We start from the raw sequence: 121,896 nt of genomic DNA on the forward strand, positions 1-121,896 counted from the left end.
ATCATCATCATCATCATCCTCTCACATGAAGAGATCCATTCTATAGGTCTGAGTTAAGACCTCCAGCAGCCACTGGAAGGTGGTTCCCATATCACAACATATGGTGCCCGAACATGGGGCACAGGAAACATAACAAGGAAGCAGTAGCACTTGAGAGCTGTTCGTGAGTAGGTTCCTCCCAGAATTCCTTCAGTAACCTGTGGGGAAGGAAAGGGAGAAAAGACCTGGTAAGATTTTTTTAGTCGGGGTCATTAAATGGGCCAACATATCAAAGGCCTGAGCCAGGAGGCTAATGACTTATGAAAAATCCATGTTCTGACTATAGTCCTCTTCTCCATTTGAAAAGTTTGCCTCCATGATATCTCACAAGATTCAACACCTGCTGTAGTATCTCACCCTACAACCATCCAGAGGTGATAGTGCTGTTTCCATTCCCCAATGTGCCAACTCAGATAATGCACAAACTTACTGACCATACTGTGGGGAGGGGGGGGGCGGGAAATAATTGTGTTTCCATAAAACAAAAAACAGGGAATTGTTAAGGACCATGCCTGGGTGAAGGGGCAGGTCAATTCTCTGAGAGCCTCCACAGCTGTGAAGCATAACACTTGAAAGAGTTGCAGAGCAGCCTTTGACACAGATGTTCCTTGTGGAGTGGGAATTAAATAAATTGGAGGCAAAGGGAAGAGGGGAGAGGTCAGAGAACAGCAACTTTCAGTCTCTTTGCATCATCATCATCCTCTCACAGGATCCATTCTACAGCTCTGAGTTAGACCTCCAGCAGCTACTGGCAGGTGGCTCCCATCACAACAGATACAAGGGATACAGAGGTAGAATTGACAATACTAGGCAAGTGGGTGGATGTGCAATCTGTGGCATGAGGGAAGGGTGAGAAGTGGAAGATGACTCCAGAGTTGTGAACCCTTGACAACCATAAGGTGGTAATGTCCTCAATAAAAATAAGGAAACTGAGGAAATGGGGGTTGAGACACATCAAATGCTTACTTATTAATAACACTGTCTAGATTGGATACTAGATCTATAGCCAGAGTGGGACAAGTGGAGTGTTACACCAAATTGGCAAATTGAGTAGCTGCAGACAGTATCTGAAATCCTTCACTAGAAAATCAATTAAGCTTAAAACTGGAGTTTGCAAAAAAAAAATTAATATGATTTATCTTACAATGGTGATCTGAGGGTCCTGACATCTCTACAAGATAGATATCGTCTTAACTATATTGCTGTCTTCCATCCTATCCCAAGAAGTCATGTCCCTTGACTTCATGATCACTCACCAGTGTTCCACTTCCATGATAAAGAATCATGTCAGTGGTACATACCCTATTTCAACAAACATTTTGATGTCCCTTGAGGTCACTATTTCTCACAAGTATTTCACTTGCACAATGAGGAATTCTGAAAATCTTGTATTTTACCACAGTCTTAATGTTTCATCTCTTCCTATGTTCCATTCCTCCTTATTGTTACTTGGACTTCTTAATCTCCTTTACTGCATCAGTACTCTCCTTTGCTCTGGCTTTGATATTTTATCTTCCCAATTTTTGCTCTATGGCTAACCAGTTTAACGTTATTATTGAATCATTTTTTTGTTTTGCCATTTGCCTAACCTTAAGTCTTGATAATTCTCACAATCTGTCTCCTCTGCCCCCCAAAAACCTGTACTGTGTCCCCCAAAGGCTCTCGATGTAGTAAGATATTCCTTTTACTCCTGCCTAATTAATTTCTATGATAGGTCCCTAGCAACTGTTCTAAACTTTTACTCTCCCACTTCCCTCTCCCAACCTTTCTGCAGAGGACCTCTTCAGACTTTTGTAATGGGTTTGAACAAGGGGAATCAAGAATCCTCCTCTCCTCTTAATGAAATTAGATGGCATAACCCTTCTAAGAAAGGGCAAAAGGCCCATATTCAGTGGAGCCAGAAGGCACAGAAGCTCCTGTGACTAGTGGGCTGTGTTGAAGAGGCCATGTCAGTAAGTGTCAGGAGGGTCAGGCTCTTGTGGAACAAACTCTCTTCTTAATAGTCTGTAAGAAGAGTTCTGAAAATGGCTTCTCTTTTGCCTCTTTCTCTTTGGGACAATTCCAGCGCAGTACTTTCTCTGCCTTGGACTTCCATCAAGGGTAAGAGGAATTTTCTCTGCTCTCTCATCACCCAGCAGCAACTGTGGATTGTTCTCAGGTACAAAAAAAGTAGGAACAAGTGCTTGCCCAGGTAAGGTTGAATCTCTGCTTCTTTTTCTTTTCTGCTTTTTCTTCTGCTGCTTTTTGTTTGCTACTTTAAATATAGACAGCCTCAAAAATGTATTTTTCCAACTTTGGTGATGACTTCCTGAGTTTGAGAGTTCAAAAGTCTCTGGATTGGGTGCTGACAACCAAATGGGAGAAAAACTTTTACATTACTTCTTGGAAAAGAAAATGATTACTACTGGGAAGCTCCTGCAGCTGAACAAATAAAAGAAAGATAGAAAATTCAGAGTTTGAAATCATTGAATTGCTTGGACTATGTAACTTTAAGATGAATTTGGATAAGAATATAAAATATCTACTTAGCAGCTCCAAAAAGTTGTTTTCTGCAGAGACTATAAATAAAATTTTGAGATGTTTTAAGTTTACTGTGTATGGTTTTTGAGTTATTTGCATCTTATCTTTTTTTTTTTTTTGTGGTGGAAGAAATGAGAATTGGCTAGGCTGACCAGAGAATAGGCCCTGGCTGACAGAAGTGACTCCATGTTTGACATTGGAAAGTTCTTGTGTACTTAATGTTGGTTTGGTCAACCACGTTTAGGCAAGGAATGCAAAGCTTTATTGGTTATAACCAACTTAGAAAACTTCCTAATCACTATTATTGTTCATAAGAAATGATCAGCAAGATGATTTCAGAAAGGCCTTGACTTACATGAACTGATGCTAAACTGAAGTAAGTTGAATCAAGAGAACATCATACATAGTAACAACAAGATTATGTGATGATCAATTATTATGGACTTGGCTATTTTCAACAATGAGATGATTCAGGCCAATACCAATAGACTTGTGATGAAGAGAGCCATTTGCATGTAGAAAGAGAACTATGGGGACTGAATGGATAGAAGAGAAGGTAAAGGAAGGTTTTCCTCCTGGGAGGTCCCTAACCTAATAATATTCCAGTCTTATTACTATTTCTCGTCAGAGACAATTAATACATGAGCATTTCTGCTTAGAGAGAAATTCAGAGTTGCCTCTACTAATCAGAATACTTCCTGGCTCCCTAAAAATTTCCAAATTACATTTTCTGGTAGTTGTGAAACAAGACAAAATTCCACAGCAAAGTAAAAATACATAGTTTAAGTTTATGGTTTTTCATTTATTAAACAGAACAATAGTGATATTAATGCTTGGGCAGACTTGGAGGAAATATCTTCCCGAGACTAATTATCTCTTCTGAAATTATTCCCTCTAAGGATTCCCACAAAGATATACTTCTTTAAAAAGGGATTAAACAAGAGGATATTATCCTCTTTAATTTGTTTACTATAACCAAACCAAACTCTAATAATACTAGTTTCAGGGAATAAAGAATCCTCCCTGAAACTGTCTTCTATTCAAGTATGGCAATTATGTTCTGGCACTTTCTCCCAGACCAGCTACATGTCCCCTCAGGGTACCATGGCATTATTTGGGTTGGTATTAAATTTTTCTCCTTTGCCATGGAGAAAAACTCCAATGCTGTATATTTGTGCTTCTGTAATGGACCAATAACCAGCATCATTTAACTATATAATGTCAATTCGCTTTTATAATATGATATATTTGAATATATAGTAAGAATAAGTTACGAACATTTAACATAACTCATAATAACCTAGAATATGAGTCAGGCCAAATTTTGATTAGGAAAGGCAAGAAAAAGTTACAGAAAATTGTTTTTCCAACCCAGAGTAGACTGATGATGAAGTCTATTAACACTGGAGTGGAATGGAGGTTGGCTAGGAGCATATAGAGCAAATGTGGGGAGCCTAGAGATGGAAAAAAGGGCTAAGATAGAGCACTACAGTAGAAAGTGAACCCAGGGGATTCCTGAACTATTACTAGTTACAGAAATAGTTGCCATCTAGCAGCTGTCACTCATTACCCACTTTTGGGTCATGATCCAAAACAGATAAGAGAAGTCATTATCAAAGTAGGCCTTCACTGAGGATTGAGCATAGAACAAGTTTCAGAAAGGCAGTATGTCTCTGAACTGAGGGACTCAACTCTTGTCTTTAGTCCAGCAAATAGTGGAATAACCACTGAAGGACTACAAGAACAAGGAAGAACCAACACTTTAGTCACTTTGGACCTGTAGAAACTACCAATGGGCAAACTGACTAGAGCAGTCTACAGAAACACACAAGCCAGCAAACTCAGACCTAAGTCAGGAACTTACAAAGTTTGGACTAGAAGATCAGCAAATGTATCTCTGTCTGATCACACTATTTCAGGAACACTGAAAGCTTTCAGGTTCTCAGACTGAGCTGAGGAAGTAATAGAAAATGATATAGAAGGACAAAAGCTCAAGGTAGATATCCTCCCAGAGATAAGTTGAGCAAAACACTAACATAAAGCTCAAAGTTAAAAAGCAGGTTGAAAGAATGAATAAGCAAACAACAACAAAAAACCTGATCTTAAAGAGATCATTTGGGCTTGAAGGCAGGAGGATCTGAGTTCAAATCTGGTCTTAGACACTTAACCTAACTGTGTGACCCTGGGCAAGTCACTTAACCCCAATTGCCTCAGTCAAAAAAGAGAGAAAGAGAGAGAGAGAGAAAGAGAGAGAGAGAGAGAGAGAGAGAGAGAGAGAGATTATTTGGTGAAAGGGAAATCAAGACATGAACACAGAAGATAATAACTTGAAAACATCTACAAGTAAAGCCTCAAGGAAAAATGCATATTGAAATAAGCTCAACAAAAATTTCTAGAAGAGTTAAAAAAGAGAGCAAAACTAAGATTTTAAAAACCAAGTAAGAGAAATAGATGGGAAAAAAGAGAAAACAAATCAAAGCTATACAAGAAAAATATCAAAAGAAAATCAACAAGTTTGAAAATTACAATTCCTTGAAAATTAGATGTGACTAAGTGCAGATTAATGACTAATGTAATGTTATTACATCAAGTAATAACAAAATGAAAGCAGCAGACTGGAAAAAGGGAGAAAATGTGAAATACCTCATAGGAGAAACAATTGACCTGAAAAACAGAACCCGGAGAAATAAATTAAGAATTATTTTTCTATGATCATGCATACCCTATAACCTAGGAATATTACTAACTTGGTCTATAATACAAAGAGATCAAAAAAAGGGAAAAGAAATATATACAAAAATATTTATAGCAGGTATTTTTATGGTGGCAAAGAACTGGAAATTGAGGGAATGCCTATCAATTGGGGGGAGTGCTGAATAAGTTGTGGTATATGATTCAGATGAAATGCTAATTATATATACTATGAATAGATATTAATTGCATTACTATAGGAAATGATAGGCAGGATGGTTTTGGAAAAATTGGGAAAGATTTATTTGAACTGATGCAAAATAAAGTGAACAGAATTAGGAGAACACTGTGCGTAGTAACAACAATGTTATAATGATGATACTCAATTGTGAAAGACACATGATTCCAAAGGCTGAATGATGAAAATGTTATCTACTTCCAGAGAGAGAACTAATAAAGTGCAGATTGGAGTATATTTTCTTCACTTTATTTTTCTTGCCTTTTTTTTTTTTTGCAATATGGTAAATATAGAAATGTTTTAAATGATTCTACATGTATAATTGATATTGTATTACTTGCCTTTTTAATGAGTAGAAGAGGGACTGGAAGGGGAGAATTTTTGAGTTCAAAATTATTTAAAGTTTTTTTCAAACATAAATAACAAAATTTTAAAAATTAGTTTGCTATCTTGAAGAACCAAGATGGTGGAGAATAGACAGGACATTGCCTGAGCTCTCCCTAGCTTCCCTCAGAATCAACACTAGATTAAGCCTCTTAATGTATTTTGGACTGACAGAACCCACAAATATTTGGAGTGCAATAATTTATCAGCTTGATATCTTGGAAAGACTTCAGGAAAGGGCTGTCTAATTGGAAAGAGGGAAACATGGCCCAGCACAGGCCCAATGAAGGCACAGAAGTGGCACCCAGTGCAAGGAGGCCCAGTGAGGGGACACTGGTGGGAAGCATCTAATGGGAAGCTCTTAGCCAAAATAAATTAGTGCTGGTTACTTTTTCCTGGGTCAGAAGTCCAGTGGGTCAGCAGAGCAGCTATGATACCTCTAAGGTAACAATCAAAAGTAAATTGTGAGCCTACAAACTCCAACATAACAGGTAAGACTTGGCCAGGTTCACCCAGTGCAGTGAGAAAGCCTGCAGCACCATCAGCCCCAATCCCAGCCTAGCACAGTCAATGAGACTTATCCCCTTTTTCCCCTGCAGAAAAGCTTGGAACAATTTTCTCTGTGCCTAGGAGCTGAGCTCAATTTTAAAAAATGAACAAAAAAGCAAAAAAAAAAAAAAAAAAAAAAGCTGTGACTATAGAAAGCTCTTACAGAGACAGAAAGATCAGAACACAAATCCAGAGGATGATAGCAAAATGCCTTCAGGTGAAACCTCAAAGTGGGATGTGAACTGGTCTCCAGTTCAAAGGATTCTCTTGGAAGAGTTCAAGAAGGATCTTAAAACAGAGAAGAAAAATGGGAAAAAGAAATGAGTGCTATTCAGGAGAAATCTGAAAGGTTGGACAAAAGAGCCAATGATTAGAAAAGGAAACATAGAAGTTGATTGAAGAAATTAACTCCTTAAATAAATTTGGTGAAATGGAAAAAGAGAACAACTTCTTGAAAAATAAAATTGGCTAAATGGAAAAAGAGAACAATTCCCTAAAAAACAGAATTGGTGAAATGAGAAAAATAATCCACCAAAACAACTATTTTAAAAGTATAATTGGTCAAATGTAAAAGAAAATAAAAAGCTAATTGAAGAAAATAATTCAACAAAAATTAGAATTGGACAAATAGAAGTGAATGACTCGATGAAATATCAAAAATCAGTCAAAAATCCCCCAAAATGAAAAAAATAGAAGAAAATGTAAAGTATCACATTGGAAAAACAACTGACCTGGAAAATAGATGCAAGAGAGAGTAAAAATTATTAGATTATCTCAAAGTCATGACTGAAAAAAAGAGCCTGGATAACATCTTTTAAAAAATCATCAAAGAAAACTGCTCTGATATCCTAGCTTCAGAGGGTAAAATAGTCATTGAAAGAATCCACCAAGAAGGTGAAGGGAGGGGAAAAAATCGGAATAGAAGTGAGTGCAAGGGATAATGTTGTAAAAAATTACCCTGGCATGGGTTCTGTCAATAAGAAGTTATAATTATTTTTTAAAAAATTTAAAAAAAGAATCTACCAACCACCTCTTGAAAGAGATCCCAAAATGAAAATTCCAAGGAATATTATAGTTAAGTTCCAGAATTATCAGATCAAGAAGAAAATACTGCAAGCAGCCAGAAAGAAACAATTCAAATATCGAGGAGCCACAATCAGGATTACACAAGATCTAGCAGCTTTCAATTTAAATGACTGAAGGGTCTGGAATATGATATTCTACAAGGCAAAGGAACTTAGAATACAACCAAGAATCAACTACCCTGCAAAACTAAGCATTATCTTTCAGGGGAAAAGATGGACATCATTTCTGATGAAAAGACCAGAGCTGGACAGAAAATTTGACCTTTAAATATAAGAAATGGAATAAGCCATTAATTAACTTGTTAGAATTCTTACAAGATGCTAAGTCAGTTATCTAATTTATCATGGTACTTAACAGTTCTCTAGCTCACTAATGTATTTAGTACTCATTGGAATTCTACAAGATTCACAAGTCAGAGAGGAGTCCAGGAGATTCACAAGTCAGGAATCAGTCAGGAGACTCACAAGTCCAGGAGATTCACAAGTCAGAAGGAAAAACCCACTGAAGGACAAGCCCACTAGAGTAGGAGCCCACTAGAGGAGGCAAGACAGATTCATTCCATATTCAACTTTTCTGCTGGCTGGAGGCTTTGGATTCAGAGAGAGGGAGAGGCGGAAGCTGGCAGAGGCAAAAGACAAGCGACAAGAGCCCTCAGAACCAAGGATAGAGATAGGTCTCTAAAAAAGCTAACTGGGTATTGTGAAGGAGACAATAAAGGATCTGAACTTTTAACTCCTGGCTGAATTTGAGGTGATTATTTCTGAACTGAAACGAAGGCTGCCTCCAGAAGCCCTCCAAGAAACTTGCTCTCGGAGAAAGATTATATTTTAGAGAAGAGAACATTAGAGAAGAAAAAAATCTCCAGGACCAGATGAATTTACAAGTGAATTCTATCAAACATTCAAAGAACAATTAATTACAATAATATATAAACTATTTGGGAAAAAAGGAGAAGAAGGAATTCTATCAAATTCCTCTTATAACATAAATATATGGTGCTGATACCTAAACCAAGAAGGACCAAAACAGAAAGTTGTAGACCAATTTTCCTAATGAATATTGATGCAAAAATCTTAAAATATTAGCAAAGCTATTATAACAACCTATCACCAGATGGTACACTATGACCACATAAGATTTATACCAGGAATGCAGGGTTGGTTCAATCTCAGGTAAACAACCAGTAAAATTAATCATATCAATAATCAAACTAACAGAAATCATATAATTATATCGATAGGCACAAAAAAAGCATTTAAAAAATACAACATTCATTTCCATTAAAAACACTAGAGAGCATAGGAATAAATGGAGTTTTCCTTAAAATGATGAGTTGCATTTATCTAAAACTATCAGCAAACTTTACATGTAATGGGGATAAACTAGAAGCATTCCCAATATAATCAGGGGTAAAACAAGGTTGCCCATTATCACCACTATTATTCAATATTGTACTAGAAATGTTAACTTTAGCAGTAAGAATAGAAAAAGAACTTGAAGGAATTAGAGGAAGAAATAAGGAAATAAAATTATCACTCTGGAGATGATATAACATTTACTTAGAGAAACCTAGAGAATCAACTAAAAAACTACTAAAAACAATGAACAATTTTAGCAAAGTTACAGAATATAAAATAAATCCACATAAATCATTGGCATTTCTACAAGTTACTAACAAAGCCCAACAACAAAAGGTAGAAAGAGAAATCTCATTTAAATAATTGTAGATAATATAAAATATTTGGGAATCTACTTGCCAAGACAAAGCCAGGAGCTATATGAATACAAAATTACAAAATTCAGACACATAAACTTAGATCTAAACAACTGGAAGAATATCCAGTGCTGCATAGGCTGAACTAATATAATAAAAATGACAATTCTATTTAAATTAATCTATTTGTTTCATGCCATACCCATCAAACTGCCAAGAAATTATAGAACTAGAAAAAATAATAACAAAATTCATCTAGAAGAATAAAAAGTCAAGAATTTCAAGGGAATTAAGGAAGAAAAAAATGCAAAATGCAAAGGAAGGTAGTCTAGCTGTACCAGATCTAAAACTATATTATAAAGCAGAAGTTATCAAAACCATTTGATACTGGCTAAGAAATATAGTAGTGGATCAGTGGAATAGATTAGGTTCATAAGAAACAATAATCAATAACTATTATAATTGAGTGTTTGATAATTTAAAAACTCCAGCTTTTGGGAAAAGCACTTACTATTTGACAAAAATTGCTGGGAAAACTGGAAAATAATATGGCAGAAACTGGGCACTGACCAACACCTAATACTCTCTACCAAGGTAAGATCCAAATGGCTTCATGATTTACACCTATTGTTAGCAAATTAGAAGACAAGGATAGTCTGCTTCTCAGATCTATAGAGAGGGGAAGAATTTATGGCCAAAGAAGAAGTAGAGAATATTATGAAATACAAAAATGTAATTTTGATTATATTAAAGTTTTTGTACAAACAAAACCAGTGTATTCAAGATTAGAAGGGAAGCAGAAAGCTGAGAAAAAAATTTACATTGTTTCTAATAAAGGCCTCATTTCTTGCATTTATAGAGAATTGTCCCAAATTTATAAGAATACGAGCCATTCCTCAATTGATCAATTGTCAAAGGATATGAACAATTTTCAGATGAAATTAAAGCCATTTCTAGTCACATAAAAATGCTCTAAACCACTATTGATTAGAGAAATGAAAATTAAGATAATTCTGAGGTACTACTTTATACATCTCAGATTGGCTATGATGACAGGAAAAGATGATAAATGTTGGAGGGAATGTGGGAAAACTGGGAAACTAATATACTGTTGGAGGAGTTGTGAACTGATGCAATTTGGAACTATGCCCAAAAAGCTAACAAACCATACATATTCTTTGACCCAGTACTGGGTTTATATCCCAAAGAGATCATAAAATAGATAGAAAAATGCGTATGTGCAAAAATGTTCATAGCAGCTCTCTTTGTAGTAGCAAGGAACTGGAAATTGAGTGGATGTCCATCAGATGGAGAATGGATAAATAAATTATGCTGTATCAATATGATGAGTAGTTCAGAAAAAAAAAACCCTGGAAAGTCCTCCATGAACTTGAGCAAAGTGAAATGTAGTAAATATCAAGTACATACCAAGCAATGTTTTGGGATGACCAACTATAAATGATTTTGCTATTCTTAGCAGTACAATGATCCACAACTACTTTGAAGGACTTATGATGAAAAATCCTATCCTACCCATAGAAGAAACTGATTTTGTTTCAATATAGATGAAGCATATTCTCTCTGTTTCTCTCTATCTCTCTCTCTGTCTCTGTCTCTTTAACTTTATTTTTCTTGAGGGTTTTTTTTATTAGGGTGGGAAATTATGTTTTCTTTTACCATATAACTTTTATGAAAATGTTTTGCATAATTTCACTTGTGGTTTCTTAATAAGGTCTGAAGGGAGGATAAAGGAGAGAATCTGGAACTCAAGTTTAAAAAAAAACAAATGTAAAAAAGTTGTTTTAAATGTAACTGGAGAAAAATATTTAATAAATAAAAAAAACCCAAATGACAAGCAGGATGATTTTAGAAAAGTCTGGACTTACATGAACTTATGCTAAGTGAAATTGAGTAGAACCAAGAGAACATTGTACATGAGAAGAAGATCATGTAATGATAAATTGGGATGAACTTGGCTCTTTTCAATAACGGGATGATTTAAGGCAATTCCAATAGACTTGTGATAGAAAGAACTATATGCATTCAGAGAGAGAACTATGGAGACTAAATGTGGACCAAAGCATAGTATTTTCACTTTTGTTGTTGCTGTTTGTTTTCCCTTTTGATCTGATTTTTCTTGCACAGCACGACAAATATGGAATTGTTTAAAAGAATTGCCTATCTGGCTATGTGACCCTGAGCAAGTCACTTAACCCCACTTGCCTTGGTGGGGGGGGAGAATTGGCCATGTTTAATCTATATTGGATTGCTTACTGTCTAGAAGAGGGAGAAGGAGAAAGGGAGGGAGAAAATTTGGAACACAAAAGTTTTGCAAAGGTTAATGTTGAAAACTATCTTTGCATGTATTTGAAAAACTAAAAAGCTATTATAAAAATATTGTACTACTTAAAAACCACGAACAAAAAAAAAGCCTAGACATAATATTTCAAGAAATTTTGAAAGAAAATTGCTCAGATATCTTAGAAGGCAAAGTAGAAACTGAAAGACTTTATCAGTTACCTTTTGAAAGAAATCCTAAAATGAAAGCTACCAGGGATATTACAGCCAAAATGCTGAGCTCCCAGGTCAAGGAGAAAATAATACAAGGAGCTAAAAATAAAGAATCCAAGTATGTGGAGCTACAGTCAGTATCACATGAAATCCAGCAGCCATTACTATAAGGAAACATAGAGCTTAGAATGTATTTCAGAAGACAAAGGGATCAAGAATTACACCCAAGAATGATCTACTGAAGAAATCTGAGCATAATCCTACAGGGGAAAAATGAATATTTAAAAAATAGAAGGACTTTCAAGCATTCCTGATGAAAAGCTGAATAGAAAATTTGTCATTCAGACATAAGACTATAAGAAACACAAAAAGGCAAATATAAGTGAGAAATCATAAAAGACTTGACAAAGTTAAATTGTTTAAATTCTCATATGGAGAGATAGTGCATGTAACCTCTCAGAACTTTATCATCATTAGGATTCTTAGCGGAAGTTTAATTATAGAGGACTCAGGTATGATTTTATTATGTTTGAAACACATTAAAAGAAGAATAGAAAAGTAGGGAAGACCAATGCACTGGAAAAGGTGAGGGTGAGGAGAAACGGAGGAAGGAAAAAGTTATCTCACATAAATGGTTCTTGCAAGAAAGAGTTTATACAATGGAGGAGGCAGTAAGGAAAGATGAGCAAGAAACACTTGAAACTTGCTTTCATATATACTGGTTCAAGTAAGCTATGTTGTATAGTTATAGAAATTCTTATCTCACAGAAAAAGAGGAGGGAAAGGGGTTAAGAGAAAGGAAGAGAGGAGAGTAGGGGGAAGGTAGTTTAAAAAAGGCAGGGATTAGAAGCAAAAGAAATGGAACACGGTTAAAAGAGAATAAGATGTGGGGAAATACATAGTTAGCAACCAATCTTAATTGTGAATGAGATGAACTCATCAATAATGTGGGAAAAGTTAATAGAATGCATTAGAAACCAGAGTCTTAACAATATTTTGTTTATAAGAAACATACATGAAAGAGAAAGATACACATAGAATGAAAATAAGGAACGAGAATTGAATCTTTATTCTTCAACTGAAATAAAAAATACAGGGATAGTATTCATGATGTCAAGAAAACAAAAATTAAAATAGACCTAATTAAAAGAGATAAACAAGGAAAGTATGTTTTGCTAAATGGCATCACAGACTTTTTACTTTCAGAGAAAGGAAGGAAAAAATTATTTTATATAAATAATATAACATTTAAATTTAAAAAAAAGAAAAACAGTTTCAGGAGGAAATAGTAAAACTATAATATTAGGGCACCTCAATTTTCCTCTCTCAGACCTACATAATTTAATACATTAATCTAAATTTAAAAAGGAGATGAATAGAATTTTAGAAAAATTAGGTATGATAGACCTCTGGAAAATATTGAATGGGAATCAAAAATAGTATACTTAGGTCTTAGGTATGTATGACATTACCTTTGTAAAAACTGACCATGTATTAGGGCATACCTATTTCATAAATAAATGCAGAAAAGCAAAAATATTAAATTCATCTTTTCCTGAGTATAATATAGCAAAATTATATTCAATAAAAAAGTGCACATTTCCTCTATACTATTTTGGTCTCTGGAGAGGATAAGCTCAATTTGTTTCCACATAACACTGTTCCCACCAAGCTCATGTTGAAATGTTGCATATACTAACTTTTACTAAACTAGGGTCTCTAGTCACTCCTAAAAATCACTTTGGTATTGATATTACACTAATTGATATTACACTGGTTCTGAAAACCAGACTCTAGGGTGCTGGAATGCTAGAATCCTGACCTTTTAAACTCTCAAGAGCTGAGGCTCCAGTCTCCTTCACTTAAAAGGAAAGAGAATATATACAGAGGCCAATGATTGAGGTCCTTTCATAGAGGGGGAAATAATCTACTGGCAACACTCACTATTGGATTGTCTCCCTCTGTGAGCAAAGTCTCCAAATGAGAAAGAGGAATTTGCTGAAGCTCACAGGTTCTTTGAATGTCTTCAAAGTCAACTGAAGAGCATCTTAACAATTAATAAACATTTAGAGTTACTGCTACAGAATGTACATGCATCTTCTAGAATTTCTTCAAAGTATTTCCCTTTCACATCTCCTAGAAGCAAGCTTCTTAGCCTTCTCCAGGTGGAAAGACACCATTTGTGCATGTGCTGGACTCCCATTACACAAGGAAGAATATAATTAAAGAGACTTGGGGTTTCTGATTTCAATGTCACAGTATTTTTTAAATTTCTGTAACACAACTGAGACCTTAGTGCAATATACTCACAGATTCCAAATAAAAATTTCTGTAGTTAGTTATCAAGGAATTTTATATAATTCCTTTCTCTCCATTCACACATTCCTTTACTAATTCAGGACTTTATCATCTCTGAGGTTAACTACTGCAACAGTCTCTTATCTCTCATTCATATTCCATAGGGATGATAAGTTGATCTTCTTAAAGCACAGGTGTGACTATACATGTCACTGTAAGCTTTAGTAATTCCTTATTGTCTCTAGGATTAAATACACACTCATTTGCTGAGCATTTATTCACAGTCTAGGTCTAACCTCTATTTCCATAATAGTTACACATCATTCTCCCCTCACATATTCTGCCTGCTTGCTGTTCCCTATATCCAATATTCAGTCTCCTGCCTCTATGACTTGGATCATTCCCAAAGTTGAGTGCTTTCTTTCCTCATCTGTTTCTTGGAATCCCTAGTTACTTTCAGGACTTGACTCAATTAATAAGTATAAGAAGACTTTCCTGAGTCCCCAGTTAGTGCTTTCCTTGCTCCTCCATATAATTTTGTACATGTAAAGAGTAGGGTTTATTTTTTTCCACAGAAGCATCTGCTTTAGCAATGACATTCTAAGAGGAAGAAGGAGCTGAAGAGCTACTTTGAATGCTCTATCAGGTAAGACATGGTGAGATAGTGTTTTCTGCCTTAGTTTAAGTAGTCCTGTCAAGCAAAATACTGTAGGTCTAGGTCCTAAATCACTTTTAAGTCCTGTGAATGCATAGATGAGGCTTGTCATTTCTTGAAAGGCTAGTTCCTGAATGCCACTGTACACAAACAGAAATTTTGAGCCTTTTTGTTTCCAACTTTTCATCTTAATACAGGAGTTCTTAAATTGTAGTCCATCAAGAGTTCTATGAACTTGGATGGAGAAAAATTACATCTTTATCTTTCACTAATTTTTCATTTTTAGTATAATCCTATGTTATTTTATGAATTTAAAAACATTATTTTGAGAAGGGGTCACAAGTTTCACTAGCCTATTAAAGAGGATGATGACACAAAAAGGTTAAAACCTATGATTTCTGTGCTTCACCCCAGGTTCCATCTAGTCTTTTATTCAGATATGAAAATTTTCACCAATAATTTATAATTTGTTAGTCTTGTTTTGTCCCCATTGTCAAAGGAATGTAATATTCCTCCTAATCCAAAAATACTTTTTTGGGCTTTTTAATGTTTTGGGGAAAATGAAGAAATTCTCTCTACTAATTCAGCTCATCCAAATGAGCTTTAATTTGAAATTAACTTGAAGGCCCTGAGAAGTGAAGTGACTTATTCAAAGGACCCAGAAAATCTACTCACTCATATATGAGACCACATTTTACTAAATGAAATTATGTAGAAAGAATAGCATTATCAGTCTTGAATTTCTGACAACCAGTAGCTCAGGAGAAGTCTAAAATTTAGAGTTTTTACTATGTAAAAAACAAACAACATGGACTTGTTGACTCCTGAATAGAGGCATCTTAGAGATGGTTCAGATCTCAACTCCGATTTCCAATATCCTAGCTGGGTATTTTTAAAAAACCCTGATCGTATTCTCCCACAAACATACACAGAGACCAGGTAGGAAAGGGAAGCCATTAATTTATAGTATAATGGTATGAGGCACACATGTGGGAAACACACAGGATCAAGGACACTCACAACTCTAGAATAGTCTCAATAGACTTCCTTTCTTCAGATAGTCCTCATGAAGTTTTCAGTGTCCTGTTTTTAAAGTTTCATGAGGAAAAGATGGATTTGTCCCATCATCATATTCTTTTATGAGGGAAATCTATCAAGAAATTCTTCACCCTGGTGCTTGGAGAAGGTGGTTGGGTACCATCTTTTATCTATTTCTGACTGTCTTCAGCAACCCTACTATGAAATCTGCCAAATCCTCCTTATGAGAATGCTTTTGATATGAATACGGAAGTCAGAATCCCCAAAGATAAGTCAACAGTTTCAGAGATACACATATACTCAAAGATCATTATTCTTTTTGAGGATTTCTATTGGAGTTTTGCGTTGTTTTCTCATTTGGTCTTTTACAATAACTGTCCATTACAACTTTTGTTTTTGGTACTTAATGGAAATTAAAAAGGAATTACAGGGAACATTAATCCTCATGATTTGCAAAGTGATGCACCAAGTAGGTGTTAAACACATATATGTATATTTATCAATTGGGACCATTAGGTGGTATAGTATGTGGAATGCTGGATCTGGAATCAGGAAGACCTGAGTTCAAATAGGACCTCAAAAACTTACAGGAAATGGCAAATAACTCCAATATCTTGCCAAGTAAACACCAAATGGGGTCACAAAGATATGGACATGACTGAACAATACATTTTCTTCAAAAGAATGTAAGCTCTTTGAGGAAACTACCTGTTTCACTTCTCTTTTTGTATCTCCAATTTCTGAGTATTAAACCAATTAAAAAGTTAAACTATTAAAAAAAAGCCCATTCTGCAATTTTCTTGGTATAGGAACTCCTAAGCAGTAACTAGTCCCACCAATGAAGCTGGTTACCGGTTGTTCAACTAAATGATCTGAAAGCAGGGATTCCACGTATACTTAAGGTAATTCCAGGGAATTCATCCCATGAACTTGGGATGGAGAAAAATTACATCTTTATTTTCATATATTCTAACTAAAATATAGCATTTCCTTCAATTATTTAAAAATATTACTTTGGAAAGGAGTCTACAGACTTCATCAGATTGCCAAAAGGGTCCATGAATTATAGGAATAAAGGAAAAGTTGGTAGCTATGTCAAAATGACAAAGTCGCAGCCAGTATGAATCAAGACGTGTGATCTGAATCCTGGTCTGACGGAAGATGACTTTATCCACTATACCAAGATGAACAGCACACAGTAAGTGCTTAATAAATGTTCAACTAGCTATCTATATAGCACTTTATATATACAATCTCATTTTATCTTGACGACCTGAGATATAGATGCTATATTTATGCCCTTTACTGTTAAAAAAAAAAAAAAAAAAAAAAAAAAACCCGGAAGGTAAGTGGGGGAAGGGAACACAACTGCTAAATGTGAGGCTGAAATTGAAGTCAGGTCTTTCAGACTCCAGGCCTTGCCCTCTATGGAATAAGAGAAAAGACTCCTAAAATGCTTCTTCTGAAGGGCGCTTGCCGAGCTGGGGATCACGACGAGGCGCTTCTCCCATTTTTCTCTCATCTCTCTTCCGCGGTGTGTTTATAATCACTACTAATACAGAGTAATTACGAGCTGCCCAGAGAGTGATGCTGACAGTGACTGATCCCAGAAGCGGACAACGTCACGCTGCATCCGACTGGAAGCGCGCTGAAGGCAGTTATATGCAGACTGAAAAAGCACGCAAGCCCCCAATCCCAGCTCCGGCCGCGGGTGTCGTGGTGGGTCCAGGAGCCGGGTTCGAAAGCCACTACCGAGGTCGAGCGGGGGAGATGCTCGAGCTTCCGTTGTAGGCCATCAACGCCCAAGAAAGACAGACGCGCGGGCCCCCGACAAGCAGGGACCTCGCTTTGGGGCAAGAGGAACAGCCCTTCAGCCTCACCCACCCGTCCCAAAATTTCGCTGTTGGGCCCCGCCCCGGGGGCGGACCCAGCGCGCTGACGTCATGGCGGCGCACTGACGTGAGCGGGGCGGGGTCGCTCCTGCGCCTAGTTCCAATATGGCGAGTGGCGGCGGCGGCGGCGGGGGTACCGGGCCGGGGGCCGGAGCCGGGGGCCGAGGGATGAGCGGCGCCCGTTGGGGCCGCACGGGTCCCACCGCGCAGGAGAAGCTGCCCGTGCACGTGAGCGCTCGCCCTCCGCCCCTCTCGAACCGCCCTCCCCCAACTGTCGCCCCCCACCCGCACCCTATAGTAACCGTCGCCTCCCCTCCCCCTGCCGTTGGTGCCCCGGTGGCCCCCCGTCTCACCCTTCCAGCCTCTGGGCTCACCCTGCGCTTCCCCTCTTTGGGCCTAGCCCCTTCCTTTCGTAGTGCCCTCCTTTTCCCTCTGCGAAACTACCCGCTCCGTCCCCCTCCCCCTGCATGTCCCCATTCGGGGGTCCCCTTCTCCTCTCCCCAGTCAAGGTCCTCCCCTGTCAGCTTTTCCCCTTTCCCCCATGCATAGCATCCCGTATCCCTACTTCCCTGCTCAACCTCTCCCTAGTGCCCAATGCTCGTCTTCCTCGGGAGTCCCTCCCAGTTGCCCCATTCGCTCCATCACAGCCTCCAGTGCCCCCTTTACCCCCTTCCCTCCCTGCCCAGCCCCCCGGTGCCCCCGTTTCTCTTCCCTGTACAGCCCCCTACTGTCCTCCTCCCCTCAATGCAGAGCCCCTCCCCAGTGCCCCACGGCCATCTCCCTTCCCTGCACAGGCTCTCCAGAGCTCCCATTTGCCCTTCCCCCCCAGTGTCCCATCCGTCCCCTGTGTCTCCTTTCCAAGCCCCCTTTTCCAGTATTGCATCTTCCTCTTCTCTCTCGGGATGGGCTCCTGCTTTTGGCCCCGAAGCCTTCCGAGCAGCGACTCCCTTCTCCCACCTGTGGTCCGCCACCCCTCTCCCCTGGGCCAGCCCCTGCTGGCCTCTGTCCTAAGGCTCTAAGCTGATTCTCTTGGCCCTTGTTGCAGGCACACTAATTCACTTCTCCCACCCACCCCCTTCTCATCTTTCAGGGGTTCCCGTCTCCACCCCTCCCCCTTGGCTTTCAATTTCCCTTCTTTGCTCTTGAGGGGCAAGATGCCTTTCTCCTTCCAAAACCCCGCTGTGTATCTGCAGGTGGAGGATGCCCTCTCCTATCTGGATCAGGTGAAGATCCGATTTGGGAGTGACCCTGCCACCTACAATGGCTTCCTGGAGATCATGAAGGAGTTCAAGAGCCAAAGGTAAAAATGCTGGAGTCCTTACGTAAGACATTGGCCACTAGCTTACTGTGGAGGAGCACACAATGTAGAGCTGATGGAAGGGACCTTGGGAACATCTAGTCCAGTTCAATTTTGACGTTTTAAAAATCGGTAAATTAAACTAAGTCTATCGCCCAAGTTCACTCGGCTGGAGAGGTTTCATGGGGTAGTGGGAGAGAGTGCTGATCCAAGTTCAAATGAATCCCATGCATAGCTAGCTGTGCATCCCTGGCCAAGCCATTGAACATCTCCCAGCCATAGATTTGCAAAGTGCTGTACATGATATCTGTTGACCCTCATAATCCTTTGAAGTAGATACTCTTTATTTCCATTTTACAGATGAGAAAACCAAGGCAGAAAGAGGTAATTGACTTGCTGGGGTCATACAGATAATAAATGACTGAACTGGGATTTGAATCCAGGTTTTCTTTAAGTCAGCACTCTTACTCCTGCATCCCTTGGCTGTGAGGAATAGCAAAAAAGCCAACCATATTTGACCTTAAAATCTCTGGAAGGTTATGATCCATCAGGAGGATGAAAAAATAGGAAGAGTCTGGGTTGTGAGGAGGTTTAAATGACAGACATCTATTTATATTTTTCCTTGAAGCTTTTGGTTGCTATTGGAGTTTGAGTTGGTGACCTGGGTAGACCTGCATTTAGGAAAACACTGTGGGCTGTGGGTCAGAATGGGGGAAGCCTAAGGGCCAGTTAGCTTGGGGGAGGGGTGCTAAACTGAGCTTGGGGGTAAAGAAGGAAGCTGGATTTTGATGGTCTTCAGAGCTTCTACTAGTTCACCTTCTGTATGTGAGGAGGATGTTGACGAGCCTCTTGATGGTTTTTTTACCCTTTTCTCCTGTCCTCTAGTGAGTTAGTTTGGGAAAGGAGATTAGGGAAAGGATTTCAATTCAAAGGGCTCCTTAGGATACCCATTGATTCTGGGGAAGATGTATGAATGAAAAAATACATATCTGTATGAAAATCATACATATGATTTTCAAATACATATGAAAATTCACCAGTGGGGAGGGGAAGAGAGGTCTCTGGGATCTGGGCTTAACAGGAGGTGGTAGACATGAGAAGAGGCAATCAGAATCTTTTTTGTTCTTTATAGCTGCCTTTACCATCTAGTTTGTTAAAAAGCTATATTCTGGAATTGAAGGTATTCACCTATTCATGAATCCTTATCAGCAAAATGTCAGCATTCCGAGGGCTTTAAAGCTAATTCATTTCAAATTAGGTAACATTTTAAACACTTATTAGTCCATTGTGCTAGGTTACTTATTATACAAGACAACAGAAATAACCTGTTTACTTACTGAGTATCTTTGTGTAATCTTAGAGTATCTTACTGAGTAATAAAGTGATACCTTGTTTCTGTGGTCCTTCAAGATTTATCTTGTTTCTCTTATAATATCTCTGTGAAATACAGCATAAGCATGATCAGCCCCAATTAACAGAGAAGGAAATTGGCTTTGAGAGGTTAAATAAATGACTTCTCCAAAGTCACATAGCTACTAAGTGCTGGAGCTGGGGTTTGAACCCTGGTCATCTTTCTTCAGGTCCATGCAGTGCTTTTTCTACTAAAAGATGGAACTTGAGAATAGAGGTTAGAGAATGCTGTTCTAGGGGTATTTATTGTCTCTTTGAGAGTTAACTTCTCCCCTCCCCCTGGCCAGGTGTCTCTCCCAGTTAACTATGTACCTGAAGGGAAAGGGATTCGAAGTAAGGAGGCTTTTAAGAGACATAAAATGACAGAGCTGGGAAATAGCTTAGAACATAGAACACAGAATGTCAGACTTGGAGGGGACCTTTCTTGTCTTAACAGTCTTATATTTTACTTCCCTACATGCTATTTATGATCCAGGCACAATAGCCTCTGGATTGTTTCTCGCCCAAGACTTTCCATCTCAAGAGATTACCTCCAGCTTACCTTTTCTGGGTCTTGTTTGCCCAAAGTTATTTGCATATGGCTTCCCCATGGGACTGAGCTTTTTTTTCCTTTTGTGATCTTTTCATTCCACAGAGTGGCACATAAGTGCTTAATAAATAATTTTTGGCTAATTGTGAGGGACTTACAAGGGAAAGCCCTTTTTAGCACACTGACTGCCAGAGCCTTTTTATTTGAAGGAATGGGGGCCCAGACCACCTGCCTGTGTAGCAGGGCTTTGTTTCAAGAGGAGAGGGAATAAACATTTATGAGCACCTCCTATGCCCCAGGCACTGCGTTAAGCACTTGTACCAATATCATCTCTGTCATGCTTTCTGAGGTGTTTTAGTTAGGGTTTACCTTTTCTCCAGATAACTCTTCACAGCATACAGGACATTCTTTGTCTTATCCTCTGTTGCCTTTGGTCCCAAACTTGCATAGTCAGGTGAGCTGTCACACTGCAGGAAATCTTGGCCAGTTTCTTGGAACCAGCATTTAGAGAAGAGCTCTGTCCTAAAGGCTTCCAGCTGACCCCAGGCTTTGATAAAGTGGTTTGAGATGCCGAAGTGCTGTGGGACTCTGCAGCTTCTCCTAGAAGGGGAATTGGCTTTTTGGTGAGTGGTGGTGTGAGAACACAGTAGTTGTAATCGTGATGGCCTGGGCTTCTGCTCTGCTGGTGCCCTCAGTTTTCCACTCCATCCAGCATTCTGCCTGCTGCTCTAGGCAATTGTTGGAGCCTGGGTAGCTTTGGTAAGTGAGGGGCAGAGCCCTAAAAGCTTAGGGGGTAACTCAGAGGAAGCTTGGTTGTCATAGAGAGTTCATTGCTTAATGCCTACTCCACTTCTTGTTTTAGCATTGATACTCCTGGCGTCATCAGGCGAGTGTCTCAGCTTTTCCATGAACACCCTGACCTCATTGTTGGATTCAACGCTTTTCTTCCTCTGGGATACAGGATAGAAATCCCAAAGAATGGCAAATTAAGCATTCAGGCCCCGTTGACAAGTCAGGTATGTTGAGATATTTTGAGTGACTGAAGGGTATCCATAAAATGTGCATAGATTTTAAAAGGAGAGCAGAACTTGATTTCCAGCATATATAAGTTGCTTTGATTGCAATTTAGAACACATATTGCTACCTGGCCTTTGCTAATCTATTTTGGCTCAAACTAAAATATATGGAAACACCCATATAGGAAACCCCAAAAAATTGATTTTGAGAATCTAAATACTGGCTAGGTATTGTAGTTCATAGCCTTCACATCATGGATTGATTCTTTAGAAATGTGTTTTTATTTTGAATAGAAAGGATTGTGCCAACATCTGTTGGTAAATTATTTCATTTTTTAACTTCCCCTATGAGGGCTTTAAGAAAATTTAAATATATTTTCAGACATATTCTAGGTTGTAAAACTGTATTCAGGCCAAGAGTTAATAATAATGTCCCTTTGTGAATGTGAGGCAATCTTGAGGCCTTGAAGACTATACCATATAGTCCCAACTCCTTGGTATTAATACACTGGGACCTGGAGATGAGATCTGCTTATCCTCAGGAGATTGGCTATCAGGAGATTTAATTTTTTTGTCTTTGCCTTTTATAGAGACCATCTATTGAGCATGGAGGAATTTGGTGGAAGGAGATATGCATTGATTAAGTTATAATTTTTTTCTTTTAAAAGATTGAGTTTCTTATTTTTGTCCAGATGATAAGTGCAGAGGTTTTTCATGGACCCAATCCCATTACTGAGGGGAACTTGTTTCTTTTGTTATTCTAAGCTGTTCCTGGCCCATGCTCCCCTCGTCCCAGGGATTCACCATATCAATGCCAGATTTAATGTAGTCACCTGATCAGCTTACTCCATTTCAGTTCAAGGCTCTTGAGCTCCAGATCTGCCAGCTCCTGGCTCTGAGGTCTGAAATTGCTGGGGTTCACCATGGTACCAAACCTCAGAGTCCTAAAGTTAAATATATGTAAAGCTTTAATATATTTAAGTTGTGGGTACCTGTTCTTTGGGTGCAAGAAATGTGACCCTATAGAGTGAAGTTAAGTTTTATTTGAGGATAGGTCAGAAAGGACCTAGATCATTATATCTGTACCTACCATTTACAGACACATCTGATGTTCCAGGCCCACCTACCGCATCTCTTCAGGATCTGAGCTGGTAGAAAACTCTTTGTTGGTGCCTCTCTGAAAGGGGATTGTCCAGAGACTCCTTCAAGACAGGGGAAGGGGTGAGAACCCGGATAGCCCTTCTCAGCAGCACCTAGACAGCATTTCAGGCGGGAACAGTTCAGTGTGGTGGGCAGAGGAGACCCAATCAGGTGTGGTCAGGCCCAGTAGTGAGGTGGGCCTTGGGGAGTCTGTCTCTCTAACCTTCAGTTTCCTCCCATGTCTTATGGAGATGATAGAATACTGTATTTCACAGTGTAGTTGTGATCAAGTGAGATATAATTCATATCAAGCTTTTTATAAGCTGTTATTCTGTGACTTCAGACAGGTCACTTCCTTCTCTGGGTCTTAGTTTCTGCATATGAAAAAAAATAGGGGGGATTGAATTAGATGATTTCTGAAAAATCTATCTTTCCAAGTTAAGGGGATAATTATAGAGAGAGTTATAAGGATAACTATTAAAGAAATTGGATGATGATGTGTATGGGGATGGGAGAAAACTATCATTTACTCCAGGACAAAGATAATCTGTGGTATTTGCTATCATTTCTTCAGAAATCTGCTTCTCCATTTTAAAAAGTAATTTGGAAGCACATGACTGGAATTATGAAGAACTTTTAATTCATGTTTACAAACTTCAGAGTCAGAGTGCAGAGTTTGTGCTTCTTAAAAAAAATCATAGCTATATTTATTATTAGAAGTTAGGTTTTGAGATAACATTAGTTCTACATATTTTTGTGGATCGATTAACTTAGCAGTAAGGGTGGTTAAGGTATAGATTATAACCTCCTTCTCCATTCCCTTAACATTTTGTGATTTGTGACTTTATCCTCCACAGAGGTGTGATAGAATAGACTGGAGACCCTCCTCTAGGGCATTTTAACATTTCAAAGAACCCAGTTTAACTCTGGCTATTTGTTTTCTGTCCCTTACTCTTGGTACCTGATTTGCTCATCTCTGTATTTGATTATACATTTTTTTAAAATGATGTCTTTATGCCATTTGTGCTTGAATAATTGGTGGTGTTTGTGATGACCATGTATTTAAAATCAGCTGGAGTCAGGAATTCAGGTTAAGGGAAAAATCTTCAATCTTTATTCTTTTTTGAGATGAAGGGAGATTGTGATAGCAATATGGGCAGCTGCGACAGAAAGCCAGCCAGCAGAGGTGAAGGGGGGGATTGCAGGTGAAAGGGGGATTGGAGATGAAGGGGGGTCGCGATAGCAATGCGAGCAGCTGTGTCAAGAAACCAGCCAGCACTCTCTCTTTCCCTTTCCCCTTCCCTTTCCACTCCCCTGCCTCCAACCACCAAAATCGTCATTTCCTATACAACACATTAGGACTTGCACAAAGAGTGGGTGGGGGCCATTCTTTCTCCAAGCATATATATTTTTAGAGTATGGTCCAATTACTATTTAGCCTCACGTGCTTGGGACCTCAGTACATCAACTCAAGCCTCAGCCCATTACAGGTGTTATTAAGCCTATGCAAATTGACCATGTCTGTCTTTTTGTGTTAACTTCAGTTTTGAGTCCAGGTGGTATCACTGGGAGAATATTGGCATTACAAAGATGGATTTCTATTAGGGAATAATTTCTTGGGCAGATTGAAAAGACTGGTTTCCTAAATGCATTTAGAAAACCTACTCTTTTATTCAGCTTTGGACAAATATGTTATCCATTTTCAGTGATGCCCAACGTAGATATGTAATGGACTTAACCCATTGACTATCCAAATATGTGTTATAATTTTGGAGATGGGCATCTTGAGCCACTTGGTTTTTCCTGTGTAAATTTCTAGGCCTCTTTTGAATGGCAGTCTGAGTAGTCACTAGAGTATGCATATGTCATCTACAAATAGCATTTTGAGGTCTTATAATTTATAGGAATCTCTTTTCAGTTTGCACTTTGCCTAAAAATCCATCATTATGATGGTAAGTACCCTTGCATACTGATGATAATCAGAAAATTGTTGATAAACAAAATTGAATTTTATAGAGGCTTTACATTTACTTTTTTGCTCTGCTTTTTGTTAATCAACAAATAAACACAGAAGAGTATTGTATTTGCTATACATTGCAATTCTGTGGCTACACCATGTGGTCCACCATAGAAAATTCTGTGAAAGCCTATTTGTTCCTTTATCAAATTTTTGCTAAGGATGCATTTGATACATGGGAAGGTCATTCTCATAAAGTTTTATTTGATAAATTACAAGTTGTTATTTGCTTCTGTTTTCTAAGTTGCCTTTTGGGGGGTAATACATAAAATCCATTTTTTTTTCTGTTTAGGAACATTCTTCCTCTTAAGAAATATCTTGATTATTAGTTCCTACATACTTTAAAAACTATGTGGCCTCCTACGAGTTCCTTCTGTATGTTTGATCAGTTTTAGACATTCTTCTAGATTTCACCCTTTTAAAGTGTCATTTCTCTTTTCTTATGGAGTACATTGGATCTTAAAGTGTTGAGTCCAAATATGGTGATTCCAGTGTCATTAATGTTTTTTAAGTCAATTTTATTTTTAGTTCTGAATTTTCTCTTATTCCTTGTCCATTCAACCCTCAAACCTGTTAATACATAAACAAATTCCTGCATTAATCATATCCAAAAGAAAAAATGCTCCATTCAGCAATCTTGAGTCCATCATCTCTTTATTTGAAGGTAGATGTCATGTTTAATCTTGAGTCCTTTGGAATTGTGATAGGTCATTGTATTGATCAGAATTCTTAAGTCGTTCAAAGTTGATTATCTTAACAGTATAGTTTTTATTGTATAAATTGTTCAGTCTTCTCAGGTTTTTCCAAAACAGTCCTCTTCATCATTTCTTTCTTTTTTAATTTTAATCTTTTAAGCACAGTTTCAAAATTCTTTTTTCAGTTCCAAATTCACTTGTTTTTCTTTATGCACTCAGTGAGGAGGGAAGAAAAATATGTAGAGTCTTTTAAAACAAATTTCTGCATTATAGCTTATGTTCCAGAAAAGAAAAAGAAAAAATATGCTTCAGTTTGCCTTTTGGGTCCATTAGTTCTCTGTCTGATGGTATATAGCATATTTCATCATATTTGATATTGTGTTGGGTCATTGTGCTGATCAGAATTACTTTCATAGTTGATTATTTTTACAATATTGCTACTACTGTGTATATTATTCTCCTGGTTTGTTTATTTGATTTTGCATCAGTTAATTTCTTCCTAGGTTTTTCTAAGACCATTCTTTTCATCTTTTTTTACAGCACAGTAGTCTTTCATCCCATTTGTATAACATAAGATGTTTAGCCATTTCTCAGTTTCTACTTCTTTGCCACCACAAAAAGTGTATCTATAAATATTTTTGTATCTATAAATATTTTTGTATATCTTGTTCCTTTTTTCTCTTTCTTGCTGGCTTAAAGGTTATGCACAGTTTTATAGTCCTTTGCTTTCCAGAATGGTTGGAGTAGTTTATAGTTATCCCTGGATGCCAGGTAGTTTTTTTTTTTTCTTCTTTTTTTAATTATAGCTTTTTATTTACAAGTTATATGCATGGGTAATTTTACAGCATTGACCTTTTGTTCCAATTTTTCCCCTCCTTCCCTTTTCTCCGTCCCCCAGATGGCAGGTTGAACAACACATGTTAAATATATTAAAGTATAAATTAAATACAATATAAGTATACATGTCCAAACAGTTATTTTGCTGTACAAAAAGAATCAGACTTTGAAATAGTGTACAATTAGCCTGTGAAGGAAATAAAAAATGCAAGTGGACAAAAATAGAGGGTTTGAGAATTCTATGTAGTGGTTCATAGTCATCTCCCAAAGTTCCTTCGCTTGGGTGTAGCTGGTTCAATTCATTACTGCTCTATTGGAACTGATTTGGTTCATCCCATTGCTGAAGATTGGCTACGCCCATCAGAATTGATTATCATATAGTATTGTTGTTGAAGTATATAATGATCTCCTGATGCTGCTCATTTCACTAAGCATCAGTTCATGTAAGTCTCTCCAGGCCTTTCTGAAATCATCCTGTTGGCCATTTCTTACAGACCAATAATACCACAATTTATTCAGCCATTCTCCAATTGATGGGCATCCACTCAGTTTCCAGTTTCTGGCCACTACAAAGAAGGCTGCTACAAACATTCTTGCAGATACAGTCTTTTCCCTTCTTTAAAATCTCTTTGGGATACAAGCCCAGTAGAAACACTGCTGGATCAAGGCTATGCACAATTTGATAACTTTTCGAGCATAGTTCCAAATGGCTTTCCAGAATGGCTGGATGTGTCCACAATTCCACCAACAGTGTATCAGTGTCCCTGTTTTCCCATATCCCCTCCAACATTCCGCATTATCTTTTCCTGTCATTCTAGCCAATCTGACAGGTGTGTAGTGGTATCTCAGAGTTGTCTTAATTTGCATTTCTCTGATTAATAATGACTTGGAGCATCTTTTCTGCCATATAGTTTTTTGGTAATTTTTTTAACAAGGAGATTATATTTGATAACTGAGGCCCTTTGACTTTCTCTTAAGACAATACTTATACTTCTGGTGATGAGAAAAAAAGAAATTGTGCTAAGAGTTGATATCTTAATTTTTATCCATTTTCCATTTTTAATGTTAACTTTTTAAGTGGATTGACTTGAAACCCTTATAATTGCATAACCTAGCCATCTTATTTTTCTTTATTTTCTGATTTGGTGTTGATTTTGACCTTTTTTTAGATAGTCTTTTGTTTAACTTCACAAAGATACTTGTTACAGAAAGAATTTCCTCGTTAGTATCCAATTGTAATCTAGTAAAACAAAAACTCACTTAGTCCATGTCCAAAAATATATGTGACTCATTCTGTACCCTTAGTTCATCACCTCTTTATCAGGAAATTGGTAGCATGTTATATCATGGGTTCTTTGGAATTGTGGTTGGTTTTTTTATTGATAAGTTTTTCAGTCTTGCAAAGTTTTTCTTTTTTACACTGTTGTTAATATATATTCATTGTTTTCTTCTGCTCACTTCACTCTGCATCATTTCATACAAATCTTTCAAGATTTTTCTGAACTGTCCTTTGTCATTTCTTATAGTGCTATGATATTCCATTACATTCATATACCATAATTTGTTCAGACAGACTTTCCCTAATTGATGGGCAGCTCCTCATTTTTCAAATCTTTGTTATCACAAAAAAGAGCTCCTGTAAACATTTTTGTACATATGGATCTTTTTCATCTTTATTTGATCTCTTTGCAATGTAGACCTAATAGTGGTATTACTGAGTCACAGAGTACACATAGTTTAATAACATTTTTGATATAGTTTTATGTTACTTTCCAGAATGGTCATACCAGTTCATAGTTCTAGCAAGTGCATTATTGAGCCTGTTTTTCTATAACACCTCTAATATTTGTAATTTTCCTTTTTTACAAACTTTGCCAATATAATAAGTGTTGTTACAGGAGCAACCACCTAGTGTTACGGGAGCCACCTGCTAGTGGCTGCTGGGGATCTAATTCTGACCAGCAGAATAGATCCCTTCATGTGAGAGGATGATGATACAAGGAGACTGAGAGGCAGTTGTATTCTCTGACCTCTCTCTTCTCCTCTCCTCTCTTGCCTCCAATTTATTTCATTCCCAATCCACAAGCAACATCTGTGTCAGTAAAGGCTGATTTGCAATTCCTTCAGAGGTGTTACGATTTACAGCTGTGGGGGCTTTTGGAGAATTGACCTGCCCATACCTTCTGAATTCAATTCTCCCTGTACAACAAGAAAACTGTTCGGTTCTGCACACGTATATTGTATCCAGGATATACTGTAACCTATTCAACATGTAAAGGATTGCTTGCCATCTGGGGGAGGGGGTGGAGGGAGGGAGGGGAAAAATCGGAACAGAAATGAATGCAAGAGATAATGTTGTAAAAAATTACCCCGGCATGAGTTCTATCAATAAAAAGTTATTTAAAAAAAAAAAAAAGAGAGAGAGAGAGAGAATTGACTTGCCCCTGCACACTTGAGCATGGTCCTTAACAAGTTAGAGTTCTTTACTTTCACATTCTAACTGGAGCATTTTTCTCCCTATATACTATAGATGATTTGGATTTCTTCCCTTGAAAACTGCTTGTTTATATCCTTGGATCATTCATCACTTGGGGAATGACTTTTATTCCTATAAATTTGAATCAATTCCATATATATCTTGGAAATGAGACATTCATCAGAGAAACTTGCAAATATTTTCCAGTTAAATCTTTTCCTTCTAACCTTACTGTGTTGGTTTAGTTTGCAAAATCTTTTAAATTTTATATAGTCAAAATTGTCCATTTTATCTTCTGTAATGTTTTCTTTCATTATCTCTTGTTTTCTGTATAGTCAGTTTCATTTTCTATGATGCTGTAGGTATTGCCTTTTGCACCACCAAAAGGTGTCCTCTTGAAAAAAGTATTTATGACATACATGCATGACATTTTTTAGGGATGACAACGTTGAGTTATAGCTTATAATCTCATTTTAAAATCCAAAACCTTCTCTTCTGCCATGTTTTCAGTGTCTTCCCTTCACATTAAAGCTATGTGCAGTTGATTTGAAAACCTCTTGTCAGGTTCTTCATAGAATTTGTTTATTCTCCTTTTTTTTTTCCTCAGCATGTCAGTCCACTTAGTGTAGTTGCCTTCATAGTCTTTTTGCTTATGCTCTTGATTAATACTGCAAATCAAGATATCAAATATCTTACATAAAAGTGATTTTTTTGGTTGCCTTTGGGCCCACAGTGAAACCTGTTCTGTAAATTCCTTTGCTCAAGAAAACCTATGAGCCATTCTTCCATGGAGATGTAATTTGTTTGTTTTGTGATTAGAATGCTAATATTAAAATTAGTAAGTGAAGAAGCATTTATTAAGTATTTTGTGCTAAGTTCTGGGAACATCAAAACAAAGTCTTTGCCCTTAAGGAACTTAAACAGTGTCATTGGCTGACATAGCCTATTTGGGGAGTCCTGGTTATGATTTAGGAAATTATTTTTGATGTTTTGTTTTAGGAAATCACAGGGATGATCTGGAGAGTCATGTGAATTGACTTATGTATAAATAGGGGGAGTGGGAAGAATGTAAAAAGAAAATGGTTTGGGTGGAATATAAAATATGGTTGGGGTCAATTAGATATATTGTACAATGTGAATTTACACTTACTAATTAGTATAGTTAGGTCCCAGGATTGAGGCTCCAAAGTTAAGTGGGTTAAATCTTCTGGGGCACAGTTTCTGGAAGTGTGCTAGGGGCTAACGCAGGTGTTCCTTTTTTCTGGTAATGTGTTATTGTTTGGCACTGGATAAAAGTCACACATTTGGAACATCAACAGTTAATTTAATGTTTATAAATGAGCTAAATACTGTATGGTTCACATTTTAATTTTATGACTTTAGAAAATATTTTCCAGGGGCAGCTAGGTGGCGCAGTGGATAGAGCACCAGCCCTGAAGTCAGGAGGACCTGAGTTCAAATCTGCCCTCAGACACTTAACACTTCCTAGCTGTGTGACCCTGGGCAAGTCACTTAACCCCAATTGCCTCAGCAAAAAAAAAAAAAAAAAAAAAGAAAATATTTTCCTCACATGAACCTTGTGAGATCGGTATTACAAATAAGATTTATATTTTAAAGGTGGGGGAACAATGAGTCAGAAATGACCATGACTTGACCCCCAGTCTACTTCTCAGGGCTCTTAATCACTAGTGATGATGATGATGATAATGCTTAGTTCTTTTAGCTCTATAAGGTTTTACAAAGAACTTAAAACATTCTTGTGAGGCAGGAAGTACAGGTATTTTTATTCCTATTTTTAGGTGAAGGAAGCTAAGGCTTAGATGTTAACTTATAACAAATGCCTGAGCTGGGCCTTACCAGTTCCATTTTTTCCCCATTACACCATACTTTTTCTCAAAGTTAACCTCTTATATGGAAAAGTACTTTTCTAAGAAGAAAGGACTGTTTGATTGTGTGGTATTATTATTAGTAGTGTTTGATAGGAAAAGATGGGAATCAAAGAAATTGAGCTTCATGATGTGAAAATGCATTTTTGTACTCTCTGAATTTTCCTGCAGCTGGACTTTTATAGTTGGATCTTGACAGAAATATAGTCTTGCATTCAGAGAAAATACAAATAATTGTACTTACTGCCCTCATCACTTTGAGATCTACTTTCAAAATCACTGTAAACAATCTCTTCTTTCCTCTCTTTTCCTTTTCTCTCTTCTCCCTTTTTCTCAGAAACTCCAAGAAACTCAGAAACTACTGAACAGAGATTTATATTCCTCCTTTAGCCTAATCGTAAAGTACACAAGTTCCACAAATTCCCACTTTGTTCTTTCTTGTGTTAGCATTTAATGTGGCACTTTTCTTTCAAGACAAGTAGTACCTTGATGGTACCTGCTGGGTGCCAGGCGTTATGCTAAGTGCTTACAGATATCTTATTTGATCCCCACAACAATTCTATGAGGTAGATGCTGTTGTTGTTTCCATTTTACAGAAAAGGAAACTGAGGTCTACTGTGGTTCATTCAGTTGCCTAGAAGCACATAACTAGTTTGAGTATGTGAGAGGGGAGGTGAAGGAGGGGGGCAGAATTTGAATTCAGATCTTCCTGATTCCAGACCAACCTCTTTATCTCAGTTGTTAAGAAGCTTTTTTCTTTATATGGAACTAAAATTTGCCTCCACTGCTTCTAATTCTCTCTGGAATAGCCCTTCCTAATATTTATTCTGTAGCTAAATATCCCCAGTTTCATCAACTACTTCTCATGTGACTTGCTTTCAGTATTCTCATCATCCTGGATCCAAAGATTGTTCCAGCATTTTTCATTTCAGTTTAGTTTGCAGTCCACTCAAATCTTTGTTGTGTGTGTGTGTGTGTGTGTGTGTGTGTGTGTGTGTGTGTGTGTGTTAAGGATTGTGGTAGAGTCCCATCTCTCTGGCCCTGAATTTGTGCAGTTGATTATTTGGTTCTAAGTGTCAGACTTTACATTTATTCCTATTAAATGTCATCTCACTGGACTTGGTCTATCAACTTTGTCAAGAATTCTTTGAATCTCATCTGTCATCCAATAGGCTAACTTTCCCTTTTAGCTTTGTATAATGTCATTTTAAGATATGATAAGGATGCCATCTGTATAATTAGTCAAGTCTCTGGTAAAAATTTCCCAGAGTCTGAGATAGATTTCTGGACCACTTCATTATAGGCCTGACTCCAACTTTGACAAGAATAGCTCCTTTGGAGTCATACACTTAATTGCAAAACCACTTGATTTATATTGCTTTTGAATTCTCATTTATGCCTTTTCTATCAGAATAGCATGAAAGCCTTTGTAAAATGTTCTCCTGGAACTGAAAGAATGAATAAATTGTTAATTAAGCATTGACTGTGTGCAACATGCTAAGGATACAAGTGCTCTTGAGGATCTCATTCTAGTGGAGGAGGTGCCACATATGCACTTCAGCTGTAAGTCAGATGGAAGTTCAGATATTAACTCCCTCTATAGCATTCTTTTCATTTACTAGCCTAGCTTGTTGGAATCTTTACAAACTGCTAACTCTAATATTAGAGTTGATAGATTATTGATCTGATCTTAAAAGAAAATGTTTTGGGTCAGAAACAAGGTACTAAGTAGAACTGATTAATACAATGCTTGTGTTTACACTTTTACTCGTTGGAATTCACAAGTATGGGAGATTCACAAAGTAAACTTTGTAACTTTGTAACTTTGTGAATTCATACCTCCCTTGAAGCTCTTAGGGCCAGAGAGCACTATGGGAGAAACCCATAGTCCCTCTGTCGCATCCCACAATTCCTTTCTCTCGAATAGAGCTTCAAAGGGGCCAGTCAGAAGAGTTTTCAGAGGAAGAAGGTATGAGTCGAGAGTCCAGCAGAAGTTTGAGAAGGCTCTCTCAGAGGCACAACCAGATTCATCTTCATCTCACACCACTGTGGTAGGTGGCTGGGCTCCTGCACTTCCCCCACTGAGACCAAGCGGGTCTGAAAGACTCACCAGAAAGCTGCCAAGCCCCAAGTGAAGGAGGCAAGAGATTCATTCCATCTTTGTGCTGGCTGGAGGCTGAAGAAAGTAGAGGCAGAGGCTGAAGGACAGAACCTTTGGATTTGGAGACATTCGGAGAGAGCTCTTGGAATCAAGCAGAGAGATAGGCCTCTCAACTAACTGGGCTATTTTGGAAGGTGAAAATAAACATTTGAACTTTTATCACCTGACTGCGTTTTGGGTGATTATTTACTCTTAACTGATACTAAGACTGCCTCCAGAAAACCTCCCCAAGAAACCTGCTTTCTCCCAGAGAGAACCATCATCTTATGTCATTTTAAAGAAGAAAAAGAACTCCACACTAGCTATCTTGTTTTCTTACAGAACAAGCTTAGTCTGGCAGAACTTGTCCTTGGTGAAGTTAAACTGTTTGCTGTTGTTCAACTCTTTTCCTATTTCCCTCTCTAAATGACTCCATATAATTCTCTTAGTGATTATAGAATTTTAAAAAAGCATCCTACTTTCCTTGCAAATTCCTTTCTTTTCCCTTGATTGGGAATGGGGCAAATATTTGCTCATCTCTAGTTTTCTGGTCTCTCTCCCTGTCTCTGTGATTGTTCACAGATCACTATTAGGGATTCTGTCATCATATCTGCTCATTCTTTCCAATGCACTGGTATTGTTCAGATGCACTTGGGCATTTTTTTTTTTGTCTCACTGATCGTGGAGTTCAACTTTCTCTTAACCATTTTTGTTTTGTCTTTCCCAGTCCAAAGATCAATTTCCTTGGCTAGAAAACAAGCAACAAACATTGGAATTGCATTGTCTACCTCCTCATCAGCCTGTTTTTTTCTTTACTTTTTTTGGTGGTCATCCTCAGTTCCTTGCCATTGCTTTCATCTTTATAGCTTGCAGTGTTTGGTAAACTTTTAACTGTTTTTGTAATTAACTTGAGTCTTCTGTGTAAACCTATGTAGTGTTTGATCAAACCCTAATATTTACCAGGTCTGAATCATAGAATTTCAGAGTTGGGAGGTAGATAGATCTAGACTGAAACATACCATCGAAGGATCAGTCAACCCACCAACCAGCCTGTCATTAAACATTAAGTGACTACTGTATGCCAAGCACTGTGCTTGGTCACACAGGGGTTATAAAAGAGGTAAAAGACAATTTCAGCCCTCAAGGAGTTTGTAATCTTAGAGTAAACATGAAAGAAAATATGTGCAAAGCAAACTATGTACAGGATAAAAAGAAAATAATTAATAAAAAAATACTAGAATTAAGAGGGATTGGGAACAGATCAAACTCTTTGTTGAAAACTCAACATATTAAATTCCTTTTTTGATCCTAGTTATTTTCTCTTCGGCAAAAATCTTAAATCACTCTTCCAAGTGATAGTCTTTTATATAATTGACGCTCTCAAACTGACTTTTGCACACATGCTTCCTGTACTCTCCCTATGTGTGGGCTAAACATCCCCATCTCATAGCCCTCCTTTAGAGATTATCCAGTTTATTAATCTTTCCTAATTAATGTGATACCTAAACTAAGCAGCACTTCAGATGTAATCTCACCACAACAAAATAATTTCTACCTCTTCCCTCTCCCTCCTTCCTTCCTACCTCACTCCCCTCTAAATTCCTAACATTCCTATCCCCCCTCCCCTACAAGACGTTCTTTGTTCGTGGGAATCAGGTCCAGAATATGGAGTTCCTCTTGGAGAAGAAGCACCTCTACCTTCTGAAACAAGGTCAGGTTGATTGTGGGTGATTGCATTGATAGGAGAAAGAGCTTCAGTGAAGAACTATTCCAACCTATACCATAAAAAAATTCTGTTTCACACAGCTAACACTGGATCTTTGCTCTAATTCTGAGCCAGCTCATTCTACTTTTGTATCGCTCTAATTGCTGGGAAATTCTTTCCTTCGATCAGTTCTCAATAAGATAGTCAATTAGTACTTATTAACTGATGGCCATTTGCCAAGATGCTGCTAGCACTGGGGGATACAGAGATAGAAATGATATAAGCCCTGCCCTGAAAGAATGAAAAATTCTGTTGGAGGGGCAATATGTACACATAGCTATATAGCCAGGACTTCCTAGCTTTGAGATTGCGGCTTTTTCCTCATAAGAAAGTAAAAAAGACTGTAGTCATTATAGGGATATGGAAGCACCTTAAAGACCTAGTGTAAGTGTTGTTGAGAGTCAGGCTTTGAAGGAAGCTAGGGATTGTACCCTGGGGGAGATGAGGCCACAGGGGGTCAAGGGAGTCTTGTCTGGTCCAGCTACAAAGGCATGTGGGAGCTGTTAGGAAAGGCCTAAATGCCAAAGTATCAGTTTGTTTGTGATCCTAGAGTAATGGAAAGCTGGGGCAATGATTGAGCAAAGCAGTAATATGATGAAACCTGTTCTATATGAGTAATATTACTGTGGTGGCTGAATGAACGATGTCTTACAGAAGGGAAGAGAACTGAGGCTGGGAGATGGCTGAGGGAGTGTTTGGAAACAGGGAGTGAAGGAAAGAGGGACAAGCCAGAATGATTTTATATGAGGAAACCCCAAAACAGTTGGCTGTTTTGCTAAAGCTTTTGTGGGTATCTGAAGTCTTATAACATCCTTCCATGCTGAGCTTGTGATCCAATCGTTAAGCCACATGGTCAGGAGCTTGCTTCAGTTGCAATCTAATGTCCTTTTTAAATTTTTTTAATTTATTTTTTTATTTTTTTATTTTTATTTTTATTTTTTTGCTGAGGCAATTGGGATTAAGTGACTTGCCCAGGGTCACACAGCTAGGAAGTGTTAAGTGTCTGAGGCCAGATTTGAACTCAGGTCTTGGTGCTCTATCCACTGCGCTACCTTGCTGCCCCCTAATGTTCCTTTTTCTGCCATTATGTTTCCTCTTTTTCCTGAATTTCTCAAGTTAACTGTACCATATAACTTTACTGATCCTTAGACAAATTGTCAGTTGGCATCAATGGAATTAAAAAGCTGCTTACACTAATGAAGTCACAGATTTTGCCCACACATCTTCCTTCATCTGTCTTGTACCTTGTAAATGGGGCACATTCTGGTCCTGGGCTGCTCCAGGCCTTTCTGATACTGACGGGCAGCTTCGTTTCGTTGGAGCAAGATTCCTGCTTCACTTTAACTTTTTATCATCCCCCTATGTTAGAGCCCAATGTATTATTGCTGACTTCTTTGTTGGCTTGTCTCTGTGAATGGGACCTTTAAGGTCAAATATATTTCTTGTTTTGACTTCTCTGGTTTATCTGTCTTATTGCCTGGGTTCTTGGCATATGTGTGCAGGCAGCTGAATACAAGTGTTGCTTCTGGTCCTTTATACCTCTTCTCCTTAATGGGTTATATCTGTTATCCTTTGACCTGGCAGAATTACGTGGGCAATTTCATGTCAACTTATTCTTTTGATAAAGTTTAGAAGTCTCAGGCAGATGTTTTTGTTTTTGTTTTTGATCTTCACTTGTTGTACTTTCTCCTTGGTCTGTTGTTATTATAAGTCCTGAACCAGAAATCCAAATCACATTCTCAGTTACCACTTTCCCCCCTCCCTCCTTTTTCCCCTATCAATAGTATTTTATTTTTCCAAATACAAATATAGTTTTCAACATTCATTTTTCTAAGATTTTTGTTCCAAAATTTTTACCCTCCCTTCCTCTCTCACTTGTTACCTCCCCAAGATAGCATATACAGTCCTTTTAAACATATTTCCATATGTGTCATATTATGCAAGAAAAATCAGACCAAAAAGGAAAAAAAACAAGAGAAGGAAGAAGCAAGCAAGCAAAAAAAAAAAAAAAAGTGAAAATACTATGTTTCAATCCACATTCAGTCATCCACAGATGGTATTTTCCATCTGAAAATATCTTGGATCACTTAATTGCTGGAAGAGCCAAGTCCATCATATTTGATCATTACATAATCTTGCTGTTATTGTGTACAATGTTTGCTTGCTTCTGCTCATTTCACTCAGCATCAGTTCATGTCCAGGCTTTTTTAAAGCCATTCTGCTGATTATTTCTTTCTTTCTTTTTTTTTTTTTGAACACCAAACAGAAGAGTTTATTTTGTCCTTGAGGCAAAAGAGAGCCATTGGAACAAGTTTTAGGTGGGATTAGCACAAACTGAGGAGCTTTCTAAGGGAGAGTGGATGGTCTCAGGATGTATATGGAATAACGGCTCTAGAACTTAAAAGGACCTTGGAGGACGCCTGGTCCAACTCTTCACTTTACAGATAAGGAAACTGAGCTCTACTGTGTCTTACCCAGGGCCACATGGGTGGCAGTCATCCACAAGAGTTGGGAACTGAACCCCAATTCCTGGAGCCACCCTAGTGCTCCTTTCCCTAAGCCACACCATAAAGACTTAATCTGCTGATTATTTCTTATAGAACAATAATATTCCATTACAACTTAGCCATTCCCTAATGGACATCCACTACATTTCTAATTACTTCCCACTACAAAAAAAGCTGCTACAAACATTTTTATACATGTGTATACTTTTGGAATTTCTTTGGGATATAGACTAGTAGTAATAATGCTGGATTAAAGGATATACACAGTTTTATAATCCTTTAGGCAAATTCCAAATTACTCTCCACAGTAGTTGGATCATTTCACATCAGTTACCATCCTCTTAACACGCTATTCACATCCCAGTGTACATTTCATTTCTGAAGACGTTATCTTGAGTTGCTAACAGCATTAAAAACACTGCCTTTATCCTTAAGGTCTTCTATTTTGTGCCTGGAATGTTAAAAAAAAAATCTAGTGTGGTATAAATAGTTTTGGTTTCTGCAAGTTTTTGGATATATGTATATATATATATATATATTTATCTATACATTGATCACCAGAAGTTGAAGGTAGTCATTAGGTTTGATAAACCTTGGGAACCTTTCCTTCATGTCTGAGGTAATACCTTGAGCAGATAGCATATTTTCTTTTTATCAACTTGACATGTGGCTTCTTAGCAGGGAGTAGCCTATTGCTACTGTTGGCAACTTCATGCAAGCAGTGTTACTTTTCATTATTTCTTCACACAAAATGGCGCCTCTGAGGGTCCAGCTTTATTCAGTCTCATAGCTATTATAGCATTGTATAACTTCAAAGAATTGGGCTCTTTTTTCATCTTTACTTTTCTTTAACATTCTTCTCTTTGCCCCTTCAGGCTATTTTACAAAATATTTTATTTTTATTTGTTTTTCAATTTTTAATTTTAAAAATCTTTTTATTTTCCAATTTAACAAGTAATTTTCTCTTCCTCTCCCCAAAAGGAAAAAAAGGAAAATAAAACTTTATTCAAACTCTTTTCTTCAGGTAGAACATGCTTGGCTTGTGAGTGAAACACAGAAGCAAATAATCAGTTTCAGAGACAAAATCTGCCTTTTAGAACTAATACCCTGACCTCTTAGAGGATTTGCAAAGATAATTGGTTGCAATGTAGCTGCTGATTTGTGCTGGTAAAGGGAGTTTTCTTCAATGGAGTTTCCTAATCTATAATAAAACATCTAAATACATAATTAGAACTCACACATGAGTAGTACATTATATATAGATGATTTTTTTTTAATGTATATATGTGTGTATATGTATGTGTGAATTACTTAGAGGTTTCTTTAGAATCACTTCTCTGCATCCTAGGCCTGATGTGCTGATGATGTGTTCTGGTTGAATTTTCAGGAGAATTCCCACCATCGCAATGACTCTGCAGATGACTATAAGCAGCAGCTGCCATATAAGGAAGACAGACATCAGGGACCCTTGGAATCTGATTCTGTGGAATTCAACAATGCTATAAGCTATGTGAATAAGATCAAAACCCGTTTTCTTGACCACCCAGAAATCTACAGATCATTCTTAGAGATATTACATACTTACCAGGTAAAAATGCTGGGAATCAGATTAGGGTATAAGTTTGTGGTACTACTCAGCATTATTTGTAGATAAAATGAAAGGAATTTGATGATTTAAGAAAGTCTCCTGAGGTGATTAGGCCTCCTGTTACTTCCCTTTCAAAAAGCCTCTGCACCGTCTTGATTCTTAGGGTTAATAAGATCTTGGGATCCCAGAATGAGTGTCTTAATAAGCATAAGTGTGTGGCTGTTGGGTTGGAACTGTTTGTGCTCCTTTTATAGCACTAGCTGAGGATGTGAAGCTACAACTTCATGTTCCTCCCTGGTTATACTCTTGTCCCAACTTCAGCTATATTTCAGATAAGGTAGGCCTCTCTTTCTAGTCCCTGCCTTTTTTCATCTTCCTTTCCTAAAGAACCATTTTTAAGATACTTCTGATAATAGCTCATCCTACTGTAGGGAAAGTCACAGGATGATTTGACTATTTTTTTTTTTTTAACAAAGTCTATTCGTCATGTGGGGCAGAGCCTTTGATTGCCATTTAGGTGTTCCAAAGCCAGTTATCCAGGAAGACAATATATAAGTCCTAAAAATAAGACTTAAGATTTCAAGAAAAAATCAGGAGAAACCTGCTTTGTTGTTTCTTAATAGATATATGTTTTCTTGAATCATTAACAAAGTTGATTTTTTTTGTTTGTTTTTTTTTTTTTGGCTGAGGCAATTGGGATTAAGTCACACACTTAGGAAATATTAAGTGTCTGAGGCCAGATTTGAACTCATGTCCTCCTGATTTCAGAGCTGATGCTCTATCTACTGTACCACCTAGCTGTCCCCCATAACAAAGATCTTAACAATAAAACCTATTAAAAATATATATGTTTATTTGGCATTTTAGCTAAGACTGATAAGAAATCTTGAATTCCTTTTTATGGATATGCCAATCATCAGCCTGAGATTTGGCTATAGGAGAAAAATTGTATGATAGAACTGCAGAAGACAGTTGCATTTGGACTGAGTCTTGGAGTGCCACCAAACCCTTATTTGGAGGACTACAGTTGTGTCCAAATGATAGATAGACCCAAATTTATTTTTATTTTTATTTGTTGCTGAGGCAATTGGGGTTAAGTGACTTGCCCAGGGTCACACAGCTAGGACATAAGTGTCTGAGGCCAGATTTGAACTCAGGTCCTCCTGACTTCAGGCTGGTGTTCATCCACTGAGCCACCTAACTGCCCCTCAAATTTATTTTTTGTGCCTTTGGAACATAAGTAATCCTTCTGTGGGAGTAGGGTGGTGAAGAAGCCCAGATATACCTTCTAATTATATTTTTTAGGAAAAAAAATGAATTAGTATTTCCTGATCAAATACTAGGTTGGGGAAGCTCTGTTGGGGTAGAAGATTAAGCTGTTAGGATGGTAGGTTTAAATCCTATCTCATTAAGTTTTATCTTAGATCTGAGTGGCCAGGGGCAAGTAAGTTTACTGCCCCCAGAATTGTGAGGCAAATGTCTAAGCCCTAGACGAATTAATTTAGTGTTCTCTTCTTTACTGTTGGGGATCTTTCTTTGTGCTGCTTGTGGAATTTCCTCTTGTATTCCTTTATAGTTACTCCAGTATCATCTTGAGGAGTATTTGCTTCTGAGAGGTGCTGAATTACTGCTTCCTACTTTGCCCTCCTGGCTCCTCACTAGGCGGTCCTTTGGTCACTTAAGTCTAGACAAAACCTCCCCTCCCAGAGAAAGGAAGTGGAGGAGTGTGGTTATTGGGGATCCTGGCACACAGTCATATCTGCATTGCAGCATGTTGTGTGCCAGGCTGTTAGGGTCTGCTCTTTGGTTTTGTCTCCATAACTTGACTCTTTGAGTGTTAATAATTTGACTCTTCTCTTCACTAATGATTCCTTCCTTCCCTGTAAATTGACAGAAGGAGCAGCTGAACACTAAAGGACGCCCTTTCCGGGGCATGTCAGAGGAGGAAGTCTTTACTGAGGTAGCTAATCTCTTCAGGGGACAGGAGGATCTACTCTCTGAGTTTGGACAGTTCCTTCCAGAAGCCAAAAGATCTTTGGTATGTACTGAAATGAGATGGACTAGCCTGGCAAGGAGCTCATTAGTGATAACCCTGTGGCCTTTTGTTTTGGTCATTTCTAATTGGGAAACTTTGGCTGTCATCGACAAGTCGGCACACTTCATATATTTAGTAAAGTTTATGAAGTATGCTGACTGTCGATGACAGCCAGAGGCCTGGCACATGTGTGGGGTCCCTTTACTGTCTCCCACCATTTGTCCAGTTTAGCCTAGAAGGCAGGGGTCTCATGTCTTTTCCTTTGGGATTTCTACTAGAGATTCTACTTAAAGGTTCTATATATAATGGGCTCCCAGTATAACTAAAGCTCTGTCTTCCATGGTTTTATAGAACACTAAAATTAATGCATTATATGGGCAGTCCCCAGTGTATATATAGGTTATATTGCTAAAATCCATTTATAAGTTGGTTGTTTGGAACTCAGACTATATTTTCCCATGGGAGCAATGCTATATATTGGGGATGTATTGGGGATGGGGAATGTCCAGCCCCCCTGGGTTATATAAGATAAGTGAAATCATTTGGTCTGGCCCCTGCCTCAGCAACTGCAGGTGACAACAACAACTAACTGCCTGAGTTTTTTAAGTTGATAATTTTATATGGCTCATGAGTCATATTGTAAATATCCAAATGACTTTTGACAGAAAAAAGGTTCTCCACCCCTGTGATACATGTTGGTTGGGTTCCTAGATCAGACCACCAAACCTCTTTAATCCCTAATATGCCTAATGGATTATACTGATAATGTTTATAAGCAACATTACCATTATTTAGAACACTGTTCAGAGTTCAGAGTTAAAACATGGAATATCTGGCAAGTGTCTGCCCTTGCTAAAACTCTTAACATATATTCATCAACTACATGTCTAGAGTGCTAATCAAAAGATCAGACCTTTACTGAATTTAATACTTTGGACAAAATAATGTTTAATAATTTCTCTGGGTCTCAGTTTCTTGATTTATGTTATGGGGGAAAATAAGCATTTGCAAATAAGATTCTGGAATTGGTTCTCATGTCCTTGGAGAAGGGAATTTGGGACAAGTACATTGGTGAGGAACGAGGCTGAGCTAGGGGGTGGCAGTTAGGGAGGGCTTTGGGGACAGTGAAAAAGTGGAATTAGAGGATGAGTGGTCATGAACAGCAAGAGAAATATGGTTTTTACCTTTGTTTTCCCTCTTCATCTGCTCTTCTTGAAAACAGTCTTTGCAGTAACACTTGAAGGCTACAGGATGCAATGAGGTAGGGGAAGGGAGATGAGGCTAAAGCCCATTAGGTGCCATAAAAGTGTTGGAGAACCTGTGGGGTCCTCTTTTGTAACAGATGCCTGGGTGTTCTCTCTGTCCTTCAGATGCAGGGGAAATCTGGCTGGTGAGCCTCATGAGATGGGCCAGAGAGTGGGAGGTGGACAATCATTAGTTCTCCTCATTTTGCCTTGGAACTCCACCTGAGTACTTCCTCCTCACTAGGAAATAGGAGGGTAGATGAACTGAGGACATATCCCAGTTCTATTCTCTAGGGGTGGCACATGAGAAAGAACACTTAACTCCAGAGTCAGGAGAATTTGAGTTGTGGCTCTCTTAGAGTTGTTTTGAGACATGGGGAAATAATGTTCCCATTTTGGACCTCTGTTTCCTCATCAGAAAAATGGGAGTGCTCCAGATCATTTAAAAGGGTATCCCTTAAACATCCTGTAGTTATGTATGTATCCATGTTTATCAACTATTTTACATTAAATTCAGCAATTATACTTTCTGTGTACAATATTGTGCTAGGCCATGGGAGAATAAAGATATAAACCTAGCCTTCATAGAGCTTCATATGATATGTAGATTTATATTGTATTGTTTTCATATGAAAAGTTCATAAAATGTTTTGTGAGGTCCAAGGTCATTACTAGTTGTGGGGAATGCTTTGTAGGAGAGGTGCCATTTGAATTGAGCTTAAAAGGTTTTGAAATATGAGTAAACATACAGTAGGTAGGAAAGCATTAAGAGTATTTCAGGCATAATAAAAATAGTGCAATCAAAAAACCTAAAGCTACAAAAGTAAATGTGGAAAAAGTTGCAAGGGGAGGATTGTAGGGAAGGAACTTGGTTTGGGAAGCCTCTAGTAAAAGACAAAGAACTCTGGATTCTGTGGGAGTAGGGAGTAGATCTCTGCCCAAGGAAGATGAATTTTGCAGTTTGGAAAAGAGAGAGAGAGAGAGATTGGATGTCAGATTCTGGGCTGCCAAGAGAATGTCATGGCAGTCCAGAAGGTGATCATGAGGGTCTAAACTAAAGTGGGTGGAGGAAACAGATAGATATGGTAGAGATTTATTGGATATGAGAGGTGACAAGAGGTGGGGGGAGGGAGAGAATAAGTCATGGTATGTACATAAAAGTTGGGAAATTATACAAAGGGATCACTGCCTGAGGTTGAAATTTCATTTAACCATTAAACAATAAGTGTCTTAATTTGTATCCTGTCAGTTATTGTCATCTGCACTAGGATACAGCAAGGAGACCTAACTCCTGCCTTCAGGGAGCTTTCAATGTAATAGAGGAGATAATATATGGATGGCTATGATATTAATTAGAATATGATATGTAAGAAGAATTTAAAGTGGTAAAAGAGATAAAATTTTTCTAATGGGGATAGAATTGATGGTATCAGGGAAGGGTTTTCAGATGAATTAGGTTTTCATTTGAGACTTGAAAGATAAAATGTTTTAACCATTGGAGAATGGGGTGAGGAGGTTAGAGCATTCCAGGTGGGAAACTTTAAAATGTGTGGGTATTTTTAAGGTTGGTGAGTTAGTTTGGCAATTTGACTTGGTAGTAATGGATTAAGCACCAAGAAAAGCTGGTACCAAAATGGGGGATATGATGCCTTGACTGTGTCAGCATTTGTAAGATTACATTAGGAGAAAATCTATGCTAGAATGTTAGGTGAGAAAGGTTCCTGCTTATAACATTATTGGCAATAGTCATAGTCTGGATTTGAATACTGTCAATGATAGGGAGGGACTTCACTGTTTTAACAGGTTAGTCTGTTTTCTGAACAGATCTGATGAAATGTCTTATATTTAGCCAGAATTTTAGCCTTCCTCCCTATTTGGCCTTGAACATGCGAGTCAGGTTGTTACGATGGAAAAGCATTGAATTTGTAATGAGTGTCTTTTTGGATCTCTGATCTTCTTATTCACCTTTGTGACCCTGGGCAAATATAACCTCCCTGCTTCTTAACAGTTTTCTCATCTATAAAATGCTGTGGTTAGATTAGCTGCTTTTAAAAGTTCTCTCCAGTTCTAAAAATCCAGTGCCCTCTGTGGTTTTATTTCTGCCTTGCTGGGAGGGGACAAGGATAACCCCTTTTTGTACACGACAGCTTTTCTTTTCTTTGCCTTTTTTTTTTTTTAAATGAAAGCTTTTTAATTTTCAAAAAATATGCATGGATAATTTTCCAACATTAACTCTTGCAAAACCTTGTGTTCTGATTTTTCCTCTCTTTCCCTCCACCCCATCCCCTAGATAGCAAGTAATCCAGTATATGTTAAACATGGTAAAAATGTGTTAAATCCAGTATGCATACATATTTATACAGTTATCTTGCTGCACAAGAAAAATCAAATCAAAATGGAAAAAAAAAATGAGAAAGAAAATAAAATGCAAGCAAGCAGCACTTAAAAGAATGAAAATGCTGTATTGTGATCCATACTCAGTTCCCACAGTCCTCTCTTTGGGCGTAGATGGCTCTCTTTATCACAAGATCACTGGAACTGGTCTGAATCATCTCCTTGTTGAAAAGAGCCTCATACATCAGAATTGATCGTTGTTTAGTCTTCTTGTTGCTGTGTACAATGATCTCCTGGTTCTGCTCATTTCACTCAGCATCTGTTCATGTAAGTCTTTCCAGGCCTTTCTGAAATCATCCTGCTGGTCATTTCTTACAGAACAATAATATTCCATTACATTCATATACCACAACTTATTCAGCCACCCCCCAACTCATGGGCATCCACTCAGTTTCTAGTTCCTTGCCACTACAAAAAGGGCTGCTACAAAAATTTTTGCACATGTGGGTCCCTTTCCCTCCGTTAAAATCTCTTTGGAATATAGACCCAATAGAGATACTATTGGATCAACGAGTATTCAAAGGTCTGATAGCCCTTTGGGCATAGTTTCAAATTGCGCTCTAGAATGGTTGAATCAGTTCACAACTCCACCAACAATGTATCAGTGTCCAGTTTTCCGCTATCCCCTCCAATATTCGTTTATTATCTTTTCCTGTCCTCTTAACCAATCTGAAAGGAGTGTAGTTGTCTTAATTTGCATTTTTCTGACCAATAGTGATTTAGAGCACCTTTCAATATCATTAGAAATGGTTTTAATTTCTTCATCTGAAAATTCAGACAGCTTTTCTATATAGGAAGGCAGCAGTCCAGTTCTGCTGTCTTGTTCCATGGCTGCTTCTGGTTTTCCTTGGTTGCCTGAGTGTGCATAGCTGTCTTAAACTCTAGACACATTATAGAAATAAAAAGAGCTTAATTCTCCTTTATAAAGGAGAGGCTTTCCTGCAGCTGCATGCAGGAAATGATGGATTCTGTGGAGAGTGGAGATGTCTGCCAGGAAAAAGAGAGGGATGGAGCAAAGGACATGATAACCATCAGTGAGCAGCATGCTGGTTTCACCAGAGAACTCCCATCAGGATCAGGAATGTGACTGGCTTTCAGCAAGTTACTCTAACCACCAACCTGCTATCTGTCATTCCTCTAAAATTATCTTCTTGTAGTTATCTATTGCACTGCATATGTCTCACATACACCTAATAATTTACATGTTGTCTATTCTATTAGGATGTGTTTGTTTTTTACTTTGTATCTAAAGCTCAGGGCAAGGCTTGAAAATAGTAAATAAAAAATTTAAAATGCTTATTACTGACCAAAAAAAATCAAGCATTCCCATTGCCTCGATTCCTCTTATCCCTGTTGGCCTAATTCCTTTAATAGGGCTTCTTAACAGTAGCCTGTGAACTTTTTTTGATGACTATTTTGATAGCTATATTTCAACAGAATTGATTTCCCTTGTAATCCTATTATTGTATGCATTTAAAAAATACTCTGAGAACTAGTTGCCCCAGGAATCCTTCACCCAAAGGAGATGAACCCCTGAGCTAGGACCCTGGGGGTTTATTTGTATTACAAAAATCTGTGGAGGGTAATTATGTGCATTTCAACAGTTTTATCTTTGAGATCTTTTAAACAGTAACATCCCTATCTTAAAACTCATTTATAAACATCCTACTGAATAGATGCATAGCAGGTTTGTCTTTAATAAGGCACAGTTGTGTAATGTTATATTAATTCCTGGTCATTTATTAAAACTTAAAAAAAAAAAAAAACAAGATAAATTTTGAGGCTTTTTTTGTTACTGCTGAGAAGCAGCTTGGCAAAATGAATTAAGGGTTAGGAAAACCTGGGTTAAGTCTTGTCACATGATTTAGTACTGGGGCAATTCCCTTAACCCCTCACACCACTCTTCAACCTATAAGTGGCTAATGGAGTCACAGATCTGGACTCCTCAGAATAATTTTTAGGACTGTATTAATGGAGATATAGTGACACATATAGAAGAGATGCCTTCCTTTTAAGTTGGGAGGACCTGGATTCAAATCTTGGGGCTTCTGCTTCCTAGCTTTATGATCTTAAAATATGTTGGGTATAATGCCTATGTAAGTCATCTCAGTGAAGTGTACAATTAGGTGCAAACATTAATTCATCTGTAGAATGGGGCTGATAGTCCTTATTCTTTGTATTTCAAAAGCTTGTTGTGAAGATCAGATAAGATGTAAAGTATAAAACATTTATAAAAGAGGTGTTTTAAGTCTAAAATGTTATTTGAGAGGAACTGTGCTAGAAAGGTCTGATGGCCCTAGATCCACAGTTCCTATCTCGGGTCTTCTTTTTACTAAGGACATTGAGCAAGTCTTTCTGAACCTTAGTTTATCTGTAAAATGGTGTGCCACTACCAGCCCAGTTAATTTGTCCAGTTTGTAATTTGGAGCAAATAAGGTATTTGAAGCAAAGTGCTATACGGTTTGTCTAAGGTATTATTATTGTTATTATTGGCTTTGCATTGTAGTGGATAGAGAGCTGAACTTGCTTCTATAAAGATCTGAGTTCAGAGTCCCTTTTGACATATACTGGCTTTGTGACCTGTTTTTTTCCTCACTGTTTTGTATAACTTCTTGATATTAAAAGGTATAAAAAAGCCTTCTCATTTTTCAGATGAGTAAATTGAGGTTCAAGAGACTAATAATAGAGCCCTTATTTAGGGACACACTAATTCAGTGTCTGAAGCAGGATTTTAATTCAGGTCTTCCTGATTCTCAAGTTCAGCTGTTCTACCTAGTTGCCTTTATTTTTACATTCATCTTGAATAGACTTGGTGTCTTGGGAAAATACAGTATGTCCACTGAGGAATACCTAGATATTATTCATAGAACTACTAAACCAGATGTTTTTAAAGGGTTCACATACAAAATATTTAATTGGCCTCAATTTTCTTTTGGTGCCGCCATTTAGGAATGTATTGAAAAATCTGACATTGTGGCTCTGCTCAGGAATATGTTAGTCTTTCTTGGACCTTGCATGGCATTTGTTACCTCTCTTAGATTCCTGTTGATTTATTCTATACTCTGGTTATTAGATTTCTCTGTTTTTGGAACACACTTCAAAAGTGAGATACTCGATAAACTCCAGAAGGGCAGGAACCATGTCTTATTTCATTATTGCATTTCTTTCAGTACCCAACCAACACAGTACTCTGCATGTACCAGGAGCTTAATAAATGTTGGTTAAAACAATGGATTTGCCTACTATCTGTGAACACCAAAATGATACAGTGAGAGTTGTTTGTAACTAATCAAAATTTTTGTTTATTTCCTTTAGTTCACAGGAAATGGACCGTGTGAAATGAATAGTGTTCAGAAAAGTGATCATGAAAAGAGTCTGGAACACAGCAAAAAACGGTCTAGGCCTCTGCTCCTTCGTCCTGTCACTGGCCCAGCCAAGGTAACTATATACTATAAGGAAAGCAAATTAAATCCAACCTAGGGATTAATTTAAGGAGGCATGGCAGTGCTTTTTTTTTTTTTTTCCTTCAAAGGATTTATTTGGATGATAATGTTATTCTGTAAATTTTGAGATTTAAATTCTTCTTTCTTGGAAATGAGTTGCTAAATAGAAACAGTATGATATAGATGAAAAGATAAAGAAATGAGTAAAGGAACCTGCTTGTGGGCATAGGCACATCCCTTAATTGTCCCTTCTGCTTTGACATTTTTGGTCCTAAGGTGATCTTGGTCCTGATATCCTGTGTTATAAAGGTGATCCTCCTCAGTTATTAATGTGACTGAGTTTCTGTTTTTTAAATTCCTTCTAATCCTGTCACTTTATATTATAAAATCCCTTCCAGCTCTGACGTTTTGTACTAGGTCTAGATTTTATATTAGTTACTTGTATGACCTTAATTCATTCTCTCTCTGTTTCATATGTGATAGCCAAGCTCCTCTGTTGTTTTTGTGTTATTTGTGAAGATACAAATAAAATAATAGGCTAAAAGTATACTTAGATTACTTATGTGTCTTTGTAGGATTTTCTTCTCCCTACTGGAAATTTCCATGAGAAGAGCATAGTAATTCTTCATCATAAAAAAGTTGGGAACTATCTTGAGAGCTCACATATCAGATTTTTACTATGATCTCTGCAACCCAGTTGAGGGGTCTGGAAGATAATAGAAGAACCTCTGCTCAGGCAAAAATGATAATCCTATAATACCTGTCAGAGCTCTTGCTTTGCTTGTGGAGGAGCCATACAGGTCTTTAGATGGCTAAATGAGCAAATAAATAATTTATGAAGCAGTGCTTCTGTGCCAACTACTGTGCCAAGTGCTGGATTACTAACAAATACAGAGCTGGCCTTGCTCTCAAAGACCTCACATTCTAGTAGGGGGAGACAGCACATACAGGGAGGGCATTTCAGGTGCGAGTAAGGCAGAGAGGTTTCCTAAGGCCATCATAGGGGTAAATCATATGGTGACATCTTTTCTAATGTCATTTTCCTTGAGGAAACTACCTCTTTTTGATGTTGAAGCATTTGTCATGGAAAGGGATTTCACTGGGGAGAACTGATACATCTAATAAGATAATAATAAACAGAGTTCTCACTAGGGAGAGGTGAGTCACTTTGTCATTGTTGGAAAAAAACAAGCAAACTGTTAAGCCTGAGGCTTCCAAAGTGACCATAGATCTCAGTAATTGTGGAGATGGCTCAGTCAGCCCTGGTGACATGGAAGCTCAGAGTTGGAAGGGCTTATTCCAGCTCAACACACTTCTTTCCTTTTACCTCCAGGGAGGTCTTAGACAACTCCCCAAAAAGGCTTTGCTTTTCTGCAATCTAAAGCTGCCTTTCTGAGACTTCCATCCACTCTTCCTTGTTCTACCCACCTAGTCATACAGAAAGAATCATGTCTAATTACTCTTTAAGTTATAGCCTTTCCAGTACTTGAAAACAGCGGACAGGATTCTTCATTAGAGAGAAGCTAAATATTTTCAGTTGCTTCTTCCTGTCCTCATACAGTATGATCTTGAGCCCATTTCACATTTGTGTTTACCCTTCTCTCTATGCTCTTCAGCTCATCAGTTTAGGCCCACACTGGAACAGAATATGGTAACTGTGGTTTGACCAGGTCAATGGGACCTCGATCATCTTATTCCTGGATATTCCTCTCATTGCAGTCTTAAGCTCATTTGCATAAGGTCTCCATGCCTTGATCAAGGTTTTTAAGTATTTCATAGTTGTCTTCTGTACAATTCCATATATTATTTTTCTAGTTTGTGTTCATTTCACTCTGAATAAATTCATAAGGCCTTTTCATTTTGTTCTGAATCTGCCCAGTATATCATTCTTTATGGCACATTATATTCTTCACTACATTCATATACCATAATTTTTTCAGCAATTCCCTAATTCCATAAAGTTTTTAACAGTTTTCATCCTATGTTTTAAGAAGTATTTAATGAGCTGAAAAATTCAGATCCTTCTACACAATACTTAATAAATGAGGAACTATTGTGTTTGTGTGATAGAGATTTCTAAATTTGTGATTGAGGCACTGTGGACTGTTAATAAAAATGTTGGCTCAGCATGTGACTGAGGCTGACATTGATGACTGGTTTTTATTAAGAAAGGCATTAGATTTCCTCTTCACAGACAAGCATGCCTCAAGAAATTCGAGCAGCTATCAATGATCCCTTCTCAATGAGAATCTAAAATGGTGACCGTGTCAGCAGAGCCAAAGGGCCTAGGTTTGAAGCCTAATTGTGGCATTACTATCTGTATGATAATGAATAAATCACTTAACTTTTCTCTAGGCCCTTGTGAGAGTTCAGGGCAAATTATGGAGAGTTGTTGAGCCTGCAGGATTCTAAAGTTCTTTTCTATTCCTGGATCTCTAGTAGATCAGACTATATAAAAAGAACCTTGCTGATCGGGGAAAAGATATTCAGCACTGGTGTATGCCTGTGATTTAATATAGGGAGAATATGGGCAAAATATGATCCAGGACCAGATCCTGAGGTACTAAAATATCCAGCAGGGCAGGAACAATGTGAATTTGAGACCTTGAAAGGGAAGGACTATTCAGCATAACCTGGCCTACAATGTCTCTTCCAGGGAAGTTACTGGGCTGAAAAAATCATGGGTCTGATTCTATATCTCTTCTCTTCATTTTGGTCTGCAATATGATTCTTGTGTTTAGTGCCTATCCTGGCCAGACTAAAATGTTGGAGTTAGACATCTCTTACACTGCTTGTCTGGTCTAGGTGGGAAGAATATACACAGAAAACACTGATAAACTCAGGGGTGTTTGGGTGGAATGCTCCAAGGAAGTAACCTGAGAAGGGAGCAATGATTATTGGGGGCTGAGGGATGGTCGGGTGGTAGGGGGAATGTTTAGTAGAGGTGCCCTGGGTCTCTTAGAGTTGGTGTTCATGCCTCTATCAAGCTTTTATTTAGTGCTTATGCCTCTGGCAAGCTTTTTTTGACTGCTTGGTGCAAACAGACTACTTTAACAGTGCTGAACTTTTCATAACAGAAGAAAATGAAATTGAGAGGGACCAAAGATCTGTCTGTTGCAGCTGTGGGAAAATATGGAACGTTGCAAGAATTCTCTTTCTTTGACAAGGTTAGTGATTTGATCTCTTCTATTGGGAAATTGGGTTCTAGTCAACAGTTCTGTATTCCTTTCCTTTCCTTTTCTAACAATTCATTGTTCTGTTGATCTGGAACATATATTTGGAACTGGGGAGGAGAAAAAGCAGGGTTTCTAGTCAAGCATTTGGAAACATCCTTGGTAAGACTCTTTTGCTGCTACATTGACTTGAAACTTGATTTCCTTTGGAAACTCAAATTGGTCAGATAATGGTTTTTGGTAATTAATGGTTTGTGGCAATTCATTGGAACCCAGCTATGAAGCTCTGATAGATTCTCCAAGGTGGAAAGACTTTTAGTTCTAGGGTGTGCTCACATGTGTGTGTGTGTGTGTGTGTGTGTGTGTGTGTGTATGTATGTGTGTGTGTTTTGTTGATTTCAGCTTTATACTACAGTCATTTCAGACTGGGAAGACTAAATGTACTGCCCAGCGCTGCTTTTCTCTAATGAACAGCTTAACTTAGCTTGTAGAGACTTAACAGATCAGCAGAGGATAAAATCTTTTTTGGCAACACCCACACTAAAAAAATGGCAGCTCTTTAAAATATTGAAATTTATGGCAAGTGATTCAGGCTCCTAATTCTTAGTCATATTTCCAGGTTTTTGAGACCAGTCACACCTTCCTGCTGGACTCCCTAGAATTCTACTCATTGAGGTTAGCTGTTGGGCAAACTATCCTCCATCAGAAGGGATCCATGAAAGATATTGAGCTAGACTTTGCTGTCATTGTGTCTGTTAGTATTGTGGTATCATTATATGACCAAAGACACTGAAAATACACAGATAGCAATACATAGTTTTGGCTTGGGTTATTAGAATTTAATAATTGGTTCATATGCTTTTGTAGTATAATAAAAGTTTTGGGTATAGAATCAAGAGACTGACTTGGGTTTCTGGGTTTGAATTCTAATGCTGATATTTTTAATTTTGTAATTATAATCAAATCATTTAACCTGGTTGATCCTCCCATTTCCTTATCTTTACAATGAGAATACCTACCCTACTTAGCTTCCTTATAGGGTTGTGACAAAAGTGGCATAAAAATGTGAGAAATAGCCTTTTTTTTTTGGTTTGTTTTGATTATTTGCTTTAAAACATACCTTTAATGATTTACAAGCAGAATAATATCTGGATTGAGATTGAAAATCTTAGAAATGACAAGAATCTTCAGCATAGAGTTTTCTACCATTCTTCTTTCTTCCCCAGGTACGCCGGGTACTAAAAAGTCAAGAAGTCTATGAAAATTTCCTTCGCTGCATTGCTCTTTTCAATCAGGAGTTGGTGTCCGGCTCAGAGCTCCTACAACTGGTCACCCCTTTCTTAGGGTGAGCTAATGCCTTAACCAGTGCATTGTGAGATTTTTAAAAAACATTTTAAATCACGATTAGGAATGACAGTTATACAACCCCATAAAAGTTTGCAAAGTATTATAAGCATTTTATTTCATGGGAGCCTCCCAATAACCCTCTGAGGGAGGTATCACCCCCATTTTACAGAGAAAGACACTGAAACTCAGGTATAGAAAATGACTTACTACCCAAGGTAACACTACTAGTATCATCAGTAAGATTTGAACCCTGGCTTCTCTTATTAGACTAGTTCCCTGTCCTCTGTTGTAAGCTTCTTTGTTTGCCCAGTATGTTCCAAGTCAGAATGTGAATTTCTCTAGTTGCTTTAAGATTATCAATAGGAACATTTAATAAGCCTTAGTTCCCAGGATCTCGTAGATAATGACTTTTATGTCTTTTAAATATCTTTTAAGTGTTAATTGACTCTTCCAGTGCTGGGGAGCAAGAGTGTAGTTGAAGATTTTTGCATGTAGAATTACAAGCATATATGCATAGTCCAGAAGAGTGCCATTATTATATTTGAATTGATAATGTCAGAAGTCATCTGCACTCTTAACATCAGAATAAAACTTTGATGAAGGGATAAAACGCATTCCTCTTTCTCCGACTTTTTTTTTCTCTTTTTACTCTTATCCTTCTCCTTTTTCTTTTTCTCTTTTTGTTCCTTTTCTTCTTCTTTCGCTTTTTTTTTCTCCTCTTTCTCTTGTCCATCAATAGGGAATATTTTTGTTGATGCACAAAATGCTGGACGCAGTTCCTGTTCTGCCTGTGACAAAGATTACCGTTATTATACTATTATTAATACATTATCTGCCAACAATATTTCAGTATTCTAAAAAGACTTTTTAAAAGTATCATAATTATTCGCACTTCTGCCTCTAGTACATACAGCCATCCTATCTACACTTTAGTGCACAGTATTTATGAGTATTGGTGGTTGTGAGTATGGATGTGATGGTCTTTGAGGGATGAGCCTGAGCTAGTCAGGTCTCAGGTAACAGTCTTTACACATTCAAAGTCCTTGTTTAATAGCGTATGTTTGGAAGAGCACTTATTTGACCTATCCTACAAGAGTTAAAGAGGGAGAGGATCCTTACCTTTATATCACAATTGAACATAATTTAGACAAGTGGAGAGTTAGTAATCATATAAGAATATATCTTTTAAATTATTTTTGTTGGCAACAACCATCATTTGCAGCCTTGTGATAAGGCTTATTTGGAAAATAGACTTGAAGAAAATAGTATGGAGTTAAACAAATTAGCCAGGAACTTGTGCTCTATTCATCTTGATTGTTTATATAAAAGAAATACCACTGCCTGATGCTTTTTATGGAAATACATTGTATGTAGAAGAGTTTAGGTCTAACTTTAAAAGTCCTTATTCCCCAAACATGGACATACATGCCTTTTTTTAAACTTATATTTTATGCCAGCACAAAAATCACTTTTCAAGATATACAATTGGCATTTATTTAGTACTTATTGTGTGCCAGAATCTTGAAATAAAAAGAAAAAAAATTCCCTGCTTTTGAGTTGCGGACAAAATATTTTAAGGAGACAGTGTGAACACAAAAGCAACAACAAAGTTCAAAATAAAGACAATAGTAGTATCAGAGGAGGAATCTTTCAGTTGGGGAGGGATGTCAGGAAATGCCCATCATGGGAGGTGGCACTTGGACTCAACTCTGAAGGAAGTTATGGACTCTCTAAGATGGAGGTGAGGAGGAAGAGCATTCCTAAAGAGAGAACACGAAGAGGATTGGAGTTTGAATTTTGTATTAGTGACAGGGAATAGCAAGTAGGTGAGTCTAACTTTTGCATAGATTGTGAAAGAGAAGAAAGTTCAGTAAGCCTGAAAAATGTAAGACTAGGGACAGATTGTGAGACAGTTGGTTCTAAAGATAAAGGGGAGCAGAGAGAGCCACTTGAGCACGGGAGTGACATAACGTGGTCAGATCCATGGTTTGGAAATATAAATTTGTCAGCTGTGGAAAACAATGGAAGCTTCTAGGTTTTTTTGCAAATAACATAAATTTTCAACATAACTGTGCTTAAGTTTTCATTCACGTGTGATTGAAAAGTCCTTTAATTCCAAATGAGGAGGAAGTTTTTGACAAAGATGATGATAGTCATATATCTAGAACCAGAAGGGACCATGGATACCATCCAGTCTAATCTCTTTATTTTTTTAGATGATAAAATTAAGGCCCAGGGTGATTGAGTAACTTGCCCAAAGCCATAAAGTTATTACATCTTTTTCAAAATAAAAACCTTTAATCAAAAAGAAAAGTTAGTTACATATTGCATCCCCCAAGCATTTAATTAAAAAGATTAAAAAAGCACATAACAGAAAAATATCTGCTCATATATTCTATTTCCCAAATTCCCATTCTGTTGATTGGAGAGGAAAGAATTAAAGCCTCTTAACTCATGTTTCTTAGCTAGAACGCAACTTTGCCTCTGAAATTGTCACTTGCTATTTCCTTACAAATTGCTGGTGTCTGCTTTTTCTACAAGCTGTTGATATCCTTTGTGTACCTTGTGTTGTGAACTTATGACTCTGTGAGTCATCTTTTAATGGGTTCAGTCACATGAAAGACAAAAGTCAGAATCCAGAGTCATATGACTATAAAGACAGAAAACTAGAAATTTTCTATTTCAATTTTTCTATTTCCCATTAGTTCTTAAAACTTCTCTAAAATAGTAATTTATGTATAAAGAATAAAGCAGTTTCAGCTGACTTCACAGTGTTGGATGCCAAGAACCCCAAAGAAGCAAAATCCAAATCAACTAACAGCAGAGAAGTCCAATAATACTTAACTTATAGGGCCTAAATCTCTCGTACTCCTGGCCCCCCATGCTACAGTAGCAAGGTTGCACAAAGCAGCCCTTGGCTCTCAACAGAACCCAATTCTACAACTCATTCTTCCAAAAGAGATTACTTGGGAGATACAAAAAGCAGAAAATTGTTTTGGTTGGGACAGTAGTGTGTACTGAGGCAGCCCTGGGCAATTGAGCTCACCCAGATAACTGAGGGGAGTGTATGTTAACTTAATGGCACTCCACTAAATTCAGTATCCATCTAGGGTCAGTTCGTCCCCCTGGAAGTCAACTTGGGGCAAAGATGGATTTGTGAACTGTGAATTTTTCCAAGAGGAAGCTGACATAACTGAGAATTCCAGCATGCAGAGAAACCATCCTCAGAGGGAAAGTCACAAAGTCAGAAATAGAATATCAAAAAAATAATACTGAAATTAACTGAAGAACTCTGGAGAAAGAAAACTCAATTACTAGAAAATAACTCCTAATGAGAGAGAAGACCTTGTGAATTTCCAAGAGTACATGGAATTACAGGAGTATCTTCCTGAAGGGCAAAAAAATAAGATTATGAAAGCAAAATTTATGAAATGTGCAGCAAAAATAATTGGCAGAAGAGATACATATGTATTTACTGTGACATTTCACTCAAGAAAGGAGAAAATATCTGATTGTCTTTCACTTTCCAATGAGGAAAAGGGGGGGAGGTGCTTCTCAGAGGTTTTGGAGACCTTTCTAGAAAGAAAACCAGACCTGAAGAAATTATTTGTTTTTCCAACACCTCATACATTGGAAATATAATAAATAAACAACAAAGAAACAAATTTCTAAGTACATATGAGGAGACAAGGATGGAAACAAAAAGTAAATAGAAGCAGTGCTGGAGAAACAAGCCTGAAGTATGGACTCTCATAACTTCACCTAGAGTCGAACCAATGGTTTCTTGGGGGATGAAATTATAGAATGTGAGGATGTATAAAAGGGGGGAAGAGGGAAATAGAGGGGAATATGTGATATACCATGAACAAGTCAAAAGTTGAAGGAAAAGTAATTCCTGTATTCCCTTGGGATAAAGAGAGTCTAAAAGAGAATGGGTGATGAAGCAGAGGGAAGGGATCAAAAAAGGGCAAAATCAATGGGAGGGACAACCACTAATATTCCCATAGTAGAAGAGGTTATTAAGTAAAGGGAAATTAGGACCTTACAATAGGTATTATCTTGCTTCAGGAAAAGGGGAATCAGAGCTGCTATGGGCAACTGACATCTAGAAGAGTGGGAAGGTCCATAGACTGAAGGATTTTTCAAGGCAAAAGTCAATCCAGGATGTAGGGCAGGTTTTATTTAGCAAGGGGTAGTGTGTATTTTGTCAACTTCAAGAATTGGTATTGTTTTTGTTTTGTTTGAGGCAGGGTTAAGTGACTTGCCCAATGTCACATACCTAAAAAGTGTTAAGTATCTGAGGTCAATTTTGAACTCAGATCCTCCTGAATTCAGGGCCAGTACTTTATCTACTGTGCCATTTAGCTACCCTAGGAATTGGTATTTCTAAGAATGAGGCATAACTTTTAAAAAAAAGGGAATTTGGAGGCAAAATTTATAAGAAAACAACATGCAGGTTAAAGGAAGGACCCCAAAATAGCTACTAAAAGAAGCTTGAATTCCATAAAATATAGAGAATAGGAGGACCATGAATCAAAGAAAATCTAGCATAAATATAAGAGAATGAGGGAAAGAAACCTTCTAGGAAAAAGCATAGAGAAATGAATTTTTAAAAAGTTAACAGATCGGAGGAAAGGAAAGAGGGATTTTGACATTGCTTTTTTGAGGATGAGAAAATGAAAAATAACTTAAAAAACAAGAATAAGCAAAAGCAGGGAGAAGTAATAAATGGGAGAGGGCAGAGCTTGACAATGACAGAAGAGAACAATGACAGAAGAGGCCTCGGCTGCCTTAAGCTAAAATAAAGATGTAACTATTATGTTTAAAGAGGGAAAAGTCTTTAATTTGGGGAAAAGGGAACACAAAACAAATGAAAAATCAACACATTGGATAAAAAAATTAAAATCTCACAATTTTTACTATGAATGGGATGAATCCAAAAAAAAAAGCTGCAATCATGTTATCAAAGGAAAAAACAAACATGTAAAATATAAAAAGGAATAAAGGAAATGACCTTATATTGAAATGGAAAGTATTAAACTTTTTATGTTCCCGGATATTTTAGCATCTTAACTCATAAAGGAAAAGTTAACTGAACTTCAAGAAGACAACAGTAGTGGGAGGAGATTTCCTTGTCCTTAGTTTTCGATAACAGAAAAAAAATTTGGGAAGACTGAACAAGTTGCTAGAGAAAATATAGCCAAAAAAATTATTGCACCTTCTAAATGAGGGTGTGTGCGTGCATGCGTGTGTGTGTGTGCATGTACATTAGCATCACATGACATTTTTGCAAACATTGATCATTTATTAGATAGTTGCAAACAAATGTTAAAAAGGCAGAAATAGTAAATACATCCTTTAAAGAAGGTAACAATAAAAATACTAAAAGGATCACAAAAGCCAGAGACCCAAATGGAAACTTAATGAAATGAAAACTTAAAGAGTAGGTCAAAGAACAATAGAAAATAATTACAAAATTATTATGAGACAACATATTGACATTCTGGAATGCAGCTAAATAGTCATATGTAGAAAAAGTAAAATGTACATTAAGAAAATAGAAAAATGAATTAAATATACATTTTAAAAAATTAGGTAACAGTAAACAAAAGAGTAGATATTAAAAATTAGAGAAGAGATAAATCAAAAAAAATCCTATAGAAATTATGAAACTAAAAGCTGGTTTTAGCCTGTCTGATTAAAGGGGAAAGAAAAATCAGAGTGAAGTTTCAACAAAAAGACTACTCAGAATCTGTTATATACAATTGTGTGCTAAGAAAACCAAGAAAAAACAAATTCAGAATTTTGAAATCTCCAGACTAATAGAAACTAGTCTTAAATCTCCTGGTTCTAATGCATTCATAGGAAAATTACATCATACATTTTAAAAAGTTAATCCCACATAAATTATTTTTGAAAATTTTGATAAAAGGATACCAGATTACTTTGAAACAAAAATAATCTCAAAAATAGCCAACCGTGAAAGAATAACCCAGAATGAGAACTATAGACCAAGATACTCTTCAAATAAATGATAACCAGCCACGTTATTTGCACTAGACATTGCATCAGACTGAGCTTTTTTACTGGTTGTCCTTCCTGCTTGAAATTGGTTCCCTTCCCATCTGTACCTTCTAATTTCCCTGGCTGCTTTAAATTCTTAGTTAAAATGAAATTTTTTTTTCAAGAAACTTTGCCAATATCCCTTCATGCTGTAATTCTCGTCTCCATTTTACTTTGTATATATCTTGATTATACATAGTTATTTCCATTTTACTTATGAGACTATAAGTTCCTTTAATGCAGGACCTGTTTTGACATTTTTGTGTAACTCCAGTGTTTAGTGTAGTGCCTGACACATAGTAAGTACTTCGTAAATGCTTTTTGAATGACCAATATCATTAATGAATATTAATTCAAAAAATTAAAATCCCATTAGATTTTATCTCAACTAGCTAATTATCCAGGAACCCATTATGACCAAGTTGGATTTATGCTAGAAGAGAGTTTCAAAATTAGGAAACTATACTAGACATATTAGAAACATAAACTTCCAAAATAACCTGATTATATCAGTATAGGCATAAAGGAACAGATTAAAAATATTAAAAGTTATCTAAAACCAAAAGCAAGCATCATTTGCAATGGGAATACATTAGAATCTTTCCCAATAAATATAGACATAGTCCTCTCCCTATTTAATGTAGTTCTGAAAAGACCAACAGAAGCAATTAGACAAAAGGACAATAGGTAAATAGTTATCTTATTTGCTGATAACAAAATTTACTTAGAAAATCCTAAGAAATTAGCAAAGGTACTAGTTGAGAATAGAGAGAGAAAAATTGCACAATTAGAAGCCCTCAAAAATCAACATTAATATAAGATTCAAGACACAATAATAGAAAGGGAAATTTCACTACAAATAACTGCAAACTTGCTTTCAATAGCTAGAGATATAAAGCATCTAACATTTGGAATGGCTTAAATAGCCATGACAGTAAAACAAAAATGACAAGTACACCAAAGTTTACATTTACATTTTTAATGCTCTATCAAATTCTCAAAAGGATGCTTTATAGAACTTAGTGAGAATTCATTTGGAAGAATAAAAGTTCTAAACTTTTTTTAAAAAAATTTTTATTTACAAAACATATGCATGGGTAATTTTTCCAACATTGCCCCTTGTAAAAACCTTTTGTTCCAAATTTTCCCTTCTTTTCCTCATACCCTCCCCTAGATGGCAGGTAGTCCAATACATATTAAAAATATGTTGAAATACATGTTAAATCCAATATATGTATATATATTTAAACAGTTATCTTGCTGCACAAGAAAAATCAAGAAGGAAAAACTGAGAATGTAAACATCATGTGAGCAGATAACATAGATTGCTTGTGTTCCACACTCTGTTCCATGGTTCTCTCTCTGGGCTCTCTTCATCACTGCACAAGTGCAACTCTGAAGGAGAGCCATGTCCATCAGAATTGATGGTAGGGTATAGTCTTGTTGTAGCCGTTTATAATAATTTCCTGGTTCCACTCATTTCCCTCAACATCACTTCATGTAGGTCTCCCCAAGCCTCTCTGAAATCATCCTGTTGGTCATTTCTTAAGAACAATAATAATTCTATAACATTCATATGCCACAATTTATCCAGCTATTCTCCAACTGATGGGCATCCATTCAGTTTCCAGTTTCCAGCCACTACAAAGAGGGCTGCCACAAACATTGTTGCACGTATGGGTCCCTTTCCCTTCTTTAAGATCTCTTTGGGATATAAGCCCAGTAGTAACACTGCTAAATCAAAGGGTATGCACAGTTTGATAACTTTTTGAGCATAGTTCCAAAGTATTCTCCAGAGTGGTTGGATCCATTCACAGTTCCACCAATAATATATCAGTGTCCCAGTTTTCCCACATCCCCTCCAACATTTGTCATCTTTAACTGTCATCTGACAGGTGTGTAGTGGTATCTCAGAGTTGACTTTATTTTCATTTCTTTGATCAATAGTGATTTGGAGCACCTTTTCGTGTAACTACAAATAGTTTCAATTTCTTCATCTGAAAATTGTTTGTTCATAACCTTTCACCATTTATCAATTGGAGAATGGCTTGAAAAAGTTCTAAACTTAAAGGAAATAAAAGTCTTAAGAAGGGAAACAGTACTTATAGACTTATAAAGCAACAATCATCCAAACCACTTGATAATAGTTAAAAAAATGAGAGCTAGACCAATGAAACAGACAAAAGATAATTAACAATGGAACTTGATAAGCTGGAAAATTTAGGAAAAAACTAATAAAAATTGCTGGGAAAACTTGAACACAATCTGACAGAAATTAAGCTTAAGAGTTTTATTTTATAATACATTCTCAATGTGCCTTAATATTAAAGATCACACTATTAAAACTAGAAGAGAAGCAGATCATATACTTTTCATAGCTATAATTATGCCTTTCATAGACAAAAATAATGCAACTAGGGTAGATAGTTGGTTGAAAGGAAAATCTTTTTATAAAATTTCTCTGATATGGGTTTGTTATCCAAAGTATTAGTAATTGTGTGTGTATATAGACAAAAAAGTGTTCTCAACATATTAGAAGTCATAGGATATATTTCTAATCCTATATTATTTTTTTAGGACACAATTGTGTATAGGATATGAACATTTTCAGAATTGCAAATATTACAGCCACATAAAAGAATGCTTTAATTGACTAGAAATGCAAATCACCTAACCCTAAAAATTATTAAAGAGGTGATACTGTAGTCTGTTTTAGAGAGATTATAAGAAGATTGGCACATCATTATGTTGTTGATGGAGCTATGACTCAGTGCCATGTAGCAGTTTAGAATTATGCAAATAAAGTGACTTAAACATCCATACCTTTTGACCCAAAGATTCCATTATTGGACATATATCCCTATATATTCCCCAGTATTTATAGTAGCATTTTTTTTGATACGTCCATCAATTTGGAAATGGCTAAATTATGGTATGTGAATATAATAGAATGTTATATGCTGTAAGAAATGAAGAATGTGACAAACACAGTGAAGCATGGACAGATTTACATGAACTGATAGAGTGAAACAGAGACAAGGAAATACAGTGATTGCAGCAATAAACAAAACAGCCACGCACAAAAAGCAAATGTTGCAAAACTTAGAACAAATATAACTTAAAAGAAACAATATGAAAAGATACTTTTGGTGCAAAGTCCTTAATTATTCAGGATTTATATTTTCAGACTTTTTCAATGTACTGATCAGTTACATTGGGTTTTTCCTCTCTTCCCTCCCTCCCTTTTTTTTTTTTTTTTTTTTTTTTTTTTTTTAAATACTATTTATTAAATGAGTTGGTTCTCTGGGAGACAGGGAGAAATGATACTGGGGAAAACTGTCACAATGTAAAAACATACATCAATAAAACCTTAACTTAAAAATGAAAATTCTACTTCTCCCAGTAGAAGCTGCATTATTCAAATGAAATATTCTAAAGAACAATAAAAATGAAGCTACTTACTAAAAAGGAACACTATAGGCTTTACTCATGTTTTACCTTTTGTTTACAGGATTTTTTGGGGGGGAGAATAAGCAAATAAGCTCTCCCTGCATTCCAACTATATCACTCTTGTCACTAATCTGTCTTGCCCTTCCATACCACACACTCTTGTGATTAGTGGCATGTAGATGGAATCTTCAGCTCTTTCATTCCATTGCCTAGTGATCTTATTTTATGTCTTATGCCCATTGCTCGCCATCATGAGATAAAGGAGGGAAGCTTGTCTTCCTGGAATGTTGTCTTTACTCCATGTAATATAGTAGATGTTCAATAATGATCACTCTGAATAATATATCTACTATAGATAATAACAATCTGAAAGTAAGATCATTTCTTTAAAAACTTGGGTAGAAATGCAACCCACTTTATATCAATATTGCTGATATAAGAGTTGAATATGCAACATTAGTTTCAGGTCTTAGAATTTAGAGCTCAAAGATTAATTATTGAAGCTGTATGGTACTGGGTGATAGATACAGATTATATTTGTCCACATATAGACCAGCTTTAGAAAACTGCATATATCCATCTAAAAGGAATTAGCAATGCAAAGCATATACTGAAAAAGAACAAAAAGTTATACCCAAGATATGACAAGAAAATGGACTTATGCATAGACCAATGCTATATAACTTAGCAATTGATCCTGTCAATAATAGCTAGAATAGAGAATTCTTAACCTAGGGCTCTGAAACTTTTAATGTTTTGATAACTATTTTTAGCATAATGGGTCTTCTTTATGATGTTATGTATTTTGTGTATTTAGTTCCCAAACATTTAAAATGCATTTAAAAACATTCTGAGGAGTCCATAGGTTTCCCAGATTACCAAAGGGGTTCAATATTCAAAAAAATTAAGAACCCTTGAGCTAGAGATTTATTTTCCTATTTTCATTTACTAAAAACTTACTGAGGACCTACTTTATTCACACTACATAAACAAACCTCTTTGGGAAGGCCATAACTATGTGGACTTACAGTATGCCTTTAACTTTTGAAGAAAATTTCCAGAACTCTTCGCCCAATTCAAGTCCTTCTTGGGAGTAAAAGAGCTTTCGTTTGCACCACCAATGAGTGATCGATCTGGGGATGGAATTGGTCGGGAAATTGACTACGCATCTTGCAAGCGCATAGGATCTAGTTACCGGGCACTCCCCAAAACTTACCAACAGCCAAAGTGCAGTGGCAGGACAGCCATATGCAAGGAGGTACTTGCTGCCCATGTGGCAATTTTTCCTACTTCATTTTAAGGACGTTAATTGTGGCCTTTTTCAGAATTCTGGGGAACCAATGAGACAGACTGATTATTGTGGCTTAGATGGGAGAGATCAAAGCTTTATGTAATATTGGATTTTTCTCTCTTGTCATAGGTTTTAAATGATACCTGGGTGTCCTTTCCATCCTGGTCTGAAGACTCTACATTTGTCAGTTCAAAAAAAACTCCATATGAAGAGCAGCTGCATCGCTGTGAGGATGAACGGTTTGAGGTGTGTTTGTTGTGCCATTTTTTATCCTTTTATATCATGTCCTTTGATTATTCCTTCTCAGTATCCTCATGGCAGTCAGATGACATTAGAGAATCTAGAGATTGAACTGATTTGATTTTTTTTCAGTGCCTTTGATAAATAGTAGTACAATTTTACAACTGTTGATAAACTTATTTCATCTGATTTATTCTGAAGTTAGGTTTGTTCAACCTCTCTCTCTCTCTCTCTCTCTCTCACCTTCTATCAAAGTTTCACCAGTCCATTCTCCTTTCAGATCATTAAATCCCAGAGAATGGGAATCATAAAGATGATTTACTTCAGTTTTTACTGGAAACATGAATTTCTTCTGGAACATTTTCATTGGTGATCATTCTGTACTTCAGTACTTCCAGTAATGTAAAGCCTTAGGAGGCAGCCCCGTCCATAAATAGTTCTGATTGGCAAAGTTATCAGAGACAATCTCATTTAACCTCCTTCAGCTTCCATCAGGAGATCCCAGAGATGGCACACTTTATTTCCTTCCAAAGTGCTCCAGTCTACTCTTAAGCAGCTTACTTGTTAGCAAGGTTTTCCTCATATTAAACCAAAATATATCTCTAATCCATTGTGATCCCTTTTCCATACAATAATTGTTTGGCTATTTGAAGAGCTAGTTAGTACATCTTCCTGCTGCTGCTGCAGCTTTTTTCAGGCTCAGTATCCTTGGAATATCCAATCAAATGACCTAATTTGTATTTTCCTTCTACACTGCTTCCCTTCCTCTGGACCTAATGTGTCAAATTAGCATCCCTCCAAAAATGTGCTACCCAGAGTGGAACATTACATTTCCAATGCAGATAGGACAGAAGAGCAGAGCTGCCACCCTTGCTGGGGCCACATGAGCCACCCTCCCCCAGGGACTACACTGAGAACAGAGATTTCTGGGGGGGTCTTGCATTTCTTTTTTGTCTGCATGTGAGCCCATCTAATGCCATTTTGAGTGCTCTTGTAGAATCCAAAGATCCTTAGATCTTGTGCTCTTTCAGATGTCCTTTTTTGTGTACTTTAGGACTTTTGAATGCTGGGAGGCATGTGGTTTTGTCATTGGGACAAATTTCCTTCCAGGAAGCTGAATGTTGAGAGGGCTGCTTATGTTACTGTGGCACCATAATACAACTTTTAGTGACTTGTTCTATTTTTCAGTATTATAAACCATATATCAGTGGATATGGTATCTGAAAAAAATTATTCCAGTGATTTGCTGATTTGGGGTACTTAATCTTGTTATGTAAGGATTGACTGAAGGAAGGAGAAATTTAGACTGGAAAAGGGAAGACTTGGAGAAGACATGGTTGCTACCATATAAGTATCTGTCATGTGGGATGGTGATTGGACCTCTTCCTGTGAGGAGTAGAACTAGCATCAGTGAAAGGGAAGTTGCTGCAAAGGTAGATCCTAACAGTTGATGATAAAACGGGCTGTCGTATGGCATAAGTTCCCTGTCACTGGAAGTGTTTCAGTGGCCTTAAGCCAAGGAGGACTAGATGACTTCTAAGCTTCCCCCTCTTTTAATAATAATTTATTTTTTTTCCAAATACATATAAAAATTTTTTTAACATTCATTTAAAAATTTTTTGAGTTCCAAATTTTCTTCCTTCCTCCCTCTCCTCCTTGAGACTGTAAACAATTTGATACAGATTATGTGTTGTGTTTTTCTTCTTTAATATATATTGGTTTTCTCTGGGGGAGAGCAGGTTTCTTGGGGAGGTTTTCTGGAGGCAGCTTTAGTTGCAGTTGAAAGTAATAACCACCTCAAAATGCAGCCAGGTGATAAAATGCAAATATTTATTTTCTCCTTCCAAAATAGCCCGGTTAGTTTTTCTTAGAGGCCTATCTCTCTGCTTGGTTCCAAGAGCTCCCTCCAAATGTCTCCAAATCCAAAGGTTTGTCCTTTAGCCTCCAACTAGGCAGGTGGAAAATGGAATGAATCTCTCTTGCCTCTGGGAGAGGGCTTCTCTCTGACTTGATGCTCCCCTCTTAATCTTATTCAGCTGAACTCCCTTCACTGGGCCTCTGTCTGCTTCTTATATCTGAGGACTGGGATTGTGGGTTTTCTCCCAGAGGGCTCTCTGGCCCTAAGAGCTTCAAGGGAGGTGTGAATTCGGATATCTCATACTAAACCCTGAAATCTCCCAAACATGTGAACTCCAGTGAGTACTTAAATACTTCTTGCTTATATGAGCTCTCTAAAAGCATGAACACAAGCATTGTTTCTATTAGTTCTACTTAGTACTTTGTTTCAGGTTCTGGCCCAAAACATCTCCTTGTAAGATCAAATCAAGGATAAATTAGATAATCATTGTCTCTATCAACTTTAATGACTTTACACTTTGTAAAGATTCCAACAGTTATGCATGCACAATCATGCAAAACTTTTCTGTATTAGTCATGTTGTGAAAGAAACAAAGAATCCCTTCCCCCCTCAAAAAAGAGTAAAAGAATAATAAAGTAAAAAATCATATATTTAGATCTTCATTCAGATTGATTTCATCAGTTCTTTCTTTGGAGGTCGATGGTATTTTTCATGATGAATCCTTTGGAATTGTATGAGATCATTGTATTGCTGCTAATAGCAAAGTCTTTTATAATTGATCATTTGTTGTACAATGTTATTGTTACTGTTCACGATGGTCTCCTGATTCTGCTCGCTTCACTTAGCATCAGTTCATATAAGTTCAAGTTTATCCAAAATCATTCTCCTTGTCATTTCTTACAACACAATAGTATTCTATTAGTCTTATATCACAGTTTGTTCAGCCATTCTCCAATTGATGGATATCCCCTCAATTTCCAATTCTTGACTATCTTAGGCCCCTACTAACACTTAGCTTTCACAGTTATGTGCTATCTTGCACAAATCTGGTTTGAGGAAGACTTTTCATGTTGTGTAGGACTTTGCATAATGAAACTATTCTGTTTTTTAAAATTCAGATTTTAAAAGCTGTCAGTGAATTTAGTTTAAAATACCAAATTCATGTTCTCATTTATCATTTTATTATTACTTTTCTAATTTTGTCTTGTCTAATGACTCTTCCTCTTAACCTTTTTATCTACCCAGTTATCATGTCTTCCTGATCATGATATCCATCCTTCTCTTTCTATTCATATGGCCATAGCTCTGGTTCAATTCCTGATCACTTCTTGATTGATACTGTAATAAATTTCTAATTAGTCTTTTTTCCAGTTTCTCTTCTCTCCAGTCCATCTTCCAAGTAGGTCTGACCATTTTGTTTCCCTTATTAAGAATTCTTCACTAGTTCTGTGTTGCCTTTAGGATAAAATGTGAAATCTTCAACTTGTTTTTTAAAACCCTGAACAACCAGGTTCCCACTTAACTTTTCCAATTTTGTTCTTATTACTTACCTTTACACAATCTCCATCTTAGTTAGACTGGCCCGTTAGCTGTTTCCTTTATGTGAGTCACAGAAGTTTGAGAGTTGGAAGGGACTTTACTTCCTCAACTTATCCTCACACGAAATGAGTTTTTTACAGGGACTTTCACCATGTGCTCTCCTGTGGATAGAATTTGCCTTGTCAGTGTTCTTAAACTATGCTACCTGACAACAGTACTTCAAAGAAGATATTATGTAAGCCCAATACAGTGGCACTATCACTCCATCTTTTTGGAAGCTGTACCTCTCCCAGTGTTCCCTAAAATCAAATGAGTTTTTTTGGCCGCCACCAAATTTCATCTCTTGAATCTGTGTTTTTGCACATGTGATTTGTGTCATCTTGCTTATTGTCTCAATGCTCTTCCTCTTTCTTCCATCTTGTTGAATTTAAGTTGCCTTCAAGCATTGCTCAGGTTTTCCCTCCTACGTAAGGCTTTTTCTGTTCTTCCATTTGTTAGCATTTTCTCTCTTTTGAAATAAATTTACATTATCCTGTATTAATTTAGTTTTCTGTTTGTTGCATCCCCTTAGTAAAATATAGCTCCTTAAAGGCAGAGATTACTTTTTCTTTATCTGGACCTTATACAAAATTGTTTAATTAAATTTCTCTGTCATATTTGACTCTTTATGACCCCTTTTCAGGGTTTTCTTGGCAAAGATACTGGAGTGGTTTGTCATTTCTTTGTCCAGCTCATTTATTTACAGAGGTAAACAAGGTGAAGTGACTTGCTAGCTAGGAACTTCAAATTCCTCTGAGGCTCGATTTAAAGTCTTCCTGACTTCAAGCGTGGTACTTTTTCCACTGCACCATTTAGCACTTTATACTCAGGGCAGGTCCTTAAGCAATATCCATTGAACTGAATTTATTTTAATAGTTAGATGTTGTCTTGGAGACGAACCTTGCCACTATCCGGGTTTTGGAGAGTGTGCAGAAAAAACTCTCCAGAATGTCTCCAGAAGATCAGGAAAAATTCCGATTAGATGACTGCCTGGGAGGGACATCAGAAGTCATCCAGCGGCGAGCAATCTACCGAATTTATGGCGATAAAGCCCCAGAAATTATTGAAAGTCTGAAGAAAAATCCAGTGACTGCTGTTCCTGTAGTACTAAAAAGGTATTGTCTGTTTTCCCATTGCTGTGGGTTGGATTGGCTTCCCAGTTTGGGCCTGAAGAGGGCAGAGAGAAAGATACTATTTCTTTCACTCAAATAATTGAACAGTGCCATAAGTTAATCCATACATTTTAAGATTTTCACCAGATAATTGGTACAGATATTACAGTAATATAATGGTTTTGAATAATGTGATAAATGAATATTCCTTATGTTTCATAGGCTAAAAGCTAAAGAGGAAGAATGGAGAGAAGCTCAACAAGGTTTCAATAAAATTTGGCGGGAGCAATATGAGAAGGCTTATTTAAAATCTCTTGACCATCAGGCTGTTAATTTTAAGCAAAATGATACTAAAGCCCTTCGATCAAAAAGTTTGCTGAATGAAATTGAAAGTGTTTACGATGAGGTAAGATTTATCCTGAGATAAGAGGAGACCAAATGTTTTTTTTTTTCAGTAAATCATAGGGTGGTTAGAGCTAGATGAAAGGTTAGGACATGGTGTGTCTAAATGGGATGGAACTTTGGAACATAAATCATAGAATATCAGAAGTGAGAAAAACCTTGGAATGTGGAATGCTAGAACTGCTCTGGATGAATGAGGAAGTGAAAGTCCTCACATGAAGTGATTTGCCAGGGTCACAAACTGTCAGTGACAAGCCTTCAAACTTGAAACTGTTGACGCTTAAGGTCAATACTCTTTCCAGTGCCCTTTATGCTCTTGGTCTTAACTCACTCTGATGGTTTTGTTTCATTTGCTTACTTTGGTCCAGGCAGCTGTGGGGCAGATTGTTGAAAAAAATTTTTTTAATACCTGAGAAGTGAATCTTCTTCGAACTTGTAATAATCATACACACACAGAGAATGAATAAAGATTTGACACTATGAGATTAATTTTTAAGGAAGGTTTTGAAGAGCTATAAGGGCCTAATGTGTCATGCCAAGGTCAATCTAAGTAGGTCTGATTGGCCATCACTAAGTTATTGCAGTTTGGCTACAACAGTCTTTGGAAACTTCTGCTAAATTACAGACAAGCTGGAGGTTCTCCTTCCAATGGGACACCCCATTTTGATGGCATCTACTACTTCTAGAAGAATTTGAAGATATGACAGATAGCTACAGGAAGAGCAGGATGATGATCAGCAAGTAGATTGCTATCTACAGCTGGAATTTAGAAATCTATGGAAATATGATTCTTAGAAGTTATAAATTCTCTACTTTTTCTGTTTAATTATGGTTTACTTTGATTGTTGCTGGTATTGGTTTCATTAAGTATAACGTATTAAAACTCTCACTTAAACTGTATCTTACTTGAGCAAGACATGTAGTCCTGTTGTGCTTTAGATAGCTATCTCCCAAAGCAGCTTGTTAAAGTGGAAAGAATACCAGACTTGGAGTCTGGAACCTGTGTGAATTCCTGGCTCTGCCATTGCTACACATGTGACCTTGTCACCATTGGCATATCACTTCATTTTTGTGGGTTCCGATTCCTTCCTTGAGAGTGGGGATAATAAGAATAAGAATGCTTGAATTGTCTACTTCACTGGGATGTGTAGGAAGCACTGTAGGTATTCTGTTGTATTAGACTATTTGATGTTGATGCTTCCATCCTCCACCGCACACTCTTGTTTATCAAGGCTATATAGTGCTACGATTTCAAATGATTTATTCTGGTAATCTTGGTGTCATTGAATTGTATTTATTATGCTGGGATTTACCAGGTAGCACAAAGGAGTCCTAAGCAATTCTATTAGCAGTGTGATGAATTTGAGAGTCACAGTGGTATGAAGCTTGATTCAGTCCTGGCTCCATCATGTGCTCCCTTTGTAGCCTTGGATGAGTTACTTCACCCAAGCTCTGTTTCCTCATTTCTAAAATGCTGGGTGAACCTAAATCTTTGATATGTTATCTCTAAAGAATCTTTGATTTTTGACTCATGTTTTCCTCTTTTAAAAACTAAAGAAGCATCATTTATAAAGGACCTAATTTTCTAGGGGGAAGTTTGGGTTGTGAGGTTCTTTGGTATTATTGTTGTCTTTTTCACTAAATTCTTGCATTGTTACTATCAAAACTGGGAGGAATTTTAGAACAAAAGAGTGTCAGAAATGGAAAGACCCTTAGAATAGGAAATGTCAGAGCTGGGAAGGTCCTTAAAGTACAGAATGTCAAGGCAAAGAGAGGCCTTCAAATATGAAATGACAGCATTAAAATGGACCTTACTGAGTGTGAAACACCCAAGCTTCAAGGAACTTTCTAGATAAATTATTCCCTCTCTTATTTTACAGAGGAGAATACTGATGTGGGGAGCTAGAGAAATGTGTCTGTGTCACAACTAATTACTTGTGGAGCTGGGACTAAAACCCAGGTCTTTCAGCTCTTGAACCACATTTAAAAAAAAAAAAAGCAATAAAACTTAAATACTTTTCACTACTTGTAATAGTAATGCTGTTATTTAGGAAAACATTCTTTCTAATGGTACTTTCCCCTCTACAGCATCAGGAACAACATTCAGAGGGCCGTAATGCCCCGACTAACGAGCCCCACCTCATTTTTGTGTATGAAGACAAGCAGATCCTGGAGGATGCAGCCTCACTCATCAGCTACTATGTGAAGAGGCAGCCAACAATCCAGAAGGAGGATCAGGGCACTATCCAGCAGATAGTCCACCACTTTGTGCCCAGCTTATTCTTTTCCCAACTCTCAGATCTTGGTATTTCTGAAGAGTCAACAGATGAAGACCGAGAACACAGTCAGGGACAGAATGTGGACAATGCTGAGCTCTGGAAGAAATCCTCTTCTCTGCCACAGAGCAGCCCCCTGGATGAAAAGGGCGGTTTGTGTACAGCGGCAGTGGCGGCTCCCGAGCAGCCTGGGGCTCTGGACGATGTTTACAGCCTCTTCTTTGCCAATAACAACTGGTATTTCTTCTTGCGCCTTCACCAGACTTTGTGTTCAAGACTTTTAAAGATTTACCGGCAGGCCCAGAAGCAGCTCTTAGAATATCGGACTGAGAAGGAGAGAGAGAAACTCCTCTGTGAAGGAAGGAAGGAGAAATCCAACGACCCTGCGATGGAGCTGCGCCTGAAGCAGCCAAGTAAGCACGACTCAGCCAGCCTGTGCAGTCCTGAGCAGCTCGTTCTCGGTGGGGATTGCCTGGGCGCCCCTGTTGATGTGATGTTATTGGCTCTGGGGGCACTGTGTCTAGAGTGGGCAAAGCTCACTTTCTCCTCTTATATCCTGAATGGTCTAAATAAGGGAAGCATAGTGGGCAGCAGACTTGGGCAGTGAGCTGGGGGTGTGGGAGTGAGGGCACACTTCCCTGGCTCTTGTCACTGACCGCAGTGCCTCAGACACATTGGGGGTGGTTGTCATTTTTACCTATTTTCCTGGTCTCCAGTTGACATAAATTGTGGTTAGGTGAGATGTCTAGCTTTTGTGCTTTGCACACTTGGCAGCAGACACTCCTGTCCTGCTGCTCCCCCAACCCCATCCACCTTTGGAAGCTCTGCCAGCCAGCTGCCACCCTCTTCTCAGAGGAGTCCCCAGCCAGCTCGCAGTGGCCTGTGGGTGGGGCTGAGACTCCAATCCCCAGAATTTTGGCTGCCAGCATTGACTGTTTTTGATCCTGGGAATGATGAAACCTTTCTTCCAGCATGGACTTCTGATCTGCATTGATGGATCTATACTATTGAAACAAGCTGTTGTGCCTGTGGCATTTAGGCCTCTAGACTGTGTCAGTTTGCTGTTGGAAATCATTTCCTTGTGGTCACTTGTTAAAGGTTGTCAGCTTTCTTAGAGTAAGTATTGTAAGCATGTAGCTTGATGCTATTGGAGAGGATTTTTTTTGGTCCAGAACCAAAGGTTGTAAGTTTCAGAGAAGATTCTTCATGGATTCTTTTGCTGTTCTATTGATGGTATCCTCTTCTCCTGTGGATGACTTTTTCTGTCTCTTAATTAGGTGAGGTGGAACTGGAAGAGTATTACCCAGCATTTTTGGACATGGTAAGGAGTTTACTAGAGGGCAACATTGATCCCACGCAGTATGAGGATACTCTTCGGGAGATGTTTACCATTCATGCCTATATCGGCTTCACTATGGATAAGCTGGTCCAGAACATCGTGCGGCAGGTGAGGGTTGGGCAAAGGGGGAGCTTGGCAGCTCTGTGCGTGGGGGGTGTCCCAGGCTGTTCTTTCTCATGTCAGTCTGACTCCTTGTCCTTCACCTAGTCAAGGTGACCCTTTGTGGGGCTTTTCTGGCCATGTGAGCCACAAGTTCAAAGGAGCATCTGGGGACTGATCAGTAAGTAGGAGTTAATAGAAAGCAAAGTCCTGGGCTTGGTTCTTGATTTGAATGCTGTAAGCTCAGTCAAGTTTGTTGCTTCTTTCCATTCAATTTTACACATTGGGCAAATGACCATGCTCTCCCCATGGATACTGATCTACATACAGTCCATCTTTTTCTCTTTCTCTTGGCCAGTGTAAGATCTGAGTGCAATCTCTGATTTTTACAGTATACCTATATATTTTTTTAACTTTGAAAAAAAATCTCTTTATAAGAGTGTGGACACTTATGGGACTTTGTAAGGTAGGTATGTACTCAGTTGTCTTTGCTCTCATTTAACAGCTTCATCACTTGGTGAGTGATGACATTTGTCTAAAAGTCGTGGAACTCTACCTCAACGAGAAGAAGCGAGGGGCGGCGGGAGGAAACTTGTCCTCACGCTGTGTCCGTGCAGCCAAGGAGACGAGTTACCAGTGGAAGGCAGAGAGGTGCATGGCTGATGAGAACTGCTTCAAGGTGAGGAATCCGTTTCAGAAAAGGCAGCATGGACAGAGCCTGCACCATGGTCTCTGGTTCATGCAGGAGACCGCACTCCTTCCCTTGGGGATTGCAGTCTGTACCTCAGGATCCCCAGAGAGCTGCTGAGGGGAGACTGGGAAGGGAGGACACATTGCAAGACCAGTGTGGCACAAGAGCTGATCCTTACAGGATGGGTGACTGTCGGTCCTGTAGCAGCTGATTGGTTTGTTTTTTCTGGTCTTCATTTTCTTTTTTTGTTAAATAGGGAAAATAATATACTGTCTCAGAATTTTTGGAAGTAAATGTTTGAAGGCAGCTGAGTGGCAGAATGGAGAAAACAGTGGGCCAAATAGAGCCTCAGATACTTACTAATTTCATAGCGCTTGATAATCTGACACTCACAAATATGTGACATTGGGAAAGTCACTGACTTTCTGTCAGCCTGTTTCCTTAGCTGTAAAAATTAGTGATAATGATTTGGGTTGTTGTTGGACTCAGATAAGATAATATTTGTAAGGCTCTTATCACAGGACCTGGCACACAGTGATGTCTATATGCATATTCTCTTGCCTCCAGTCCTCGCAAATTATTTAGGAGATTGGAGCACTAATGATTGATTCATTCACTTAGCAGATATTTATCAAGGGCTTATTGTATACAATGCATCTAGGGCCCTAGCATCTACAATGCTGGGGGCCAAGGATACAGAGAGAAAACATGGCGAAGTCCCTGCCCTTTGGCACCTTGGGTTGTGCCAGGAGTCTCTTATATTCCCATATAAGGGTACCATGCAGTAGGCTAAAGTGCCCCAGGAAACACTGAGCAGGGGCGCAGTGAGAGGTATTCTTTTAGCTGGCAGGATGCTCTCAGTGGGAAAAAGGGCACTTGAGCGGGGCCCTGGGGGATTCTGAAAGATCCCTGGCTGGAGGAAAGACATTGAATGCTAGGGAAAAGGCCAGCAGGGATGTCTGATGGTGGGCTGTGCTTGGGAAACAGCATTTTACCCCATATATGTAGGGTATGTGCAAAAAATGACTTATCTGGAAATGTCTGATTTAAAAATGAAAAATCTCAAGACATTTAAAAAGAGTTAGCAGACACCCAGTGAAAGAACTCCTGGGAAATGAGTGTGAACCACTACATAGCATTTCCAATCCCTCTGTTTTTGTCCACTCGCATTTTTGATTTCCTTCACAGGTTAATTGTACATTATTTCAAAGTGCAATTGTCAATGCTGAAAAATTATCCATGCATATATCTTGTAAATAAAAAGCTATAATAAAAAAATAAAAAGACTTAGCAGAAGATAGTTATTGGTTCATGATTCTGGATGTCCGTCCATGGAGTCTTGACTCTTCATGAGGTAGTGATTCCCATGCTGCTGTTTGTCAAGGGGCCTCTTGTTTTGATATGGGTTGGACCAAATGACCTCTAAACTCTGTTCCAGCTTTGACATTTTATATTTCCAAACACTTTTGTGCCTCAGATTTCTGACTAGTGTCATAATGTGGGAATCATGTGGGAAAAGTCTGAGACTGTGTAGCTCCCTAGGTCTGCTTAATTGTCTTCTTGCTCTTTGTCCTTTGGTAGTAAGGTGTGCTTGTATTACATTCTTTTAGGTGATGTTTCTTCAGAGGAAAGGGCAGGTGATAATGACCATTGAGTTGCTGGACACAGAAGAGGCCCAGACAGAAGATCCTGTGGAAGTCCAGGTAAAAGCCTCAGCTCTGCAGACTCCATCTAGGTCAGGTGAGGGCCATCTGGGGAAGGCATGCCTGAGAGCCATGTGCGGGCAGCCTCTGTGAGCATTTGGGCTGGCCAGAAGCCAGCGCCCTGGCTGTTCCAGTTGGCTTCCCATCTTGATGTCTGGGGCTGTGCTCATTTTATTAGATTGGTCCTAGGGTAAGAACTGCTGAAGTGCAGCTGGTTCCAGTTTGTTCAAAGATGCTTGGAGGTTTGTGGGGGCACCGGTCTGACAATATTGCTGCTGCACTAGGACAGCCTGCTTATTTTCAGGGAGAAGGGAGATAAATGAAAGCCCAGGTCCTCAGCTCACCTTTTTTTAAACTATGCCTATCTCAACAAGTGTGGCTAGTTGATTCCTTAAAAATAGAGCATTATTTGAAATGACTTTATGAGGGTAAAGGGGTAAAGCTAGAAGAAGTTATCATTCTTTTTTTCTCATATCTGACTTTTATAAAGAGCAGTCCAGAATTAATATATTTTTCCAGTGTACAAATTAACATGTTTTATTCTTTCCAACAAATCTCATTTTTTTTTTTAAAATAACTTTTTATTGATAGAACTCATGCCAGGGTAATTTTTTACAGCATTATCCCTTGCATTCACTTCTGTTCCGATTTTTCCCCTCCCTCACTCCACCCCCTCCCCCAGATGGCAAGCAGTCCTTTACATGTTGAATAGGTTACAGTATATCCTGGATACAATATACGTGTGTAGAACTGAACAGTTTTCTTGTTGCACAGGGAGAATTGAATTCAGAAGGTATAAATAGTCCGGGAAGAAAAACAAAAATGCAAGCAGTTTATATTCATCTCCCAGTGTTCTTTCTTTGGGTGTAGCTGCTTCTGCCCATCTTTGATCAATTGAAACTGAATTAGCTCTCTTTCTCGAAGAGATCCACTTCCATCAGAATACATCCTCAAACAGTATCATTGTTGAGGTATATAATGATCTCCTGGTTCTGCTCATTTCACTTAGTATCAGTTCATGTAAGTCTCGCCAGTCCTCTCTGTATTCATCCTGCTGGTCATTCCTTACAGAACAATAATATTCCATAACATTCATATACCACAATTTACTCAACCATTCTCCAATTGATGGACATCCTTTCATTTCCCAGCTTCTAGCCACTACAAACAGGGCTGCCACAAACATTATGGCACATACAGGTCCCTTTCCTTTCTTTAGTATCTCTTTGGGATATAAGCCCAGTAGAAACACTGTTGGATCAAAGGGTATGCACAGTTTGATAACTTTTTGAGCATAGTTCCAAACAACAAATCTCATTTTAAAGCTATCTTCAGATCATCACAGTACATACTATAAATGCCCTGTCAACTCTGGTCAGGCAGGGAAGAGCTATTAACAGTGTACTTTTGCCACAACACTGGTTAGAGGAGCATTAAGTAAAGTTTATCTTTGCTTAAACTCCATTTGTACTGGCTGCAATTTAATAGCAAAGCTTGAAATTTATATTTGTATTTCCTTCTTCACTTAGCCAAAGAAAGATTGATAAACATTAGGCTGCTGGGTGGAAGAGACTGCTCCCTCTTCGGGCAAGTTTAGTGAAGCTTTTGAATCTTTTAAAATTAATTTTGAATTTACTCATAGCATATAGAATATGAAATAAATTGCCTAATAAAAATCTGAAAATGTGTACTTTCTGTATCTTAATTTATGCATTTGACAAATTTTTAAAAAATACCTGTTTGCTTAGGGTCCCCTTCAAATCCATGTTTGTGAGCTTTGTTGGTTTTTGTTTTTATATCATAGTCATTTTATATATTGTTTATATTTTGCTGATCCTATTTTAAACCATTTGAGGTCCTACTTTACACCATTTGACTTAAAGCTCCATTTCTTTTTATGGATTTTTATGGCACCATTACATTAATATATCATGATTTATTTAGTTATTCTCTGATCATTGGATAGAGAAGTTACTTGTTTTTTTTGCTGGATGTATTGCACACAGTATAGATTACAATATACAAATCTTTAGACAGAGAGATACAATGTGTTTTAGTCTTTGTAATTCATCATAAAGAAAAGACATAGAAGGAATCTTGAGAAACTCTTTTTTTTTTATAGCACTTAGCCAATTACATGGAGCAGTACGTGGGCACAGAGGGAGCATCGAATCCACCAAATGATGGCTTCCTTTTGAAACCTGTTTTTCTGCAAAGGTAAGACCAGAAACCAGTTACTTCTGTCCCATTTTGAATCATCAGCTTAGCTAAGGTGGTTTTGTAACTATGGGAATGAGGAGAGATTTTCTTATGGGAGTCACCTGCTAAGTATATTTACTATGTAGAAGCCTAAGGCTCTTAGTTCAAGATCACAGTGTGATGGGGTACCTACAATGTTAAAGCAATTCCAGCATTTATGAAGAGAAGGAAAGTATCCAGAAAAAGGGAGATTGTAGTCTCACTTCTCTTTTCCTTGATCATGTCACATGTAGTGGCTGCATAGTTTTACTTCTGGATTTTGTGAATTCCCCTCACCCTTCAGATTAGGATGAAGCTAGTTTGCACCAGTGATTAGGCAGGCATCCCCATGAGAGTGTTCAGTCTCTTTTTTGGATGAGAATGAATCAGTTCTGAGTCTGGAGTGGATCACATTTAAAAGACCCGACTGGTTTCAGACCAAGGTTTTTTTGATGTGTAAAAATTTAGGAGGCTGAGACAAGCAGAGAAAACAGATTTTGGAGCAGAGATTGGGAACAGACAATCGATAGTGGATCACACCGTGGCAAGCCTTATGGGACATGGTGATGGCATGAACTATTGAATGAGTCCATCCTCCCAGAGTTCCAGGCTTTTATAGTGACTTTGTCATCTGCCCCACACACAGTGACTGACTTGCCTAGTCAGTGTGGTGTTATTCTGGACCCACCAGCTCCTTGCTGTATTCAGTAAAGTGATAGGCTCAAACAGGATCTTTTAGAAAAAGCATCGATGAGCCAGAATTTCTGTCAGGAAATATCAGAGGGAATTAACATATGATAGTGCTCAGCAGTCCGGCCAGAAGTTGGCAAGAGAGTAGCCCTCCTCGGGGGGTTCCTTTTCCTCCCTTCAGGTCCCAGGTCCCCCTTTTGTAGTTTCTCCCCTCCTCTCTGGATCCTCACTGACTTGCTTGTTATAGAAATCTCAAGAAGTTCCGTCAGTGGCAAAGCAAGCAGGTCCGAGCTCTCCGCAGTGAGGTGAAGAGCTCCTGGAAGAGACTTGTTGGCGTGGAGAGCGCCTGCAATGTTGACTGCCGTTTCAAGCTCACCACCCACAAGATGGTGTTCATCATGAACTCAGAGGATTACATGTACCGCCGAGGGACGCTCTGCCGGGCTCAGCAGGTACGGCCCTCCCCCCGTGTCTCCCTCCCTTTTGGCCTGGTGCTCAGCGGGAGCTCCTGCCCCCAGTCCCTCTGACGGCCCTTGTTGTCCCCCTCAGGTGCAGCCTGTCGTCCTGTTGAAGCACCACCAGCAGTTTGAAGAGTGGCACAGCCGCTGGCTGGAGGACAATGTCACGTCCGAGGCCGCGGAGCTGGTCCAGGACTGGCTGATGGGTGAGGAGGATGAAGACATGGTGCCGTGCAAGACAACCTGTGAGACGGTGACCATTCACGGCCTCCCCGTAACTCGGTACCGGGTGCAGTACAGCCGCCGCCCTGCTTCTCCCTGACTGCTCCGCAAAGGGAAGATAGGAGCTCTCCCGACACTTGGACTCTTGAAAAGAGTGATGGGAATGCAGTGTGTGTATTAATGATATTTATCATAATGGCATTTTACTCAAGATTGGTTATTATGTATTTTCATATGGAACATATTTGTCTCCTTGCAGTATCACTCTGTGTTTTCATGACTGGATCTAAAATGATCATACTGGAGATTCTTTGGGATTCAGTTCTTCAGTCTCAGTTTCATCCAAAATTGACAGTAGGAGACATTGTACAGCTTTGAAGCTTATCTGGCCCACTGGGTGCCAGAAAAAGTAAGGTTGAATCATTATCTTCTTCCAGTTGGGCTGGACTAGCCATGAGGCATCCATGGAGATTTCTGCTTTCCTCCTTCTAAACCACCTGGCAGACTAGACTGTTTCCTGTGCCAACCTGCATAGCTTCCCCAGTTGAGATCTCTGATTGGACAAGCACCCATCCCCTGATCACTGATGGGAAGGAGCAAAACTTAGGTGGTTGATAAACACATTTGCAGCTTTTGCTTCTTTATTGGAGGTGCCAAATCTCAAGAGAATATCTTAAGAAGGGGCCTGTAATGCCTGAGCATTTAGAGACCTGGAACTTTATGGAACACTCAGCCTTGGAGATGGCCAAATTTGTTGATTGACTAAATGGTACTGGCCATGCTAAGCATTGTTTAGAGACCCTTAGGGTCACTGGATAAGAAATCCTTTCTGTGTAGCAGGACCTGCACTTGATCTATTTAGTGCCATCTCAGATGGACCCCCATTGTTTATTCCTCCGGGGATTGCAATCACAGAAGCATTGCCCAGAAAAGTCTCTGAAATCTTGGATTTGGCTTACTGGTTTTTATAAAGCTCCATCTGGTCACCATCTAGTCCCCAGAGGCATTCTATCACTTGGAAAGTGAGAGAAGTCTCTTTCAGTTAAACTGATTGACTATGGGATCAAGGATGAGTTATAGTTGAAACCTGTGGAGTCCCATTTGTTACTGTTTTCCTGGACCAAGTGGCAGATGCCGGCTTTGGCCCTAGAAGGTGAAAGGCCAGGCCTGTTGACCAACATGCTGCCATTAAAAGCTAAATTTAAAACCCTTGGAGAGGAGGAAAGAAGAAGTGCAAGGGGTGTGGAGCCCCTGCCCCTCCTCCACAATGTTGGGGAGGCTTTTCTGGGAATGCAGTCATATATATAAGCAAAGCTAAAGAAATGTTTATTTATTATTTTGTGCTGTTATTTTATGGTTGTAACTTCTACAAAATCAGGATAAGAATCCTCCCTGAAGGACGGATATTGCATTTTTACTTCTGTGTCCGTTAGCTCTCATTCCAGGGCCAGGTGACAGTGATCTATAAGATGCAGCAACATGAGGTGAAGTCCCTGCTCTGGTCTGGTCTTAGGCTTCCCTCTCTGCTCTGAGAAGAGTGCACTGATGGAGAAGGCTGGTCCTTGTGCATTGGCAGCAGGATTCCCACGCCTGAGTGTGGGAGCATGGACTGCAGTGTGCTTGCTCAATCAAGGCCTACGTCTGGGCAGGCCCTGGGCTTGTAGTGAGTCATGAACAGAAAGTAATCAGCAGGTGCTGGTTGGCGGAGTGACGGGCACTTCTTGGTCAGCACACAGATGCACCTCAGTCTAGTTCCTCGGTTTTCTGTGCTCCCTGTTGCAGGGACAGCCAATTGTGCCAAACTTTATTAGGATTTTCAAATACAGATAAGTGTTGGTTAGCGATCTTCTAGGTTGCGACTCTTGGCTTCAGATGCCTTTAATTCTAGGCCCCTAGCGCCATGGAGGCCGCTGCATCCACGCACACTGCCCAGTCTTCTGCCACTGTCTTTTTAAGTAAACTTCATATCTTTGGAGGCATCCTTCTTTTCTAAGAAACTTATTTATAATCCATACTCAAGACGTTCCCTCCGCCCCTCAGTGGCCATTAGTCCTTTGGAACACCTGTTTTCAGGTGCTTCTCAGAAAGTCGTGGCCACCAGAAATGGGGAGGCTCGGGGTGTGGGCCCAAAGGCAGGCATGGCCTCCCGTGGCCTTAGTACCCGTATCTGCTTGCATCTTTGCTTTGGGCCTTGTGCTTCCTTTCCGTTGTTTTGAATGTAGTTTCCTTTTATATTTATTTGCACATTAAAGTAAAAAAAAAAAATAAAACATGGATGAAAGGTCAGATGCTCTACCAGTTGTTTTTCATAAGTAAATGTAGTGCCAATGAAGCAGTTGTTGTGGAAGCTCATGCTCAGATCTGCTCCGGAGGTCAGGCCGAGGTGGCCAGTGCTCTTCAGCCAGGCACTGCCCTGGGCGATGGAGGCATCAGCTGGGAGGGCCTGCGATTGGGAGCCAGGAGGCCTGGGCCATTGTCTTAGCCCATGTTTCTATGGAGACCTCAGTTTTCTAATCTGTAAAATTGATTGGTTGGACAAAGTGATCGCTAGACTTCTTCAGCTTTGATGTTCTGTGTTCTAGGTTGCTTTCCTTTTCTGCTGTTCAATGTTCTGAGATCCTTTGGAACTCAGACACAGATTCTTCAGCCCCTTCCTAGACTTATGTTCTGTCTGTTCCCTAGTTCTAACATCCTGTGTTCTAAAAACTATTCTTTAGAGAAAAATATTGGGAGTTATTCTGAATCTAGAACAGTCTCCTTTCAAGCCATTGTTACCGAAGATGTAGTCCGATATTATTTTTTCAATGATATCTCATTGATTATAATGAATAGAATCTATATAAATTTATATTTGTTTGTTTTGTGACACTTTTTCTCAAAAGACTTAATTTTACTTTTAATGTCATCATCAATACAATCCATCAATACAATCCAAACTACTTTGGAAATTTGATTTTTTGCGTATTTATTTTCAAGGCTACATATATGGCTTAGGTATATGGATTGACTTTTCTTGAGATAAGGTCAAGACATCTGATGGGACAAGAAGTAATAGTTTCAAACAACTCCCTCTTGGGATTGAAGAGTCTCTTACATAATCTAGCCTTTTCTTAATCATCATCTGGGTACCTGTGCCAGCTTGGACCCTGTTAAACACCCCTTTTCCCTTGATATCTTTTCTCTCTATCCTCAGGACACTTTCTCCTGACTACTGCTTCTGAGGTTCCCTTGGTGTACCTCTTCTTTCTTTTCTTATTCTTTAATTGTGAACCTCAGAGTTCATCCTTTTTCCTTTTCTCTTTATACTGCTTCGTACTCTTCATTCACTTAAATGATGACTTCTGTGTCAGGTCACTTTTTTATCTCCCAATAGTCCCATTGGGCTCATCCATCAGGAGCTCAATCAATCTCAGCATGTCTAGAACTGAACTTATCTTCCTATATAAAAGCCATGTTCCTCTTTTCCTGGTTTTCCTATTGCTGATATGGGAGCCAACACCCTCCCATTCATATAAGCACCAAATAGAACTCCATATGCAAGATTTGCTGAGTCTGGCCGCCTCTTCCCTAGTTCTGATTCTTGAAAGTATCTGGCCTGGATTATTGCAGTAGCCTCTTTTGCTTGCACTCTTTAGTCTTTGTCTCAAAGCATCTTTAAGTAATGAAAATTCTTTAAATAAACCTAACCTTAAAGATAAAATAAGTAAATATTAAAACTATAGTTTGTTTAAAATATACATATATTGTATGTATGCATATGTGTATATACATATATATGTGTGTATGTAAATATGTATGTTGCCTATGTGTCCCTCTTTCTATTCATTTTCTAATCTGTGGACTTAAAATATCCTGTTGCTGTTATTTTTTCTCCTGAACATGTTTTACCTTCCTAATGGGCAGACTAAATCATGTCTGTCTTTCTTCATATACTATCAATAGCTCCCCATTCCTTTCAAGTCAACCTCTCCAATTCCCTATCCTCTGAACAATATCCTTACTTATCCTCAGAATTCTCTCCCTCCTTGAAGTCCTACCTCTCTCTTCAAGGCCAAGGTCAGTCATTACTTTCATCAAGCCTTGCCTGATCAGAGCCTAAGTGGAAAAAGTCAGTCCTTTCTCAGGGTCCCCACAGCATCATGTTTATGCCTCACCTTTTATTCTGTACTGGGGGTAAGAGTTCTTCCCCTCTTAGACCCTGAGCTCCACAAGGAGCTGCTGTCTTATTGTAACCCTGATGTCTCCTCAGCCTCCTGCATAGGCAGTTAATGAATAGTTGTTGATCAATACAGCCCACAGTAACTAAAGAGTAATGAGAGATCCAGATGCTGTAGAAGCCAGGTAATGAGAGAGATCCAGATGCTAGAGGAGCCAGGTAATGAGAGAGAGATGGATGCTGTAGGAGCTAGGTAATGAGAGAGAGATGGATGCTGTAGGAGCCAGGTTATATGAGAGAAATGGATGCTAGAAGAGCTAGGTAATGAGATACAGATGCTAGAGGAGCCAGGTAATGAGAGATACAACTCTTGTAGGAGCCAGGTTATGAGAAAGATACAGATACTGTAGGAGCCAGGTTAAGAGAGAGCTATGGATGCTAGAGGAGCCAGGTAATGAGAGAGAGACATGGGTGCTGTAGGAGGAGCCAGGTAATGAGAAAGAGATGGATGCTATAGGAACCAGGTAATGAGAGAGAGATGGATGCTGTAGGAGCCAAGTTATGAGAGAGAAATGGATGCTAGAGGAGCCAGGTAATGAGAGAGAGATGGATGCTGTAGGAGTCAGGTAATAAGATAATAGATGCTAGAGGAGCCAGGGCCAGAAGTAAAGAAGCTCGGATGTAATTAGGAGGATAACAGAGGTGATCTCTACCCCTCAGAGAAAAGAAGGGAAGTTCTATCTTAAGTCAGATTCCTCAAACTCGGATCCGGAGCCCTGGCCCTCCCACACGCCCTCTCCCTGTTTTTGAAGGCCTTGGAAAACAGGGGCACTCCTGCAGATGGCTTACAACTTCTCCAGGGTCAAGGTTGGCTCGTCCAGCCTGTACCTGAACAAGAATCTCTTATTCTACCTCTTCTGCAAATGGTCATCTACCTTTAACATCTTCCAGTGAGAGGCAGGCAGCTCATTCCGCTTTTGGGCAGCTCCAATTGTTAACAAGTTTATCTGATAATTAGTTAAGCCTCAATTGGACTCTTTGCGATTCACCTGTGGGCCACTAGGTGATGCGAGGAGGGGTGGGGAGGTAAAGTGCTGGGCTTGGAATGGGGACCACTTCTCTTCCTGAATTGGGATCTGTCTGGGTCACAAGCTGTGTGACTTTGGGCAAGGCGCTCCACCCTGTGGGCCTCAGCTGCTCAATTGTAAAATGGGCTGGAAAAGGAAAAATCAAACCACTCCAGTGTCTTTGCCAAGAAGACCCCAGATAGGGTCATGAAGAGTTGGACCCTGAAGTGGAGCGGCAGCATTGATGGTTTATCTGATGCGTAGTTCTACGGTTTCCATTCTATCCAGGACAGGTAGAACACGTGTGACCCTGGAGTCCGATGGCCATGTGGGCTCCATAAAAAATACAGAGAAAGGCAGCTGGCCCTGCCCAGGGGAGCACTCTGGCGGGACCAGCAAGCAAGGAGCCAGGCTTAGGTTGTCAGACACATCTGTAGTTCTTGAGGTGGAGATGTCCTATCAGGAAAGGGCCCGTGCCGGCTACGGTTTGGGCATTGCCGAGTTTGTTGATTGAACAAATTGTATAGGCTCTGCCAAGCATTTGTTAGGGAAATAAATTAGAGTTTATGCAGTGCTACATATACTGGCTCAGCTCCACCAGTCCTCATTGCCAGGCAAATGTCAGATTATGCAAGCAGTCTTCATCGCTATGTCTGCAGTGGGTCCCGCTGCCCTTGCTGACTTGATTGATGTTCAGGCCTGGGGTCTGCTTGCAGGAGACTTTTCTTTTTATTGAAACAAGCCCTCCAGTGAGACAGATGGTCTGCGTACACTCCATGGGCAAAGAAGTTTTCATCTTTGTGATCTGATGCATAAGTTCAACTATCTATGAGAGCCCACAAGGATTATGGAGATTCACCTTAAAATTTTGCAAAACAAGGTCCCCCCCTTCAGGCTCCTGTCCTAGGATGATACATGGACCACACAGGATCCCTTCTCTTCATCTTAAAAAAAAAAGACATAGCCCACTCCCATCCAAGTACTTGCAAGCACATCTTGCACCTTTACCACTCTGGCTTTGTCTATTTGCAAAATGCAGTCCCCATGTGTTCAGTTCTTAGGGTACAGTCTAACTTGCCCACTGACTGTCCACATGAAGGACAGATCTTAAGAGTGGCCCCACGTGATCTAAGTCACTCATTCTTTGAATACCAGATGCTAAGCAGCTGCTGCCAGGAGTGGTAGATTGCTGAACTCAGCCCACCTAAGTAGTAGTGGCAGGGAAGGAAGATAGGGACATTACTATTTAAGTACTGGTGAATCTCTTCAGTCAGTGAGGAATTGTGATTATGTCATGAAGTGTCAACTTTAAGATCCCAGAGATTGAATCATTAGTTATTTCATGTTGTGTACATATATTTAAATATCAGTTCTCATATCTGTCTTGATGGTTCCCACTCCGATCTCTGGACTGGCCCAAACCAGCATGTTGATGGAAGAGACCACCAGTTGTCAATAGGTACTCTGTTGGAAAGAATAACTTCAAGAGAGTTATGAGGGTTCTCCATTTCAGTGAATTTCATTGTATTACAGATGGGTATCTAGATTATTCACACTTGTCACCTAGTTTGCTAGTCCATGACCATGATGGATACATCAACCACAGAAACCAATCACAGAAAATAATCATAAATTTTATGTGACCATCTCTTTGGTTGGCAGTCTCCTCTAAGGACAATCCATCATTACTGTTGCTTAGGATCAGTTTTAATCCCAATGAGATGCCCTCAGAATCACCAAACTCCACATAAGTCCATCAATTTCATATTTAGCTATCATAACTTGAAAGAATTACAATTGAGAAAGCAAAGTCTGGAAAGTGGAGCAAACCCTGAGAAAATGTGATATTTGTTTGCTAAGTTATCTTTAGCAGTATTTAGATACCATTTCATTTATTATATAAAGAGAAAATTCGTGTCCTCCATAATAAAATGCTTAAGATTGAAATTTATTCAGCATCCCAGGCCTAAGAAAAAATCCTCTGGAACTTTATAATATTTATAAATAATATAAAATTGATTTCCTAATTTCCAAATTAATTCAATGGACTATTGTATTCTAATAAGACTATTCAAATAAATGCTCATAGCTTAGCACATTGGCTGGGACTTGATAGAAATGCTTGCTGACTCATTCCATTTTTATCCTCTTTTTTACTTCAATGCAACCCCGCTGAGGTTTCGTAAAGCTTTTTTCCTTTTGTCACTGAAACTCACTTTCTTACTCTTTTATTTAATTTTGAAGACTTACTGCAATTGTTTGGTTTTCAAACCAAATTAAACCCCATGTAAATAGACATAAATTTGTCCTCATGACACAGATAAGAAAAGAGATTTAATGACTCAAAAGCATTTTTTCCAGGTCAAGTCTACTTCAATTACTTATGTCTCTAAGAAATTCATATATCATTGGAAAATATTCCCATCATTTGGAAAAGTTTTACTTTCTTGGAGATAGCATCTCGATAATTCTGTTGCAAAGTTAAAAAAAACAAACAAAAATCTTTCAATCTGGTCTTAAAAGTTTAGCATTATAAAGGGGAAAATTCCTGTCTTTTAGGATACATCTTGTGCATCCTTTAACTTTAATGCATATCTAGTTTGGCTCCTTCCTACCTGGTGTATTGCCCTTTGCAAACTTAGAGCATTGAGAAATACTGCTCCCTGGTGGCTGAGGCAGCTTGGGGAGTCCCAATTTAACATTCTTAACCATCGCCCATGCTTTCCCAAGGTGTGTGTGTGTGTGTGTGTGTGTGTGTGTGTCAGTGTAAATGCCAACACTTTTATTTTTAATCAAGTATTTCTTTGAAATCTCATGACATCCATGATGGACAGAAATAAGACATTGGGCATGAACTGAGAAAATACATGACATGCAGAAAGTCAATCAGTACTTTAGTCTAGCAAGATGACCACAAACTGACGAAATGCCTTTAAAACTTCTTTATTCCTCCTAAGGTGATCGTAATAATGCTGCATTTGATTGTATCCTGTCCAGTCCTGAACCTCTCCTCAGTCCCCTTATCTTTGGTCTCATACCTGTCTGTCTGCCCTGTTCTTCCATTAGTGATTTGCTTCTGAGAGGCTTCCTTTTTTGGTGATGAGCCCAGACTGGCCATACTCCACACCTCTCCTGGCACCAAGACTCAGCTTCCTTTTTTCATCCTGAAGACTCCCTCTCTCAGACCAGGTCCCTTCTCTGATTGCTAGGGCTGGTCATGCTCCTGACTTGCAGTCCTTTGCCATCAGGTACCTTCTCTTCTACCTTTTGCTTTTCAACTCCCTTTGGTGTGATATTTTTCTCCATTATAATTATAATGTGAGATCTTTGAGGGCAGGGACTTTCTTTTTGATCATATTTGCATTCCTAACCCTTAGCATCATTCCTTACATACACTAGTAAGTATACATGTAGTAAGACATTATAATATATTGGCTTATTGCCTAGTTGTCTGTTCCCCAGGAACGATTTTTTTCTCCCCTCTTATTTCTTCATTCTTGGTTTTCCCCCTGCAGGACAAGTAAGTGTTATCCTAAGATCTTTATATCTGTCTTGTCTGGACAACACTAATCTGTCTCCTGTCTCTACCCCTAATTTCTTTTTTTCCTGCTTAATAATCAGGCAGGGAAATCCAACTCAGTGATATATCACCTAAGCTAAGATCATAAAATTAAAGCTAGAAAAAAAGCTTCTTTGCAACTCTCGTTTCTTCTTGAATCTTGATAAATTTCCCATAATGCTTGGTGTCCATCTTATAACAGCAGCTGTTTGTTACTTGATATTGTAAATTTTGCCCACAGATTCTGATTGAACCTTTGTTGTTCTTGTTTCTTGCTCACTGTAATTTATCTAGTTCCTCAGGAAAACTGTTACAATAGGAAAAACACCAATTTTGGAGTCAGATGACCTAGATCCACATGCTGCTTCTGATATTTAACACCTGTGTGACTTTGGCAAGTCACTTAACTTTTCTTTATATTTAAGATGAGGTGTTAGAGTAGATGGCCTCTAAGGTCCCTTCCATCTCTAGATCAAAGATAGCGATGATTTAGCTTCCATCCTTCTGCTCTTCCATGTTCCATCACTTACACATATCTAGAAATATCCTTGGGGAACCCACTAGGCCCAAATAACCTCCTATATACCTTTCTCATCATCCTAGTTGTAAAGATCGCATCATTTATCTTATAGGTCTCGTAATTCTCCTATACTTACAGTTGGGAGCACAATCTTCTCCTCTCTAGTAAAAGGAACTATTTCATGTATTAATTTACAGGGTAAAATTGTGATTCTCTATTTTTCCCATCAGGAATTTCAGTTCCTTACTCTGGGAACATTGTTATTATAATTGAAGCGTTTTCTCAAGCATCTTTATTATGGGGGTTCTAATTTCTCACCAAGTTCCCAAATCTGTACCATCTGTTCCCAAATGCTGGGAGTTTAATCATCCTGCTAGTTTTGCCAAAGATGGTTGCTCCTAGACTCACCTTCAGAGATACCAGTGTTCCATGACAACCATTCAGTACCACCAGATGAATTTTGCTTTTAAAGAAAAAAAAATTGGTGGCCCTTGGTTTCAGGAAGAAATTTGGAGTTATTAAAAGAACTTTGTAATTTTTCAAACGTGTCCCTCTGTCCCATTTTCCTGTTCAATTGTGAGCCCAAATCATTGTCCATGCGCAGTGTCTGTCCAAGATATAACTACCAGTTAATATCATTCAGCTATGTAGTGTAGTCAGTACTTCAACTTGGTTTCTCCTGCATGGATAATTAGACCAACTCTTTTGAGTGATTATGCATGCCATTGCAGGATGAACTGTGATTTTCCAGAGTCTGATAACACTCAATACAAAGTCGTCCATAAAGAAAAAAACATCTAGAAGACTTCACTCTTTGATTTGGACTCTACGCTGGATTTTCTCTGTGACAGTTGTGGATGCTGGAGAACGCTTTCCCGTTTCATGCCTTTTTTGATACCAGTCAAGGAAGCTTGCATAATTTGAGAATGTGAACTGGAGATTCCTTTTTTGGAGGAGAATCTTTGTGGTATCTTTTTGTTGTATTAAAGCAAAGGCTTTTTCATAGTCAACAAACAAGCCCAGTGAGAACTTGCATTTTCTTTGTGCATGGGATGTTTGGTTTTTGTCAATGGTGTGATGACAAAGGTGTGCTATATAATGGAATATTTTGCTTGTGAAAGCCTGTCCATTCTCTTTATTGAGAATATCCTAACGTGTACAGGTTATTCTAATTAAAAATGGCACATATATTAGATATGTTGGGGTATAGTCACTGAAATTCTCTTGGTTTCCTTTGTGTGTGCATATGTATGTTTGTATGAAAATAGGATCCAAAGTTTTTTCCCATACTTTTGATATCTCTCCCCCTTTTTTTTTTAATACCTTGAGAATCCTACAATGTCTTCAAAATTGTGTAACTTCCAAAATAACTCTCCTCTCTATACACATAGGGTCCAATCTAGTTCAGCTATGACTCCCATCTTTGTCCTCTTCAGGGACATTTGTGCTTTAGCCAAAAGCCACATCTGAGATGGTGATGTTAGGGTCCAAATATAATGGCTCTACTGGCCTTGTTGGTGAAAGGACTGTGTTATGAAAATCTTCCTAAAGCATTTCTGTTCTTTGTATGTTATACTTCGTCCAGTTTCATCCTTAAGTACCCTTGGGATGACTTTCACCAAGTCTTTTCACCAAGCTTTTTTAAAAATCAGTTTTTCCTTTCACTGTTGGTTGCTGTTTTATTAAGAAATACAGGTTATAACCTTCCACCATTCTGCTGCATAAGAAATTACAAACAAATTTATTGAGTCTAAAGCAGTGTTGTATTTGGCTGCCTTGTCTCATTATTTGACAATTGAGTCAAGTACTTTGCTCATCAAGGTGATTTGGGGGGCTTCTCCTTATGGCAGTTGATTTTATATTGATTGACTTTTGTATGAAATTGCAATTAGTGTTGTTTTCCTTTTATTCATGAATTAAAAAAATTTCTGGCATCAATAACATAACAATTAGGTTGGAATTGCTTTAACAAATCTTTTTTTCATTTTTATTCTTATAGGTTTATACTAATTTCTGTCAAGGTTACCACCAGCCTTCCAGTTAAGAAGGTTCACAGTTTTGTAGTCACAGATGACTTCCCACTCATTCCACATTTTTGCCAAGTTTTTCTCAATTCTGTCTTCATTTCTTTAGTCTGAACTGTTCCAGCAAGCTCCCAACTGATCAGACAACTTCAGCTATTCCATCACCAATCTTCCACATAGCTGCCAGTAGTAGTCATGTATATGCTACTCTCCTGCTCAATAATAATTGTTGTGGTTACCTATTACTTCCAGGATCAAATACAAATTCCTCTGTGTGATATTTAAAGCCCTTCTTGACCAAGATCCAATCAACTTATTCCCCTTCATGAATTCCATGGTACAGTCAAACTGGCCTTCGTATTGTTCCTCACAGACTATACGCTGTGTCCCATTAACTGGTCTTTACACAGGCTGTCCTCCATGCTTGGAATGCACTCCCTTCTCATTTTCCTGTTGGAACCCTTAGCTTCTTTCAAAGCTCAGCTCAGATACTGCTTCAGGTATGAGCCTCCTAGCTGCTAGTGCTCATCAATGACTTTGTACTTAGTTACATGTAATTTGCATTTCATTATTTTGCACATCCTTATGTGCTTAGCTAATTTTCTCTCTGGACAGAATATAAGCTGCTTGAGGAAAGGGACTGCTTCTATCTTTGTCTTTGTGCAAGGCACTGGGGATAGATACATAGTAGTAGACACTCAATAAAAGCTTGTTGGTTGATTGCTTGCTTATTCTACCAAATAGTTGGTCTGACAGAGATTATTCAGAAATTCTCACCTCCCACTACCATCATTACCAATGAGTCATTTCTTGCCTGAGGAGACAATCACATTTGTGTTTTGTGATGTTAATCCAATGTTTATTTACTATGTCTAGCACTTTTACTCAAAGACAGTATTAATAGAGACATGAGATTTTTGAGTAATCTTGAGTCTGAATGTTATTTGTGAATTACTCATGAATCACATTTTTAAAAAACATTTTTCATCACCCTCATCTATTTCCACCTTTGCATTGAAATTGATATACATATTGATTTAATTTGGAAATTTATTGAGCTATTTTTGGAGTTTTTCTACCTCTTCACACCCTGGAGCAGATGGTAATAAGTTCAATGATTTCCTGTGTGATCTTCTTGGAAATACAACGAGTACTGTGATGCAAGATAAAAAATGTTTTGTGCCTTTTGGTTATGAAATAAAATCAGCTGACTTCTTTATTTTCCCTCTTCAAGAAGAACCCGAGTGCTAGTTTGATTTCACTAGTTTCCTTTTGTCCTTTTATTTAAATTATGGTGAGAATGTCAAGATGATGGTGGGTTCAGCTCATCTAGTGGTAGGTTTGTATGTATGGGCATCTTTGGATCTCACAGGACACATTGCCATTTACCAAGAGACTCAATCTCTACCAAGAACCACCTCAAATCTCATGCTTACCTCATTGAACTTTCCAACTGATAATTCTGTCTAGACATACTTCTCAATGATCAGAATGCTTCTGTCCTATACTTGCTCCATCCCAGTGATGTGAACCTCTGGCTGCCAGTGTATAACTCTTATTCCTAATCCTCGTTTCCTCACATTTATCTGCCTCAGCCCTACCCACTTGTGTCCTGCCCTTCCACTGTGCCCCCTGGAATGCCTGCTCCACAGTGAACAAACCACCATTTCTCATTTTTGACAACATCACTTTCCATGTTCTTCGGCATCCTTTCAGCACTGGCTACTTTTTCATACTAATTTCCCAATTTGCCAGTCATGGTGAGGTATTGGAATGCTTCTCATTCCCCATTGACATCTCCTCTGAGAGAGGAGAGTGAGATGCACAGGTTCACACTCTGTAAACATATCACCCAAATTAAATCCTGGTGTTATCTTTAACTCCCCTTTATCCACTTCTTCCTTCTTCCCTTGGACATTGGACTTCCTCCAGTAAATCTCCCATATTGAACCAGGTTCATAGTCTTTGCCATTCCACTTTTCCTTAAGTTTGACAACCTGTTCTTTGTCCTTACTGTGACCTCCCTTCCCTCTCCTGACCCACCTAATTCTTTGTCCCGCATCCTAGGTTCCCTCTCCCTTTGAGTGCTTTTGTCTTGTTCATCATGATTTGCCTGTATCTGCTTCATTCACTTTTATTCACGTGCTGCTGAATGGGGATTCAGACCATCACAAACTGGTTCAAATTTATATTATCTGATCTTAACTGGACCCTCAATGCAAGGCCTCCATTTACTCATCCACTGGAGCAGCTGTTTCACATTTTCTCCTTCTCCCCTGTCCTTCACAGTACCGTCTCCTTCCTTTTAAAATGAGATCCTTAAAATTTGCTTACATCACATTACCCACCTGTCCACGCCTCCATCGCAGTCCTGGCCCTCTGCACAAGCCCTTGATCCCAGCCTCTCCCAAGCCCTCCAGCAACATCCAAACAAACTCTGGTGTGCTTCTGGCTCACTTGTGCCAACTGCTGTCCCTGTCCTCCCTGTGCAGCTCGCTCTCTTCCCTCAGAGTCTCCGCCATCTGCATTCAGGGCTCCCCATTTCTGCTCTTTCTGCACTCTGCCTTCAGACCTCATCTTGAACTGAAAGTACTAAGTAGCTCCCTGGGCATTGGGTCAGGAAAATGCGAGTTCAAATGTAGCCTGACATTGACTCGCTGCAGTATCCCAAGACAGTCAAATTACCTCTGTGTGCTTTGGTTTCCTCATCTGTAAAATTGGGATAATAGCACCTGCTGCCCAGGATAGTTGTGAGGATCAAATGAGATCATATTGAAAAAGCATTATTAGCTCAGGATCTGGCACAGAAGCTATATAAATGTTAATTATTAACTATTAATGATTTCTTGTTAGTCCTTGATTCTCAAAGAGGACTATCGGGGAGGGGATGCCATAATATGCAAGGGAGCTGGATTGAGGGAGGGCTATGTGCAAAGTCATGTCCTCCAGAGCCATCTGGGTCCAGGGACCAGTGAGATCAGGATGATTGGAGAGGGCCCTGGAAATGGCCTTTCCTTAATCCTGATTGCCCTTGACTTGTGCATGACATCTGGTACTGGCGATCATTTCCTTCTAAGCTCTCCTGACCTTTTATCTTGGCTCCATTCTTCGGTCTCACCCTTCTAAATCCTCTTCATCTAGGTCCTCTTTATTGAGTCCGGGTAGTCCCACAAGGCTCTGTCCTGGGCCCTTTTTTTCCTCTCTCAGGAGGCAATACCATCCGCTCCCAGCGCTTCAGTTACTTCTGTGTAGGTGGTTCTCCGGTTTAGGGATCAATCCGTAGAGTGTCTGCTGAGCTGCTTTGACCTGAGGCAGCTACACACTCTATGATCCTGAGCAAGTCTCACTACCTCTCTGCCTGTTTCCTCAAATGTAAAATGGGGATCATAGTAGCACCTATCTCAGGGTTGCTTCAAGGATCAAGTAGATAATTGTACAATGTACAAAAGAGTGCCTGGTGATAATAGGGACTTAATAAATTTCCTTCCCTTTTCCCTTTTCCTCTTGAACTGCCATCCTGTAGGCATCTCCAACTCAAGTCCAAAACAGAACTTAACATCCCCCTCCCCAAGCTCTTTCCCTCTATGAGCTTCCTTATTACTGTTGAGAGAGGGTATCATCAACCTGGGGTCCTTGATTCCTCTCACCTCTCATATCCATCTCCTCCTCCCTAATGAAGTCTGGACTGGGTGACTACAACCGCTTGGTTTCCCTCATTTCTTTCCCTCTTAGCTGCCAACCTTGTTACCACATATGGGATCTAAAACCCTGTTGGGCATTTAAAGCTCTTCATCCTGGGGCTCTTCCAACATTTCCAGCCTTCTTACATCTTACTCCCCTGACCCCTTTCTGTTCCTGGAACATGACATTTCACTTCCTACCTCTGTAGGAGTGCCCTCCTCCCTCCATTTCCCTGGCTTCTTAAGACTCAGCTCCCCATTCCACCTTTTGCAGGAGGCCAAAGCTGCTAATGCAGATTTCAGGTTACTCTTTCAGGTGACATTCATCTGCTCTGTAGATATCTTTGATTGACTGAACCTGATTTCATAATAGGCACTTAAGTTTAACTTAATGGTTGAATTTAATGACTATATAAAAGAGAAAACAGGAATTAAGAGGAATAGGACCTCCACGGAGAGAATCAAAGACCTTCCTCAGCATTTCCTCTTCTAGCTAGTGACAGCAGCTATTTGTCTCTCCATTAGAATGTGAGCTCTGTGACAGCAGGGATTGCTTTTTGCCTTTAAAAAAAATATGTATTCCAGCACTTAGCAAAGCACCTGGCAGGTCAAAAATATTTCATCAAGGCTTGTGGACTGATTAACTGGTCATCATCTCATCTTTAGAGTGCCATTAATTAGGCTAATGGGGGTTGTAATGGTTGATCTAAATTAAATGTTGATTTTTTAAAGCATCTTCAGTCCCATTTCCAACCATTTTGCCATCATCATTGTAAGAACAAAAAGGTTCCATCCACAACTGAAGTCAATTTTATATTTTGCTTTGTTTCATGAATTGCTATGATGTTATTATCTTCTCCTCCTCCTGGATGCACTCAATTTCAATCATTCAATAAATATTTATTAAGTACTTTCTATGTGCCAGGAAATGTGTTAAGCCTTGAGGATACAAAAAGAGGCCAAAGACAGTTTACAAAAAGTTTACAACATAATTGGGCAGAAAATATGCAAACAAACTTGTAGAAATACATAGAGAATAAGTAGGAAATAATTAAAAGAGAAAGCACTAGTATTAAAGAGAAATTGAGAAGGTTTCCTGTAGAAGGTGGTATCTTAGTTAAGGCTGAGGAAGCCAGAGAGGTCAGAATGGAGAAAGGAGAGTATTCCAAGTATGGGAGATGGCCAGAAAGAATGTCTGGGACCCCAGAGAGGGAGAATCTTTTTATTGGAACAGTCAGGAGGCCGATGTCACTGTAGGTTAGAGTATGTTTCAGGAAATGAGGTCCTTGATTCTCTCCCTAGAGCTTCCATTCCTCTGCTTCTCAGAAGGATTTCCTTTATACAGTTAAATTCAGCAAGCATATTTATGTACCAGATACTGATAGGAACTGAGAATAGATAAGTCTTTGCTTTTAAGGAGCCTACACTGAGTAGGTGGGTAGTGGTAGTGGTGGTAGTTACAGAAGTATGATAAAGAAATGAATATTTATAGACTCATAAATACAAAGGGTTTTTTTGCTAGGAGAAGGGAATGGTTGAGAGCCTTCAGGACTGGAAAGGATCAGGAGAGACCTTTGCAAAACATAGGATTTGAGCTGAGAACTGAAAGGGAGTAAGGAATTCCAAAGGCAGTAGTGAGGAGGATTAAAGGTTTCAGGCACCAGGTACAGCCTATACAAGATCATGATGGCAGGAGATGGCATGTTAACAGAGAAGGAATAGTAAATAGGTCAATTTAGCTGGTCCATAGAGTGTGTGTGGGATTTGGACCACATACAGATTTGGAGATTAATCATAATGGTTGGGGCTTCATAAAGGATTAAGCGATGCTAGGACAAGAAGGCAACTGAGGATAGACACAAAAATGAATTTTGAAATGGATTTCAAAAAATTCAGGATTTCAAAGGTCAGAGGTACAATAGGAATGGTGTACTAGATAAAATGAACCCAGGTTATGATGAGAATGAAAAAGTTTAGAAGGAATAAGACAGAATGATGGAAGTATAAGAGATAGTCAAAGATGAATTTCAAAGTTCAAGGTTATAGAGGCTGAATGGTTATGGATGATGAGATCTAAGGGTATGGCATCCTTTTGTGTGACTAATAGGATATGAAGTATTGATGAACTGGAAGCCCAGCTATATGTAGGCTGAAGTCCCCAGGTATAAGACCAGAAGTTGGGGTGGAGAATCACAATTTGAAAGTTGATTATCTCTTAGCTCAAAAAGAATCCCTACTATAAAATATTAGACATTTAGTCATCCAATCCAAGTTTTAAAGACTTCCAAAGAAGGATAAAAAGTGAACTAGGTAGGTGAAAAAAGAGAATGATCTAGGGGTTGGAGTGGGGTACCTGTGATTTCTAGTGATGGGCAAGACTGTGAGCCAAGTGCTCAATTTCTTGAGAAGGAAGGGGAATGATCTGGAGTTGGAGGTTATCTATAATGCAAATGAGAGATTTCAAAGAGATTTCTGAGAGCAGAGGGAGTATGGGAAGAGGCTGTAATAAAGCATTTGCCTCTAACTCTGACCCTGTGAGGACATGAATGTACATTCAGGAATGGAGACTGTCCAGGGATGAAGTGAATTTTGGAGAGGTCAGGTGCCCTTGAGGGCAAGGAGATGGAAAGGAAACTGTAGGGGAAAGATTTTTGTTTTGTTTTGTCTATATCTCTAGAATTTAGCTTGGTGCCTGCTTGTTATTAATGATGATGATGATACAAAGGGCAGTTTATTAAGAAATGGGAAGTTGGATGGAAGAGGGGGAGATGGGAAATGGGATCAGAGAGGAGATGTAGCCTAGGAAGGCAGTTTTTCCCCTGGCAGCCGTTGACTCTGAGTCACAGGAAACTCTGAATCACAGGAGAGTAAATTGTCACATTCTTCTTTCCCGATGAACCCCAGTCTCTCCTTCCCAGCACCACTCTGCACCATCCTCACTCTGAGCTGACTTGTTTAATTCTTCTGTGAGGGATGAGGCTGGACCCTGAACCTCCCATCCTGGCTTGGGCACAAGAGTCCTTATGATATTGCTTTCAGCTGGTGAGGAGGGCAGAGACTGAGCTTTGTCTGCCTCCTGTTTCACCATAGACACTGACTTGTTCTTCTCCCCCCAGGATGGAGCAATGCTGGTGCATAGACTTCAGTCCAGATCCTGCCATTGTTGTGAGGACATAAATTAGCTCCATTCAGGCTCTCTGCAACATTGGCTAAATATCTGGGTCCTGCCATCATTGTCTACCTGGTTTACTTCATCTGGGATATCTGGAACTAGATATTTTGTGGACATCTTATATTCAACTTGCCCAAACAGATCACTGTCTTTCCCCCTTCCCTTTTCCCCAACTTTTCTGTTACTGCCCAAAGCCCTGACAGCTTCCCATTCCCTTAGGCTCAGAACTTGTGATCCTTGATTCCTCACTTACACTGTGTATCAACCAGGGAGCATTTGTTAAGCTCCTACATGTATCAGGGACTTTGCTGAATGTTGGAATTGCAAAGATAGGTCAATCCATTCTGTTCTCAAAGTCCATAGGATCCCCCTTCATCACAAACTCAGTCAACAAGCATTTGTTAGGTGTGGGCTGTGTGCCATGCACTGTTAATAGCACTGGGAACACAAAAGAAAAAAAAAAAACAAAAAAAAAAACGTAATTCCTGCTCTCAAGAAGAGTACATTTTAATGAAGGGATTTGTGCAGTTTTTTCAGTCTGACTCTCATAACCCCATTTGAGATTTTCTTGGCAAAGATACTGGCGAGCTTTGCCATTTCTAGCTCAGAAAGCTGAAATAAATAGGATTTTTTTGGTCATGATTCCCTCTTGTTATACCTTCTTAATAAATCCCTTTTTTGGAAGTTGATTCTGATCATGGAGAGTCCTTTGGATGGGGAGCTTATGAAATTCATACAGTTAGTAAATGACTGAAGCTGGATTTGAAATCAGATCTTCCCAACTCCAGGTTCAGGGTGCTATCCACTGGGCCATCTAGCTGTCCTCTAATGAGAGAGACAAAGATACAGTGTAAATGAAAGGTAATCTCAGAAGCAAAGTACTGTCAATGGAGGTGAGAGGAGCAGGGAAAGAAAGCATCTTGGAGAAGCAAGGATTTGAGCTGAGTCCTGAAGAAGGCCAGGAGGCAGACATGAAGAAGGAGAGTATTGCAGGCAGACAGTGAGCCAGGACAAAGGCTTGAAGGTAGGAGATGGGAAACACTGTGTGAGTGCCACTGGGCTGGGCAATAAATGCCAATAAATAAAAGTAATGTGAAGGGAAAGGGATTTAAATGTTAAATAGGATTTCAGATTTGATCTGAAGGTAATAGGGACTCTGTGTGTATGTGTGTGTGTATGTGTGTATGTGTGTGTGTGCGTGAGAGAGAGAGAGAGAGAGAGAGAGAGAGAGAGAGAATGACATAAAGAATAATGGGAGACAGCCTAGTCCACAGGAAAGGGATGAGAATAAACATTTAAATAGCACCTACTATGTGCCAGGCATTGTGCTAAGTGCTTTACCGATATTGTTTCATTTGATCCCCACAACCCTGTGAGGTAAGTACTATTATTATCCCTATTTTACAGTTGAGGAAACTGAAGCAAACATCAACTTGCCCAGAATCACCCACTTATGAGGAATCTGAGGCTGGTTTTGAACTTGATTCTTCCTGACCGAATGCCCATTGCTCTATCCACTGTACCACGGATTACTCCCAAAGTCCAGGAGGCATCCGGTTGGCAGTAAGGAACACAGAAGTTTGGTTCATCTGGAACGTTGAGTTTATGAGTAGATATAATACGCAGTAAAGTTGAAAAGCAGAATTGTCTTGTATGGAATTAGCAGCCAGTGGGTGGCTGGTCCTTGAAACAAACACAGATTTTCCTGCCCTGTTTCACTTCTCAGAGCATAATAATAGCTAAGATTTATATTTTAACATTACATTTGATTACATGCCAGGTACTATGTTGAGTACTATAAATAGTACTGTATTTGATCCTCATAGCAACCCTGAGAGGCTTCTATTATTACCCCCATTTTACAGATAAGGAAACTCAGGCAAACAGAGGTCAATGACTTGCCTGAGACCTCACAGCTAGAAAGTTTCTGATGTTATAGTTGAACTCAGACCTTCCTGACTCAATGCCCTGTCCTCAGCACCACCTAGCAATCTCACCAGAACATTTTCTGCCTGCTCCCACAAGAAACTTAAGGAATTGTACTGTGATAAAAGAGTTTTCTCTGTGGATGGAGAAGGACTTCTGGGCCAGAGCTGAATGTGTATACATAATCCCTGGATCTACCTCTCCTTGAATTTTTTGCTGCTTTTCCTAACGGTATAAGAATTGCTTTGAGTTGCTGGGCCAGGAGTAAGAGCAGCTGCCTTTTTTTAAAAATCAGTTTCCATGTGTTTGTGTGTATCTGGTGTCTCTTTTGTATTTATTCTTTATTTTAGGTGGATGAACATTCTGATAGAGAAGTGATGAGGTGATGAGATCAAAGCTGTCTCTGACAACCAGAGAACATTAATAGAGTCCACTGGAATAGCAGAGGCTGATGATAGAAAAAACACCTGCAGGCTTCATCTGAGTATGGCAGCAGATTCAAGCATCATGACCTCTCTCTCTCTTTTTTTTTTTTTTTTTTATAATAAATTTTATTTTATTTAATAATAACTTCGCATTGACAGAATCCATGCCAGGATAATTTCTACACGACATTATCCCTTGCAATCACTTATGTTTCGTTTTTTCCCCCTCCCTCCCTCCTCCCCCCCCCCCCAGGATGGCAAGCAGTCCTATATATGCTAAACATGTTGCAGTATATCCTAGATACAATACATATTTGCAGAACCAAACAGTTCTCTTGTTGCACAGGGAGAATTGGATTCAGAAGGTAAAAATAACTCGGGAAGAAAATCAAAAATGCAAATAGTTCACATTCATTTCCCAGTATTCCTTCTTTGGGTGTAGCTGTTTCTGTCCATCATTTCTCCAATGAAACTCAGTTAAGTCTCTTTGTCAGAGAAATCCACTTCCATCAGAATACATCCTCATACAATATCGTTGTCGAAGTGTATAATGATCTCCTGGTTCTGCTCATCTCACTTAGCATCAGTCCATGTAGGTCTCTCCAAGCCTCTCTGTATTCATCCTGCTGGTCATTCCTTACAGAGCAATAATATTCCATAACATTCATATACCACAATTTACCCAGCCATTCTCCAATTGATGGGTATCCATTCATTTTCCAGTTTCTAGCCACTACAAACAGGGCTGCTACAAACATTTTGGCACATACAGGTCCCTTCCCTTTTTTAGTATCTCTTTGGGGTATAAGCCCAATAGAAACACTGTTGGATCAAAGGGTATGCACAGTTTGATAACTTTTTGGGCATAATTCCAGATCGCTCTCCAGAATGGCTGGATTCGTTCACAACTCCACCAACAATGCATCAATGTCCCCGTTTTCCCGCATCCCCTCCAACATTCATCATTGTTTTTTCCTGTCATCTTAGCCAATCTGACAGGAGTGTAGTGATATCTCAGAGTTGTCTTAATTTGCATTTCTCTGATCAATAGTGATTTGGAACACTCTTTCATGTGAGTGGTAATAGTTTCAATTTCTTCATCTGAAAATTGTCTGTTCATATCCTTTGACCATTTATCAATTGGAGAATGGCTTGATTTTTTATAAATTTGAGTCAGTTCTCTATATATTTTGGAAATGAGGCCTTTATCAGAACCTTTAATTGTAAAGATGTTTTCCCAGTTTGTTACTTCCCTACTAATCTTGTTTGCATTCGTTCTGTTTGTACAAAGGCTTTTTAATTTGATATAATCAAAATTTTCTATTTTGTGATTGGTAATGGTCTCTAGTTCATCTTTGGTCACAAATTTCTTTCTCCTCCACAAGTCTGAGAGATAAACTATCCTATGTTCCTCTAATTTATTTATAATCTCGTTCTTTATGCCTAGGTCATGGACCCATTTTGATCTTATCTTGGTATGTGGTGTTAAGTGTGGGATCATGACCTCTCTCAATGAGAGAAAGACTAACTCTGGCATTGATCCTTGGAGACCAGCAGACATCAAGGAAGAGTCCATATAATTCTAGGGCAACAGGAAATGAGAAGTACCTCTAAGTCTCATATTTTCTCTACAGATGTGCCTCATTATCATTACTATCTTCAAATTTGAGGTCACTTTCCTCTCGGACTTTTATGTATGAAAAGTGAGAGTGCATCTTTTTTTTGGGGGGGGGAGGGGTTTGGTCATGATTCTTTTGTTATACCTTCTTAATAAATCCCTTTTTTGGGAAACTGATTCTGATTGATAATGGAAATAATTTGATTGATCTTTTGGATGAGTGTTTATGAACCACAATATTAGATATTTCAGTCTATCAAAGTTATCCCTAGAACTCTGAGGGGAATTGTAGTCAGCACTTTCTGGAGGACTCATCTATGTCATACAAGAAAGAAGAGCCGATAGCTAACATGTTTATAGAGCCTACTTTGCGCCAGGTATTGTGTCAAGCTCTTTGCAGTTTTTGTCATTTGAACCTCACAACAACCCTAGGAAATAAGTGGTGGTGTTATCCCCATTATGGAGATTAGAAAATAGAGGCAGACAGAGCTCCCCAAGATCATGCAGCTAGTAAACGAGGCTTAAATGGAATTCAGATCTATCTGACTCCAAGCCAGGTACTCTGTGCACTATAGCCCCATGTAACTGCCTCTGAAAGTAGGAGTGGTGTTGATATGATATAGCTTTTAGGGAAATATAATGGTGGTTTTGGAGTCCCCTGACCTTGGGGGGCTTCTGTTCTAACAATAAGTCAGTAGTCCTAAATCTTCTAGCTTTGGAATCTGCCTCAGGAAACCCCCACATTTTGTCAGCCTTATTGGATATGTGGAATGAGTTTTGTGAAATTTGGTTCAAAGTTATTTAGTTATTACCTATATTCTGAATCTTAAGGTTTGTCTTGCTTTCTTCCTTTAACAAAGAAGTAAAAGCAAGAAAATTTGGCACATAGGGATATGTGGAATTGCAGAACAAATTGTATGGTGAAAGATCTAAAGATAATAAGAAGGTATTGAGGAGGTGTCCTTCCATCTGGAGGGAGCCTGGTTCCAACATATTAATTTTAGATTTTAGTGAAATGACACTAGTGGGGAAACTGAAATATAGTGGATGGGTGGAAGCTTTCCCCTGAGCTCTGCTGTTTTAAGGGGGCTTAATGGAAAACACTGAAACAAATTGTACCTAAGTATGGATTGATAGAGACTATTGATTCTGATGAACATATTTTACTTCTAACATTTTATAAAAAATAATGGGAAGGTTTTGCAAATTGAGCGGTAATTCGATACAGCTGGGCATCTGCCTTCATCAGGGAAATTACCAAATTGATGTTAGAGACTAAATTGTCTTGGACCAAATGTTTGTCTATTGCTTTGTTAAAGAATTAGAACTGTCCCCAGAAGTGATTTGGGACTTTACCCATATGAGATCGGTTTGTTTTATTTGGAGAGGAGAAAAGGAAAGACCTTCTAGAAACGAAAGATAAGTTTTTAAGGAATTATATACTGGCTGTGTCCCTATCCCTGTTAGCCCTGTGTGGAACAGTATCGTCCACAAAAAACAGACACTCTCAGAGAAAGAAAAAGCAAAAAGAGTTTTATTATGATCTTGTGAGAAAGGGCATCTTCCATTTGACTAGATGTTTGTCAGTGAAGGAAGTGCAAAGTATAAATTGCAAAACACCAAATTAAATACCCTGAATATAGAAGTCCCTAAAGTCCCCATCCCTCCAGGCTGGCCTTTTCTCCCATTGTTTGGGGAAGTCTAGGCTTACATTCTAATTGTGGAAATCTAACTCAGAAATAAAAGAAATACTTAAAGGTGATGATGGCTTTGAATTCTATATTTGCTTGCATATCATTTCTCTAGGGAAACTCAAGAGTTTATTATTAACTTGTATACAGTTCCAGGAAAGTGAGTGCTTACTAAGTCCTGAAAGAAACAGAATGGGAAGAACCTTACCAGACACTACAGATGACTGAAACTGCAAAATGGAGGCTAAGAACACCAGGATTAAAGGACCTGTGGAGGAATCTCAAAAATGGACTGTTAAGAACAATTTGTAACCTCTGAAATTGACTTTGCAATTAGGAATATTTTGGTGGGAGGGGAGATTACTGTTGTACCTGTTTTTTATGTTTCCAGAAAATTTTATAGAGACACTCCTCCTTGACTTAAGGAAGTTGAATTAACATTTTTTAGGATAAAGAAATTAGTAATGTTAATTCTGATAGGGTTCTTTAATGTGAAATTGGGACAGTATAGTCTGTATTCTGTGAGGTTTATTTGGTTGTATTGAGTCATTTTAAAGTTGTTCCCATTGGTTAGGAAGATTCTGAGAATAGTGTCTATCTTTGTCCCTTTGAACATGGTTAATACCTAAACATGTTTTGATGTAGAATGGTTGAGAATTTTAAAGTAAAATGATTTGTGTATTGTTGAATTTAAAGTCCATATACTTTCTAGGATGAATCTTTTATTGTTAAGAATGTAAGATTATAGCCAATACTTAGTTAGGATATGTGATCCTTGAGAGCTAACAGCTTTGATTAATGAGAATTGCTATTTGAGATAAGATCTCTTGGCACTGTAGCTGATATTATTTGGAGTTTTGAATTCAGGTATGATTGTCTGATGGATCATCAAACCAGTAATCCACCATCTCAAAAGAATGTGTCACAAGCTCCTCGAGGAATGTGATCCTGAATTGTTCCAGATAGATGTTAGTATCTGGACAAGAATTGAGGGAACAACCTTGGCCTCCGCTTAAAGTGGGATCCTTCTCAATTTCCAGTTTCCTTTGAATAAGAACCCACCTGCTTATTCCTGAGTCTGGCTATAAGATGGAATTGTTACAATTAGCTAAGGATGCTTTATCCAGTCATATATGTGCTCTCAGGCTAGACCTGAAGCACCTGTTTCTGATTAAAATCAAGTCCCTGCTTTTTCCTTTTATAGCAAATTCCTATAATCAGGGCAAATGTTCATGGGCACAATTCAGGTATGTAAGATTTTGCAGTTTCCTATCTGAAAATATGTTGTCATTATATCCTAAATAAGTAGGTAAGTGCATCTATAGCATTTCTATTGTTGCTGAATTTCCTGATAGGCATCTTTATATTGTGAAGTCTAATTACTGGGGACACAAATGGTTAGAATGATAGATGGCCCCAGGTGGGAGTTGGGAGTGCAGAACCCCAATTTGTATGCTGAATATGCTCATTAGACTCCAGGCCATGGTTAAAATAATTACTAATCAGATGACAAAGGCACTGGATTTATTAGCAGACCAGGTCACTCCAACATAGATTAGTATTAGACTATTTGTTAGCTGAAGAAGGTAGAGTTTATGGGAAATTAAATTTTTGCTGTGTGAAAATTGATGATAATGAGTAAGTAGTAAAGGAAATTGCCAAAGACATCAGAAAATCGACCCCTGTCCCATTCCAGACATGGTCCTCACTGATGTGATCTATGGTATGGGGCTTGTCACCAAATGATGGCAGACACCAAAAGTTGGAGTTCAGTCATGTGAAGAATTCACAAGTAGCCATTCTCTTTGGCAGAAGGTAGATTTATTTGAGGGGAATAGGTTATGAACAAAATGAAGGGATATGTGTGGAAAGTTTTTTTGTAATTTTGCTCATATAATTCCTGACTTACCTTTGGTAGATAGATTCCCAAATATTTTATGCTGTCAACAGTTATTTTGAATGGAATTTCTCTTTGTATCTCTTGCTCTTGGATTTTGTTGGTGATATATAAAAATGCTGAGGATTTATGGGGATTTATTTTGTATCCTGTTACTTTGCTAAAGTTATGAATTATTTATAATAGCTTTTTAGTAGAATCTCTGGGGTTTTCTAGGTATACCATCATATCATCTGCAAAGAGTGATAGTTTGGTTTCCTCATTGCCTACTCTAATTTCTTTAATCTCTTTCTCGACTCTTATTGCAGAGGCTAGTGTTTCTAATACAATCTTGAATAATAATGGTGATAGTGGGCAACCTTGCTTCACTCCAGATCTTATTGGGAAAGGTTCCAGTTTTTCCCCATTGCATATGATGCTTACTGATGGTTTTAAATATATGCTCCTGACTATTTTAAGGAAAAGTCCATTTATTCCTATGCTCAAGTGTTTTTTATTAGGAATGGATGTTGGATTTTATCAAATGCTTTTTCTGCATCTATTGAGATGATCATATGGTTTTTGTTTGTTTGGTTATTGATATAGTCGATTATGCTAATAGTTTTCCTAATATTGAACCAGCCCTGCATTCCTAGTATAAATCCTCCTTGGTCATAGTGCATTATCCTGGAGATGATTTTCTGTAATCTTTTTGCTAATATTTTATTTAAGATTTTAGCATTAATATTCATTAGAGAGATTGGTCTATAATTTTCTTTCTCTGTTTTCAACCTACCTGATTTAGGTATCAGTACCATGTCTGTGTTGTAAAAGGAGTTTGGTAGGACTCCTTCAATCCCAAAATGAAGGGATATGAAATAAAGTTTGAGGAGCATTTAATAAAGACAAGTTCCTCAGTAGAACTCACAGTTTCCAGTAGAAAGGGAGCACCTCATGAAATTGGGACATGCCCTTAGCTGGCTGGCAGGTATCCTGAAAGGGACTTAGCACCCTAAAAGAGTGAGTTAACTATAAGGAGGAGAAGTGGGGTGGAATTAGGGGAGATACCACATGACATGAAGGAATGGAAAGGGGAAAGACACCACCAGGCAGAGTGCTGTGCTGGCTGATGTAAAGGAAGGTAGGTTTTATAGGGAAATTTTAACATCAGGAACATGACTGGGATTTTCACAGAGGATGGGTCTCAGAAACTTGACATAACTTGGATAATAAAGATTGAACAACCTGGACAGTAAAGTCCAGTTAGACAAGGATGGACCCCAGTAGAGAAAAAGGACAAACCAAGTCCAGAGGGATTAGAGACTGAGAACAAAATGTTGAAGAAATGTATCAAGAATGGCGTGAGAGGTCTTCAAAGGTTAATAAATAAAGAAGAGGGATGAATGTGATAAACTAAACGAAGACCTCTCATTCTCTAATTGTGACTTTAGACTTTGCATTAAAAAGTTGAGCTATAGCTAAAAAGTACAAATTGTCTTGGATGAACATTTCCCCTCCTGTTTTCACCACCTCTTAATTAGCATTTAAGTGCTTAATGGGTAAAGAGTTTGTTATTTACTAATATTCTTTTGTATATAATCTTGTGTTTTGCAGTTTGTGCTTTGCACTCCTTTACTGGCACTTTGTCTGTTGGGAGTTGCCCTTTTTTGTGAGATTATAATAAATCTCCCCCCACCCCCTTTTTTTTTTATCTTGAGAGCCTCTGATTTTAATTTGGGTAAGGGTTACTGCCTCTCACATAAATGATCAAAAGAAGAAAAATGGGCTTAGGGGTAGCTTTTAAGCAAGGGATATACAAAACAAGGCCAACAAAACCAGTGTTTTCAAGATGATTTACCTTGTAACAATGAAGACATGGACATCCATTGCTTTATGCAAAATAAATACAGAATAGATGGAAGGGAAGCTTAGAGGGTAAGGCACTAGAAGATGGAAAAGGCCTTCTATAGAAGATCTTGTTTGAGCTGAGTCTTGAAAGAAAAGCCAAGGTGAAGGGGAAAGCTTGACTGACAGAGGGCATAGCCAGAGCAAAGACATGGAGGTGGGAAGATACATGCTACTGTCTGTGACACATTGAATTTAAATGTCTGCTCTTTGGCCCAGGGGATCAAATCTCAGTTCAGCCAAAGAGAAACAACCTCAATGGAAAAGCAGCTGGGAAGGTAGGGATGGGGAAGGGAACATTAGGAGTCAAGGGGGTTTAATTTCCCCCAATGTCAAGAGTTGTGTAGGAACATTCTAGAGATAGCAATGGGAGCAGCCCTCACTAGTGAGAGCTTTGCCCTCTCTCTCCCATGTTTCCATCCATTTAAATGTCTATTTTACCTCTGTCTTCCTCCAAAAAGCTCACGTGCCCATTATCTGGCAGACCTCAGTAATTGGGCAAGGCGATTGGTTCTAAGGCCCCTGTGGGAGCAGAGTCCTACAAGGGGAAGTATCTGGAATTTCAGAACCAGAAATCTCAAACCTCAGCTTGGAAAACTGAGGCCAAAAGGGATTTCAGAGGTCCCCTTGGGAACATCCCTAGTCTTCTGTTCATCTTCACTGGTGTGGAGTAAGTCTATTATCCCATTTTGCAACAGTTTGAATTATTGGGAAGTATTTCCTTGTATTGAACCTCCATCTCTTACAAAATTACCCCCCCCCCCCATCCACTATTAATGCTAATTCTGGCTTTTGGGACCAAGCAGTGCAGGCCTAATTCTTTTCCAGGGGACAGCCTTTCAAATATTCCTGTCTCATTTATTAAAATATATATTGCCTGAATGGAAAAAACAAAGCTACATACTCCAAATGGAGTCTGGGTCCTGCAGAGTACAGAGCAACTACTTCTCTTGTCCTATTCTTTATACCTCTTAGGGTAGCTGAAGCTCACGTTGCCCTATTTGTGTGTGTCATTGCTAATGTTCAAGAATTACAACTGCTGAGTTTATTGTGGGTAAGTGTGTACTTTTTGGACAAGAATAGCTTCATATACCTTTTTCGTGTTACAGTGTGTGAAGGGCTCTCCTCACAGGAAGTGGTTAATGCAAGAAGAAATGAGGAAACAGCATTTTCTGGGGAAAGGTCAAGGCCATTCAGTATCTGTGCCATCACTGGGACTTAAACCTGGTATGGTTAGACAAGGCCTGAAGTGCTAACAGGAGGCAAGTAGAGGAAGGAAGGGCTCTGGGGGCTGACTCTAGCTCTTAAGCCAGTTAGGGATATGACCTTCCCAAGCTTTGTTACTTCCCCTCTATAGTTTTCACATTTGTAAAATGGTAGGTTGAAGAATAAGATTTCTGAGGTTCTTTTCCAGTTTGGCATAATTATGTTTTCTAAGGGTCCTCCCAAACTTTGACATTTTGTATTCTAAGATCCTTCATTGCTTTGCCATCCTGTGTTCTAAGGGCCCTCCCAGCTTTGCCATCCCATGTTCTAACGGCCTTCCCAGCTCTGCCATCCCATGTTCTAAGAGCCCTTCCAACCTCTGACTCCCTGGATTCTAAGGGCTCTCCCAGCTCTGACTCTCTGTTCTAAGAGCCCTGACAATCTGTGTCCCATTGACTCTCTCACTTCTGATGTTCTAAATCAGTGAGAAGCTGTTCAAACCAGGAGATGGTACAGTGACTCATGGAAGAATCTAATGTGGAAAGTTACCCTGAGAAGATCTTAGGCTGGAGCTTCCCTAGACCCTGTTATTTACTGACTCTAGCGTGACAAACTTTGTTCATGGTCAGTGCCCATAGACAGAGTCACCTCTTATGTGTCTAGTTCTTTGAGAGAAGCCCCACTGACAGACTCAGCATGACAAGCTGCCAGAAGGGGAATGGGGGAATCCCACTCCAGGAGTGACTAACTTTGCTCAAGGTCAGTGCAACAGAAACAAGTGCCCATAGACAGAGCCACCTCTTAATGTATCTAGTCCTTTGAGAGAAGCCCCACTGACAGCCTCAGCATGACAAGCTGCCAGAAGAGGAATGGGGGAATCCCACTCCAGGAGTCACCCTCCAAGTGGAAACCTTTCACTTCCAATCTTCCCCTTAGTCATCACAGACTATATCAATTCTCTCCAGATTCTGATCTGCTTCCTAGAAGAGAAGCCATTTGTTCATTTCGCACAGAAATAAATGGTCACGTAAACAACTCCAAACTAAGTTTCTTGTCCCCTTTTATCCCTCATCCATGACGGCCCATATTGAAATAACAAAGTTTGCATAGTTTCACTCGTTTGAATTTCAAAACCACTTTATAAAATTGACAAACAGAATGAAAAACCCCATTTTATGATGGGAAAACAATTTCAGAGAAATTTAATGATTTGTCCTAGATCATATGCTGGGTACTAGGAGAGCTCATATTCAGGTCTGCTCATTTTATAGTTTCCTAATGCCTCTGCCATCAAATATAAAGTCCTACATTTGCTTTTAAAGCCCACTGTAATCTGCCCTCCTCATCTTTATAGTCTTAAACCTAACTCTCTAGTACTTTTTGATTCAGGGATCTGATCTAGTCTTCTGGGTGTTCCTCAGTGAAGTGAGTGTTTAATAGCCTATTCAGGAAAGGCAACACCAAGCCCCAAGGCAGGTCACACCACTGAGTCCATGCTCCACTTTAGTATTTTTTCCCCTCAATATTTTATTTTTACAAATACACATAAAAGTAATTTTCAACATTTATTTTTGTAAGATTTTTGAATTCCAAATTCCACACCTCCCCCCCCCCCCCCACTCCTTCCCTTTCTATTCCCTAAGAAAGCAAGTAATCTGATACAGGTTATGCATGTATAATCATTTTAAACATTTCCATATTAATCATGTTGTGAAAGAAAAATAAGAACAAAAGGGTAAAACCATAAGAATGAAAAAGCAAACAAAAAAGGTGAAGATAGTATGCTTCAATGCTCATTCAGTCTCCGTAGTTTTCTCTCTGGATACAGATGACATTTTCCATCCTAAGTCTGTTGGAACTGCCTTGAATTACTGCATTATTGAGGAGAACTATGTCTATCACAATTGTTCATCACATAATCTTGCAACAGTTCATGTAAGTCTCTCCAGGCCTCTCTGAAATCATCCTGCTGATTATTTCTTATAGAACATAATATTCCATAACATTCATATACCATAACTCATTCAGCCATTCCCTAACTGATGGGCATCCATTCAGTTTCCAGTTTCTTGCTACTACAAAAAGGGCTTCCACAAATATTTTTGCACATGTGGATCCCTATCCCTTTTTTATGATCTCTTTGGGATACAGACTCAATAGAGACAATGCTGGATCAAAGGGTATGCACAGTTTGATAGCTTTTGGGGCATAGTTCCAAATTTCTATGTTCCACTTTGGAGAAACATCAGAAAATGAGAGAAAGAACATGGAAGCAGTGTGTCCACTCCTCCCCATTACTGGATCCTGGACACAAAAGATGCTTCTTGTCACAAGGGAGAGCTGAAGGAAGGTGAGCAAAGTAAAAGTTATCACTTCTCTAGCCAACAAAATACCTTGCATCCTTGCTGGTATCACAGGATTAAGGGTGGACCAAGGGACCACTAAAGGTTCTTGAGGCTTCAAAGCTCCCACCTGGCAGGACAACTCTGAGCAGGGGCCATAGGATGACCCTTTTACTTGGCTGTTTGAGATGCTAAAGGAAAAAAAGTGGCAATATTCACATGAGAATGTACTATTACCTGTGGCTTTTATGTGGGAGGGTGCCCAAACTTCCATATTAAAGTATCCATGTAGCCAGAATCACTTCCCTGAAAGAAATAAGCCTAAAGTTCTCCTAGACTTACTTCCAAGTAAACTGTATGACCTTGGGCCAGACACTTTCCTTGAGTCTTAAAGATTTAATGGGGGATGGAGGCGGGGGATTTATACTAGACCAGGGCTTCTTAAACTGTTACCACTTTTCAACCTGAGAAATTTTTATGTGATCCTAGATATAGAGGTATATAAAATAGGTATACAAATCAAACATCTATTGTTAAAAAATTATAATTTCACAAGCCCTACATTCAGTTATGAGACTCCAAATGGACTCGAGACCCACAGTTTAAGAAGCTGGGCAGGAGATAATCTCTGGTCCCTCTCCACACCCTGACAGGCTGTATTCTAAGGGCCCCCTCCATCTGACATTCTATATCGTAAGGGCCTTCCTATCTCTGCCATCCATTCTTCCAAGGTCCTTTCCAGATCTGACAGCCTGTGTTCTAAGCACCCTCCCTGAAATTCTGTTGTTTGTCAAATGTGAGGAATTCAAACCTATGACTGGATCTGAGTGATATCTCCATACAGAACAAAGAGTGCCTGTTTGTGACAGGTCTTGAGAGGCAATTTTGGGCCACATTCACAACTGTGCTTTCCTTGGAAAACAACCACCAGGAAGCTGGGAACTGAGGTGATAGCTTAAGTGGTGAGCATCCACACTTCCCTTCTGTCTAAGGCAGTTCCGGTAGCAGAGCCCCCAGGGGCCTCCTTTTGTGCAGGCTGGTCTGTTTGCCTAAAGCCCTGACTCCCTTATTACAGAATTATCTTCATCATAAACTTAAAACATACTCCCAAATAGATGTGCATTTAAACCTATTTATATTTTTTAAAGATAATTGACCAGAGTCAAATAGCTCCTGAGCATCAGTCAGCATTGGAACCCAGATTTTCTTGACTTTAAGCTCAGCATTTTATCAGTTACCCCAATAAACAGTTTAACAGTTATCTGTTACCCCAACTCTATTGCTATTCTTAGCTGCAAGGTAAGAAATCATTTCCTGGATATGCCACAGTTTGTCAGGTTGGGGAGAAAGGACTTGTAATAAAAAAAAAAAGAGTACAAGACTTAAGCCAGAAAACCCTTTCATCTTTTCTGGTTGTATAACTCTGGACAAGTCACATCTTCTCCGAGCCTTGTTTTCTTCCTCTGTAAAAGATGGATGATGAAAATATTTGTAGGAGCTCTTTTGTGGAGTATCAAGGCACTGGAAATTGAGGGATGTCCATCCATTTAAGACTGACTGTTCTCAGTCAGAGAAATGACTGAACAAGTTATAGAATATGAATGTAACAGAATATCATTCTGCTGTTAAAAAAAAAAAAGACCCAAGGGGCAGTTTTAGAGAAACCTTGGAAGACATGTATGAACTGATGCAGAATGAAGTGAGGAACAGGGACATTATCACAAAATCTGCATTGTAAAGGAAGAACAAGTTAAGAGAGATTTAAGAAGTCTGATCAGTGCAATGATTAAGCAAAACTCCTGAGAAGCCATGATGAAATAGGCTGCCCACTTCCTAAGGAGGAGGGATACAGAGGGAGACAAAAATTTTCAGGAACAGACAATGTAGGAATTTGTGTTGCTTGACTATGCAAAGGTTTTTCCCCCTTTATTCCAATAGAGGAGAAATGGGGGAAGGGGAAAAGAAAATAGATTTTTCAGTTGATTAAATTTTTTTAATGGATTAATATTTGAACCAACCTCACAAGCCTATGAGGGAAGAACATTGGAAACATTAGCATCCTAGAAAAATGGGAGCTGTTAGATGCCCTGGGCCCTCTCATTGTTTCCAGGTTTATCTCTGTTACAGCAGCTCCTACAAATTTCCACATAGTGAGAGACTGTCTTTGTTTTGGATCCAAGTCCTTTTAATTACTAATGATGATGACCTGGGCTTGAGAAGTCATATGAATGGTATCATCAACAACCAGGGACTCTCTCCTGTGTGTATTTGCAATTTTTATTCCAGCAGCAAGTGCACAAGCCATAGAACCAAAGAAAGACCCACACCAAATTCTTAAACTCAGTTCAGCCAAGGATGATGGTAAGATGGACCTTGATTCACAAGACGCTGGGCTTTCATTGTTCATAAATGATGAAATTCAAACATTACCAGTCTTCTTGATAGATTGGGAAAATGGGTGTCCTGTCCCAGGCCCCATTCCTTTGTTCTGTCAAATCACTTTGTGTTCAAATTATAACACTACAATGTTCTTAAATCAATTCATTATCTTTTCCTCCAAAGCCCTCTTCTGAACTTCCTACTACTGTCAAGGACACCACCGTCACCTAGGCTCACAACACTGGAGAAACCTCACCCAGTTAGATGGCCAGGTAGATAGAATTCTAGGCTTGAAGTCAAGAAAGCTGAGTTCAAATCTGGCCTAGTTGTGTGAATCTGAACAAGTCACTTGACTTCTGTCTACCTCAGTTTCCTACCTATAAAATGGGAATATTAGCATTATTTAACAAGGTTGCAAGAATCAAATGAAATTATTTGTAAAGTGCTTAGCACAAAGCCTTGAACAAACCAGGCACTTAATGTTTTTTCCTTCCTTTCCTTCCCTTCCCTTCCTTCCTCCCTTCCTCCCTTCCTTCTTTCCTCCCTTCCCTCCTTCCTTCCCTTCCTTCCCCCTAACCTGTTACCAAATCTTGTCATTTCTACTTTCCAACATCTCTCCTATATATCCCTTCTTTTGCACAAATAAAACCACCAGGGCCTCACCAATTTTTTCCTAAACAATTACACTAATTAACCTCTACCCGCAGGCCAGATGTGGCACCTGAGGATGTTTATCCCCCTCACCCAGGGCTATGAAGTATTTAAAGGCCCACAAAACAAAAGTTTTTGTTTTTCCTATAGTCTGGCCCTCCAACAGTCTGAGGGACAGTGAACTGGCCCCCTATTTAAAAAGTTTCTAGAATCTAGATCATCAGCTGATTATCACCTCGTTGCTCAATGAGCTCCCAGAGGTCCCCATTGCTTCCAGGACCACATATAAAGAATTCTGGGATTTATATCCTTTCCAACCCATCTGCTTCCTATTTTACTTTTTGAATCTGCTTCCATTGCATTATCTTCCACACACTGTGATCTTGGTGCATGGGTCCCCATGTCTGGATGCTTTGACTCAAAAGCTTCCATCTTTTTGTTCCCCTGGATTGCTTTAAGACACTGTTTAAATTCCAGCTTATACTAGAGGCCATGCTACTGATCCCTGAGTGGAAATAAAGGGCTAATCATGGGTGGGCACCTGAGGAATGAAGATGATAAAGGTTGCCACAGAAGAGGAAGAGAGACCATGGTGATTCCCTGACTCTAGACTGGAGATCTAAGGAGAGCTGCTGCTGCAGAAAGGGAGGTAAAGGATGACAAGGAGACAGAGACAGAGGGACTGGGAGAGAAGTAATGGCAGCAGCAGCATTTGTCAGTTTCTGAATTTCCCACCAGGTGATTTTCATGTCAGTTTCAACAGAACAGGAACTCAGACCAGGGGTTCCCCATTGTGTGGTTACTTAGTAGCTACTTTGTAGCCGTGTAATCTATCAGTATGAGATTGCTTGTGCTAGTTACCAGGCAGCCTTGCTACTTTAAAAACCTTCAATTGGAGTCATTGAGATTATGGACCAACAGAGAAGCATTATGAGGCTCCTGTGTGACAATGAGCTATGGAGTCCCCTGTTGGAATCTTTACAAACGTTGGGTGCCAAAATGTGGTGTTTTTCTTCTTTAAAATATAAGATGATTCTCTCTGGGGGAGAAAGCAGGTTTCTCCGGGAGGTAGCTTTAGTATCAGTTCAGATCAATAATTACCCCAGATGCAGCCAGCTGGTAAAAATGTAAATATTTCTTTCTCCTTCCAAGTCTTGTCTCTTTCCTTGGGTCCGGATAGCTAGATTCTTAGAGGTCTATCTTCCTGCTTGGTTCCAAGAGCTCCCTCCGAAAGTCTCCAAATCCAAAGGTTAGTCCTTCAGCCCAGCCAGCCAAGTAGAAAATGGAATAGATCTCTCTTGCCTCGGAGAGAGGGCTTCTGGCATAATTCCGCTGAAATCTGTCAGAGAGCCTCTGTCTGTTTCTTTTATATGAGAGAGAGGAATTGTGGGATACGAGAGAGAGGGATTATGGATTTTCTCCCATAGTGCTCTCTGGCCCTAAGAGCTTCAAAGGAGGTGTGAATTCACAAAGTTACACAGTTAAATTTGTGAATCTCCCATAAAGGTGTGAACACAAGCATTGTATCAATTCTACTTAGTACCTTGTTTCAGGTTCTGGCCCAAAATATTTTCTTGTAAGATCAGATCAATAATCTATCAACTCTAATGAGTTAGCAGTTTGTAAAGATTCCAAGAATACTCCTTGTAAGGTTGCTGTTAGCAAAAGAATGAACAGACCCGCCTCTGTTCTCTTTTGAGAGCTGGAAGGGGCCTTAGACCAACCTGTTCAGTTTACTGTTAGTATCAGAGATGTGATTGGAACCCAGGTCTGCTTCTTACCTGATCTTAGCCAAGACCCTTTTCTTTTTTCTCACCTCAACTATAAGAAAGTGGCCTGAGCTCATCAGCTCTAAATCCAAGTCAAATGAGATCTATGGAATGGAGACCTCTATTCTCCTATGTTCTCACAAGCCCTAGTTTCCAGGGCTTGCCCAGCTCCCCAGGCAGCCTCTCAATACCTCTGATTTCATTTCTCCTTTTGCAGGGGAGAGGTTTCCAGAGGAGTGATTAGTTCAGCCCCTGCCTCCAGCTGAGTTCTTTGCCTGAATCCCCTTTGTCTGGATCAGTGCCAATGAATGTAGGCTAAGGGTCTTCAAGGCTAAGCAGATAGAGGAACACCTGTGGTTTTTCGGGTCCCTTCTAACTATAACATATTAGGATTCTTGGGCTCCTCCAGAAAGAAGAAGAGATTTGAACCAGATGATTTGAAAGTGGATGAAATGCCTGCCCCAGTACTTACCATCTGTGTGACCCTGGACCTCATTCAACTTCGGTTTCCTCATGTGATGAGCGAACGCAGCTTAATACAGTGGAAAGAACATCTATTGACTCGATGCAGAGGATCTGGATTCAAATGTTGCCTCGGAGATTTATTCTATGTATGACTTTAGGGAGGTCACCAACTCTCTGGGCCTGTTTTCTCAACTGTGGAATGAAGGGATTAGACACCTTTCTTGCTCTACTTTGATGAGCTATGCAAGAAGCCTAGTGTGGTGAATAATATACTGGGCTTAGGAAGAACAGAATTCAAATCTTGCTTTTGAGACTATGTGACAATAGGACAAATCACTTATCTGGGGGCCAAAGGCTGCTCTCAAGATCATCGTGCTGATCTGTACTGGAGGGACTGACAAAAATTGTGAATTTCTCTTTGGCAAAATCAGGGAGATGGATTAGCTCAGAGTCCCTTTTAACTCTAAAGCAGCTGTCTTGCTCAGGATCACACAGTTGGAAATTGTTGGCAATGGCTTAGGACTCCATGACCAGGATTCTTTCTTCCTTCTTATCAGTCTGACTCTCCAGAATTCTGGTCCTAATACTAGCTCTCACAAGATCTCCTAGAAAAGGGTCTGGTTCTTCTCTTGGCCATCTCTCTGGAAAGTCTCTAGATAAGGGCAAGTAAATGTATTGACTGGTGTCACTTTAGGCTTCTGGATAAAAGTTAGAAAGAAGGAAGGCAGGGCAGATTCAGAAGTTGAGAAGATGACTGGATGACTAACAGATGGAGACCTGGGAGAGCCTCTTAACTCCCACTCACACCATTGTCCAGCCGGAAAATGTCACTTGGGCTTTTGGAGATGTTGGGCAGATGTTTCCTGTGAGTTTGCTAAATATGGAGATATGGTGCAAGTTGCAACTCCCCCTGGATACTGTCTCTCTAACTTTCTTTCAGCCTTAGCCTAGCCTTTTGCAGGCACTGGGCTTTTATGAGAACTAGCCTCAGACAGGAGCCCTGAATCATCCACCAGTCAGAATTCTACCTGTTCTCATTTTATGAGCCAACCAACAGGTAGCCCCTGAGTGGGCGCAGTATGTAAGGGACCAGGATCTTGGTGGAAATTATCCCCTTGTAACTTCTGTGCCCCTTGGCCCTAGTTTTGCTCTGTGGGACTAAGGATTGCACCTTGCTCCCTTCTGAGTTTGGTCTGTTGGATTTTTCTGCAATGGAAAAAATAATCTGGGGAAAGATACTGAGTCACATGTAGTCAGGAGATGATGAAAAACAGGCTCCATATTCTAGATTGTGGTCGGAAAGACCATTCTCATCCCTGTATTTATTTTCCCTGTCTCCTCTCCCTTCTCTTCTTGTATTCTGCCATGAGCTTTTCTCTGTCTCCTTGGAGGGGGAGTGCTCTTTGAGGTAGGACATGTATGGAGGGCAGAGGGCTAGTTGATGCCCACTGGCTGGGGTTTCCCCTCTGTTCCACTCTCCCAGCTTTGGCTGGGCAGTCAGCAGATTAATGCCTTGGCCATGCAGTGAGGATCTGGCTACCTGCTCAAACTTTTAGACTAGCTCAATCCTAAGTAGCAGTGCCTATGTAGCTGTCCAGGCCTGCCCTTCTCTGCCACTGCCACTGTATAACATGGGTCTAGGGCTGATGTGCATGTCCTCCATGCCCCCCACCCAGGCCTGTCTTCATTTATCTGAATACTCACAGTCTCCTCCTCAGGAAGTGCCAGAGCCTGTAGTGGCTGTAGACATGTGTGTGTGAGTGTTTGTATGTCAGAAACCTCAGCAGGAAATGCCTCATCACAGGAGCTCCTATCAGCCTCCTTGAACAACAACGTGGGCTCACTGGCCCTTGGCTCCGACTCCATTCACTCCCAGCCTCGCACACTGGACCATGCAGAACCCCTGCAGCCTCAGCCTCCTCCTGTTCTACTGCTTCCTGGTGGCCAGCCTGGAGCAGGATGACTATGATGTGGAGAATAACAACGGAAGTAAGTGATCCTCTTGGGAAAAATGAAAATTCTGAATTTACCCTTTTAGGGTCCCTAATTGGTGGGGAAGACCCAAAGTGTTTTCATAGCCTCCCCAACTTTGCTGAAACTCCTGTTCAGAGTCAGGTCCTATTCCAAGGCAGTTGCAGAGAATGTAGAGCTAGGAGAATGGACAGGCCAGGGACAAACATGGGCATTCCTGCCATTGAAATTCTGTCTCTGACCCAAGGGGTTGAGATGAACAGGGTGCCTAAGGCTGGCATGGGACAGAAAGCTTAGGGATTATCTGTCTCAAGTCCCTCATTTACAGATGAAAAAATTGAGACCCAAATGTGAAAACATGTATCTAGGCTAAATCAAGTACTTCCCCCCTGTGCCACATGGGATACAAGGGCTGGAGAATTGAGTTCAAGCCATAATCTGAGATTTAGAAGAAATCCTGGGGATTGGTTTGGTCCAAAGTGTGCTCAACAGGAATTCCACTATCTGACATATAGTGGGATATATAGTGTTTAGTGTAGGGCTTGGTTCAGAGTAGGTACTTAATAAACATTTGTTGGTTGCTTATTGATCGATTGACTATGTAGCATCTGCTTGGAGAAGTCCAAGGATGGGCAAGGGCGGTACTGTCTCCCAGGGGCAGCTCCAATGAGTTTTAAGAGTTGAGTTTAAATCTGCCTCTGCCATTCTCACTTCTGTCTTCTGAAGTCAAGTCTGCGCTCTACAGAGAAGAGAAGCAGTGTCTTGTTTTCTTCTCTATAAAATGGGGGTGTCTCTGCAGTGCTGCTTGGAGTGAAAAGCTTTGTCAACTGTAAAATGCTATAGAAATGGGGGGATGGAGGGATAATACCTTCAAAGCAACTGCTTCCTATGTAGCGGCCCAGAGTATAGGCTACTGGGGCTGGAGTTGGAATGAATTGGTCAAATTCAGTCAATAGAGCAAAGGATGATAAAAATCAGTCCTCTCATGGGCTGCCACAGGGAATAAAGCAGGGGGATTGCTCAGACAGTCTGGCTCTCACCTCCTTTGGGAGTCAGGGGTGAAAGAAGACCCCTCAGAGAGAGTGCCAAAGCAAGGGAGCCTGGGAGTGAGTGGGAGGGGGCACAGGTAAATCTTGTTCCCTTAGAGGACTGAGAGGCCAGGTTGTGTAGTTACTGCAGAGTAGAAGATCCTATAATATACATTTTCCTGCCTCTCCATTCCCTTGCCCCCCATATTGGAAAGGTCCTATTTTCTCCAAGCCAACAATTATTCTACTTGGGGCTCTAATAGGAGGGAGGATGTGTTTTGGGGTATCTTGGGAGAAAGGGAAAGAGAAAGAAACATTTAGAGTTGGAGGATTTGGGATTCAAACCTAAGCCTGATCTATGTGACTTTGTCTCTGGGCCTTAGTTTTCCAATCTGTGTAGTAAGGTGAGGGGCAGGGCTTGATTTAGAATTAGGATCCTGTGTTTACTAGCTTTTTAAGCTTAGGCAAGTTACCTCTTCTTTATGTGTTAAATGAGAAAGCGTCTGGAAATCTAAGGTCACAGGGCCCTCCCATATCCTGCCCAATGGACAAGACTCTCCACATTGAGCTTTTTCTGCTACTGGGGATTTCCCCGGCCCTTGTCTTCCCCTAAACCATTTCCTATTATCCATATAATCTACCCAGAACATCTGGAAGACTAAACAGCTGCCTCTACTGAGGTGGGGGAAGGATCCACGCTGAATCAAATAGCAAGTTGAGAGATCACTCTGATTTAAAGATGTAAAGAATCATAAATTAGTAAATGTCTGACTTCTTGGAGAAATCCAAGGTGTATGTCCAGGCCAGAGACCATTTTTAGCATCTTTATTCATGTGAGTTTGGGGATGTGGTAACAGAAACCTGCATCCTTTTCCTGGCTCTGTCATGGGACAGAGTTTAATCCTTGGCTCTCAAGTTTCCCTTCTACCTTGGGAAGCATTTAAAGCTTTCATTAGCACAACAACTAATAACTCAAATGACTCCGTGCTTAGCACAGTGCCTAGCACATCACAAACACTTTATTAATGTTTGTTGATTGATCACCTCACTAAGTGTTCCTTGCTTACTTTCCTCTTCCAGACAAGCTAATCCTACATCTCTCTCCGTGAGAGCACATACAGCCCATCCCATAGACTTATTTCACTTCTTCATGGGCACCCAGGGTACAGCTGTTGATCTGGAGGGGATGTAGACCATGGCACCTTTGAGTTTGTTCTCTTCAAGTGAAGAAACTAAGGTTTGGCCTCAGGTGAAAGCAGCAGCTAGCCTTCCATCCAGCAGAGGCTCTACTCTGAGTAGATGGTGGTCATTAGCATGGGGGAGGTCCTGCTTCCATGGAGCAGAAAGGCTGAGGATGGCTCGGGTCAGACTGTGCTAACCTGTAGCTATTTCTTATCACAGCTGAAAGTGCAGATGCCCACAACAATGAGACCTCCTCACCCTCCATCCTTTGCCCGAGGAGCTTCCCTGGCAAGAAGATGTACTTCAATAATACCACCTACCTGTGTATTGGGACAGAATCCAGGGAGTACCTGTTCAGCTGGGTCTCCAGAGCGTTGGTCCCTTCACTCTATACTCTTGTCTTCTTGGTGGGCTTGCCTGCCAATGGCTTAGCTTTGTGGGTGCTGGCTACTAAGATCCAGAGACTCCCTTCCACCATCTTTCTGATGAACCTTGCCGTGGCTGATCTGCTCCTTGTTCTGGTCCTACCCTTCAACATCTCCTACTACTTCATGGGTCATCACTGGGTCTTTGAGGAGGGGCTCTGTCGCCTAGTGACTGCCTTTTTCTATGGAAACATGTACTGTTCCATGTTGCTCCTGGCCTGCATCAGCCTGGACAGGTACCTGGCCATTGTCCACCCGTTCTTCTCCCGTTCTGTGCGCAGCCCCACTTTTGCTGCCTGCCTCTGTGCCATTGTCTGGCTTGGGGCAGCCTCCCTAACCCTGCCCCTGGCTGTCCAACGCCAGTCCTACCCATTGCATGGCAGTTCTGGGCACATCCTGTGCCATGATGTGCTCCCCCAGGATGAGCAGGTCGGCCAGTTCCTGAATATCTTTGTCTGCCTTGTTGTTTTGGGCTTCTTCCTCCCGCTGCTGGTCATTCTCTTCTGCTACGGTTCTGTCATCTACGCGCTGGTGGCCAGTGGGGAAAGGTACAGCTATGCTATCAAGCTCACTGTGCTGGTGCTGGTCTCAGCTGTCATACTCTTTACTCCCAGCAACATACTGCTGCTCATCCACTATTCTGACCCCAGGACCAATGGTTTTGGAAATCTCTACTTCTGGTACGTTCCCAGCTTGGCCATCAGCACCCTCAACAGCTGTGTGGACCCTGTCATTTATTACTACGTATCTGAAGAGTTCAGGGACAAAGTAAAGAGGAGGCTTTGTCAGCAGAACAAGCACATGCTCACAGTCCAGAAAACTTCTAAGGAAGATGTTCCTGGGCTGGGTACCCGTTCCACATCTCTGGTATAGAAATTCATTTGATGCACACTAGCTCTGGTCTGAAGGTAGGAGACAGTGGCTTTCTGACTCTTGCATAGAAGGGCCTATTTATCTGTGTCAGCCCCAAGGGAATCTCCCTTGTCATTGTCCCTCAGTTCTCTGTGATCTCACCTTCATCCTTGCCCCAGTAAACTTTGGAAAGATGAGAGGGCTTAAGCACGAGAGCTTCTGCTCTCCACTGCTCCCTGCTTCCACTTCATCAAGAGGACTTTCACCTTGAAGACCCAACGGCATTTCCAGGGAGGTCCAGGACACTGTTCCCTGTTGGATATGTTCTGATGGATCTGAGGCTGTCTGTGCTAAGGAAGAGAAAATTTGGTGGGGCCAGAAGTTATGGTAGGGTGGGTGATGGGTGGATCTGCTTTCTAGTGATTTAAAGAAAGATTATGATATTCTACTTGGTCAAAGAAGGAAGAAACAGGACCAGAGCTTGGGGAGGGACTTGTATACAGATTTTGACCAATGTATGAAAAATCTCCTCATGAGAAGAGCTGCCAAAAAGTAGAATGGGTGCCCAGGAGGGGTGAGCTCCTAGAGATATTGAAGCAAAGGAGGACTTGGCAATGTGATGTAGTTATGTAATACCATGTTTCAGGCAAGGAGTTGAAATTCCTCACCAGCTCCAACTTCCCATGCCTTGTTTTCCTGAGGCTGCTGTCTGCAGGACTTGAGATCTATCTCTAAAGGGGTGTTGCTTTGCTACCTGAACTATCAAGATCCCATATTTCTCCTTCCTCAGGGAAGGTTGTTCCTGCTGGCTGGGTTTATTCTGCCCATAAGTCATTCCATCTTTTCTTATGGTTATGGCTGTAGAGAAGGCTCTACTGAATGGAGAACTAATAAAAAGCCCAATGAGATTCTAATCAGATTCTTCTTGTGTGACTCAGCAAATAAAAGTAAAGATTCATGACCAAGCTAGCTGATCTGTTTCAACAAGACATCCATGCTTGCTGGCAATATTGTAGTTTAGCCTATAAAGGCTGGAACTGACTTTAGAATACAGATTATGGGATCTGAGAGGGACTTTATAACCAATAATATGGGAGGTTGGAGAGCCTTGAGGACATAAAATGTCAGAGCTGGGAGGCCCTTAGAACCCAGGAGGTCAGAGCTGGGAGAGCCCTTAGGACCCAGGATGTCATAGATGGGAGGGCCCTTAGAACCCAGGATGTCAGAACTGAAAGGGCCCTTAGACCCAGAATGTCATAGATGGGAGAGCCCTTAGAACCCAGGAGGTCAGAGCTGGGAGGGTCCTTAGAACCCAGGAGGTCAGAGCTGGGAGGGCCCTTAGAAGATGGGATGTCAGAGCTGGGAGGGCCCTTAGAACCCAGGAGGTCAGAGCTGGGAGGGCCCTTAGAACCCAGGAGATCAGAGCTGGGAGGGCCCTTAGAACTCAGGAGATCAGAGCTGGGAAAGCCGCTAGAACATGAATATCAGAGCTGGGGGTCCATTAGAACAAATAACGTCAAAGGTCCTTAGAACACAGAATGTCATAGTGTAGGGAGATGGGGGTGCCATTACAACAAGAGTGTCAGGGCTTAAAAGGCCTTAGAACACAGGATATCAGAGCTGGAAAGATTCTGTGAGATCAGCCAACCCAACTATTCTTACTTTACAGAAAATAGAAAAGAAGTCCAGAGAGGGCTCAAAGGAACTAGAAGGGCCCTTAGAGGTTATCAAGTTGAAACTGAG

General features: G+C 39.2%; 2 protein-coding genes across 2 annotated transcripts; both read left to right on the forward strand.

Moving 5' to 3' along the window:
• The first annotated feature begins 17,720 nt into the window (after positions 1-17,720).
• SIN3B (SIN3 transcription regulator family member B) lies at positions 17,721-94,180 on the forward strand. The gene is made up of 19 exons (XM_051972090.1): positions 17,721-17,843; positions 18,809-18,915; positions 21,714-21,867; positions 38,718-38,918; positions 40,813-40,956; positions 47,907-48,029; positions 51,112-51,201; positions 52,434-52,552; positions 63,118-63,325; positions 63,488-63,604; positions 67,911-68,149; positions 68,369-68,552; positions 70,637-71,237; positions 72,102-72,271; positions 72,768-72,941; positions 74,564-74,656; positions 76,779-76,873; positions 77,832-78,036; positions 78,134-94,180. Exons 1-19 carry the CDS (start codon positions 17,721-17,723, stop codon positions 78,362-78,364), a joined length of 3,378 nt encoding a protein of 1,125 aa, XP_051828050.1. The 3' UTR covers positions 78,365-94,180.
• A 21,847-nt stretch (positions 94,181-116,027) lies between these two features.
• On the forward strand, positions 116,028-121,067 carry F2RL3 (F2R like thrombin or trypsin receptor 3). The gene is made up of 2 exons (XM_051969624.1): positions 116,028-116,684; positions 119,096-121,067. The coding sequence occupies exons 1-2, from the start codon at positions 116,588-116,590 to the stop codon at positions 120,172-120,174; spliced, it is 1,176 nt and encodes a 391-aa protein (XP_051825584.1). The 5' UTR covers positions 116,028-116,587; the 3' UTR covers positions 120,175-121,067.
• Positions 121,068-121,896: the final 829 nt, after the last annotated feature.

This window comes from Antechinus flavipes, chromosome 1 (assembly GCF_016432865.1).
Source record: "Antechinus flavipes isolate AdamAnt ecotype Samford, QLD, Australia chromosome 1, AdamAnt_v2, whole genome shotgun sequence".
Taxonomy (NCBI): domain Eukaryota; kingdom Metazoa; phylum Chordata; class Mammalia; order Dasyuromorphia; family Dasyuridae; genus Antechinus; species Antechinus flavipes.

Excerpts from the sequence above, each read along its gene's own strand:
- SIN3B (XM_051972090.1), top strand. The coding sequence starts at position 17,721 with ATGGCGAGTGGCGGCGGCGGCGGCGGGGGTACCGGGCCGGGGGCCGGA. Across the intron at positions 48,030-51,111 it reads CTGTCACTGGCCCAGCCAAG|AAGAAAATGAAATTGAGAGG; the intron begins GTAACTATATAC and ends TTTTCATAACAG. Across the intron at positions 63,326-63,487 it reads GGACAGCCATATGCAAGGAG|GTTTTAAATGATACCTGGGT; the intron begins GTACTTGCTGCC and ends CTCTTGTCATAG.
- F2RL3 (XM_051969624.1), top strand. The coding sequence starts at position 116,588 with ATGCAGAACCCCTGCAGCCTCAGCCTCCTCCTGTTCTACTGCTTCCTG. Across the intron at positions 116,685-119,095 it reads TGTGGAGAATAACAACGGAA|CTGAAAGTGCAGATGCCCAC; the intron begins GTAAGTGATCCT and ends TTCTTATCACAG.